The sequence below is a fragment of the Betta splendens genome, chromosome 16, assembly GCF_900634795.4.
Source record: "Betta splendens chromosome 16, fBetSpl5.4, whole genome shotgun sequence".
NCBI lineage: Eukaryota > Metazoa > Chordata > Actinopteri > Anabantiformes > Osphronemidae > Betta > Betta splendens.
Genome location: NC_040896.2, coordinates 13,582,095 through 13,706,288, shown reverse-complemented (window position 1 = coordinate 13,706,288; position 124,194 = coordinate 13,582,095). Strand labels below are relative to the sequence as shown.

Sequence of the window (124,194 nt, the reverse complement as noted above, 5' to 3'; positions counted from 1 at the left end):
CGATGTAGGTCTGCAGTGGATGGAGGTGGTAGGACAAATCAAGATGGATAGATACCAAGATGCAAGGACACACACAGACAGACAGGGAGAAGCAGACGGACGGGAGACTTATCAATCAAAGACCAAGTCAGCGAACTAATCCTGCAGCCGGCGGAGATAGAATTAGAGCCAGGTGACGAGAGAGAAGACAGGAAAGGAGAGTCGGGTGAAACGGGAGCAGGCAACACAGGAAGCAAGGAGAAGGACAGATGGAAGAAGGTGCATGTGGCCCACTGAAGGACAATCATTGTCTATCAACATGAAGAATTACCCCCCTCACAGTCCCCCGTGCTCACATGCACCCACACCGAGGAGCAAGCTGACCTGTGGAAGCACTGATTGGATCTTCAGTGGGATTAGCAGGGATTTAGCCCAGTGTAATGATATGTGAATGACTTGATTAGCTATCTGATGACATTTTTCTGCAGTTTGACCTCCACAGACCAATAACGACTGGTTACTTTAAAGGAGGCAGTTGCTCCGTGGACCGTCGTGAAATGAACCGCGAAGTCACGCGGGCAGCGGCGCCACGATCGGTTACGTGGGGGGAAAAAAAAGCCCTTTTCATCGGGTTGAGACGGTGACGAATCACGTGCGCTGTGACATGCAGCGACCGTTAAAGCTCGGCACCGACGTACACCCAGCGGTTCAAACACAAGCTGTGCTGTGGACGACGCGTTATCAGCTGACGCGTGCACGTTTGCACAGTGGGCACAGTTGGAGAGATGAAGGAATTGTTGCCTTTGAGATCAGCATTTCTCACGCACAGGGGGAAACCGGCCCTGCGTCCCGAAGTACACACTCAGTCCTACAATGATTAAGTAAATATAAGCTAACAAAGTAAATTATAACGCACCCCTCGCTACAAGTGATCTATAAACAGAATGCAGAATGAAATCAAATAATTTAGAGGTTTGTTCCACTGGGAGCCGCATGTCCTGGTGTGAATGCCAGCAGTGTGCGTGCGTGATTTAAAAACAGGGAGGTGGTGCGTGGAGTGTCCCTCTGTCATCTCTGGGAAGGCTTGATTTAGATTTCTGCTGCACTCCTACATCTGTAGCGCAGAGGTTATGTGAGGCTGTCTGAGGCGAGGATGTGAGACCCGCTCGCTGCCATCTGCTGCAAAAAGTCACTGTAACTTCCTGTAGTGTGCTAGACTGCTTTAGAAATAAAATACATATTAGGAGACTTTTAACACAGATGTTCAAGAAGAAGTTTGCAATAACCTTTTTATATAAATAAATGAATATAAATAAATATTTTTTCCCATGTTGTGGCATGTATCAGATTCAGACTGTTATATGGTTGTTAACAGGAGTAAAGAAATTGACTATCTGACTTCTGCTGTTCCGATAGGTCAAAAACATAAATAAGAAAGTTCCCCTGCTGGCTCAGCAGCCACTGGAGCTGGTCAAGCTATCGATCAGCTCACCCGAGCCTGTGGTGCAGTCGGCTTTTTCCAACCTGACATTTGAGGGTATTTCTCATGCTTGTTTTGTTGTTTTTTTCTTAGAAAAAAGACGAGTCAGATGAGTGATGCAGAGTGATTTCTATTAACAGCCTTTGATTAGTGTGCATCAAATAGGGCCAACTTGTCATCATGAGACAAAAAAGCTACCTTATATAAAGCAGCGTCAAGAGACGGGAGAGAAGCGATGTAATGACAAAACATGAAGGCAGACTTAAAATATTAAACAGCAACACGTTTTCATTATTTCACTGAGTTCATCGCTTCTGTGAGAAAGCCACTGCAGTAGTTCGGAGGATCCTCATTGATCATTGATTAGTGTTCCCTCCCTGAAAGCACACATCCTGTACAATGCAGCAGGTGCCAAATCTTCCATCAAAGAAAAAGGAGCCATATTAAGCACACCAATCAATTTCTTAATTATGGTTATTATATGATTGAGCTGCCGTTCTAAATTGCTCGCATCCCTTTCCGATGCTAAGTGCTTGTCACCAGCCTGTTTCTATTAGCGTGCTTGTCTTTTATTATACTTTATTATAATTAGTGATTGCATTGCTGTCAGTATCTATTGTCACTTATGAAGTTGTTTAACAGTTTAAAGTCGGTTATATCAATCATATTATTTGGCATCTTAAATGTTAATAGTATTTATTACTCACCTTTAATATGTGGCAGATATAACTGTAATTAAATGCAGACGGCTTCTTTTATAAGCATCACTTTGACTTAATTAGTCGTAGCCTCTGCTTGTTGACTTTACTGACTCACTGAGGGATTGGAAAAACCAAACACACTCAGCAGGTTTGAATGTGAGGACGAGCAAATCTCTGGCACACCCAGGTGGTGACAGAGTGAGGCTGCAGGAACAGGTGCAGCTGCAGCTGAAGGGTTTGTTGGCTGTAAAGAGCAACTAACTGGAAACTGGTTACAGCATCTACTAAATCCTAACATTAACCTGATTATGAACATAACCCTGTAAACAAAGTAAAACTACTACTGTACACGTATCTGTGTAAACACACCACTAAAATATCCAATAATGTGAACACATACGCTTGCACGTTCACACACACACAGACACACTCGGTTGGATCGTGTGCTTAGGTAGCAGAAAGCTGTGGCACTGTTCATTAATCACTGGGTTGAGATTGTGATGCCACAACAGGAAAGGAAATGCGGGTCTGCCTCTCACAGATGCGCTATACTGCCTTAATCAGCTTCATCAGAGGACAGAGCTGAGCGAAGCTACACTCAGCCTGCTCATGTCCCTGTATTTTAGGCTCTTTTTTTAAATTACATCACAACAAAAGAAGTAATTAATAATTAACAACCCTGTACTGTGACAATATTGGTGCCGTTAAAACATGATATAGAAATTATCCTGGATATGTATCCGGTATGGTTGTGAAACCAGTAACCAGCAGCCAGAGAACATCATGGAATAAATGCTGGTGTGCATTTAAACACTGCAGAAAGAATGCAGCATTGGCATTCTACACATTTGAAGTCCATCCTGCTTTGTCACAGACAACAAGGCCCAGACACGTTTGCGTAGCTCACATGCAGAAATAGCAGAAGGCACAAGGCTTCAGGCATTATTCCCAACAAGTGTGGTTACCAGTTGCTGTAAAAACTGACATCAAAACCAATTCTTACTTTTACAAGTAGACAGTATGTTTATACAATTGTGTTTACATAAAATCAATGCATAAAAACAAACATGAACAATAAATTCAAGTCAGCTTTACCAGGTATGTTAGAAAAAACAAGAGAAAAATGTCCTACAAGAATGTAGCTGTGATATTGTAAAAGAAAAATCCTATCAGAATAAACAATGACAAGTTGTTTTTTTAACTTAAACAGACAAACAAAGAAATATTGTCACACAGTAACAAATATGGTTACAGTGGTGCACAAATCAGCAAAGGTCAGCCTGAGACAGAAACAAAGTTTGTCCCAGTCTCCTGGCTGGTCTGACAGTCTCTCACTCCAACGTTAGTTTACTTCAGGTTTAATCCTCCTTCAAGTATCACTTGGGTGTCAGGGTACAATGCAAGTTGCCTTGCGAAGGGCCAGATAGCCTGTAACAACATCAGTCGGGAGGAGGCGGATGTAGGAGAACTCCTCAGAGGATGTGAAGCGCAGCTTTGTCTGAGGGTCTGTGTAGTTTGCCTGAGGAAAGACAAAAGGAGAGAGTCAAAAATAACTTGTTTATTGTATATTGAGGATTTTACAAACATGACTCACAGGGAGCCCGGAGATGTCAGAGTATTTCTTTGCTGGCTTCAAAGAGGGAGGTGCATCGATGCTAAAGTCTGTGAACACAGATCACAAATCAAACTAGCAATGAGAAAAACATATAGGATTGATTGATTGACCGATTTAAACACAAACTCACAGTTTGGATCACTTAGCTTCCAGGGTAACGTTCGCTCCAAAGCCAGGATCTGTTTGAGATTTTTCCAAGTCCTGTTTTTTTTACCGGCTGCTGCTCCTCCGATCCCAGAGTGCTGTAGATGATACATGAGACGAAGGACGTCAGGCGGATGAACAGAAACGAGGCTTAAACTGAGGTGTGCGTGGATCCTCACCATGAATGCGGGATCTTTAAACGGGGGAGGCTTTGCTGCGGATTCTGCAGGAGCATGTGGAGCACAGTCGAGCGATCCCACTGCCTTCACCTCTGCCACCGTCTCTACCGCTGTCATCTGCTGTAAACACAGAGCCTGCCTTTAGGCAAAAGCCTAGCGTAGGGTGTAGCGTCACAGCAGATTTTTGTGATTTACTACTACAGACCTGCGTCTGTGCTGCGGGAGTCGCCGTCGGTTGTTTCTTCTTCTTGCTGCTCCCGGGGACCTGCTGAGGGGCAGATACCGCCGGGCTCCCGGGGCGCTTCTTACCCCGCAGGGCGGCGGCGCTGGCGGCGGCCGCCTGGGCCTTCACGGTCAGAGGGATCTGAGAGGCCATATGCTCTGGTCCCGCAACAAGGGAGCAGTAAGAAACGGAATAAATGCTGAGTTATCACTCAGCACTTGGTACTAGCAGTGCCCCATTCGGTGTAAACATTACTTACTTCTACCGGAAATGAAAGTTTCTTCTTCTACGTTTTGAGTTGCACTGTAGGTTATACCGCCTCCTACTGTAGCGGAGTATAGAGCTTTTAGTTTATTTTTTGTTTTTGTGGGGGAAAACGTGTACTGTAATTTTGTCTAATGAATAAGGATCTTTTAAAAATAATTTAATGTGATTCTGGTTTACTGAAGGCTTTGTTTTTAATTATTACACATTGTCTGATATCATGTCTGCCATTTCCAACCGCATAATTGCTGGTCTGTGTCTTTACACATTATTAATTGTATTAACAACTATAGTTAGATCATATACAATATATAGTTTTGAAAATGAGGTGAATTAAGACTTGCATGTTCATTGCATTGTTTTGTTTTGTCCTCTCTGCTCCTTCCTATAGCGCGTTGCTGTCATCGTGTGGTTAACTAGGGTTGATGCAGCCAGACTCGCATTCATCTTGGATGTACTGTAAAAACACAGGATAAATACAGAAACTGCATCTGATAACTTTTTTGCAGTATGTCTAAAAAGGATGTCTGCTTCTAAATCAAACACAGTAGTAGAACTTGTATTGGTCCAAACCCCAGGAGTGTTTCTGCATGAAACTAATTGCTCACTACTGTGAAAAGGGAAGAGTTGCCCTTATAGCCATCGGTCTAGTTTAGTATACAATGGAAATATCCTCCTTCCAGTGTATCTGCATGTTTTTTCATTGTGTCGTGTGGTGCTATTTGCATTACATGACAATCCATACAATAACACCAATACAGTACAATATATGTGTTTCTAAAGCTATTATGTTCTCTTTCTTCCTGATTAAAATTGTTTCTGATAAACTACCGTTTATTAGCGTGTACCCATTTTTATGGTTGATGCCTAAAATAAAGCTACACGTGCTTGAGCAGTTTAAATTAAGGAGTGGTTTTCTAACCTAAAACTGTTTAAAGAAGAAAAAAGAAGAATTTATTGTATAGCATTTCACTCAAAAGGGTAAATATTAGGAAAAACAAATTTAAATTTCAATAGATCATCTCGATATGTTTCTGTCCCACTGCAACATTGATGATCCAACACAGCTCACATTTGGACCTATGCAATGTGTGGATGGGCTTTAAAGTCCTGTTTGGTCTGATGTGTGAAATAGTATAAATGTGATACCTGGATCTAAACAATAGTTCTTAAACAAGCTTAGCTGACAAGCATAACTCTGTAGGCTGAAGTGGCCTCCAGCAGTCTGCTTGTTGATTAGAGCGGGATGCCACGCTTTAGGTGGTACATGGTTATTCTCTAGTCGCTTAGTCACAGTGTTTGGCACAAACAGGGGAAAGTGCCTGTAGCACATCCATCAGTGTGTGCCAGCCCACCAGGGAGTGCCCTGTCAGCATCTACAAATCTCCACAACAAAGACGTGGAGCAGCCACCGCAAACACCCCCGTGAACTGAGGAAAGCTGTGTTATATGTGTGAAGGTGGATTTGGAGCACACACAGAGGAGCCTCGCTCCTACTTTGCTATCCTTGTCCCATTTTAGAGTGACTAGGGGACCACACTTGCTGGGGAAATGCTGATTTAGAGGTAGGCCTTTCCAAATGTCTCATTTATTTTTCAGTACAGGTGCACTGCTGCTGCCAGCTACATGAATAAAGTATATCTGGAGACTCTGTGTGAGCTCAATTGCAAACAGAAATGAATGATTTATAGAAGAAGTTGAACTGTAACTGTGGGTTACTAGATCCACACACTCCATTTGTTATCACGCAGACAGCAGGTTGGAGCAGCATGATGGAACCTGTGACTTCAAAGTAAAACATCTGCAACATCTGTATTCAGACTGTGCTAACACCTGGGTGTCACACACGTCGTCTGTTCAACTGTGGAAGCTGTTCTCTGTTGTATCCTCTAAACTGACATATTACATAAAAGCCAAAGACGAAGCCTTTTCCCCATGAAGTCTAGCTCTAATCTCACGTAGTGCTGCCTGGGGTGTCATTTGAAAACTAGATTACGTAGCTAGTTGGTGAGATTTTCTGCTCTAGTCGCTCGAGCCAAACATTTACACCACAGCCCGGAGCACAGCTTATTGATCTGTGACGGCGGGTCACTGACTGATGCTGGATGCGTGTCAGTGTTCAGAATGGGAATGGATAACCTCTCACATGAGTAAACTCATCCATGCATAGCGAGAGCCCCTCTAGTCTCACGACTGCAATATGTCAGTGGTCAATGTGATTTGAATCTTTCAGCTGTAGTAGTGGCAACATTTGAAAACAAAATGCATATTTTATCAGGAAAACAGTTATTAATAGAAAGATAAGCGAGTACGTCTTTTCAGATTAGCTTCACATCCCAGGTATTTAGTACGATGGTGATGAATTATGAATTGTTCGGTGCATTGCTTAGGGATGTGTGAGCACTATGTGCAGCTCCTTGCCTGCCTGCTTAGCTAAAAATATAAATTCTTCTTAAGCCTATACACCTGCAGTATAGAAGAACATATTAAGAGAAATATTACTGTATTAAATCAGAACCTCTTCAGATAAAGTGAAGTAGATTTGAATCAAATTAAAGTAGGCTTTGTCTTACAAACAAAAGATGGAACAAGAGCACGGCTGTGACCTTTTGCAGATGTATTATGACTAATACAAGCTTGTCAGAGGAGAATGCAAATAGGTTTTGTGTATCACATATTGAATCATTCACTGCACTGGATTTCACTTCCTGAATACATTCTGCATGACCTGACCCAAAGAGTGCAGCTGAATTGCTATTCCCATCTCATCAAGTCGAGGCAGAATGTTTTCTGTCTGTTCAGGTAGAACGTTGAGTCATAAAAATGAGACACAGCTCCTCGCTGACTTCATTATGCAACAGGAGTTTGGCAGCGAAGCCAACACAAACCAATTTGCATGTGTAACTGGGCGAAATTGAACCGACGCCGTATCTTGCGCATCACATATTGGCCACAGCCAATCTTTCACAGAATTACAACCGGCGACTGCATCGCCACTCACAAACAGAATTTACCATGCCTGTGAATGAGCAGTCAATACATTGGTGTCAAGTGAAAAAATTAATTCACTCTGCCCGGCGCTGGCACCGGACTGAGCTCTCCCAAGACCTCCTTTTATTCTGGTATTAAATCTAGATGAAAAGAAAGGTTACGCCCGCAGTCGAGACATCTAAACACCCCCTGATGGAACAGGTAATAGTGAGCAAAACTGCTGACACCTTATTTATAGCTTCTTCTAACTGAAAGTATCCCATTTGTCAAAAACTGAAGTCCTTTTCATTGTGAAGAAAACAGGGAGACAAATGCATTAGTATTTCCTCTGCTTTTCCCCCTGTGGTCCTGTCTTTACTCTCAGCATGTGGCAAGCCCTTAACTGCACCTAAGGTAATATTGGCCCTATGGTATGTTAGTGGCCCATAAAAAAGGGAAAAATATGACCTCCTGTCAGAGTGATCGGTCACCGCTTTCCCCAAGTCACGCCACACAGATGCATTTCACAGACTGTGTTACAAACTAACAGCCAGGAGGATGTGAACACACTCAGGCACACTATTTTAACATTAACATTACTGACGTCTTAAACCCAAACTATGACCTGATGACATGATGGGAGCACAGCAGCTTTGACTTAAACAGGCAGCTGGATGTTGGATCAGCATTTGAAAAGGAACCCGATCTTGCTTTTGCAGGGTGGGAACAGAACTGAGCTTTAACATAGAACATGTTTCAACATTTCAGTGTGAATAATTTGTCATCCTCAAGTTCTGCAGGAAAGCACACTTATGCTACTGTACTCTTTTATGATTCATAAAAACTATTAAATGATTGCATTTTTGGGGGTAGTACAAAATTTGCCGTATGGTTTGAGACGTTCCCCTGATTGACCTTTGACCCGGAGCTCTGCAGCCTGGCTACGCAACCAAAGTGATGTCCGAGCAGCGGCGTTTGCGACGTGCGATCGCGTAGAATGGGATGCGAGGAGCCGTGATATTTCTTCCGGGTTGGGGCAGCGCAGGGAGGGATGAGCAGTGATGCTGCCCGGGTTCGCTCTGCACAGCAGCAGACGAGCCCTCAGTCAGTCAGTCACACCGAGCCAGAGGCAGCACGTCTTCCCGAGCGAGAGAGAGCGCAGCGCCTGCTCCTTTCAAACGGATGCTAACGCCAGCTGACACCTGACAGCGCGTTTGTGGCCGCCTTCGTTGGGAGAATCACCCCGTCGTCGGCTTGTTTTTTTTTCTCTTTCCCGCGAGCTGGTTCGCCTCGACGCCTGGGAGAGGACCACACTCCCCTCACCGTTAGCCCGCTAAGCTAGCTAGCTCCGCTAACTTAGCAGCGGTCTCCGTGGCTAGCCTGCGGTCTCCTGCGGCACGGCGGCGGGTTGGGCTGAATCGTCACCCTCGGTGAGTGAACAATACGCACGGGCGCGCTCGTGTTATCGCCGTGTTCCGTCCCGCGTGACAAAACCGGGCCGGTCGTGTGGCCGGTAAAGCGGCGGCGGCAGACTGGCGCTGCTTGTTGACAGAAGCGAGCCGAGCGGCGGTGATGCGACTCGCCGTTATACGCGCGTGTCCGGCGGCGGACGGACGGTGGTGGAGGTCGGCGACCGGCGCGAGGCGAGCGGCGTGCACGTTGGAGGTACGGCTCGCGGAGACGTCTCTCGCCCGCCGCTGACTGACTCCCGGCCACTGTCGCTGCTCGTTGAATGGGCCAGGTTCTCACTGGGCACTGCCGCATTTCACTGCGGCGATAGGGACTTTTCACACGTCTATTCAAATGAAGGACGTCGCCTTAATTAGTAGCTGGACTGTGTGTGCGCCGAGGACTCGATAGGAACGAGTCCAGTGGCGCTCCGCGGCTCCAGGGGCTGTAGATCTCCCCCCAGGACGCGTTCTGCCACCACATCACATTCATCCCTGCATCAGCGTGTAGATGGGAGCTGAACCTCCGGCTGCTGCTGACACAGATGCCTCGTCCTGTAGCTCCCATACGCTGAGGGGCCAAATGTCAGGAATTAACTTATTTCCCCTGTTAGACTTTATATTTTGAGGACCCCCCACCCCTCCTCCTCCAAAGGTTCCACCAAGGTTAATCACATTTCATGTAATTCAATCACTATGTAAGTTTTGTGTTTGTGGAGCAGAGACGGCCGGAGCGAGTGAATGAGCGTGCATGAGCGAGCATGCATTAACAATGCTGTAATTATCTCCTGAGATAAGAAAATGGATTCACTATCAGCCCTGCAAGAGTCGGCAGATTAAGACGTAGGACTGACAGGAAGCCAATTAAACGAACGTGTCATGTTCCATCGAGGTCTAGACCGCGTGTGTGTGTGTGTGTGTGTGTGTGTGTGTGTGTGTGTGTGTGTGTGTGTGTGTGTGTGTGTGTGTGTGTGTACTGAGCTGCATTGCTGGAGGAAGGCTTCGTACCTGTAGCATCAGTGCTTTGGTGTCTGAGCACAAACCCCCTTTGAGGACTAACATCTGTGCTGTTCGGCTAAATCGTGCTAAATAAAAGCTGACGTAACCTTGTAGAGCCTGGTTGTAAATTAGCTTGTGATCTCTACGGGGCCTGTGACTTATAACCAGCGCCTTTTTTTTGTGTCGTCACATTAGTGTGTGTGACAGGAGCTAGCCACAAAGCTAGGCCCGTGTTAAGACATGACTTTGAGGCACGACTCTCCAGCGTTGAAAGGAAGTGAATCATGTTCCTCGTTTCAAGGCCGTGAAGTCGACATGATGCGTTTCCTGCCCTGTGTACAGTATGTTGACTCTGTGGCCCTGCAGATGTGCCAGTTTTTGTGCAGGCCTCTCTACGCATTCGCATTTTCAAAGCATCACCTGAGATTTTTCCCCACATTGGGGGCATTTTGGACTTTGCCAGACGGTCCTTTTAGTGCTGTGCGTTTGAATTACAAACTAATTAGGTTCTTCATAAAAAAGGTGAAGAACATAAGTCAGCACTGTCATAATGTCATAAACAAATGACTGTGTGTAGGTATTTTACAGTGGTTTTAGCTTGCATATAGATATAGATATAGGGGGTGTGGAAGGTTGTGTGTTACCAATGTGTAATGGCAATACACACATAATTCTGATAATATCAGAAGGTATTTAGTTTCTTTTCAAAGCACAGAATTAAAACTCAAGAGCTCGATTACAACAAGATGGTCAATCTGTGCCTTTGTCCAGGTCCGACCCAAGTGGACCGTTTCTCCCCAAGGTTTTCCTCCTCATGTGTATTTGAAAGCGGAAGATGCATGTGTAAGGTGTGCATATCTGATGTAAATCGTAAATCGTAAAGTCCATCCTTTTTGTTTGTTTGCGTGTGCATATTTATGAGTGTGTGTGTGTCATCAGGGTGGCTGTGGTGCATTTATTGCCTCGGGCTGGCCTGGAACAATAGCTCTATTCTGACCCATGTCTCCGGAGGGAGGCAGCAGCATTCGGCGTTCCCGGCACGCTGTGTGCCAGTAAGGCTTGCTTTGGGATTGGGTTTCCACAGCCACCTGGAGCTCAGAGCACAGGAATGCCATTGTTCCTCCGTCCAGACTATGGCCGGATCAGACGCACATTCAAATGCACATACTCATGCATGTACACAGTATGTAATAACTTCTGCCCTCCTCAAAAACGTTACGTAAGTAGACGGGGGAAACATCAGACCTCTCTGCTCCTGTTGAGACTTGACATTAACTGCAAAGCGACAGACTTGTCTGAGTGGCTTGTTAGTATTTTTAGCTGAAGAGCCCAGCGAACACATTGTAGTGCCACTCTTTTGTTCTGTTAAATTCATTTGATAATCTGCAGCCCACTGAGTGCATACATTAGGAAAATGATTGGTTTTAATCATCCATCAGGCAAAATTATTATTTTTTTTTTTGTATTTTTTCTGGTCAGACAAGAAGCGTAATTTGAGTAGGTTCACTTTAATAATTAAGAACTATGACAAATGTGTTTGAGGTTGTGTTACATAGTCTAGCTACATGGATTACATGGATAGATTTGAAAGTCATCTCTTCATAAGTGAATGATTAATCTTTACAGCGATGCATTCTCCTTTCAGTCATTTGTATTATATGTGATACACAAAAGAAATTCTACCTAAAATGGTTTTCATATTCAAAATGTAGGAAAAATTTGTCATCAATTCCAAAACTAAAAAATTTGCCAAATTGCTCAATGTTATCAATCAATTGTATCAATTGTATATCACATCTATTTGTTGTGGTCTTATTGTGCCTTTAGTTAAAGGAAATCAGCCTGTCCGGAGAACACACTTCGGATGTTGCTAGCTGGTTTAGCTAGATCAGATAGCAGGAAGCGTAAGCGGTTGATCTTCAGACAAAGTGAAAGAAACAGAAAACAGAAAGCGAGGAGGAAAAGATAGCCATCGGCAGCGTTTAGTTTTTTTCTTCCCTCTGCTTTCTCTAGTGTGTGTGTGTGTGTGTGTGTGTGTGTGTGTGTGTGTGTGTGTGTGTGTGTGTGTGTGTGTGTGTGTGTGTGTGTGTGTGTGTGTGTGTGTGTGTGTGTGTGTGTGTGTGTGTGTGTGTGTGTGTGTGTGTGTGTGTGTGTGTGTGTGTGTGTGTGTGTGTGTGTGTGTGTGTCCGTCCTCTGGCTTTCCAACGGGTCACATTAGGGATAGAGTTGCATAGAAGTGGGTCAGCCTGTGCCACTAGGGATTCTTGCCAGCTCCCTGCTCCCTCTTAGACTGGAACCACCTAAAGGCCAATACAAATGTACACGTCCTCTGTGTGAGCATGTGTGTTACCTGTATTTGTGTGTGCTAATAATCAGTTTAATGAGTTCCGTCCTTCATTGAGATATCCTTGTTTGGGTTAGTCCGTTAGTCTCGTCTGGGAATGCAGAGTGCAGCATGCTGAAGCTATGGTGCAGTGTGCTTAGACTGCATATAGGACTTCTCCAAATGATTCAGAGCCTGTAACACTCGGTGTGTCTCAGCTGGATGGACACAGGATTTCTGCTAGCTTAATGATAAGGAAATAGGATTTAACCCAGTATTCAGCAGAGTTTTATTTCATCTCCTGGCTGCACTCTCTTGTTTACTGCATTGGTTCTCCTCTGACAAGGAATTAATGGTCTGTTTGTGTTTTCCTGCCAAAGTCCCTCTGCACTGGTGCATTGGGATGACATCATGACCTAATAATTGGACAGTCATTTTTAAAAATGACTCTCATCCTACACAAATAAAAGTCACTGTCCTAAATGATGTGATGGAAAACTAGCATAGCCTTTTTTCTTCGTGGCAACAAAACATAAGAAAGTGCACGAACCTTTGGAGTTTTCTCTGATTGCATCTCTGATGTCTGTGATTGCTGACTGGAGAACATTCATTCATTCATTTTAAAGAAGCAAGTCTCTACCTGAAAGTGAGTCACAATCCAGTGAAATGTTTGCTAAATGTGTCTTCAGATCCGGTAGGGACTTAGGTTTTGGCATGTTATGTCGAGCCGCCATGGTAATCAGAGTGTTTACGGTTGTTTCTGCAGGCAGCACTTGAATGCAAAGTAAAAGCCAGCCACCAAACGGATGGAGAGTCCTGTTGATGGTTTGTATATAGGGCTAATGCTGTATTGCCTGTGACTGTTGCTTCAATTTGTGAGGGAAGTGGCTTTTTAACCATTGTATAGCTGGTCATCATCACACTGTAGAGTCTGTAGGGGTGGTTTTGGTTTATCTACAGGATGTCAATGCTAAACCTTATTTAAGTTTGTCTTGTCTTGCACGTGCTATTTTGCTCCTATCTTATCGTATATCTCGACTCTTCAGTGCAACTTTGTCTCTCGTTGTTCACTTAAAAGACCAGTTGTCTTTCACTTCCTGTAGTGCATGGTAGGGTTCGTTCTCCATGGTGTGGTTGACTTTATGAACACACCGTGTATGAGAGTATGAAGCTCTGAGAGTAACACACGGGTGCTGAAATAATATAGAAGTCAACCGTTCGCCCGGTAGCACTCACTAACTCATGACTGCATATGTTGTTCCCAGCATCTGTGTCAGTCTGGGATATTATCTACCCGGAAAGACATTGTTTCCATGGTGACAGTCTTGGACACAGTCATCCCTCAAGCCCGCCATAAGAGGAAGTGGAGGTTGTCTGCTGTTTGTGCTGACCTATAGAGGAACTCTTGTGTGGCGCACTTACAGACAGATGTCTGTCTTTACTTTAGCCTCGAGTGATTTCAACCTTTTGGATTATTTTCCACAGCTTGTGACTAGATGTTTGTACCTTCACCCAGCCTGTAGGCCTGGTTGTTTTGTCACGTTTAAATGCCACATAAAAATCCAGTTCTGTTTGTCTTGGCTTCTGGTTTTGTCTTGAAAAAGCATTATTTTGTGCAAGGGAAGGAGGAGAATTTGTGTATGGTGGTCCAGCTAGGTTACACTTTATTGATCTCTCTGGGGATATTTGACCTTTGCGTGGGACTCAGCCTCAGAGTTCAGGAGTGGTGGGCAGCCGCAGTGTGGAGCACATTAAATGATGATATCCAGTTCTGAAGCCAGCGCTTTCATCAGGGGCAGTGGGAGTAGTAGGACCTACTGTGTTCCTGCTCTGCTTCTCCTCCTTGTATTCTCTTCTCAACTTTGATCTGATCTGAATTTTTTAAAGTTAGCTTGAATTCGACCTACCAACATTTTTGTTTGCTACATTATCTATAAGTAAATATGCAGCTTTTATTTACTTTCCATGGTTTCTTCTAATTAGAAACAAGTGCAATGGTGTAAAATCTTTCCACAGAGACAACGTATTAGAAGTGTGACAACGCTGTCAAATGTGTGACTGCATTAAAAGCTTGTTTGGATCATTCATTCTGTATGAACATGACTTCAGGCAATTCATTTTAAATAAAGCTGTACGCGCCCATAACATACTGACCAAGAAAATAATTGAACTAAGGACGCCCCCCCCCCCCCCCCAGAGCTCTGTACTTTATCTCAGCTGTGTGTCAGAGTGAGTTATGTGCCCCAGGCTCACCCTTACCAAGGTACAGCACTCCCCTCTGGGCCTGTATACACACAAACATCCATCTCCCGCTTTTATCTGCTACCAGGCTGCTACTCTGTGTCTGCATGCTTGTGTGTTTGTTTGTCTGATGACTCTTGGAGAGGAGCTGTTCTGGCCTGGTCACACTCATGGCCATATCAACAGTTACTCCTGGCTGATGGACTGCAGAACAGTGAGTCTGTTTATTTGTGTGCGTGGTGGTTGCTTTGCATACTAAGCTGCCACAAATGGTGTTTCTATGAACCACTAATGTCAATTGCTCTGTGCTCATGAAGTCATGTGGCCTGGGTATAATCTGTAGATGGTTGGGATGTGGGTCAGTGTAGCACATCCAGCAGTGTGATATGGAACCCGCGCCTGCTGTTGGGGAACTTTGCATTGTTTTGCATCAAAACAATGCAAAGTGGGTAAGGAGCCAACTTGAGATTGAACTTTTGTAATGTGCGTGGTTTGTGCTCTAATGTGGACTTGTAGCCTTATCGGAACACTGTCTACAGAGACGTGGCGCGTGCTTTCTTATTAGGCCCATACTGAAAAGAGGAGGGCTAGATTAGTCATGCCCTGGGGCTTCTGGTGGATCTCACCGGCAGTCATTAGCACAAAGTTATTGCTGAATATTTGGAACTTAGGGTATGTGCTTATAGGCTTTTATTGTGTGTGTGTGTGCGTGTGTGTGCATGCGTGTTTGTGCGCGTGTGTGCGCGTGAACCATGTTTTTGCTATCAGGGTGAGGACATACGTCCGAAGGCTATTTTGATGGTCAAGATGTGACTTTAGGGCTGAAGCTAGAATTGAGTTTTGGTTCGGATTACAGCAAACATTAGACGTCTGCCTTTAGTTGTGATGGTTAGGGTAAGGGGCTGGGGAAGGCATTATGTCAATGCTGAGTCCCCACGTAGATGTGAAACACCACTGTGTGTGTGCGCGTGCGTGAAGGCTATTGACTTCACCATGGAGCGGCTTAAATGAAATATTGATACGGCTCGCTTGGTTAGGAAATGTGTGCATTCCCATGGATCTTTGCCCAGTGATTGATTGGGCCTTTTTCAGCAGCCAATAGCCTATCGAGCGGCTGTTTTTTGAGATATGGTCTCATAGATCAAACACTTGAACTGACCTACTAGTGTAAATCGCGGGACTAATGAGGACTGATTGCGTGACAGGTAGGATACATGATGCTGCTCACTGCCACTGACAGACAGCAGCTAAAATAGGACGTCTTTAGTTCCTGATAAGTGCACTTTAATGGCACTGTTTGAACAGGGAGATGAAAAATGTCTCCCTGCTCTTTGTTCGCTCTGCAGCATCTCCTTCTGATCCAGTCTTTGCCAGCAGGTGAAGCAGCAGATATTGTATAGACATAGAGTGACTCTGCATACTTATCCCGCCCATTGTATTATATGGCACCCCCAGATGACTGCGGCACATATGCCGTATCATGTCATCTTAACTCTTCACGCTTTTAGGTTTCACTTCCAACAACCCAATGATGGCCTCTCTTTTGCTTTTACTTTTGCTTTTTTTTTCAATTTGATGAACTGTTTTATTTTTTAATATGCATTTTTATCGTCTTTTGCATACTCTTCTTTTACTATGTGGGCAGTTAGGCTCAGGATCATGTGTCGTGGTCATTTCTGTTTATGCAGCTAACAGTTTCTGTCGTTAGAGAAGCATGTTAAATCCAAAGTACAGGAAGAGATACCATGCTGTGAGGAATTACTAGGAAGTCTGTCCTGGATTGGGAATGTTGCCGGGAGCGTTTGAGTGCACAGCTGGGACCGTGTATGCTCTGAAGCTTGAGCCTCGTAACATGGCTGCTGACCAGAGTTGGGCCGCCAGAGAGATATGGAAGCAGGAACAACATCAAAAGTCTCCAGATGTCACCTAGAAACACTGAGATAGATGGAAAACTTGTGAGCTAAATCTGTTCTGTGTAATCACTCAGGACACGGGGGGGGGGGGGTTAGTGAGCATGCGTGTGTATTGTCATCACTGTCGTTTCGGTTGCCAGTGGTCCAACAGCCTGCTGTTCGGTTTCCTGCGCTGTCTCCATTCTGTAAACAGGAAGCCCATTTCTCTCTTTCTCTGTGTCTCTCTCCTTTCATCTGTCTTTTTCTGTCTGTCTCTTGATCCCTCTTTCTTCCACTTCCTAGTCTACCTCTCCCCTAGAGGACGTGGAGTAATACTAGAAAGTGGCATGTGCTCGGCTCCCTCAGCACGTCCTTATTATGGAAAACAGGCTGTTTGTGAGCTGTTTGATTCAGCATAAGTGTGTCATAGCGCCGTGTCCAGGGAAGTTGGACCAACTGCTTCCTACCTATTTTCTCCTTGCTCTATTCCTGGCATTCCTGTTTTTCCTCTCTGGGCTTCCCCTGGAAAGCTGTCAGGATCGCTGAGCTACAGCTCCTGTAGCTCCTCCTAATACCGTTGTTGTCATCTTTTGTTGTGTTTCCTCTAGTCCGCGTCCAGCTTGGGCTTAGTTTTCGTGTCCCAATGAGGCGCAGCAGAGCTCTTCCTTTTCCCACACGACTACAGGCATCGAAGGTGTCTGACAGAGCTGGGAGGAGGTGGTGTTAGCGCACACTTGGCACATTGCTGTTTGTTGTTGCTAAGACCAAAGATGTCATCTTTGGACTCCCTCTGTTACAGCATAACGCCATAAACATAGCGACACCACACTTCCAGCAATCCTGGCGGGGAACCAGAAGCGTACACACATGCTGGTGGTGAGCGACCATGCGGCCTCAAAAAGGGACCTTTCTTCCTGTCTCACCCAGTTTCAGATGTCTCTTCTGTGTCGTTCTGTAGTCAGCTTTAGTGGCAAAGCAAACTGTTTGCTTGCATCGCATGGCCATTGTTGCTTGGTCAATATTTTCACACAGAGCTGGGGGATTTGTGAAGGAGTGATTTGATTGTCTGTTACTTTAAGCTCAGCCCACAGTTGCCCTGAACAAAGGCTGTTTCAGAGCTTTGCACCAAGCCTACGTTTTTAGGTGATTTGGTAGGAGTTCATGCGTGAGCTAATCTTCATCTCTGCATTTATTGGTCTGGTGAGGTCCATGGACTTCTGGATTTGCAACAGGGCGACCCAGACTGAATAGAAAGAATCTTCGATGGGAGGAGAGACAGACTTTGCAGATTAAAATCGGGGAGTGTTGGGCAGAGACAGAGATGGAGGCCCAAGACTTTTGGCTGCTTTACTGCATCCTCTGTGTTGGTTCTCAGCTGTTCACAGCTGGAGCAAAAGAAAAAGAAGGATGACGAATACTGTAAAATGAGATTTAGAGGTGCACAGAGCCAACTTTTTTTCCCACTAACAATACTGAGGCCTGAACTGCTCATACAGACGACTGCTACAGCACCAACGGCCCCTTTTTTTCAAGTTTAAATCACTATAGTGTTGCTTCACTGCAAGATAGAGATTTTGTAAGTATAATGAAATCATCCTGGGTTTATTAACTTGGGTGTTTTTAAACTTGATTTTTATATTTACTCTTGATGTCAACCCTAGACAAAATAGGCACATATACAGCAGCAGGTCGTGGGTTATGTGTATATACAGGTTTTTAAGAAGGTGATTAATGCTCACGTGTAGGAAAAAGCTGACACATGTTAGACGGTTGGAACCCAGTAAAATAAACTAATGTAAAGTCCCTCATTTATATTTAACGGTTATTAACAAAGCCATTAGGTTCAGTGTTGCTAAACTTTGCTCTGCGTCCAGCTGCATTTAAACATCTATCTTTCTTCCACTTTGTGGTTTCTCTTGTTGCGCTCTTCCTCAACATAGAACTTATGCATAGCACTGAAGCACGAGACGGACGGAAAAAGGAGGCGGCGAGGAGGCTCGCTGTGCAGACTGACAACGGTTGTTATTTGCACTGCAGTGTGTGGTTCTGTCTGTTTATTTTGTGATTGTCAGGGGATTCCAAGTATTTATCAAAGCTCTAGGTTGTCCTGCTTCCAGTTTGGGATTGCATTCAACCCAAACTCTGTAGAGGTGTGTTAGAAGAAAAGAGCAAGAATTGGACTCGGTTCATGTGTGCGAGAGACAAGGGAGGAGATAAAGAGGAAAAAATGCAAGGAGTTCAGGAATGATGACTCACCCAGGAGGAGACAGGCGGACACCTTTGGTGGCCAGGAGCCTTCAGCTACTGAGGCATACCTGCAGTGCAGCACAACCTCCTCACACTTTGCAGCGCAGGGGTGTGTGGGCTCGGAGGGGGAGATTTATGGTATGGCTCTTTTTGTAATGCAAACTATTAATACATACACAAGCTGGCACTGTGATGTCCTAGTGGACCAGAATGATGACTTGGCTTTAAAGTAGGCCAAGAACCAGATTGAAGGACACGCACACAAATTTATAAGCGCACACGTTCACTTTCAGATGCCCACACTGAGTCATATTCACTCTCCTCTTCATTCTCTGCGGATTTTTCAAAAATAGCAGATTAATCCAGTGAAATGAGCAGTTCTGAGAATCCGCCAGTTGTCCATCACTACGTCCCTCTACCCCTTCATCCCTCGGTCTTCTCCCTCTCTGAGTCATTATCCTGCTTCAGTGCTTGTAATGTCTTGGGTTCAGTTTGACCTTTGGTTGGGTGTGGAGAAGCAGGTTTGAATTATAATGCAATATGCACGCAGTTTAGTCAATGAGTGACACCTTTTGTAAATGTGCTTCTACTGACCGAGTGATGATGCATTTCCACCCACACAGGGAAGTGTTGGTTCAACTGGAACCCAGAGATGAGTGTTTTTATTCAGCCAGGAAGTCTGTTTGAGGCCGCTGAGTGACAGCTTCTCTCTCGTTTTCCTGTGGTCTCATTGCAATTTGTGTCTGTGGTGAGATCGGAATGTGCTTGGTCTCTTTTCCAGGCCGTTTGGGAAAAACCACAACCCCTCAACCATGCACTGTTACTGGAATGTTAAAGAGAATTATGAACAGCGAGACACGGATCATGCAGAGCGTTTCCGGACGTCAGCTTTAGAATCACACCCAAGTTTTAACATATTTGTGTAACTGCACATAATGCATGATGTTTCTTCATGTTCGAGGCAAAACGGTGTGTTTATTTTGTGTCTTGTTCCTAGAAGGAGCATGTTTAAGTGACGTGGGAAGGACGAGGTGGGATCTCTGACGCTCCGCCCCTCTCCTGGTGGAGCACCCTGCGCATCTGACCAGAGACCCCTGCAGTCACTCGGACAGGTATGTGTACGAATGACTGGAAAAGAGCTCATCCCTCTCAAGTTGAGCAGAGTAAAGGCTTGTGTTTATCTCCTTTATCTTAAAACGGTGCTATGTACAGTGAGAACGTTTGGTCGCAGGCATTTTTCCTCCAGTTCAAAAATGCTTCCTGTAGTTCATCTGAAGGAATGATCTCCTCCCTCCATCTCCAGATCATCTGATGATTTTACCACAGAAATCATCTGACGCTGTTGGGACACAAATTACCCATAGATGTCTTTGTGGGTGTTTCAGTCCATTTGTTCCATGATCAGTTGAAATAATTAGTGACAGCTGATCTGAGCTTCTTGACATTTTAAGCAACTTCCAGGCTAAGTAGAGCACAAAGACAACATCCTCTAGTTAGTTAATTATGGTGCATCATTCTCTCAGACAGTTAATAAAAAGATGGCCTAATACACTGGAATGGAAGCTAATATACTTGGGGCCTGGCTAACACTGGACTGTCGCTGTAGTTTTAGGATGATTAAGATGCCACTTATGGAAAGCTGTTTGTGACACTGCCTAGTGTCGCTGACATACTGCATTTTTTCCTCATCGTATCTAATCTGGGCCACCCAGTTTGGGCATTATCTCTGTTCTTATGTTGCTGCTTGTATGTGTCAACTCTTTGAGTTATTAAGATGGAACCTGCTTGTTTTACAGATTATCCAGTAGTTGCTGGGCCATGCTAATCAGGCACGGTTAGTTTTTACACATGCCGCTGTGGATCACTGTGGGTGGCATATTCATAAAGGAAGCTTTTGTTATAATATGATTTGTGATAGAATAACGCAACAGATTACCAACAGTATAACAATAGTAGGCCTGTCAGAACCACATGCGTTTAGTAGTGGTCACATTTCGTTATTGTGTGCTTCCCTGGATTCAAGTGTCCTGTAAGCGTTGCCAAATTTGGGTCAAGATCAAGTTTCAAGTCGGGGCATACTGAGTTTAAACAACTATGTATTCTACTTGGCAGCAATACTAGGAAGCTGGAAACAGTTTGTTTTCTTGTGCTACATGCTGAAATACCTTCACATCTCTACTGTCTTTCTGTTCTCCAAATCAAAAACAAGTTATAAACAAAATAAGTTTCATACAACCCTATTTGTATAAAATATCGATTGGATCTAGAACTGATATTTGCTTGGGACACTATAGGAAGATGAATGTCTTTTTGTGGTTTAATTGGAACAAATTCTTTTAAAGCACAATGCACTTGTACATTTTTTCACATTTTGTAAAAAGGGAAAAAAATCCAAGTAGACTCTTAAAATGTTCAGTGGCTGCGCTGCCAGAGCCTTGTAAATCTTGCCTAGTTGGCGTGAATAACAAAAGTAGGAGCAACTGCTGAGTCAGACACCTGGTCTGTGCCTTCAGCTGTCTTTAACAGGTTTAATTTATAGTAAATTAAAAGTTATACTTGCATTGTAACTTTTTCCCTTCAGTTGTGTAAAAGTTAAAATAAAAAGCAATTAGAGCACGCTGGCCTCACACAGACCCAGAAGGATGCAGCTGTGGTTCCTCCATTGTTACCGTATGTCTTGTAAGTTCTTTATTGTTATGCATGGGCCTGCGTGTGCCTGTTGTTTTCTGGTGTAGCCACGTTCTGCAGCTATCAGGGGAACAACCCCTGTGACAGTAATGCATATTGATTCTGGCCAAAACTGCCCAAGTGATTGGAGATTGATGTGTTTAATTCCACTTTGCGCCCGTGCCAAGCTTTGCATTGATAATCAATGTTGGCTACTTTTACGCTGCCATGGGCAGTTTTCTGTTTTACACTTTGCCTTTTTATACTGGAATTTTTAGACCTTACTGAAATCATTACTTCTAAAATATTGTAATGGCATAGAGTATAATGCCTTTAGCACCACCACCCTTGTATTTAAACAGCTTTTTCACATCCGTTTTCACCGGAATAAACTCCTACATGAGTCTATGTTTTAAAGCCAGTGCTTAACACCTGTGATTTAAAGACAGAGAAAAAAAATGTGTAGTAAAATATTAGTCGAATTTGTTTTCATGTTAGGTTGCATTAGAGGAGATGGCTCCAGTGTTTGGTGTAGAAGTACTTCAGCTGCCATTAGGTGTATGAGGAGCGGGAGCAGCAAACGCTAACCGGGTCCTCTGTGTTGTAATGTTCTCATTTTCCATGACTGCTTTCTGTTTTAGCTTGACATGCTGTTAGCCCACGTTGCTGTTCACATTGATTTTGTCTTATTTAAATAATTCTGTAATATAGATAGGCATTCATTTTTGCAGTGATAGTGAAAGTGGTCTATGTTTGAACCTGAAAAACCTTTGTTTGTTGTTGTCTAGTATCTCCCTCTAAACTGCTGCTGGTAGCTTTTTTCCTGTTCCTTGTATCGCCGTCCTTCGTCTACAGGATCGGTGTGTGTTCTGCAGTCAAGGTTGAGACCTGGAAATGAAGCGGCTCCTGCCTTTTTGCCTGGAGCATCTGTGTACCTCTCCATAGAGAGCAGTGGAGCCGGGGCTCCAGGCCACCTTGTTCTCTATTACCTCCCTAATATTAGCCCGAGCCTCGTTCTGCTCCAGTTGAACAAGGCATCGCCGCTTTCATCAGTGTTGTCTTGGAAACTGTTGACTTTCACTGAAGATGCTCCAAATAGCGAGATTAATTTTACACACTTGTTTACAGTGGTGAAAGTGGTTCAAATTAAAGGCATCTGGTTTTATAAAGAAAACCCAAGGGTAGAGAAAAGGCAAGTAAATAAACTATGTTGGCAGATTATTATATGACTTAACATCACAGAGTTTCTGTAGATTAAAAACACACAATTCTTCCTCTCTCATTGGCACTAACTGACACAGTGTAAATATTATCTCCCTCTGCTGCTTCCTCTTCATTTTCTTTTACACATATAAACATTTCCCAAAAGGGAGGCTCCTCTCTTTTGCTCATAAATTGTAAAGTGATGCTTTGAATCCTCTCGCTCCTTATGAGTTCTTAAGAACCGCTGGTTGTGAAATCACTAAAGGGGGATTAATCCTGTGGTGGAGGGGATATGAAGAGAAACACAGAGCAGGATGTGAAGGGGGAAATTGTGTTCTCGTAGGGAAGTAGTGATGGCAACCACTCTTGAAAGGAGACGACTTCACTAAGATGTGAATAGGGGAGTGGGGGCGGGGTGGCAGCGAGACAATGAACACTATGCCCAGGATTGAGATATAAAAGAAAGGTGGAGGGAACGTGATATGTTAATGGATTAGCAAGAGTGCTCAAAGATGGAGGGATGGAGACTTGTGTGTCTGTTGAATGTCATGGAGGCAGGCTGTTTAAAAGAGACTTCAAAGACAGTAGTACCCAACATAAACTGAACTGACACACACTCGCACATGTGCAAACGCACACAAGCAAGGCCCAAGGCTGCATGAGCACAGAGGAGACCTGAGGTGTCCTCTGCCATGCCTGATTAATAGTGAGTGGAGAGGCATGGTTGAAAGAGCGATGGCAAAGTGTGTGTGTGTGTGTGTGTGTGTGTGTGTGTGTGTGTGTGTGTGTGTGTGTGTGTGTGTGTGTGTGTGTGTGTGTGTGTGTGTGTGTGTGTGTGTGTGTGTGTGTGTGTGTGTGTCAGCATCTTTCCTCCTGTTGCTCGGAGCGTTGCTGTCTGCCTCTTATGTATTTTCTGTGATCAAGTAGTACTTGGAGAAACTAGTTGGCATCCTTCTGACAGCATTTTGACTCTGCATAATAATATGTGTGCCGTCCCTGTCCAAGTGTCTGTGTGCACTTGGAATGTGTTATATTAGCTTTATTTGTTTAGCAGGAAAAGGTGAAAGGACAGAGATATCCATTCTGTCATGGTACCGGGTCACGTTGTGTTACTGCAAGGAGGTCAAGCAAGGCCAGTGCACTCCACCAGCAGAGAGAAGCAGAAAGGAGAGAGATTGTAGGCAGAAAATTCTTGAAATTCCAGCAGCAGTGGGAAGCCTAATATTCGTGCACTATCTGTGAGACAAGCAATGATAAATTGTCTGAACGTATCGAGGAGGATCTGGGCTTTTTTCAGAGTAGTTTCCAGAAATTTTTGTGACTTGTTACAGTTATTTATTCACAAAGTTATGTTGTTTTATTCTAGAGTTCAGTGTCAGTGATGTGTTTCCTGAAATGGAGAATAGTGTATGTCAAAGATGTTTGAAAAGCAATGATGAGAGCTACTGTATGAAGAAACCTAAGATGCAGCATAGTGATAGTCAAACATACATGTGTGTGTTTGTGTGAGACTCAGTCTACACCATAGTCTGTGTATTGTTACAACACTTAGATCTGAAAAGATGTAACTTGACAAAGTAATGTTATCTCTCTCTTAGATATAAGTTACTTACAAATGCCAGTGTGACGTGATCAGCCATGCTGTGCTTCTTTATGCAGATGATGACTGAGGACCAATGCAGATTCTTTTTAAATGGCAAAGATCACAGGGCTCAAATAAGGCCGGGTGGTTTTTCTGCACCAGTTTCTCTCAGTGAGCTACAGCCATGCAAAGATGCAAAACTAGTGAACTACCTGATAAGCATAAGCTTCATGAGCTTCAACTCTCTAGATGGGCTCTCTCTTTTTTTTTAATCAAACTGCAGCAGTTGGCATAACCTTGTAACTGAATAGTTCTTGTTGTTATTGGCAACTTACTTTTTGTTCGCGTCAGGGTTACAGAGGCTCTTTGTGGTGGCGCCCCATCGCTGCTGTGTTGGTGTGGATTACACACTCTGCTGTGGTACAGTGCCTACATGCGTACGTTATGCACACGCAGTCGTTGGCTTTATCATGGCTGAACTGGACAGTTCTCTATCTTATCAGGACGCCCCACTATTTGGCTTTGTAGACAAAAAACTGAGAAAATGGAAAGTTTCAGGGTAAAGACAGGCCTTCACTGTTTTCTGCTAATCGGGGCACTTTGTGCTACCAGAACCCTATCGGTAGAATTTGAAAAAAATGCTGCTCTGCAGTTCTCTGTGCTCCACGGCTGCTAAGCAAAGCTAAACTAAACCAAGCTAAACTAGCTATGCACAAACCTTTTTTTTTCCCAGGGGCACAAGAGAAATCACCGTGGCCAAATTAATTTTCTCCCTTCTGCTTGTGTTGCTGCAACCTGAGGGATCACTGAGGCAGAGCGGGGAGATGGCGCTGGAGGAGAGAAGGAAAGGGAGCAGAGGAATTTTAATGTGGCTCTGTCTGTCTCACAGCCACTGCCAAAGAAAAGCAATTACTATCGCAGCTCCTCTCTCTCTGCTCTTTGTGTGGTGTGTGTGTGTGTGTTACCTGTGGGTTTGTGTGGAACTGCACTTCAGCACACGGGGGGTTTGTCGTGTTAAATGTACAAATGGTAGATTGGCTCGTAAACTGCAGGGTATTCAGGAACCCTGATACAGTAGACGTCTGTTTCCAATGTGAAGACTGCGACAGTTGACTGGCTAAACCGTCGTTCGGATACCAGGAAACATCTCCTCCAAAACACGAGTGGTCTAATAATGATGTCAAAAACTGAACTAGTAAACTCACAGGTGAAAGAAAGGTTTTTCTTCTGAAATATGCCAAAATCCAACAAGTCACAACCACCATAGGGCTTTTTTGTTCATTGTGAAGCAAGTATTTGGAGAGGTGCAGATAAACAGTTGTTAGATAAGAGCTGAGAGTCAGACTAGCAAAAGGATATGGAGGTGTTCATAAGGCACCCGGGTGCAGAGATGTGGGACGAGTGGGGGTTGAAGGGAGTGAGGGGGAAGAAGAAGTGATGTGTGATTTTGTGTGCAGCATTCTTGGGATCTGTCATGGCTTTAATGTTTCTCTCTTTTCTTCTTTGTCCATTACTCCTTTAGGATGCGGAGGTTTGCCTACTGTAAGGTGGTGTTGGCCACCTCTCTGGTGTGGGTGATGCTGGACATGTTCATTTTGCTCTACTTCAGCGAATGCAACAAGTGTGATGAGAAGAAAGAGAGAGGACTGCCCGGGAGAGACGGTGCGTGACCAGGGGCATGTGAAGACCTGACGCTCGCATCCTCCAGGATCCTTTAATCCACTCTGTGTGTGTGTTTCTACTATAGACACGCAGGCCAGGCCGCGTGATGGACCCGGCGAAGGAGGCAAACCCGTGGTGATATCCAAAGAGAAGCAGGAGAAGATGAAGGAAATGTTTAAGATCAACCAGTTCAACCTCTTGGCCTCTGATATGATTGCTCTCAATCGTTCACTGCCTGACGTCCGCCTGGAAGGGTGAGCATCCACTCCCTCCAATAATGTCAGGAGTATTTTAACTGTCCCCCTTTCTGCCTGTTCAGCCCGTGAAATCCAGCCCGTTGGTGGAATTTGAGGACGGAGTTTAAAAGGAAATGCATCACATTAAGGAAGTGATGATACCATTTCACCAGACCTTGACCTCTCGTTCACTGCACCTTCCTGTGGCTTCACTGCTTTTAACTAGACCTGAGCACGACGACAAGAAATAAAAAATAGTTCGTTTTAGGGATAATCACTTTGCTGCCGCATTTGTATTTTGCTGGACTGATACTATATTATAAGAAAAAGGTGGCCAGGCAGCGGAAAGAGACACACCAGGTGTGTCCTTGAGCAAGACACAGTTCCCCAATGTATGGCTGCCCACTACTACCCCCATACACAATTTAGTATGTCTTCTTCTGCATTAGGTTGGTTGCAAATTATCATCAGGTGAGCCAAGAAAGATGCAGGTCTGCATTTGGCCAGTGTTCAGACAGATGCATCAGGGTTAGTTCAAGCACAGGGGACCCAGATTGGTGGAACATGCATAGATCAGCAGTGAGGGTTTCAGTAAGACTGACAGACGGGCTGACAGGCAGGGCCACATGCACACTAGATAGGCAGGAAAGAAAGACGACATTGATCCGTGAAATGGGTTTTAGTTTTTTGAGCAAGACTTGATTACTAGGTGTGTTTTCACCCAGCCTTCTCTCCGTCTATCTGCTTTTCCAATTAGGAGATAAGACGTAGTCAATATTGAGCAAAGGAATGTATGCGTGTATGTGATGTCGCTTGTATATTTATGCTCATGTGGATCAGCAGGTTTGGGGAATTAATTCATCATAGTCAAGCGGGTCGGCGTTACCTGAAACTCAGATTTACTGTCATCATCACCAGCACGTTCGTACGGGCACGAAACTCCCACACATTTTCAGGAAGACATATGACGTTTAGTTTGTGTGTTAGCTTGTGTGTGTGAGTAATCGCTCAAGTGTGACAATGTATAATGAGAACCGTCCAAACTATCCCCACAATCCACTGGCTGGAGGAACAGACTGTAAGTCATTACCCTGCTCCACCCTTGCCAAATGTTACCCTACTTGTTGGAGAAGCAAGACTCAGAACCAGGCCTCGGTTTTTAGGGTTGTGTGTGTGTGTGTGTGTGTGTGTGTGTGTGTGTGTGTGTGTGTGTGTGTGTGTGTGTGTGTGTGTGTGTGTGTGTGTGTGTGCGTGCGCGTGCGCGTGTGTGTGTGTGTGAGAGAGTGGGTGGGTGGGTTGGGTCAGCAACTCTTCACCATCCACACAGCAAAGATCACGTTTGAAGAAGAGTGGAAAGTCTGAGGTGTTTGTAGGAGACATGTATAAAAGCCGAAAGATTCCAAGGGTGTCTCTGTTTTTCCAGTGAATCATCTCGCGTGTGCATCAGCCCCTCTTCCTCTCAGAGAGTACAAGTATGCTCACCGCAGCCCCAGAGTTACTGCGTGTGTTATTTAACGCGCTCCAGAGGCAGCTGCAGCATGGAGTACGTTCTTAACCCCGGATCCTCCGTCGCTGCTGCTCCGTCTGTCAGAATTAGCAGCTCAGAGAGAGAGGCCTTCAAGTGCTCTAGATGATCACAGAGTGGGAGGGAGCTGGGTCGTATAGATCTGGTAATTGAGTTGAATCAACCAGTGAGGAAGTCATGGGCGGGTTTCAGTTTTGTCATCTCTACATAAGCACTTCTTCTTTTGAGAAAACACTCAAACTGTTGGGGAAAAGTCTGCAGTTTGTGTGTGCTGACATTACGGCAAATGCTTTTTCACCTGTTCAGTCTTTTGTTTCGGTGAAGATGAGGGTTTAACCTTCCTGGAATTAGATGGTTTCCTCTGTTAAGTCATCTGCTCAGGGATTGGAACCTGCTTTCAAAGTTTAGAAGTTAAAATGAAGTTGATAAATTGTTAATTTTGTTGCTGAAATCAATAAAAAATGGTAAGAAAAGTGGCACAATGTTGAAGGTGCATATCAAGTGACAAGCAACTATAACACATGTGCAGGTTCCTCTCAAGTCATGGTTACTTTGAGATTTTAGATTGGTTTTCTGTCCCATGTTCAGCGTGATTTATCATTCTATACGCATCTATACACTGTATATTCACACACTTTTAACACTGAAATAGATTCAGCTCCAGAGCTGCGATGCAGATTTGGCTAACACACTCTTGTTAATTATTAGTGTCATCCAGAAATGTTAAATTTAGATATATAAACCTTTAAAATCATAAAATCTCACTCAAGTATATTTATAGATTTTACTAGCTTATACTGAATGTGTTGTTTATTAACAAAGTGCTGTGATTAGCTAACTACTGTGAAGGTTCAAACCTCTTAAAACTAAATACTGCAATAACATGATCTTTAATCAGTGGCTTATCGCAAGGTTGAATATGAACACACACAGGATGCTTCAGGGTGGAGTCGTACACTGTGCCACACAAAGCTCCACACTGCTGCAAACCCTGCAGTGTGATTGTTTTACCGCCGCATATTTGTCTTGTCTGTCCTTTCATGTCTCCGCTCTCCGTCAGACACTGACATCATTCTCTGTCCCAGCGAGAGACCGAGTTGTGCGTTCCACCGTTGCGATAAGGACTCGCACTCTAATTAGCACCACTAATCAACTGTCATCGTGCTGACCCACTATTTCGGCGTGCGTGTCTGTCTAAATTTGAGGACACACGCTTGGTTTCCCGCTCATCATTTACCCTCCGCACTCTTTGTTGGCAGTCGATACAAATGTGAGTTTTCGCGAGGCAATAAATGATGATCTGACTAGCGCTGCGCTCTCATGACTGACTAATGCGCTTTAATTGATGTTTAAGTCCCCGCTTTTTCCCTCTTGTTCGGCTCTCTCTTGTGTGAACTCAATTCAGCTGCAGCTCCGTCTGCAGCCGTCTCTTGCAATCAGACAGAGGCTGGACTGTGATGTCTCTACTGGAGTGTTGCTCTCTTTTCTCCCTCTTTCCCTGACAGCCCAGCTTTGTCTGTGCTTAAAGCTACAGCTTCATTTACTGCACATGTCTTTGTCATTTTGTAACAGTGTCTCTTTCTCTCAGTGCTCTGGCTTCACATTCCTACGTTTCATCTTTAAATTTGCTGCTTAAGCGCTAAAGTCATTTTGTTAAATTTGAGTCGTTTCGAATTCTGATATGTTGTTTTTTTTTTTTTCTGAAGGTGCAAGAACAAGTTATACCCAGATAATCTTCCTCGCACCAGTGTGGTGATTGTATTTCACAATGAGGCCTGGACCACTCTGCTGCGAACCGTCCACTCCGTCATCGATCGCTCTCCAAACTCGCTGCTGGAGGAGATTGTCCTGGTAGACGATGCCAGTGAGAGAGGTTTGTAGTCACACAGACAGACGCTAACACACTGCAGATAAGTCCTTCAGGGCCTCTTGTTTTAGGGCTTAGCCTATTTTTTTCTAGAGCTTCTGAATGATTTGACTGATTTATGTGTATTAAGCCTGCTCGTGCATGCATGTGTGCGTGCTGGTGCCCGGCAGCCCGTCAGCATACTGTATATGTGGGCTGTGTGTGCCACTCCACCCTGTGCAAAACTGTTAATCCCTGTTTGGGAGAGATTAGGTCTTTAATTCGCCAGCCGCAGGGATTACACTCTGTTATTACGCTCAGGCTCCCCATCCATCACCACAGCACCAATTCACCTTATGGGACTTGGAGGGTGCAGGTCCCAGTAGAGGTCGTAGAGGAGCACCTGCTTTCCATTGATTTCTGATGGTGCCTCTTGAAATGTGTGTTTGTCTTTTTGTAATGGTTTTTATTCATGTTGTTTTGTGTCAGAATTCCTAAAGCAAAAATTGGAGCAGTATGTTCGAAAGCTCGAGGTTCCTGTCAGAGTGGTGAGGATGGAACAGAGGTCGGGACTCATCCGTGCTCGCCTCAAGGGAGCGTCCATCTCCACCGGCCAGGTGTGTGCGTCTGTCCACGCGTGCCACTGAGTAGCCGCTGACCTCTGCTCCGCGCGGTGTCATCACCGCTGGGTTTGTCTCACGTCTTCGCTCTCTTTGCAGGTCATAACCTTTCTGGATGCTCACTGTGAATGTACAACAGGTTGGCTAGAGCCTCTGCTTGCCCGCATCAAGCAAGACAAGTAAGACACACACATACACAAAGGACACACTCTCTCCATTGCCAAGCATTGCAAAAATCAATAAAGTGTTGTTGAGCCATCGGGAGGCTTGCCCTTTTGTTTATCTGATGCTTAATTACTCATTTTCTGTTTAATGCTTCCAACAAGCAGAGTCTCTCTGTCTCTCTCTCAAACACACAGACACAACACACAGCACACACACGCACAACAAGCAGTGTTTGAGAAGGTGTAATGAATGTGACACCACCAGCCACTGTTTAAACGTATTTAGCTGTGGAGGTGGTGCACCTTGCAAATGAGCACTCAGCTGGGACTGATGTCCACCTGAGGTGAACAAGGCTAATGTAATGGAATGCGTGTGTTTGCTACACTGATGTGTCTTCGGTTGCCCTAGGAAAACTGTGGTGTGCCCCATAATCGATGTGATCAGTGACGACACGTTTGAGTACATGGCGGGCTCTGACATGACATATGGAGGCTTCAACTGGAAGCTCAACTTCCGCTGGTACCCTGTACCCCAGAGGGAGATGGATCGCCGCAAAGGAGACCGCACTCTTCCTGTCAGGTCGGTGATACGACTGCGCTTCAGCACAATTATTTGACTCGCGTTATCTAGGTGGCTTTTAACGAGGTGTTCTGTCTTTGTTAGCTACAAGGCTACAGTTGCACTGATGGCCTCCGATTTCTTTTGAGAGAGAAGTTGGCTGCTGGTTCGAGAGTGAATCCTTAGTGTTGTGGCAGGTGATCAAGTTGCAGATTTTAGCATTGCTGATTCATTCTGGGGCATCGTGAGTGTCGCAGAGAAAACATCCTTTACCGTTCGTTTCTTAGTAATTGATAAATGTGTTCTCAAGGCAGAAATACTAGAAAAAAACCTTTCGCCCTGTTGTTCAATTTCAGGTCATTATGCAAGTTCACTTGTTTGTATCATTTCTCTTTAGACCTTGGAAGTGAAATCAGGAGCTTATTTCTGCCCGTCTATCATCTCTTCTTCCTGCTCTTGTTTCTCAGCATGCTTGACGCCATTATTCAAGGTCACACACATAATATCTTATGTAATGCTCCGTGCCCCTGTTTTCAGTTGTTTTTCACATTTAGGCGTGACAAAATCTTCCTTAGGGGATCTTGTAAGTGGCCTAAAAAATAAAAACTGGGTTGCAGTGTCAGAGCAGCGAATGAAGTGCTTTGCGCTGGTGACATGATTTACATAAGCCCCGTGCTGTCATGAAGCATTTACCTGTTATTAGTGAGGTTTAAAAGCTGCTTCACATGAATAAAGTTAGAATGTAGCCGCGTACATTGACACAGCTACAGTAAAGTGCTTGTTATGGGCTCCTCCACCTTGTAATTTACAGCACCGTGTAAAATTCTGAGGTCACTTGGAAATTTCTCTTTATAGCAGCTGGGCAGGAAAAGCAAGTATCTGAATCTTTAAAAGAAAAATACACCGAACATGTTCAGTGGCTCTTTAGATGGATTGTGTAAACCTTCAAGACCTTTAATTCAATGTTTTACTGCATTATTATAGTGATTCATGTCACGGTTTCCTTTTAGGCAATGAACAGGGGTTAAGATGAAAAACCTTAAGTAGAAATAGTTTTGGTTCTGCTCAGGTCAAAGTTAATTAGTATGTTTACTTAGAGTGATACTGTATGTTTGAGTCTTGTGAAAACAGTTATTTGTGAGACGAGTTGAAGGCAAACATTTATAGTTAATAGAACTGGATTATTATCCATAGAGCTCAAATAACACACAGATGTTGTTTAACAAACTGGGACTTGTTTTCCTCAACGTCGGCGTTGCTTATTATTTCCCCACTCAACCACATGCCGCAAACAAACCGTCACCACGCGTGCTCCCGGGACGCGTCTCATCTGCGTTCGTTCGTTTGCGTGTTTTGGTGAGTGGAGCTAAACGACGAGTCAAAGTAAAAATAGGCTGTGGGGGAAAATATTCCTCTATGACGGAGGAAACATTTGTGTGAGGGGGAGAGACAGGGGTCAGAGCTTTGGGTCATAAAACGCTGACGCAACCATCGCAGCAGCTGAGGAGGGAACAGAAAAACAGGAACACGGCAAAGACCAGGTTGAACGGGATGAAATATGAAACCGATCGTCTCTGCAGATCCCCTGCGACCTTTAGAAAGCTGCCTCTGGTGAATTAAGTGGCGCTGTCTTACATCACTCTTGATTTACCCTGCTCTCTCCAGGACTCCCACCATGGCGGGCGGCCTGTTCTCCATAGACAGGGACTACTTCCAGTTGATTGGCACGTATGACGCAGGGATGGACATCTGGGGAGGAGAAAACCTTGAAATCTCGTTCCGAGTGAGTGAACACGAGTCACGAGCAGGAATTCTTTCCGGGGTGTCAGCTCCGCTCTGGAGACGCACATTACAGTTGTTAGTTCGACTAAATTGTTGACTTGACTAATACTTTGTTAGGCGTCATCCTGACTGGCTCTCAATCAAATTTATTCACACTGTCACAACACAGCCTGAAGCAATTTGCGTTGTGCTCATTCGGCGCTCGGGGCCCCCGTTGTGTCCTCCCTGCTCCGCTCACTGTACCTGTGCTGCTCGCCACAGATCTGGCAGTGCGGCGGGACCCTGGAGATCGTGACGTGCTCTCACGTGGGCCACGTGTTCCGAAAGGCCACGCCCTACACGTTTCCTGGGGGAACGGGGCAGATCATCAACAAGAACAACCGGCGCCTGGCGGAGGTGTGGATGGACGAGTTCAAGAACTTCTTCTACATCATCTCTCCCGGTGAGCTGGGCGGCGCGCGGGTGCAGCGCCCCGGGCGCATTTGCATGTACGCGCTCGCGTGCGGAGCTTAATCTTTGTAGCAGGTGTTCTGTCCTTTAGCTCGGTGACAGTGTGATATTGAATTGGGATCCCGACCGTGCAGAACGACGGGCGGCAAGCAATTTCATGCTATGAAGCATCTGCTAACAAACAGACGCACGCAGACAGAAGCTGGCGAAGAGGAGACGAGCATAGAGGAATAAAATAATTTTTTCATTTCACTTTCATTTAGCGATAGCAGATTCTACACAGGGAGACGTTGTTATATCAGTTCTAGACAGCAGAAGTATTTGACATCTGCAGGTTGGAAACCTAATCGCCTGCATGTGACTGTTGGCTGTGTTGTTGTATGTGCGGTCAGTCGTAAGTATTGGAACGTGACCTCTGTATGTCACTGCATTTAATCCGAAATTAAACACAGCTTTGCTGAATGTTTTAGAGCGCTTTCCATCTGTAGTATGAAGTGGCAGCTATGCATCGGTTCTGTAGCATTTGGCTGTCTCTGAACAGTCTGTTTTTAAATGTGCACATTTGACTGTATTAAACATAAACAAAACATTTAACTGTGGCTTGTAGGAAGTGGATTATTACATGTTCTCGAGTACAGCCTCTGCTCTCTGTAGAGGAACAACTCCACTTAGATGATTTAGATACTGTTAAAGATACTGTAGATTTGACATTGAGTAGCCCTTCAGCATCAGTGTAAATACGTGAGCATTAGGTAGTTGAGCTCTGTGATTCACTGACACTCACTGTATTTTGGGGCTTCAGATCATTATGTGTCCTTGTTCTTTTTTTTTCCTGTGAAAGTCTTTAGATGATGCTCATAAGGAAAAATACATCTGGCATTTACAGAATCTTCGTGTTTCTGTGTGTTTATTCAGGCGTGACCAAAGTCGACTACGGTGACATCACGTCTCGCGTCGCTCTAAGACAAAAGCTTCAGTGTAAACCCTTCAGTTGGTACTTGGAGAACGTGTACCCAGACTCTCAGATCCCCAGGCACTATTACTCCATGGGCGAGGTACAGCATCCACGTCTGTCTGCGTTGTCGTTTGCTGATGCTCTGACTGTGTGTCTCACGGGACTTTCTGCGTGTGCTGGGCTCAGATCCGTAATGTGGAGACCAACCAGTGCCTGGACAACATGGCCCGAAAGGAGAACGAGAAGGTCGGCATTTTCAACTGCCACGGCATGGGAGGCAACCAGGTAACGGAGCAGAGAGAGAGCAACGCTCGCCGAGAAGGGAGAACTCGAGAAGCTTATTGTAAAATCTTTGTCTGTGATGTGTAGGTCTTCTCCTACACGGCCAATAAAGAGATCAGGACGGACGACTTGTGTCTAGATGTGTCCAAGCTAAACGGACCTGTCATGATGCTCAAGTGCCACCACCTTAAAGGCAACCAGCTCTGGGAGTACGATTCTGTGGTGAGTGGAGGAAACGCAGGATTTTCCAAATACCAGCACACACTTTAAACCAGCTGTCAGCGCAATTAGTGGGATATTTATTGGTATAGAGCAATATATTCAGTTGACATATTACCCAACCCACCCGCTGTGGTTAGGTTGAGACATTCACTCTCGCTGAAGGCTAAATTCTCTAAACTTTTCAACTCAATTCAGTTCAATTTAAAGCAGAAGCACCCTTGTGTACATGTGGGTTAAAAGCCTGGTCGGCATCTCCTCACGCGTGCGTGTCGTCCCTGTTCCCTGTGCAGAAGCTGACTCTGGTCCACGTCAACAGCAACCAGTGCCTGGACAAAGCCAGCGAGGAGGACAGCCAGGTCCCCAGCGTCAGAGACTGTTCACACACGCGCTCCCAACAGTGGCTGCTCCGCAACGTCACACTACCAGAGGTCTTCTGACCACACTCTGCACACTCACCAGCACACACACTCTCACACACACACACACACGCACACACACAGCAGCCCAGAGTGAGAAATCAGGGGAACAGACGTGGTTATTTTTTTTTATTTTTTTTTTTTTATTTTTTTAAATTGGGCACAAGAAAAGGAGAGACTTCCCGCGAAGGGATTTGAGAGGAGATCGGACTGGACGGTACTACCTCTGCCAGAGATCAGAGGAAGGAGCATATTCGAGCCTTCTTTCAGCAGGAAGAGAGGAAGGACTCCTTCCAGGAGACAGTGGCTGTCGTTGTTGCGTTTGTTTTTTTTATGCTTTTTCTTTTAAGGAGATTTGAACTGTGGAGAGTGATGCTCCTGCGTGTGAATATAGGACTGGCTGCTGAGGTCGAGGTTCTGCACTCACAGCTTCCCTGGACAAAGCAGTCCACCCCTCAACTCATCACTAAACGTTTACTGACTGCCTCTTGTAAGAGTGTGGGCACTTATGTGTGTGTGTGTGGACTTGAATGTATGCTTTGAGAAAGGAGGTTGATTTCCTTGTTGATTTCAATTTTTTTTTTAAATTAATTTTGTAACATTGTAACATTGAACATGAACTCTGGTGAACTCCTATGAAGAAGCGTGTTGCGTGTATGTGTGAGACTATTGTGTGCTTGTGTCAGAGCCCCTCCTACAGTCTTGCAGCAGTGTATGTCGCCCTCTGGTGTTACTCTTCGACATTTCATCCCACAGACTGAAGCCTCCACGCTGAGGAATTTCCAAGGGACTGCACATGTAAAAACAAACAAAAAAAGAGAGCAAGAGGACTGAACGCGAGGACTCGACGTCTGCCATCAGCAGAGAATTAGAACTAGAGAAAAAAAAAAGTTGTTGTCATATCTTGAGATTCCTGTATCCAGTTTTTACATGGATTTGTTTCTACAGTCCTGTGAGGGTGTCCCACAGCAGTAACCCTAGTCTGTCCCATAGTCTGTGCATCTGGTGTCTGAAGATGTTTAACATAGAGCGAACACAGAGGACTCTGCATATATAACTGATACTCACTGCCTAATGTATTGTTAAATCATAGGGATCTCTCCCATAAGACACTACATAGTCACACACATACGCATCCTGTAAGCATAGGAAAAGGCGCATATGTCATATCTTCTTCTCAATGACCTCTTACAACGTAACACTCCAAGGGCTTCTTTCCTCCAGCGGAGTGTGTGGGCGGCCGTGCCGCTGTGTGTACGGGCACGTCTTCAGTACTAATCCCAGTCCATCAGCTCCCCGTTTACTAGGACGAACAAGTTCTCAGATTTCACGCTGTCGGACGTCCACGAGCCCGTAGTGTAGGCTAGACAGCGCGCTCCTGCTTCCATTGTACTGAAAGAGGAAAACGGCTGCTTTTATTTTCCAAACGGAGGGACGCGTCTGCGTAAGAACGCCTGGGAACTGGTGATAGAATATCAACGAGGCGTTGCTGAGGTGTGTGAGGAGAAGGAATCAGGGACAGAAGAGTCGGAGGGATAGAAAGACTTGAACTGTCTTACAAAGAGCACAGCGACAGCAGTAAACATATCATGACCTATTACTACGTATGTCACTTTACAAATTCATTCTTCTTTTTCACCAGTTATCTGAACTGTCTCACTTCAAACATCAGGCATTTATTCTATTATACCATGCTGCAGCTGCAAGTCAGGGCAGAGGAGACGACTCCATAAAGGTTTTAACCATTTCATCTTCCTCCAGTGGAGGGAGGGTTTACATAGAGGACACATCATTAGTTCACCTTTTGTTGTGAAGACGGTAGTGGGAAAAGGTCACCGACTGGTTTCCACGTCTGAACGAGTGGTTGTGTGACAAAGATGCGAGCGTTTTCTGATTGTGTTTGGATTGTTCTGATTTGGGGAGAGGGAGGGGTTGAAGTTGACATGTCCAGGCTTCCACAATGAGCTGATCCAAATGTAGAAAATAAAGGCGAAAACGTTTACAGAACAGTACAGTGACATGTGGATATCTGCTTCTTTTGTCTGCAAGAAGTAACACTAACCAGTATTAATAATGAAGAATGATGAAGACCTCCTACAGGTGCCCTCAAACATTTAAAAAGTATGCTGTCGCCCACTTATGAAGATGCAGCAAAATCATCCAGGACTGACAAGTAAGTGAGTCGCTTGGTTTTCTATTTAGCGTGATGAATGGAATGTTCTGGAGGACAAACAACTCGCTGTTTATGCTGCTGACTTGTTTTTCTGTGAATGCTTACATTATTAACAGAAGGACTAACTGAGCAGCAACCACATGCATGCATGAACTCTGACCGATGACTGATCTCTGTCTCCACAGTGAGAAGCACGCTGCCGTAGAAGCGATGCATCCGGACAGGAACGAGACGGGTCTTGCTTTTAATAAAACACACAGGGAAAGATCTGCAGATCAGCGTGAATGTAATTCTTGGGTGCTGACGCAGTGTGTGTTTTGTTGAAAAATGGATTGTTCAAACTACGTGACTTGATCTGTTGAATTATTCATTCAGGCAAACAGGAAGCCGTCAGGTAGAAGTTTTGCATAAGGATCTTTAATATTACAAGTTGATGCCTCTGCATTTGTTTTGAGAGCGTCTCTTGTAAAGTAGAATTTGTTAGAATGTCCTCTGCTTCCTGCTCCCAGGTCTGTAGACCTGCACGGCAACTTTTTGTTTAGGCGAACGCTCTAAAGCCAACACACACTGTTGGGATATTAGTTATTCAGTGATGAGAAAAGACGAACTCGGGTTCAGGTTCCTGTGTAGAGACACCTCACTCTGCTCCTCTGTTCAAATGAACTGAACTATTCTGCCGTCAAGGAAATGTAGAATTGTGTAAGCTCAAAAAGACCTCAGTCTGGGTTCTGCTCTGTGGAAGAGCTCTGTGGAGTCTTTGATCTGCCGCAATGGATCAAAGCTGGATCAGACGGCCCTGGAGGGAAACATTAAGAAAAGACAGAATATTCAAGGCACAGCATGAACGTCGGGCCTTTGAAGTTTGTGAGCGTCTAATTTATTTGTTGTAGTGTTTTACTGAGCCTCATTTACAAAATCAGATTCATGTTTTATTATTAAGTCACGGTGCTAACTCACAGCTATTACCTGAAGACATCTGGATATATCTTTACGGAAATATGAACAATGAAAGCAGTAATGCTTTTATGCTGATGTGGCCTGAATGACGACACAATGACAGTACACACAGGCCGCGTCACAACACTTCTCACCGCATGTCACAGTGGAAACGGCGAAACCTCCAGATGACGGTAAATATTTCAGCGGAGAGTTGAAATGATAAGTTGGAACAGACTGCACTTGAGTATTCATTCATTTATTACATATAATAAAATTATCATACTGACAGCATCCGTTCATCTTTGAACAAGTTTCCACTGTTGAAAAATTAATAAATTGTATTTATTTCTCTGGCTTCAGATGTTTATTTTTACAAAACATCACTTCTGAAACCACAATGTGAGAAGAACCATTAGATGCTATAGATGGGCATTCAACAAAGCCACTGCACATCAAATGATGTTTATTGTGTCAGTGCAAACTCAGTAGTTAAATAAACACAGCAACATTAAAACGCTCAGAGTTCTAACACGGCAGTCCTGAACTACCAGTGTGGTCCTTTCTGTGACTTTTCTGCAGTTAATTAAAGCTTCGGCTGCAGACGACCTGCAGAGCGGACGAGTGCAGGAGTGACTGAGGTGAGTAAAAAAAACGATACCTGACATTTCTCAAGGATGTGATGTCACAGTCGTAGAAAAAGTGAAAAGTGCTCACAAAAATACTCGAGTGTAAATGCACAAGTGAAACATTTAGACGCGTCTCATTCAGTGGGTCGATACTAGAATGTAACTGACGGTTTTTACATTTTTATGCGCTGCAACTTCCTGCAGCAGATAAAATCATGAATTAGTTTCCAGCCTCCGAAACGTCTAAAGGCTTCTCAAATATTAACACGTGTATGTTAACATCCACTGCAGGGAGAAGTGCTGCAAAGACTTCAGAACCGACGGAGACTGGAAATCCACACTTTTCCCTATTATTTCATAACTTTGGTGTCTTCAGTCTTCATCCACACACTAGACGACAACAGAACCAAAGAATAAGGTGTGTCTAAACATTTGACTGGTACCGTGTGTTTTTGTGAAAACAGTGTGTTAAATAACAGACATCTATTTTAAATAAATTAAAATGATTATGAGCAGCTTTCTTTGGCAACCCTCTGTGCTAACATCAGTCCAAAAATACACAAAAAGACATGTTACCAAAGGTTAAAGCAGAGATGTAGTGTTGACAACTAACGGCTACAGTAATATCACTGAAACATGAAGGACATCACGAACTTTAAACAGTCGATTCTCTCAGTGGCAAGAACTGTGTTCATCTTCACACAAGCCAAGCTCGACAAACCCTACGCAAGCCTCTGTGAGGAGAGAGGTAGAACACTGCACCGCAGCCAGGGTGGCAGGAGTGAAGTCAGGGCAACTTACGATTCACACACCGTATGATTCAGTTACATTAGAAAATAGAAGTAGGCACTCATTTCCGAACGTTGACTTGATTAGCATCAACATCTTCATCAATTATAGTCATTAGCGTGACGCCATTGGTCCATGTTTAAGCCTGGGTGCTTGCGTCTGTAATTTAGAAGGACTTGAATGAGGGCGGCCAGCATCATATTGCTCAGCGTCGCGGCTCTGGAGGGCAGACGGCATCGTGACCCACCGCCTCCTCTCGACCGGCCCGGACTCCGGCAGAGCCAGGCGGAACAGGGAGGATCGTCAGGAAGGGAAGTGGTTCTCCTGAGAAATCACTGATGTAGGAATACAGGATGACGTCCACAAGGACACGCGCTCTAGCTCTCATTGGTCTTTAACACAGAGGGGGTGGACTCAGCGAAGACCCTGAGGGAGACACAGGACGTCAGTGGACCGGTCATGATCTGAGCAAGTCAACATTAAAGTCAGACCCAATCGGCCTGCAAGACCGCAAAAGGTGAGCAGAGTCCTGAACCTGATATCCTGATAACCGGTGGCGCGTGTTTGGGGTGCGGGCGCTACCTGGGATGGACCGGCCAGGTCGGCTGCACTGGCGTCGGCACTGCAGAGCTGGGGCTCATCAGCATGGCGCTGTAGATGTTGGCTGCCACCACCAGGATGCAGAGGAGGATGGGCCCAATGATGGCCCCCTCCAGGCCCAGATAATAGGCTCCACCGGCTACTGCCAGGCCTGTCAGATACGGATGTCCCCCCCTGAAGCACGGAGGCAAGATGGTGAGAAAGCTTGGATTGGATTTTAAAGTGTGTCTGTTTATCACACAGGGCGGATACAGTGGGTCTCTGATACTGCTGCTGTAATCACACTTGAGGTTCTTACTCTAGTATATTTGCCCTCTATTCTGATCGTTTACCCTGAGCCTAACTCTGTGCACAGTTGTCCTTGAGGCCGGGTTTCACATTATCTGGCCTGCTGTTCGGTGTTGTTTTCACTTTACGGCCAACAGCTGACTGTTGAAACCGACTAAACAAATGGACAGACTGTTTATAGACCGCACACGGTTTCCCACCAGGGCCATTTTAGGGCAGCGGTTCGACTCGTACGTGTCACGCTAACAGTCGCAGGCAGCGTGCAAAAATTTGTTAGTCAAATGTCCCGGTGCTGCAGCAGGAAGCTCAGAGAGGACGCTGACAGGAGCCGGTGACGGGGGGTCACACGCACATACCCAGAGATGTCGGAGTAGATGGCTGTATCTACAAAGTAGGTAGGAAGCAGATGGCAGACCAGCAGCAGCACCGCCTTCACGCCCTCGCCCTGCGCCAGCCACAGGTCGCACATGGCCGGCACCGCGGCCCAGTAGGTCCCCAGGAACGGCACCGCACCCAGGATGGCTGCCAGAGCTGGAGGCCCGGAAGGCATCGGGTCAGGAAGGTCAAATCCTACATGTGCTTTGGCCAATCGCAGGTTCACCGACAGGTTGATCTACCGCGAGCGTGCAGACTAACCCGAGGGGATGAAGACGATGTTGATGCCAAAAATGGTGTGTGTGAGCCAAGTGTAGAGGCCGTAGAAGCCAGCCATCTTCAGGGAGGCGTCGAACACGCCTCTGCACAACACACAGTGATAAGTAAAATTAACAGGCAGCTTTACATTGGGTGGCTTCTGATTTATTTGGTGCACGTGACTACCTGATGGCCTCCTCCACAGACTGGCCTATGATGTTGGAGGAAGGTCCGGGCTGGGAGAGAGGAGTCAGGCTGATCACCCATTTGACTGGTTTGTAGTATTCACCACTGGAGCTCAGCAGGTAGAAGAGGGTGGTGAGGAAAATCACCTGTGGACACAAATGGGAGTATTTAACTGACTCAGAGAAGGAAATCATGAACAATAGTGTGTGTGTGTGTGTGTGTGTGTGTGTGTGTGTGTGTGTGTGTGTGTGTGTGTGTGTGTGTGTGTGTGTGTGTGCGCGTCATTTAGCTCCGGCTTTGCGTCGGTCGCTGTTCGTACCAGACTCAGGGCGAAGTTGAGCAGGGCCGTCCCGCTGTGGAACAGGACCGTGAAGAGTGTCGTCATGGTGGAGATGAGGAGGCCCACGTTTCTACTCATCACCACCCACAGAGACTCCAGGATCTAAAAACGACAAGGCAACAGAAAGCACCCGCTGGGATCACAGTTATAAATAAATAGCAAACTATTAATGGCCTGCAGTTGTAATATCAGCCACTGCCACGGCAGCAGTGACTCAGCTCGTTAAAATCCAACCACTGGTAAAACTGAATGTGCTCTAGGCGCCGTCGGGATTATTGCCAAAGGTTCTTCATCGCATGGGATCACGGACTAACAGATCAGGCAGCAGATGGTGTAAACACGCCCACACTTACAGACAGCAGAGTCTCAATGTTTTCTTGTAGAAATGAGGCGATGTCTTTCCAGTCCAGGATGTCCACCAGCCAGCTGTTCTGTCTCTGAGCCATCATTTTCTGACCACGCTGGCGTCCAGAATAGGTCATGTTCTGAAAAACGCACAAGCTCCATTGTGACCGCTGACCTTTTACATGGCTGGACGTCTGTCGGCAGCAGGAAGTTACAGCTGACCAGCCGACGTCCGTGTCCTACCTTCACAAACCAGGAGTGGTACAGTCGGTCCCACAGCTCCAGAACCTGTTTCTCGATCACAGCGGTCTGATTCGCCTTGTCTCCTAACATCTTATGAAGCTGCACACAGGGAAGAACGAGGGCTGTCGTATAACTGACGCTCGCAGCCATTTTAAGTGAAATGGATGTTAGTTCTGACCTTCTGTGTTATCCATTCTCTGCCATGCTGATAGACATTAGTGGCAGCTGAGTTGAGAGCTTTATGGACCACACGAGCCTCTGGGAGCCAACTGGAGGGAGAATTGAAGGCAAAAGTAAGCGTTCGGGAACTGGTTATGTGAAAAAGTATAAAGGAGAAGACGGTGAATTGTCGTACTTGGCCCATTCTGGATGGTTGGACACGGTCTCGTTGATGAGATTACCGGTCACCTCAATGATGTGGGCACTTTCATGGTGAACCTATTCAGACAACACTTCTTTTTTTTCCCCCATTCAGGACAAGATCGGCATCAAACTGCAGTGAATGGAGATAAGCGCGACAGTACCATGGCAGTGAGCAGCAGCGCCATGAGCAGCGTCCCTGTGACCAGGAGGAAGATGATGAAGATGCTGATGATTTTATCCAGCGATCGCTCCAGCCACACGATCATCTACACGCACAGTGAGGACAGAGCAGAGGAGGGGAGGTGGCAGAGAAGTCAGTGCTTGGCTAAAACAGAGTCATCACAAACATGGAGAAACCTGCGTCTCCCTTGAGTCTAAAAGCTGCTGCTTTGGGCCCTGACGAAGAGAAGGTCATTGACTGACTGAGCAAACATCCCTGATTATGCACTACACCGTCTGACCTTTCTACTACAATTACTACAGTTTGGAGGAGGTTTTTTCTGATGCAAGGTGCTTAAAGCCTCAACTCAGGTTTCTCAATGCTCCAAAACTGCAGCAACACGTTTGTGTGTTAATGTCTCCAAACCACGTTAACAAGTTCCTGGAGTCGATGGTGCATTAGTTTGCAGTTACTGTAGGTTTGATGTTGTTTGACTAGTGAAGTGCCAGATGCAGAATAAAATAAAAACCCTACGCTAACAGGTGGCCTTCGTTCTTACTACAAAAATGCAAAACAATGGAAACACCACTTTTTAATTTCGTTAACAAACTAAACAGGTTAATTAATACTGTACATATAGCGAGACCACTAATATATATATTAGTCCATCCCAAAACATTTTCTGATTATTACAAACTAGGCAATTAAAACTAACCTCAAACATGAGTTGACATTGAGCTTCATAAACTGGTTGTTGTCAGTTCACAAACACTATAAATCACAACACATTAATGAACATTTGTGGTCTGCTTGGTAACTAGAAGAAGTTAAAAGAGAGATTGTTACATTAGTGGTTTGAACTTTTGATGGTCTTTCTAGGAACACTGAAAACTCAGCTCAGCTTATACTGATCTATGAAGAATGTCTTTAAAAATACACATACTTCACCGCTTTGACTGAAGCTTAAAGAAGTAAACAACATCGTCCTGCTATTATTGCACCATGTGGCCACATAGCAAAAAGTGGTGTCTCCATCACTTTGTCCAAGTTAAGGTCGTGTTTCTTTCATCTTTAAATCATAATCGCATCTTTCCATCGGATACTTGAAATCGGGCCTTGTCGCTCATCAGGTTTCAGAAACAGTCTGTCAACATCATCTCAGACACTCTCAAGCCAAACCAGTTAGATCTCAGCAGAGAAGGTAAGGATGGGGCCGAGGGACGCGAGTCCTGCCTCCCCACACGTAGCTTCCTCTACAAAATAAAAGCATGAAGCGAAGAAGCAGCAGCGGGTGACACACAGACAGGATGAGGGGTGATGGCAGTGGATGGGTTGGGTGGAGGCTACTGAAAGGTGTTCACGCCTTCACACACACCCACACATAAACCCCGGCCGTTCCTTTACCCTCGTCCTCTCACTCCCTCTCATAAACACACCTCGCTCCGTTTCTCTCATCACCCTGCTCCCCTTAGTCATTACCTGCTTGTTAAGCCAATGCCAGAGCTTGGGGGGAAGACAAAGAGACATTGGGAGGATTATTATTATTGGAACGACGTGTGCAGCAGTCATCACATGTACCCGTGCAACAGTACAGGCAGTGAGGGATCAGAGGGCGGCAGGCACGACGTGACCACGAGTGGGAGCTGGATCCAGATCAGTGTGATGACCAACACAAGTGCATCCCAAGCATCTTTTTTGTGGTTTTAGGTCATTATAAAACATTTACAGAGCAAGTTGTTAGCATTGAAACAGTTCTCTTTAACGTGAGCGACACCAACCACATGTTATACTTTTCTGCAAGCCTTATAAGATTCTGGATATATTGTATCCTGTTTATTTGTAGGCATCAGTAATGGTCAGAGGCGTTACCTTGGTGTCGATGCGCAGCAGGAACTGAGCCAGGCCTTTGATCGGCCCAGGCAGCAGGGCCTCCTCCCGCTCACGCCCAAACTTCTCCAGCACGGTCCACCACGAGCTGAGGGTCCGCGCTGCGAAGCTCATCACGCCGAAGTGGACCGCCAGCTTCTTCAGCACCCACACTGAGGTGTGCAGGCAGCAGGAGGCTTAGCATACACAACAATGGCATCACGGGGTGCGTGCATTCACTGATGTGTGCGCGTGTTACCAGCCACGGGAATGGGCAGCAGCTGCAGGATCCAGAGGTTGAACCAGACCTGAACCAGGACTATGGCCCAGAGCAGCACGATGAAGTAAATGTCGCTGGCTCTCTGGGAGCTTTTCTCCTTCTGGAAGAGGCCAGCGGGCAGCGTACGCGAGGCCCGAGGAAACCCGGGCGTCGCAGGAAGCGGGCCCACGGACTGAGGTCCATCTGTAAATGATGAGAAGGAGCGAAAGCATAAGAAATGAAATGAGGTTGGATTTCTTCATCGGAACACAGCGTGACCACCGCATGATACAAGCAGAAGTGTCTTGAGCTGCACTTCCTCTGATGCATTCACTGATGTGATGAGAGTCTCACTCTCTCTCTCTCTCTACAAAATGTATCAGCTGTGAATGAAGTTTAAACCTAGTCACTGACTGGCTCATTTGACTTCTTTGGTAAATCAACATTCATTTCCATTAATAAAAGCATAAATAGTTAGTCTTCCCAGCTGTAAAAGCTCATGTAAACAGGTCTTACCTCTGGTGGAACGGTTGCTGGGACCAGTCTTCAGCTGAAGGTTGCTACAGGATATCGCCATATAAATAGTGTTAGCAGCAAAAGACAGCACCTGTCCCGAGAGCTCCCCTGGGGAGGGGGGGGGGAGCAGAAGGTGTAAAGAGCCATGAAATGAAATATTCCAGCTCTGGGCGAATCCGTGCACAAACATTTGCCCCTGCCCCGAATCGTTTGCCGGAGAGTGAGGTAAAAGCCTTTGATGTGCATCATTACCTCTGCCGGGAACAGGTGGTTTCTCCTGAGAGCCCACGATGAGAAGTACGACAACAACCACAGACACAGGCACTTTCCATGAGCCGGTAAGAGATGCTAAAAACAGATATTATTATTATTATTATTATTATTATTATTATTATTACACTTGATCCTCTCTGTCTATAGACCGCTCCTCTTGACCCACAGACCCGTGGGGGTGTCAGCCACCGCCCCAGTCAATACTGTGCATATACTGGATCCAAACAGGCTCTGCAGCTTTCTCTGCTCTCAGCACTCACCCATGTAAAAGAGCAGGACGGCCCAGACAGGAAGAGCCAGAGCCCTCAGGTAGCGCTCGGTGTGAGGACTCCACTTGAAACACACTGCCAGCAAGTAGCCACACACCACGGTGAAAACCTTGGGAAGCAGCAACAGAGGCAGAATGATGAAAACACTCCTCAGTCACTCTCCTATTACAGTGGCAGTAACTGCCCCAAAGTCTTTTTAATGTGTCACATTGCAATATTGATCTCGTGATTTTCCTAAAATCTGACGTTTTACAAACATTTATGGGCCGTGAACTGGTCACGGCATACTTTGTGCTGCTGTTTGATGGTTAAAGGGTGAGAGACGAGGGCTCCACGCTGTAATGAGCTGGTCACAAAGACCCGTGGCTGCCTTCTCTCCACACAATGACAACTTTGAGTGTAATCTAATACAGCGCCCTCCTTCCTATTTATAGAGCCGGACCCTGTGTCCGTCCAGCCTCCGCGTTTGGAGAAAGGACAGATTGTCTGAGGAGGGACATTTAATGCAATTTGAATCTAGTCAAAGCGAGACTCGGGCCCTGGAGCTGTTTGGGAATAATAAGGTATTGATCGATCGGACACTGGAACTGCAGGAAATTAGATCAGCCGACGTTCAAATTTAGGCAGGAAAAATACTTTGGGCATTCGGAGTTAACTGAATCAGCTGTGAGCGTCATTTATTAATTTTGCTGCTTAAACATTATGACATCCTTCAAGCTGTATTGATTGTGCACATTAGGAATGTGAACGGTATGCAATAATGATGACAACCTATTAAATAATGTATAGCATGTCTGAATTTATCAATCTAAACTAATCACAGGCGTTTGTTAAGTAGCTCCGCTTTGGGACAGCTGACCTCTCCCCCACCGGGGGGTGGGTGTGACCAGCTGCCACCGGCGGCTCACTCACCCACGCCGCGTGGAAGCAGTCCAGGGCGGCCCCGATGACGTCACAGGCGTAGCCCAGGACCACCTGCATGCCGATGACGCTCCAGAACAGGTAGAGGAAGTAGACGAGCGGAGCCCCCGCCCCGATCACCAGCAGCACCGTGAGCCTCTCCAGCACCACCGTCCCCATCGCCTCCACCCCGTAGTTCACGCACCACACCGGAACCAGCAGCGTCCCCACCACGATGGGCGTCCCCGTCTCCTGCAGGCCGCCGAGCCACGAGCGGCCGAGCCGGGCCAGCGAGTGCTTGAAGGGGTGCAGGAAGGTGCCGCACAGCACGGCCCAGAGGAGCGGGCGGAGGAAGGCCTCCAGGATGAAGTAGACCAGCACGGCCGCGCCGCAGCAGATGGCCACGAAGATCATCGCGCCCGTGTTGTAGAAGGCCTGCTTGATGTTCTTGTCGAACTTGAGGGACGTGGGGTGGGACAGCAGCTGGCTCACCATGTCCACGGCCGGCTGCACGCTCTCGGAGAAGGACACGCAGTGAGGCCGCGCGGCGCGGGGGCTCTCCGGCGGAGAGCGCGCCGCCGAGTCCGGCGCCGAGTCCTCCTCGTCTGCCATGTTGGCCGCGTCCGCTCCGCTGCGCCCGACGGAGTGGCCGCGTGAGGCAGGAAAACATGTGACGTAGCACGACGTCGTGCCCACGGGCACCATGGGTTATGTAGTGCAAGTGAATTAAAAAAAAAAAACAACTACACTCTTTATTTTTTTAATTCACAGTTTTCCTTTATTACCGTTAGTATTTATTGAATTGTGGTTTGTTTATTTATTTACGTTTTAAAGATGGTTACGTGTAATTTTAATTTCAGACTGTGTTTCCCTCCAGTGGTGGCAAGAAGAAAGACACCGTCATCAGAACAGTTTGACATAATCATATATAACCATGCTTTTATTGATACGGGAGATGGGTTCGAGCTAGTGTGGATAAAAGCAATAAACGGCCTGAGTTCACTGTAATTACAGCTACAGCCCTCAAATATATATTTTATTACAAATATGTCCAATGGCTTACTGTAATACTGTTCGGCTGACAGTGTTGTGTTTTTAATACTGTTCTATCTTAAAGGACGGCATTATGTCAATAATACAAATGTAAAAGGCTACAGCAACAATGAGGGCAAATCTGGACATATTTTGTTTAATTCACAATTTGCTCCTGTTTGCGTTATTACTCACGTTTTACACTTTCTGTAGTTCTCTGTCTGCTGAGCAAAGTTACATAGTCCCTGTGCTGTTAAACAAGCACATCAGCCACCACGGTTGACAATCAAATCATTGCAAAGCGAAGTATCACAGAACCTTCATAGTAGCGTTTACGCTGTGAATGCATCTTCTGGGCAGTTTCTGAAATCTCGGAAAATGGTAATGTGATGCTGCACCATCACAAAAACTGTCCTTAAATCACTTTTTTTCCCACAGGCTGTCATTTCCAAACAAACCTGGGTAGAGGCGATGGAAGACTGTGTGTGAGCTGCTCAAAGTTCAAAGTTCAACATTGTCTTCTGATCAGCTGGGGACATTGGGTTTTTATGTCATTCCCAGTGCATGCAGAATTTACTTAGAGGCTGTCATAAATACTGAAAATAGTCTTATTTATACTACAACACTACTGTTATCAGAGATCCTGTCGAGGTTACTGACACACACCTCTACAGTATAGCTTTGTGTATTTGTATATGTCTCCTCCTCTGTGAGTTCAGAGCATTTATAGATTATAGCCTCTCTGTGCAAAGTGCACTGTTTGATGTGGCATCTGACAAAAAAATGGCGTCTTTTTTTATTGCTACTCCCTGTTTTTCCCTCCTTTGTGCTGTTATGGCGTTCCCATGAGCAGGTAGAAGGTGAGGGCCACGATGAGCAGTAAGCAGAGGGGCGAGTTGAAGGTCTGATACGCTGTGGAAGGCATGAAGATGTCCTCATACTTGTAGATACTGATCATGTGGTCGCTGACTGGTGGACTGTCGATGTCGTGTCTGGTGATGGAGCCTGTTGTAAGACAGTGATGTGAGACAGCCGTAAAAAAATAGCTGACTTCATGCTAATGCTGGATGTCTCACCTTGGATGGCGGGTCCCCATGCAAACAGGTAATACCACGACAGATGCAAGTCCACGAGGGTTTCCTCTCTGGGAACGTACAGCGGCCGCTTGAATCGACAGGTCACGCGGTTGCTCTCGAATATGCCCTCCTCGTCTCTGGCCGGGTTCCTCTTGATCTCCTTGGCCCACTGGCCGACGTTGTAGAAGTGATGGATCCTCACGCGACCGTTGTCGTCGTGGACGCAGCCCATGACATCATCCCCTCCCTGAAGAAACATTGACGATAAAAAAAGTGCATTTTCTATCTGCAACTGACGCAGGTCTATCTCAGGAAAGTCCCAGACGCGTAGCTGCTCACCATCTTCTTGTCTGAGGAGAAGCCCACAGCCACCCAGCCGTCCGTGTCGGCGCTCATCTCGTACTCCACGTCGGTACCGATGCGACGGTAGCTCAGGAAGTAGTCGCACGTCTCCGCATCACATCCCGGCTTCCCATATCTGTGGACAACCGTCCTGTTATACAGCTCAGTGACAAATAGTTCACTAGTGAAAGACAGTAAAGCACAAAGTACAAATGTTTTTATATGGGTTTTAAAGAACAAACACTAGACAGGAAGCACCTTCCAAGTGTAGACGCAGTTCTCCAATGGTTCTGGACTAACAAAGACCCAGGGTCAGTGACAGCTGAGCTGGAGAGAGGTATCATGATGTGTCTTTTTCTTACCTTATGCAGCCTTTGGTCACGCCACAGTCGGTCACTTTGATCTTTGCAAAAGGATCCACTGGTGGAGCCGTGGGAAATGGATAACCTGAAAAACAGATTCACACACGTGACTGTGAGCGGGGACGCTAGATTCAGGACCGATCCAGACCATCTGTGTGTGTGTGTGTGTGTGTGTGTGTGTGTGTGTGTGTGTGTGTGTGTGTGTGTGTGTGTGTGTGTGTGTGGGAGAGAAGGGGTGGGGTGCGACCACCAGGGATCTGGCCTGGGTGCTGAAAGGCCCCAGTGGACCCACACTGGAACCATGGCAGAACCTGACCTGTTCAGACTGAGCTACAGCCTCAGTAGCATGAAACACACAAGTTTAGCCACATGTAAACAAGATCAAACAAAATACACCGTCTGAGAGTCTTTCAGCAAGAATCTTACCATCGTCGGACAGATATCTGGACTCCAGGAACTCGGAGGCGAAGGTGCTGTAAGAGTCCTTGTGCTGCTCCTGATGCCCCGGCTCTCCGTGCTCGCCGTGGCCGGCCCTGAGTGTGCCCTCGTCGGTGGGGCTCGGCGCGACCCCCCACCCCCCGCTCTGGATCAGCAGAACCGAGAGCTGCAGAAGTCTGCGCAGTAAAGCCATGGCGATGACGTATGAAAGGAGGCAAAAGCGAGCTACTAGATCGGCCGCTGATACAATGGGACCCTCATTTCGGTTTTCATCTGTGTTCCTTCGCACGTCTCCATCGCGACGTCACCAAACGCATCGCAGCATCCCGGTCGCCTGTTCGGCTGCAGTTTCGGGGACGCGGGGGGGCATTCACAGCGACGCACCGTGCGATCAAAGGCTAATGCCGCCGTAAATTAACCCGATCTCTAATCTTATCTATCTAATTCCGCTACACGACCATAATCCTCTTTGAAATGCGAATCCAGAGGCCCCGTAGCGCTCAATAGTCGCTGCGTACGTATTGGCCGGGCGAATGGTTTCGCCCGACCCCCCGCTGCTCTCCGATCAGTCAGTCACAGTCACGTCCAATGAGCAGCCGCAACGTGCTGGCGTTGGGATCAATCAGCTGGCGACTGTGCAGACGTGAACTGTGGATGTTATCAGTCGATGGGCTCCTGAAATAAAATATAAGCGCGGATGGAATAAAGACGAAACAAAACAACTGGTTAATCTTGAGAAGATTTCCTAAAACTCAATATGAAGGCCACGTTTTCCACTAAATGGAATAAAAAGCAGCGTCTGACTGACTGTGTCCTATAGCTGTGACACAGGAATAGTGCAGTTACAGTTTTGCGTTCATATGTAATAACACATGATGTCATGTGAAAGTCATTGGCCAAAATGAACTGGTCCTGAACCGTCACTGCATCCTGTGGCTGTGCACCATTCCACCGCCAGGTGGCGACATCCGCCCACTATTTTACCTTCACATTCAACCTCTGAATGAATCTTGTATTCCTTATAAATAATATTAACTTATTCATCTCAGTAAAAACAGAAGAAATCCGGAGAACTGATTGTTTGCAATTATTGGTTGAACGAGTTTTCAAAGCAAACATTTGTGATTTTGAAGGCAGGAAAGCAACATGCAGCAAGCTAAACGTTTTTCACTTGACCGTGGCCATTTTCAGCACGAGCTAGTTTATTACATCCAGAAACATAAGAAGGTATAAGATGACAAAACTGACAGCAGTCAACAGGACAGAAAACCCCCGGGACGTCACAATGCTGTTCTTATCTGTGTCCTGTAGGTGATGCTGGTGTTACACAGTGTGGAGCTGACCTAGACGGCAAAGAGTTTGTGATTCACACACACACACACACACACACACACACACACACACACACACACACACACACACACACACACACACACACACACACACACACAGATAAAAGTATCACCGCGCAGGAATATAAATGAGAGCACAAAGTTGAATAGGAAATTAGCTAATGATAAAGGCAATAAAAATAATATCATCACTCTTGAAGTGTGTGTTCAGGTGTGTACATGAGTGTGTGAACTTTAACCCTCTTCTCTTCATCTCTGTGAATACATAAATCAACTTGATCAATCACTCCCCATGTTCTCCATCCTCCCAATTATCCCTTGTTTATTATTCTATTATTTCCACTTCTACTCTCTCTTGCTCTCTCTCTCTCGCTCTCTCTCTCTCTCTCTCTCTCCCTCTCTCTCTCTCAATTACCATTTAGTGTAGGGGGCAATGCTTGCTGGGTAATGAGGGACTCAGGATGTACACATCTTATCTTAATAGCATTAAGGGACCACTCATTAACACCAACACTACAGCACATCACATCACATCATGAAATGAGATGGAGGAGCAGGATGAGAGGAGTGAGGGTCCTGATGGAAGTGGTAAGAAAGACAAATAAAATGAGGGGGGAGAGAGAAAGGGGATGGTGGGAGAGGAGCTATGGGGAGAGGGTGAGGCGGGCGGGTGGGGGGTGGTAAATGTCAGCCGTGTGTCTCCTGGGCCTGAGAGACGAGTTAGTGACAGCAGAACAATGGCCACTGGATCCATTCAGAAACACAGCTGCGTGAGTTCATGCCTGGATCTGTCGCCTGCTCGGCCGCCAGCCGAGCAGCGCTCGTGAAGGCGGCGCTGAGCGCGGACGCGGCGCCGGAGAAGCGTGCGGCTGCAGACGCGCACAGCGAGCGTCCGCTCGGGCCGGCGTGAGCCCTGGATGTGATGTGGGATCAGCAGGGATGTGGGCGGCTTAGTCTGGACTGTCAGTAAGTAACAGCCCCTGAAGACTGTTTCCAGAACCTGTTCCGTGTAAAGAAGCCTGTCATTGTTGCGGTTAGTTAAAGTTTCAATAAAGTTAGTAGTTTGTACTGAGGTGAGTGCAGTTGGCTGCTTTCCACCACTGGCTGGATTGTCTTTTTTTTAAGAACTGTGATTATTCTCTTCCACATGTGTAGTGGAACTGCAGATGGACCCTTTTATCGGGCCTTTAATTCTCACACCTGAACACCTGAAACGTTGGAGCCCAACATCAGTCCCCGTCGGACCGTCACTAGATCACTTATCGACTCAGCGCTGCTTCCAACGCCAGGCCATTACCTGCGTCTCTAACGCGGCCGCACACACACAGTCATAAAGCAGCTCTTTGATCCTCGCCCCCGGGCTTCATTTAGGAGTTGTCAGAAATCCCTTTGCTCACGGAGGACAGAAAGCGCTACTGGCACCGCCTCCTGTCTGTTCTGTCTGTGAAGCCACGCGAGCCCCTCCCACGAAGACACACATGTTCTCCGTGACGGTGGGACATGAACAAAAGCGCGTCTGTTGCTTGCGTTCCCTGTTTGGTGTGTGTTGTTTGTCTGTTGGGGTCTCTGTGTGTAACAAAGGCTCCAAACCTCCGTTGCGCTGATGAAATGTTTGCTTTAGAGATAAGGAGGCACCGATGAGGCATCGATCAGCGCTCATTAAACACCTCCAACACACACACACACACACGCACACGCACACACACACACACACACGCTCTGAATGTATCTGGTCTCATTGCGGCCGCTCTCTCCGCCATGTGAGTGACTCTCAGCGCTCGTATCGACAGCCGATTTAAAATGCTTGTTGTCAGTGGACTTATCCATTAAGCTGTGACACTGCTCCTCCTCTCTCCATATGGACGCGGTGACTGGACCGGGCCTTCAGCAGTGATTATGGTGTTGGGCTTGGGGAGCTGGGGGCTGCACCGTCATTAGTCTGGTTAATCAGAGCCTTGCTCCAGGTTAAGCTGCGCAGCCTCCAGAGATGGGCTGATGAGCTGAGAGCCGTGCCCGGCCTACGGTTCTCAGGTCTGGGCTGCCCCGGCCCCTGCCTGCTCCAGCCGCTAATCTATAACTCCCCCCAGGAGCACCGGCTGCTGGACAACACTCACACTAGGCGCATGGCAATGAGGCGCACACACACACACACAGCACACACACCCTCTCTGCTCCGCGTCCGAGAGCGGTGTGATGAACTCAATAGCACTCCAGTGGAGCCGCTCTGAGTCCCACCGGTTAGCAGTGACCTTGACTTAATGACGATGGGGTGCGACATGTAAATGCTCAAGTCCCCCCCCCCCTCCGACCAGCTCAGCAGGCTCAGAGTGTAACGACCGCAGGGACTCTTGGGTTTTCTGACAGGAACTACCCGAACGCACACACGAGCACGTTCCCACAGGGACTCGAGGGGCCTCGGCTCAGCGGGATTCTTGTAGAGAGGCGTAGGAGAGCCCGGCCCGCCATTGGCCCGGCCCGCTCCATCCCAGCGTCCCCTGTGAGCTCATTAGCCCCAATCATAACCACTTCCTTATGTCTATTTCACAGGCTCCATCCATCGCTGCCCCGCGACGCACAAATAGCACCCTCCATCAGGACTGGACGGCCGGCGGGGGGATCTGTCTGTGACTGGAGGGGTGCGTGCGTGCCCAAAGGACGGGGAAGGTCGCGGAGGCCCGAGCCGACCCCCCCCCCCCACACACACACACACAACATTTCCCCGTGGACTCTCCGCAGACCCCCAGCGGGGCAGACAGGAAGCGACCCGGGATGAAAAGTAGGTTGAAGGGGGTTAAGAATGTGCTTTAAGGTGATGAAGTGGACAACCGGGTCTCAATCCGCGACTCTTTTGTGCCGTGTGACCCAGATGGGTGGCACGTGGGGGACAGAGGGGGGCAGAAAGCGATAAAAATGAGGCTTTTCATTTAAAAAACGAGCGCGTGCCGCAGACACAAGAAGGACCCCTGAGACGCACAGAATGGGCTGAGACAACAAAGGGCCCCATCATCAGTTCAGTGAATGGATCTGTCCCTTTTATCTTCCCCTGCTCTCTTTTTTTCCCGCACCATCTCTTCCTTTTCTTAATCAGCCTCTCATTGTGCCATTAACCGAACCTGTAGTCTTAATCAGAGGCCCGGCGCACACGCCATCGCTATCCCCTGCCCTTCTCACACGCCTACACACGCGCACAAACACTAAATAAACACGCTTTAATGTGACACCAATCATGTCATCTACTCAATGAGCCTCGGGGCCCCTCCCTCTTGTAGCCCACAGCCCAAACATAACACACGGGACCGTCCATCAGTCAGCCAACACAGTGGCGTGCTAAAAATATGTGTGTGTGCGCTCGTGGGGCTTTATTTGTGTGTATCCTGAGGGGAGGGCGAGCGCAATTTTAAATCAGTAACCTGAATCACCTCCTATCCCAAATCTGTGCATGAATACTGTACACACACACACACACACACGTGCATGTCACTGAGTGTGTATTGATAATGGCCATTAGCATATTTATGATCATTGCCAGGCTCTTATTGTTTGCACGCTCCATTAATCTTCATCTGCTGCCTGCCGAATGACAGCTCAATCTAGCGGGCCATCAGTGGGCACCGGGCGCGCACACACCCACGCACATGCACGCACACACACACACATTAGGGATGCTTGGTTGTACATAAAGCATACTTGCATGGGGGCATTGTCTCACACATGCAGACGGGCACATTCAGGCAGACAGCGTGATTGACATTCACCCCCGCGAGTCTAATCTCCGGAGGTTATCCTCCCCAGCTGTGTGGGGGTCCGCTCGGCTCCTCCTGCGCAGCACTGCGCTGATACCTGCGGGCGAGTGCGTTTCTTCTTGATGGGGCGATACCAAGTCAACCTGTCGTTCCCACCGGTGCATGGAAACTCAATAGTTGTTAGCACCAACCCAACACCAGGCGCTTCCCACAAACATAAGATGGTGTTTGTGTGTCTGTGTGTGTGTGTGTGTGTGTGTGAGAGAGAGAGAGAGAGAGAGAGAGAGAGAGAGAGAGAGAGAGAGAGAGAGAGAGAGAGAGAGAGAGAGGGCACCCGTTCAATGTTCTCTCAAATGTTAATGTGTTTGTTTAAAGCCAGTGTGACTGACTCACGGCTGATAACTGGCAAACTGAGGGCTGGAAACGAGCCAAGTTCAATGGGAGGTCTGTTCTCCTGTTGCCTCTTCCTCGCTTCCTCCCTCTTCACTCTCCTCTGCATCTCCCTGCTGCCCCAGGAAGAGCGACCAGGGAGCCAGGATATCTGTGTGTGCTCAGATGTGGGCTTATCGACCACTTAAATTTAACATAGCGGATACATAAACACAGTTAATGATTTAGATTTTAATGCCACTGAATTTCCTGATAGTTCATCTCCATCACTATTGATTATATTGAAGGTTATACATTGAACTATCTTGTAAACTTGCAACATTGATGTAGCATGACACAATGTTTTTGTTTGAAGGAAAGCAGCTGTGAAAACTATGTAGAGATGGAATCTAGAAATATGACAAGCAGGTATTAAATAATATTAATTGACCAAAGATTAAATATTATTAAATAATACATAACGGTAGTCTCAGTTTATATCTAAAACAATGAACATATGAAGTAATTGCTTTGATGAGTATTCTTCTTAATATTTACACTTGGATAACCCACTTTATTTTTCTTTGTGCTGAATGAGACTCCAAACCTATTTTACTGATGCTGTGACTTAAATGATGATTCATTTATCTTATAAGCTATAAGATAATATAAACCAGAATACACAGGACAGAACGAGCTGTAACGCTCCCACATCATAAAGATATTTTTATAGGGGCTATCTATAATATCCTACCATCAGAGATTAGAGAGGTTTATTATGATCTCCCACAGAAAAAAAGAGTTTTATGTAGCTTTAGTAAATCACTCCTTTGCTCTGTGAAATCCAGCCCAAACACAGAGCTGTGCACTGTTAGCATTTATGAGGTGTGAGCTAATATATTTCAATAGTTTATGGAAGCAGTAAAGTGTGAAATACGCAATTTGCTACCATGTACTGTGTAAAATCGCTCTTAAAGATGAGCTGTGAATACAAATGCACATATTCTATTGTTTCAGCATATTTCACTCATTCATGAAGAGGAAGGACTTTCCTGGTTTCATCTGCACAGGAAATATCTGCTGCAAGATAGAACGCTGACTTTAAGATCATCCATACATTAATACACATACAGTAATAGCATCATTATTACTGACACCTGTCTCCTAGCTTATTCCAAGTACATTATAATTAGGGACACTACTAAAACCAGGACGTAATTGCTCCAATATGCTGCTGTTTTTTATGTTTACATCTCTCTGTATCAATGGGTCCATGACCTGCATAGTGCAGAGGTGGAGGAGTCCAGATGATGTATTACTGTAAATGGAGCTGCATCGCATCTCATCTTCAGCTCCATTTAGCCCAGTAAGTAAAATGATTAAAAATGAGTAAAATATTCAATGCGTATATATGTAATATTCCCCTAACAAGGAAACCAGCTCCCAAACTGCCAACAAAATAGATGTACAGTCTCACACACACACACACAAACACACACACACACACACACACACACACACGCACACATGACCTCTCCTTGCCTGAAAACACACCTAAACATTATGGCTATCTCCCCCACACCCTGGTGCTGGTTAGGTGGAATTAGAAAACCAACCCCGCGGTCTCATTAATTAATTAAACACTTTGTGCCAGTGGCACCTGGGTACCAGTTATCACTGCCACTCAGACACACCATGATCTCAATAACCAGCCCACCGCGGGCCACTGAGAGGGGGGGGGGTAGAGGCATGGGGGAAGGAAGACACATTGAGCCACATCTCTGAAGTAAAAAGTGTTTCTTCAGGAGAAACTTTACACTTCTTCTTCTTCCTGCGCGTGCAGCAAACTGGGGCGCTGAGCAAACACACAACAGCCGATGAGCGTTTTCTGCTGGGGGTGTTTGTTTGTCTCACTGTCTCCAACGGGCTTTTTTATCACCGGGCCTGGCAGGGTCCCTAAATCACAGCAGCACCGCCCTCCTCATCATCTGCTCCTGATGTGTGCGTGTATGGTGAAAAATGCTGTAGGAACAAACGCACATTTACAGGTTTTGTGCTGGTGTCAGTCCCCTTGTTTTCAGAGTCTGTGTAAATGCTGCATATGGTGGACTTCTAATTTATTTAACATCAAGGAGTCTCAACACATTATTATTATATATTCAATTTATTATCATGCATAAACTGAAGGAGCAAAATCAGTGTGATATTCAAAATGCTACACCTTATTTTAGATGAAACCGAGGCCACCAGCACTAATTGGACCTACAGGGACAAATAATGTGAGGTTCGGAAAAATGTAATATCGCTGTTGATTTTGTTGCATTTCGGCTTTTGAAATTGACCGACGAGATGTCTGAATCAATACAAGAATTGGGAATTAAACACTCGATGCAGATATACCGCAAACTTATAATTCAAACAAATGAAAGATATTTCCAAATAGTTTACAGCTCATAATTCTTGAATGAAGTAGTAGGAAGAGATTACATAGCAATGATTTGAAAATACCTCTTTAATTTGAAATGCTGTTTTTGTGAGGATGATTCAATTACGTTCCAAAGAGAAGCTAAATCTGAAACAGCACACATGGATACAACTCAAACTCTGCAAATGATAATTCAACCACGGACGGAGACAGAAAGTTGAGGTCTCCTGAAGTGGCCCTTGTGCCACACTAACTTTTGGTAATAAGCAAAATAAAAAAAAATCTTTGATGCCATTTTATCTGAGAATGTTTCATTTTAGCAACTCAAGGCACAATCAAATCTGTTCACAGCATTAACAATGATGCTGTGACTCCACGTTCACCCGCAAAATCTTTAGCAAACTATTAAAGGCCAAAAAAAGCTTAACAACAAAGTATAGCCCAAAAGAGTCAGGAAACTATGTGTCCTCTTCTTTATTAAGACTTCAGGAATGTCAATAAGAGCATTTCTATACAGTAGGAGGGCTGAGGAGGGCAGCGTTCAGACACAATGACCTTCTGCTATTCTCCTCGTTGATAATGACCCAGACGCGCTGCCCATCAGCCAGACCTCTAATAAAGCCAAACGCGCTCTATCATCTGCTAATAACCTCCATGCGGCAGCAGGAGTCACGGACAGGCCAGCATCTAGTGAATGTGGGGAAGGGAACAAAGCTCTTGGTGGACAGGAAGTAGTCAGAAACATCCCGTTTATCGATCTGGGGCTGTGTGGTGCCTGATGGCACATTGCGGCCACCGCATTCTTCTACGTCTCAGACACAAAGCAAAGAAAAGAAAAACATGCACAGGGCAAAACATTTTACACAATCAATCCTGTTTGTACACTAATTTCATAGGCTCTCGGCTGCTGCACTGCTACACATGAACACAATTGCAGAGTTGTTTTTTTGGGGGGAGTTTTTTTTAGAGCAGGTAAACTCGTTACTCTTTTCTTAATTGGTTTACAGATTCCATCCCTTTCCCCCTCTGAGCAACCTCTCTAGGGGAATGCTGATTAATTGACGTCTCTTTCCGAATAGTCCCTCCAGCCTGCACGGATACACACACATACATATATGCAATTGCACGTGTATATATGAAGTCTTATTATATCAAAAGCAGTTCCTTAGTTCAGTAGATGACCATTTTCCAGAGTCCTGCAGTTTTCCGCCTTTACCTGCTCCTCCATCAACGGCTCAGTCTCACAATGTACCCATACAGCTGGTCTGAGAAGGCCTGAACCGAGAACTTATCTTGTACCCTCCTCCTTCCAGCTTGCCCCATGTCCCTGTGGAGCTGCGGCTCCCTAACGAGCCTCTCCATGGCCTCGGAGAAGGCCTCGGCTGTGGGTTCACACAGGAAGCCCGTCTCCCCGTGCGCCACACTCTCCAGGGGCCCCCCAGAGTTCACAGCGATAACGGGGCAGCAACAGTACATTGCCTCCACAGGTACGATCCCAAAATGCTCTCTGCTCGGGGTGTAGAGCACGGCGGTGCTGCCCCGCAGCAACGCCACCTTTTGTGAATCAGAGGGTGAGCGCAAGAATGTGACACAGTCCTCCAAGCGTAGCTGCGCTGCCAGCTCTTTCAGTTCGAAGTAATGTTGGATGTTCTCAGTGACTCGGTCGTCATAGCCCCCCGCCACCACCAGGTGAATGCCTGCTCTCTGGCCTGGAGGAAGGCTGTTCCTAAGGACTGCCAGAGCCTCCAGAGCCAGGCCCAGATTCTTTTTCCTCTCATATCGGTTCAGAGAGAGAAACAGACGCGAGGTCCCCTCAGGGAGCAGCCCTTCCAGACTTAGGGCTTCGGTGGACAGCTGGTCAAAGGTGCGTGTGCTGAGGGACGGATAGAGGACATCTGTCTGGACACTGCTCAGGCTATGAAAGGTCTTTCTGAAGACACCAGCGGTGAATTGGCTGTTTACCAGAATCTATGAAAAAGTACAGAGAGATAGGTTCATAAGGGCTGCACATCTATCACAGGCTTTTTAATTATTTGACAGCGGCCTGAGGACTAAAATCTAAATGTCTGACTGTAGAGCAGGTTGTATGACATCATATCATGGCGTGTAAATGTATTTAATATACCCCGTATTTTAATGGTACTGAACTGACTCCATTACACCAGCCTGGTGAGTGTATAGTGCTTTTCTACCCCCCCAAAAACAAACTCAAGCATTGCAAAAGACACAAAATTAAACAATAAAATGCTTAAGAGATAATTAGGAAAGATTTTTCCACCACAGCCAATGATCATTCATGTTTTGTATATAGGTCTCTTCTTTCCATCCAGTGAACTACACCTGGGAATGTACATTATTATAAACACATAAAAAAATACGTAGCTTCTCTGAAATAAACAAACACAATCTGACAACAACAACAACAACGTGATAATAGCTAAGCCATTAGTTACCATATCAGCCAAGCCTGTGGTTCGTTCTTCCAGCCAGTCAATGGGAGTACGATACAGCTTTTTCAGAAGTGACTTCCTCTGGGTGAGCAGCTGGTCTGGAAAATGACAATAGAAGAGAACCTTCTTCCTTTGTCGGGAAAGTCTCAGCACCGGGATGCACACCGACACCTGAGGTTGTACGAAAAAACATACACAACTTTTATTTAAATGTTTTAGAAGATTGCTGTTAACTCAGTTACACTATATGTCAGAAACTCACCTGGTCACAGAAGACAACGTCATACTCCACCTCGCTGAGGAAGACCAGGTAGAAGGCCACGTAGATCATCCTCAGGTAGGCACACAGTGCGTGTAGGTAGCCAAACACACTGGTGGGAAGCCAGTCCCCCACACATGTCTAGTAGAAAAGCACCAGAAACAATGTGAGCAGAAGCATCACACACATTCTGTGTGGGGTTGTGTAGTGAGGTATGGCTTAACGTACTACATGCAGGTCCGGATCCAGAGTCTCAGAGAAACAATGCGTTGGATCGTAATGGGCCGTCCAGATCTGAACGCTACAGCCCTGAGCCTTCAGAGCAACAGCAGCATCAACCACCAGTCGCTCCGCTCCACCGATACCCAGATCCGGATGGAGGAACACCACCCGTGTCATCCTGTACACAACAATCAACAAAGTTTATTTCCCAAATAGAGAATTGGAAACACAAACACTCCAAATGCCGTAAAACGCACAAATCATTGAAAAAGAATTTAGAGGCGAGCACGCAGACAGTCCAAGTGATGCTTGATGAGTTTTAACACTTTCTGCTTTCACCTCAAACACAACATCAAAGAGAAAAATCCATTTCCTGTGGCATTCCAACAATCTTAAACCTGATGTTGTGGAGAACAAATTGTTATTGAAGAGATTCCTAAATCTACAATGTGAAGCCAGAAACATCTAAGACCTGCAATGTAGACAAACAAAAAATTTTGCCCTTCTGGTGTTGGAAATTAATTTCATTTATAACGTTTACCCTTTAAAGCATTCCATGTCGCGCTTAACAACAAATGTACCAAGATCTACTCATTTGTCAACATGTCCTCAACTACACTCATTTGCAGGTAAGTCAAACTAGTGACTTGGCCTCAGTGATTATAATTATAGTGAGAATATTCTGGGTAGTAACGAGCCTACGTAGCTAACGAAATTAACGATAACTAGTAGTAGATGGCATTTATCTTTGTCACTGGATTTCATCTAATCCCTAAAATATTCTAATGCAGTCATGTTTACCTCTAGATGTGTTCACTGCCTGGTCCAACTTGAACACCGGTTAGCATCCTAGTCCAGCTTCTCGTGGCAAAAAACACGCTATGAAACTGCACACTGTAGCCGACATGATGGCTCGGATCGTTCGTTGAGTCAACCTACTGACGATTCGCGTTGGAGCCACAATGGCGCCTATTTGCTCGACGTAACCGGTGTCGCTTCCTGTGAGACACGTCTCCCTCAAAATGAATGCATATCAAGAATTTGCCTGACATTTTATTGCACAATGTTGTATCGTTATTAGATATAAATGTTAATATTTCTACGCATATATTTTACATAGCTGTGACAAAAAGAATATAAAAAAATAATGTTGTATTTGTTTTGATTTTTGTGTGAACGGGACCAGCCACTCAGGCTTCTCTTCGGGCGCCTGCATTGGTCTTATAGTTTGCAGTCGTGTCCTTTTTAGACAAGCGTCAGCTTTGCGGGACCTTTTCTGAAGTTTAATTCACGCCGACTTGCTTGCTGTTCATTTGACGTGGACATTAGGTTGAAGAGGGTTTCGGAGTTCTTGCTCTCATCGAGACGAATAAAGTAAAATGGTAAGACTCTACCGTCTACTCTGAAACTGTTATTCCTGTTAGCTAACAAGCAGCGTAGCGTTCAGGTAGACCTTAGCTCCATGTTAGCTAGCCTGCTAATGTTAGCTCCATCATTTGTAGACGTGGCTGTTTTTCAGTTACAGAAACAGTCCCAGAAAGTAAATTTAAGATGGTTTAGGCCGCAATTCAGTATTTGAATGTGTCTAACACTTTGATTTGGAGTGTCTGCTGCTACTGGATAATAAATGGTCATTCACAAAAACGCTTGGCCTTTGCCATCAAATCACGTCTCGGACATGACAAATTATAAGGTTCGCGTTCAGATAGAGGTTTGAGATTATTTGTCTGACATTTTAGTGGAAACTTTAACTGTATATGCATGTGTAACGTATGACCATCAAGCTAAATCTTGTCTTGTGAATTGTGGTTTTCTTCTCAGCCTGGACCAGCATCAAGCGCTACCAACGTTGGGGCATCTAGCCGTTCCCCCAGTAAGACGGTGGCCCCTCGGCAAGCAGGCTCCACAGTCAGACAGAGGTACTCACCAGGCTGAACACCAGACTTTAACGTCCACACATTGCACTCATTCACACAGACAAATACAATAGGTAAACCTCTTTCAAGGCTTCAGACACTAGTGGTCTGGTGGAAGAATCTGATGGTCTGAGAAAAACCATTCCTTTTGGTAGAATGCACTTCTATTCTTAGTAGCGCTCTCACAGAACCAGTTGTCCATCAGACTGAAACATTTTGTTATGCCTCAAGTTGGCAAATACCTGTTTCACGCTGATGGCTATATACTCATGCTTTGAATGACTAGTTAGTATTTATGTTTCACTGACTTAGCCTGCATCCATCTCATAATTGTTTTGAAATGATAAATGGCTTTGCCTGTTGAGACACTGTCCAGTTACGTGACTGGTGATTTTCAGATGAGCCTAGATGTATATTGTTTGTCCTCAAAAGATGGATGTTGTGCTGTAGACTTAATCACTGTGCAATCAGAAGCATGTTGTCGCCTCCTCCTTATTACTCATTATATTCACTCTCTTCATTACCTCATTAACCTCAGTTTAATCTCATCACATGAACGAAGCAGCCATGAATCAACATTTCATCTACAGCTACTGTAGATGATATATAACTGAACCTAGTTTTTCAGATATTTTCTAAATGTCCTTATTTTTATTCTTCTTTTCTAAGTGGTTTAGGGAGCATTGGGTTTCACAAATATTTGTGATTACACATCATTATTCACATATAAAGTGTGTGTGTGTATATGTATAAACCTGCTCTAGTCCCTAAAGAAACATTTGACAGTTAAACAACAACTTGGATATCATGTACTAATACCAAATGTGTCTTGACACAGCATATTTATGACTACAGGTTGTTGCTTTAGTGCTAAAACATATTGTTGAAATTTTGTCCTTGTGCGTTTTACAGGAAAGCAACCAGCAGCAGTACACGCAGCGGTGGCAGGGCCACAGGATCAGCAGGCACTGGTGGCATATGGCGCTTCTACACAGAAGACTCACCAGGCCTCAAAGTGTAAGCTGAGTCTAGCATTATAAAAGCAACAACTGTAAAGGTGTTATCCAGATACACACTATCGAAAATAAATTGACATTTAACATGCATACACGCGCAAATCGCACTAATTCCCAGGATTTCCGACGCATTAATAATATTTACGTTGTTTGGGTAGAGAGAGGGAGATGTTTAATGGTAGGAAATTGGGCAGACGTGCCTTTGTGGTGAAACAGTGTCTGAACTGTGGATCGCCCTGATTTGCTTGTGTACATACACACTTTTAGAGAAGCGCAAATTCTTCACCTCAAACCTTTTATTGGGCTTTATTCTAATATTAAAGAAGACTTCCTGTCCTGTGGCCGTAGTTGGCCACGGTCAATCGATGGTGCTGAGATGGTTATTGAGTCTGTCTCTCGAGCAGTCGAAGGAGGGCAGACTTGCCATATAGTGCTGTATATCGAGTGCGTGTTTGTTCCTGCGTTAGACGCTTGCCTCAAAGCTTCATTAAAGGATCCACTCTGAAAGGTCAACTCAATTACAGCCTTCTGACAGAAGGGGTGGGGGATGTGGAGGAGATGGTTGGCATGGCAATGCTGCTACTTAGCAATGCACCCCTCAGCCCCTTCCCCCACTCCTACATCCCTCATTCAGAGATGAGAGCCCCTCCTTGTTTTTGAGACTCTTCAATAAATTCAGACACTCCTAAGACGTTCTCTGCTTGGACTTAAAGCAAATGATAGTGTTTTGTGTGTTAATCAGTGTCTCCTTGTTGTGACAGCGGCCCAGTGCCAGTGCTGGTGATGAGTCTGCTCTTCATTGCTTCGGTCTTCATGCTGCACATCTGGGGAAAGTATACCCGCTCTTAAGCCTCACCTCGTGACCTCTGACCCTGCGCCTCAGCTTCTTAACACATTGGCTCTGGACCAAACAATAAGAAAACATAAACTTAGTTTCCTACTACCAATACAACATACAGACAAATAACTGGATGAGCAGCTGTTTCACGTGAACATCTGATTGGATGAATGTGAGGAAGCTACGCCCGGCCTCCTCAGATGTGATCTGTGTGTGTATGTCCATTCTTTCAAACAACCGTTTATGTCTCCCCTCCACTGCAAGATTCAGTGCAGTGCTCAAAGACATTGTTTTCATGCCCCCAGCAAATGTCTCCTTGCAGCCTGAATTACATTTTTTAAGTGGAATTTGTACAAAATGTGATTATAATGTGTACAATTAAAAAAAAAAGTAAAATCAGTCTGTGGTAAATGAACTTTTCTTGATGAACCACAACTTTCAAGAAGAATTTCTTTGGCCTCTGGACATTTGTAGTGTGATTGACAGCTAAAGAATATCTTTCGGATACTTCATCTTATCCTCTCTTTTTGCCCATAACTTGCTCATTAATCATGGCAGTCTTTAATGGTTCCTAATGTACATGATTAAATGTAATCGCTTTGGAGCGAATGACCCTGGTAAAGCCTGTCTATACACGAGCACGTCAGCTGATTAAATTAAAATCTCACTGGGTGAAAGTATGAACCTCTCAGTTTGCATATTTCTCTCGGGGTCCAGAGGTAACAGTCTCCTGCTCCACCTGCCCCAGGCTTCATCCTCGCCTGTACTGAAGCCTTTTCTGTCATCGTCAATAATCACAGACAGGCAAAATGAGTTTTTGAAACCTAACAAGCTAGAACAGCTCACAAACTTAACTGTTTTTTAAGAAAAGTGTATGGGAGAACAGAACATCTTTGTCAAATAACACAACAAAAAGTTCTATTTTCCTCACAACTTGTTGACTAATTTTAATATGCAAAACCTTTTTTTGTTTAGTAGTTTTTGTTTTTTGTGTTGCATTAATATCAGGTCCCTGGTTTATAAATTTAACAGTAAAATGTAATATATCAAGGATAAAAAACTCACATTCAGTACAATGCATTTACACAACATCTCAAGTGAACTTTTGTATACATTCATCAAAGTGTAGGGACTAGAGTAGTGTCAGGTTGGACTCCATTTAAAATGTGAGTCCTGGCTTTGACCCCTCACTCACATGCTGGGTGAGGCCAGCAGCCAGGTGTGTGTGTGTGTGTGTGTGTGTGTGTGTGTGTGTGTGAGAGAGAGAGAGAGTGGGTGGTTGGGTGAAGTACCTGAGTTGGTCTTTTGACTTTTGCATCACACTAATGGTGTTTTTGTCCTGAGGGGGGCGCTGCAGACTATTTTCTGAACATCGCAGGACACTAAAGTAAAACGGTCCTCAGAGGAATGAGCATCAGCGCATCTATATTAAATCAATGTATTAAAAAAAGCCAGTTTAATTGTGTAGTAATTTAGTTTTAAATGATAAAGTCCAACCTGTGGTGAACTGAATATGGAGTTATCATATTTGTTCACACTGTTGGGCACCATGGAACCTGAAACTGACCTGAGCTGATATGCAGCGTAGTGACTGATGCTGCGAGCTGCTGCCACAACATCGTGGAGTTGTAGAAGTAACTTTGACCAAACCCGCATCAACAGGCTATCTGTGCTGAATATGAAACCAGCAGCTGGCACGGCCTGTGTGCGCGCTCGCCTCGTGTTAAACCTAGCGTTCAAGTCCTGTTCATTAATTCATTCTGTTGCTATGGCTCTGCTTTCCCATAAGCTTCCAGTGTTCGTGGCAAACTCAGACACTACTGCCACATCACTCTCCCTCTTGTCCTTGTCCCACACACACACACACACACACACACACACACACACACACACACTCACAGACTCCACAGCCCAATTCACGATGGCACAACACAGCAGTGAGCCAGAATAATTCAACATAACAATTAAATATGAAGGAGTCGTGGTGAAGCTGGGCCTCAGTGTTCAGGAGTCGCAGCGCCGTGACCCTCCAACTGCTGCAACCTGTAGTTTCAAACCGCTCCTGACGCCGTCTACACAAGTCAAGTCAGTGTTTTAGCAGGGCTGAAAAAAACTGTATCACATATTGCTGGGACATAAATATTGCTCCTAAATAACTCGGGACATAAGCAGCATATTGTTCATGGCACGTTTCACTCTGATTATGATTGGTCCTTTCTGTTTCTATGTTCCTCCAGCTGATTGCCCTGAGAGCTCTGATTGGAAACACCTACATTATTTGACAGGCTGCGGTATTTTTTCCTGACAAAAACTTTGGGAGAAATATCAGGAAAAAGACTTATGAAACTATTCTATTTTTTCTTTGATGTCAGCAATAAAATAGTGTTTTATACAGCGGGACACAAAGAAGCAGATGCACAACATAACATTCAAATGACTGAAAAACCTTTTTTAGATTTCAAAAATACTTTCAAAAGGATGATTTAGTGGATCCACCTGCAACCTGAGCTGGTCTGTAAACAGTTCTTGACAGCCACAGATAAGATTGTTGGATAAAAGGAAACATACTTTCCCCACTACATCAAAGAGATTTCACCGTGTTCATGTATGTTAGTGTATCTCTCCATTCTGCATAAATCATCCTGAACATGCACACGTGAGATAATGATTATCTGGTGGAAAGAGAAAGAGGAGAGATAGTAAGAGAGAGAAAGAAAAGTCAAGCAAACTATAAGGCGCCTCAGTGTGTCTTCACCAGAAACCCATATCCTGTGAAAAACCGCAGCTTCTACAAGGGATGGTCCCTTACATGCACACACACGCGCGCGCACACGCACACACACACACACACACACACACACACACACACACACAGAACATGTAAATAGGTCACATTTATTTTTTGTTCTACTTGACACAAGCTGCTCTGTGGTTGAGCATGAAAAAGAAAGTGTTCGAGTCGGCCCCTCTTTCTTCTCCGCCAGTGGCCGTGTCATCGTCTCACCGTCCATCTCCCTGCAGGTGAACGCGGGCCAGGTGTCTCGCGGCGGCTTGTGATTTGGACTCCACCTTTCCGATTCGCCCTTCGATCGCTCGGCCTCGCATCTCGGGCGCGCGTGTGCGTCTCGGAGCAGATCACACGGTCGGTAAAGCGTGGAATGAGCGAAGAGACGAGTGGGATCGATCCACTCTCGCTGACCGAGTGAGTCCTGAGGGATGTCCCAGAACATTAGGGCAGACGGGGGAGACGCTGCGAACTGGTACCAGCACACACTCAACAGGGGGTTCTGTAACCTGCTGCACGTGTATATACAACATATGTTACAGACAGCAGCAAAGAGTTGAACTCCTTTATTTGAGCAAAACAATACAAAACTTGAGATTGAAGATTTTTCTCTGTCATTTAAATAATTGATGTCTGGTCATATGAATATGTGGCTACGTTGGTTGGGTGTCTGTGATCATGGGACTGAAGATCAGCCTGCGATTATTCAATAGCACCGCAGCCAAGTGGCACAGGCTGTTACTGGCCAGCGATGTGCAGCACATCCTGATCTGCTGAGAGGCGAGAACGTGTCCACTGTAAAAGAATCCGTCCGTCCAGGCCACATGGTCGCTGTCATATGTACTTTATGTGTGTCAGGCGGCTGGGTTTGTGAATGCGCGTGCCAGATGAAGGCTCCCCGATCACTTTGCAGCTCCGGGATCCTCCTCCGGACAGAAATAGGACTTTAGCTGAGGCTGAGTCTGCATCTGTCAGTGGCTCCACTCGTACTCGCTAACACCTGCGAAAGACGCGCCCTCACCTCGTGCTGTTATCCGTGAAAGAGGTGATAAGAGCCAGAGCCTGCCCACCGACAGCTCGCATTTCATGTGTGTATGAACAGAACAGATAAAGATCTCAAATTATTTTTTTTTAGCTGCATACAACTGTACGACTACTTATCCTTCACTTATAAGTGTAATATTGGTACATAATATGACTATACCTATCGATCGATTCAATGTTAAAGTGTAGGTTGCCAGTCGGTATTAAGTATTTAATGTGTAAAGCAGGTTAGTTAGACTGGATCCAATATTCACATTACATCTCACCAAAACAGGATACACAATGAAGGTGTGAAGACATGAATTTACAGAGGTTTCATACTAATGACCTAAACAACTGAAGTTGAATATTGGTTAAAACGTGGATCAGTTCAGTTGCCGCACATTAACTGAGAGATATGACAGGACGCTGTTTAAAAATAGAAAGACAAGTGACATAGAAATGGAAATTGAGAGTCTGAAGAAGGATACGTCTCCAACGGTTGAGGTTAAAAGCACAAAGGAGAGAAAACTGTAAAATAGAGAGTTTAAAGGAAGATGTAAAACAACGAGAGAAGAAGAAAGACGCCGCGCTGAAGAATGACAGCTATGAATAACTACAGGAAGATGGAAACAGGTGGAGACAGCCGATGGTGGGAGAAAACCAGAAGAGATTGAACAGGCCGCCGGTGATACGTGTGAAGAACTTAACAGAGTGGAACAATGTGGAGGCTCAAGAAGAAGATGAGAGCGAGGAAACGGCACAGACGAGCGGGCGCCTTGAGCTAAATCCAACAGGTCGCCCGAATGTTCGTAACGCCTCACACGTGAAGGCTCCCACTCACGGAGGTCTCCGCGACCTTGCCCCCCCACCCCCCCCGTCGGCACAGAGAGGGCACGTCAGGCCTGGTGATGCCCCGTGTGACCGCCACCGGCATGCCGGGCCATCTGGGCCGTGATGTCATAAGCATGTGTCGCCCACAACGCTGCTCCAGTTCCCCGGTTACTCGCTGGCAACCCGCAGCAGAACGGATCGGAACGAGCCCCCGGGGACGCGCTGGACTCATTCAGGGGGGAGGGGCCGGGTGAGGGGGGGGACACTGCCGCGCCGAGGGTCTCAGGTGTCGGCCTTGTGCTTTCTAATATTAAAAACTGTGTGTGTGTGTGTGTGTGTGTGTGTGTGTGTGTGTGTGTGTGTGTGTGTGTGTGTGTGTGTGTGTGTGTGTGTGTGTGTACCCATGTGTTTGTAAGTGTGCAGTGTATTTTTAGGTCACTGTATTTTCCACTCCTTGTGCAGTGCTGCAGACTAGCAATGGGTTTGTGTGTGTGTGTGTGTGTGTGTGTGTGTGTGTGTGTGTGTGTGTGGGGGGGGGGGGAATCTGTTTTATAGAAACATGGAATTGGCATGGAATCTGTTTTTCTGTTTCTGTTATAAAACAGATGTACAGGTCCTTGGATATTAGAATGGCGACACTCTGTTGGGTCAAGTCTCATCTCATGTGAACAGTTAGAACATTTCCTACCAGCCTTTGGCATTAGAACAGTCATAAGTTAGACCAATTATTTCTTAGGATCCAGGATCTATAATCTGCACGCACGCGGCTTCCTGTCGCCACAGCGTTTCCCAATATATTTCCGCCTCGTCACACATTTCTCTTCGGAAGAAGAAACCACAGATTTGATTCACTCTCTCCAACACACAGGTTCCAGTCCTCCCAGTCTGGCTTCCACACAGTGGACCACCAGCTGACACGTCCATGAAGATCATTTCTTGGTCATGAAGATTATAAAGATTACAGTTTAAAATAAAAAAAATCTGATGTTAGAGTATTTGAATGTCACAGCATTGTTTATATGTCTGCTCTTCCAGTGAAATTACTTTCAGCCTCATACTTGTCATATTACAAATACTTTACAACATGCATGACTTCCTCGCCACTGATTTGCATTTTGTACGTGATCCTCCCATTATTCTGTCCTAACAGGTTTGTAAGGGCGTGCTGTGACGCGTGTGTGTGTGTGTGTGTGTGTGTGTGTGTGTGTGTGTGTGTGTGTGTGTGTGTGTGTGTGTGTGTGTGTGTGTGTGTGTGTGTGTGTGGCAGATTTTGGCAGGTGAAGGAGAATTACACAACGTGACGAGGGAGTGGACGCGTCCAATACTGTAAAAATCTCCGGTGTCGTCTACAAACCAACAAAGCTCTGATTGTGGATGAATCCCATGATTCTGCAGCAACTGCGCTTGTGTTAATAAATATTCAGTCCTTCAAGTATTTATTGTATAATGGTCCATTTGTTCTCACGCGTCTGTTGTGTTCGTACCCGGAGCAGTAGTTTCCTCATAATTCACCGTAATCATGTCGGCGACATGCGTTAAAGTCACATCAGAGCCCTTGATAAAAATGATAAAATGATAAGAACAGAATGTCAGGCCAGGCCTCCAGTCAGAATGCAGTGGTTTCCTCAGAGCGAGGTCCATGTTTGTGTGTGGATGGTATGACAGGTCTTCCATATTTATCCAGCCCCATCTAACCTCCTTGCTTCCATTCCTTCTCCACTCCATTTAATGAAGGATGAAGTGCCACTAAAACAGTAAATACCCCATTACAGCTTGGTACTGTTGTTGAGGTAAATATATATATATATATATACTAAGTTTAGTTGATGCATTTTCAGGTAATACTACCGACCACGGTACATTTCTTCCTCTGTTCTTTCTCCTCAGCCGCTCTGGGCTCCTGCCTCCCCCTGATATTCACCAGTTGCTTGTATGAATAAATAAATGAAGGCGCGTAGAGCTAAAACTATTTCAAAGATTCAATCTGCAGGGGGAGAAAAATGCAAACTTGCAGAATTTTCTCACAGAGCTTTGTGCCGGTGAATGACTGATGAGCGGGGCCGGACGGTAAACAGGCATAAACACGGCATGTGTGCGTGTTGGGCTGTGAGCGCTGGACTTTAGCTGTTTCCCTCCATGTATTATTAAGGAGCTGAGACGTACAAGGAAACACTTGTCTTGTTTAGCAGGCAGCCGGTTATTGTTTTATGAGGCTGTTTCATATTCATGGCTCTGTTGTGAGTCGGTGATTTGCAGCCAAACCGAAGGAACTTTCAACTTCATGCTGCAGGAACACTGCAACGACCTTTTAAGTGCTCACACTTTATATGTTTTTATAATAAAATAGTCACAGATATGAAGGTATGTGTATAAATATGGAACAAAGCGGTGGCAGATCCAGGAAGTCACTGGGTGTCAGGTCTAATATCATCACATGGACCTCTATTATGCATGAGATCAACTCTGATACAGGACGACCTGACCCCCCCACTCCCCTTTTGTGTCAAACACACACTCTCCACCAACTGCAGTGCCCACGAAAACTACAACTCAGAGGTCCTGGGAACTACAACTTCCCCAGGACGTCATGCGCGCGTCCGCCTGCGTATGTGTGTGCGTGGTGCAGTGATGTCAGCGCTCGGGCTGCGGCCGCGGTCGAGGCCGAGCGGAGGTCCGGGGCCGAGCGGAGCGGAGCGGAGCCGCGGCAGCTGGAGCCGCCTCCCGGGGGAGAGCTGGGAAAGTGGCCACAAAGCTCTCCCCAAAGGAGCCGGAGGCGGCGGCGGTGGTGGGGGTGGGGGGTGGAGGGGAGGACCCCGGGCGCAGCGTGTCATTAGTGGACGCACTGCGATGCCGTCCCCTCGTCCATGTGCCACGCCGCTGTGCGTCGTCGACGAATTCCCGTTGTGCGTCTGCGACTGTGTGTGTGTGTGTGTGCGCGCACTGCACTGCGCACAGGAAGCAGTGGTGACGCTCTCACACCGCCCACCACAGATATTACAATGGAAAGCCCTACTGAGCAGCGGTACCCGAATGCCCCCCCCACCCGCTCTCCAACACACACATGGAAAAGTACAGCGCCGCCGCGCCGTGTTTGTGTTGTGCAGCCGCTGCGTATGTCCACTCACATAAAGGCTGACTCAGGCAGCGTTTGCATCCGTGTGTGTTTGTGGACAGCGGGCAGATGGTGGCAAAGCAGAAGGGTCGCGCTCCTCCGCGGACACGCGTGAGGAAGAAGCACTGCTTCCCTTCACTGACGTTAACGCCGTGTTGGGTAAACACGCGTCCCGGACCGGGTCGCGTGCGGCCCGGCCCGGTCCAAGTGGCTGCGAGCTCCGAATCGCAGCTTCAGGCTGACGCTGATCTGGGGTCAGTGCAGCCATGTCACACACACAAACATTGCTGCTGGCATTAGAAACTTTGTTAAAGAGTCCAATTAGGAAAAGCTCCATCGTAAATGTAAATAAATGTATTTAATTCTAATCTGAATGCATCTATTGAGGGTCAAACTACATCAGAGTCTGAGTCACGAGCAGGGAAATGACTAAGAGTCGGAAAGCAGCGTAGTTAAGCAAAAAATATCTGACTCAAAGAATGTTAAACATTCTCACATGGAAGACATGATGGGATTTTATAATGGTGCGGAGCAAACTTAATTTTAGCATCTGCCCTGGGGCCGCGCGGCTGATGAAAACACTGAGCGTCAGACTTACATGAGAAAATGTGCCTGCGTGCGTCCGCGAAGATTCTCAGAAGCTGGAGTTTTGTTCTTCTGAAACAAACGCGCAACAGAGCGGCGTCAGACGCGTGCGTGCGTTAGTGATGTTGGTGAAACAGACCAGAGGGCACGAGCATCCTGTGAATTCCTGCAAAAGGGAACGCTGCTCACGGGCTTTTATTACTGTACACAAAACGCTGCATGTGTTTATCCCTGTCAGACATTTGGACCAAAGATCCAAATCTTTTATGACGTAGTGATGAAGTTATAGATGAAGTTAGAACTAACCATGACGGCATCCTCGCATGCTTGTGTGTGTGTGTGTGTGTGTGTGTGTGTGTGTGTGTGTGTGTGTGTGTGTGTGTGTGTGTGTGTGTGTGTGTGTGTGTGTGTTCATTTTAACACCTCCAATTAACTCGCTGGCTTTCGCCGCCTGCATCACTGCATCATCGCGTCCGCACACACAGGGTCAGCTTCTCCCCGCTCGCTGGAGGAGGCCCCCGCTCAAACGGGGCCCTGGACGGAGCGGGCGGCGGCTGGGAACACGCTGGGGGACAGGGCGTGTTCCCTTTGGCAGCGCGTCGCGGGGGTGAATCCGATGCTGGCGTTGGTGAGCGGCACCGGCGTGCGGCAGACGCTGAGAAAAAGACCCGCGGCTAAAAATAGGCCGTGCGTTACAGAGAGGCGTTGTAAATATAGTGGCCCGGTGTGTTGTCACTTTACACCCGCCCACACCCCCCCTCTTGGTCTCGGCCCCAGATTCTACCGGACTCCTCTTAACAGTTTCATTATGCCAGAGTGCGTCACTGGCCCTGGAAAGAAAGGCCTGAAAACACAGGAAGAAAGGGAGGAAGAAAGGAAAGACGGGAGCTGGCAGCGGTGTAGTTACAGGACACATTACGCTCCAGTGTGTGTGTGATGTAATGTAACTGAGACCAGGCTTCCCCAGCGCCGCTCTACTGGTTTGAGAAGCCTCCAAACAGGACGGAGACGTGATCCTGCCGTGTTCTTCCCCTCCAGCTCCTCAACTGTCCTCGCCTCATCCTTTTCTCTCGTCCCCGTCTCCGTCTTCCTCTCCCCTCATGTTCTGTCCTCTCTCATTTCCTCTCTTTACTTTTCTCCTCCTTCTGAACGGGCCTGTTGGGAAAGTGTCTGGCAAACACCGCTCACTGCCCGCTGCGCGCTAGCACTTTGTCTCTGTGCCGGTAAATTGCTCCTCTCGCAAATAAAATCCTTCCTATGACATCACACGCTGACGTCCCCTGACATTCAAGTGTCAAGGGCAGTGTGTGTGTGTGGTTGCACATCTGGCAGGGATTTTTAAGAGCTTTGTTCCTTTTCAGCTTCTTTACAGGAAAAAAAGTCAAATACACACACTTTCAGTCTCTCTCGCTCTCTCTCTCTCTCTCTCGCTCTCTCGCTCTCTCTCTCTCTCTCTCTCTCTCTCTCTCTCCGTGCCTTCCTCGCTCACGCACAGACACTGAAACACACAACCACACACACACACACTATATGACGCAACAGCCACTGGTCATGTTCCCAAGGTCCTGTTCTCAGAGTGGTCTGACTAGAGGCCTTTGTCTGAGCTCACTTTAAAAATAAAACTAGAGCAGGGCTGCCACACACACACACACACACACACACACACACACCGTCACTCACTCTTTGTGTATGAACTAAGCCTGACCCGAGGTGGAAAAGGAGCCCACTGCCAAGTCATGATGCTGTTTAAGAGAGTGTGTATGTGTGTGTGTGTGTGTGTGTGTGTGTGTGTGTGTGTGTGTGTGTGTGTGTGTGTGTGTGTGTGTGTGTGTGTGTGTGTGTGTGTGTGTGTGTGTGTGTGTGTGTGTGCGCACACGCTCCTATGCTGTATTCATGTGTGCATTATTCCACTCAGCCTCCTCCTGACAGTGTAATTATGGGCTTGTGTAACACCCATGTGCATTTGAGCGCACACGCACCGACTCACACTTCGAACATGATCACACCACCTGTCATTTTACTGCCGTGCACAAAAAACATGATCCCCCACAAATTACAGGACGGAGATTAAACTCGTCAAACTCTTCATAACTCCTCATAAATTGAAGAGACCTTCTGTTCTTACGTTTCTGACACGCTGCTTCCAGCTGCAGCAACATCCTGGATCAGGGTGTAGGAGGAGGACAGGTCACGCGTCACCACAGCTAACGTGTCGGGCCGCTGCAAGTGGAAAGTATTGAGTCAAGCTTTGGAGGCGACCAATTCTAGGTTTACAAGAAACACCTGACAAGGCAACTGGGAGAGACTGGTAGCTGCCCCCCCCCCTCCCACCACCACCACCACCACCACCTCCACCACCACCCCACAGAGGAGCACGGAACGATGCTAACAGTTCTCAGGTAAATAGGACGGTTGCCTTTTGACAGCGCTGGTGACCCTTCTGGCAAATTGGCAAAAAAAAAAATACAAATGACCCCGAGGGCCCCACGAGTTCCATTTCCATTATTCAAACCCTCCACCAGGGCCTGTGCAGGCGAATCGAGACGCACTTCGTTAGCGGCGCCTGCTAACACACAGATCCCGTCCCTCCTCCATCAGCCTCCGCTCCCCAGGAGCCTCGGCTGCAGATGCATGGCCGGCGTCGCGGCGCGTTGGAGGGTGCCTGTTAGCAGAGAGCACAGATGACACCCAGACCCATCGAGGGCCCTCACAGGGGTTCGACTGTAGCGGAGCCAGTCTGCAACAAGGCCCATCATTGATTGTATCTTGAGGTCGAACATGGAAATCAAAAATGAAAAGTCAATTCATGAGACAAAAAAGAATCTGTAATTACATGAAAAAGACTTCGCTTGTTGTGTAGTAATGACGCCCACTGGCATGTTGAGGAACAGGACACATCACAAGGCGAACCCTCCTCAGGGAACATGGAGGACATTCATGGGGGACACCTGCTGAATCAGGCGCTTCCACGCCACAGAGTGTGATGGAAACCAGCCTACTAATATCGTCCATCTGGCTATTAGCGGCCTCTACACACACACTGGCGTCTAATAATACTGTAACCTGGCACACTCACGCGCTGCTCTATAAATGCACACTCACGCGGTGGCAGTCATACTCACCTGATCTGGTTTCAGCTGCACAAACCTTCCCGGCAACACATTATACGCGAGCGCACTCGGGCCCACACACACACACACACACACACACACACACACACACACACTCACTCTCACACACACATCCTGACTGGCCGTGGCTCTCAATAGTGTCCCGCTCAGGAGACACTTGAAAGGACACCCCAGAGAGGGGTCCTTTTCACAGTAATAGTGCCCAGCAGCACTTAGAGCGGACCCGTCGGCTCTCTCACACTGTAGTGAAGGGGATGAGGGTTCTCAATTCCACGGCAGCCCACTCTTCTCCCCTCCACGAGCGGGGGAAAGAAGAGTCTTTCATGGACACAGCACTCCACCGGCTGCACACTCACGCACCCTCCAAAGCACTCACTCACCCGCCGTCCACGGTGGAGAGCGCGATCTCCAGTTTGAGTGAACGAGCGAGTGGGAATTGGCGACGAGTGTGAAACATTTCTGATTATATTCAGATGGTTCACACTCAACATGCAACAAACACAAGAGCAAGGGCCTGTGGAAAGGGCTCCGCGCACCCACGAAGACGGGCGAGAACGCCAATGAAAAAGGAATATAAAATCTGTTATTAAGCCGTTGGCGTCCTATGAATTCCTTAGGACTTGAAGCTCAGCTGGAAGGACGATGAGGGTTGGGAACGGCCACAGCCTGTCACATAAACACCAATGTTTACCACACACTTAAACTATTGTGTGGCAGCTGATAAGATCATTAAAACCATGGATCATGTTCATCATAGGACATAACTGGATGTGTATGTGTATGCTTTACATGTCTCCGTGTATAAACCTGTATGAAACCATTTGGATTCATGCCCTTTGGATTTTTCTCTGTCCAGGTCCCTGATCGCCGGGGAACGTTCCCGCAGTGGAAACCAGTCCGTGGACGAACAGGCCGGTTCGGCATCGGCGAAGGAATTCACGGCAGTCGGGGTCACGGCAGCATTCCCTGCCGCTCAGTCACGGTGGAAATTCAGCTCGTCCTGGTCGATATCTCGCGCCGTTGGCCCGTGTGTGTGTGAGCTGGGGTGTTTCTTGGCTGAGGATCTAGACAGGATGAGTATAATACTAAGCCTTCAGGAATCGGGAAGATGGTTCCCAGGATGCCTGGAATTCCTTCCGGAAACCTTGATGTCTGACACAGAGGGTGAATTAGAGTCCAGCGCCCGTCTACGCTGGAAGCAGCGGTTGAACGTGTGAGTTACAGCTACTATCTTCCCCTCTCTCGCTTCCTTTTGAGGCCAGCTGTGCGCACTCACGAGACCAGACTTATGGGACAGATATTCGGAGGAGCCTATTATGGTATGAGGAGACAACACACCTCACTCCCACTCGCACAAGCGCACGCCAAGGCAGAGACAGTTACAACATCGCAGGTGATAGGAATCAGGCTGCTCCCGTGTTATCAGAGCAGAATGCGATGATGCTGTGGATTCCTCGCATGCCTGAGTGGTCAGGTTTGATCCTCTCTATAGTCAAGTGCTGCAGACAATTACCTAAGAGCCATAAAACTAAATCTATGATTCGCTATAGAGTCATGAAGTCATGTGGAAGAAGAAAAAAAAAAGAAAGTGGTTCACGGATGTAATGAATGCAAAGGAAAAGAGGAGAGAGGAAATACAAAGATGTGACATAATACAATCACACACTATTACAGCTAATGGCTGTTTTAAAGGGGGCTGACATCACAGACGTGATGATATAAATTCATTAAAACTTCCTTTCATCTGTTTTAGTCACAGCTTGTTTGTGGTCCACATTCCTCATCTATTGGCGTTTGATGAAATTGCAGAGGAAGACACTTATCAAGAGGGAAACGTGTCAGCTGACCAGACAGCTGGTTATCAAACCAACAGCTGAGCCGGAATCCGACTCGGATGTTTTTTAACAGACATATCCCAGTCGGACTCTGACACTGGTTGCATTGTTGAGTTTTCCAGATCAGGCTGGATTTGAACCACCTCCCTGCACAGGCTGCTCCACGAATCAAGGATGGACCCCTCCATCGCTCTGAGCAGGAACCACACACATCCTGTAGGTGTAGAAGTAAAATAATGGCTAATGGATGAAACTTTATACTGATGTCACAACTTTCCTCGAAGTCCCCAGCAACTCAGTGCTGAGCTTCTCTGATGCTGCTTCAAACTGACTTCTAAAGACATCTTTGTTCTGAGCAACAACATAATAAACTTTTACTGCGTGTTGGAAACAAAGTCATTCATTTGTCCAATGTCGACTTGTTTTAAATCATATGTGACACACATTCATGCTCGTTTCCCACTGCTGGAAACTTCACGGCCCTTGGGCTCTTGGTTTCTGTTCAGGCTTTGGATGCAGCTCGTCTTTGGCTCCTGGTCTCATGGTGTCGACATGCAGTGTTCCTGGCATGTTTCTCTTGTTCTAATTCAGAAAAACACCAGCGAGCGCATTTTTTCACACCCGGGAGGAATCGGAAAGAATCTCCCCGTCACCAGTTCCCACCGCTCACCTACAGTGGCCCGTGGAGCACAATAGATGCATTCAAGTATGAATGGCTGGCAGCTTTCGAACAACTTGCCAACGGGATGAAGGACACTCCCGAATCCTTCGCAGCAGATTCTTCACGGCCGCGTTTCCCTTAGATCCCGCTCCGGCCGTGCCTTTTGCATCACGCTTCCCACTGTGCGCAGCCTCCGCGCTCACGCTCACGGAACCTGACGGCCTCAAGTCCGCAGAGACGCGAGCGCCGAAGCGTCCGAGTGACACAACTGCACACATATCGAGGTCACCGTTTGCCTGTCCTGATAAATGGGCAGTGGTGAAGGCTTTGATCTAAGTATAACCCACGGATCACCCATTGTGTATATCTTTGCGTACAATTCGTGTGTGCGTGTGATATCTGTCACTGGAGGCTCGCAGCGCTATTATAACGAGCATACGCTTGGCGTCACACACAGCTCACATTAACCCTTTGGCTCTTTGTGTCTCCAAGATGGTGCATTTCCATCTCCGCCTCTGTCTTATAAGTGTGCGTGCCAGGCTCTCCATCCGCAGCCACGTGATGCCCAGTGTAAGCGTTTTACTCATCTTCTAATGTCTGATAATGCGCAGTGAGTCAGGGACGGACGGGGCGAAGTCGTTGGCTCAGAGCTACAGCTCCGGTGTGGCCCCGCTCCCCCGCTTGCCCCTCATCATGCGTCTGTAGCGAGCCGCGGCGCCCCGCGGTTGCTGTCCTCGACTTCTGCGGTCAGCGCCTCGAGAGGATCAGCCACGCACCCGGAAACCTCCCGCGCACTCCCACAGCCGCTCAATACCGACTATTCATGGCCCCGACTATAGGCAGGAACAGAACAGAACACTGTGCGCATTTATGTCAGTGCGCGGGTGAGCCAGAGGTGAACGAGAAACCCCAAGACGTCCCAGCCTCGTATCACAAAGAAACTAAGTGGAGAACAAAATTCACAGAGACACAATTCTTCAACCGCGGCTTCAGTCTGGAAGCGGTGCGACAATCGCACACGCCCATCCGCTCTCTCCTGGTAGAACAAGATCCATGAGTGGCTAGAGAAGATATCTAACCTGGCAAGCATATGCTCGCCTGTGTGTGTGTGTGTGTGTGTGTGTGTGTGTATGTGTGTGTGTGTGTGTGTGTGTTGTGTGTGTGTGTGTGTGTGTGTGTGTGTGTATGTGTGTGTGTGTGTGTGTGTGTTGTGTGTGTGTGTGTGTGTGTGTGTGTGTGTATGTGTGTGTGTGTGTGTGTGTGTGTGTGTGTGTGTGTGTGTGTGTGTGTGTGTGTGTGTGTGTGTGTGTGGCTTTCCTCAGGCTCTCCCAGAGGGGATACGTGTGTGTTGTCTGTGAGTCATAGGCAGGGTCTGTGTCTGGGTGTGAGTCCATCACAACGTATCAACATCAACATCTCCTAGTTCACCTCAGGCAGGCAACACACGCACACACACACACACACACACACACGCACACACGTGCGCATTGTACATGGTTAAACCCCCCAGGGCTTTGCGCTATACCCCTCATGTCCCCTCAAGCTAAAACCTCAGTCTCTCTCTCCACCTGACTTCATACTTATCGCTGAGCGCTTGATCCGCTCCCACAATCCCTCAAAGACAGACAGATAAAAAGAATTTTCCCATTCAGTGTATTTTTACAGCCAGATGTCAACACAGATGTGTCATTTTCTATCCTGTTTAAGATCATAAACTGGGAGAATAGAGACAGACGCGGCTGCAAACGCGCAGGCAGACAGACAGCGACGAGGACGGACAGAGAGGCTGTCTGTGGAGTGGACGGCGTGCTTCAGCCGCCTCTCTGCGCTGAGAGTCATTATCGCTCTATGACACAGATGAATAGGACACCGTGGGATGAGAGGAGGGCCCGGCGTGACACACGGCAGTCGCGGCTGACTCGCGTTTGCTCCGTCACCCTTTCGCGAACCTTCCTCCAGCGGCGGCGCCTCTTCTCGCCTCTGTGGACGGTTCTGACTCGTGCAAAATGCAGAGCGCGGTTGGGGATGAAGAGAGAGAGAGTCGCACCCGGTCGCCCTGCATTCGATAGCAGTGGACAAAAGACAATGCAGCCGCCCTGCAGGGCCTCACGACACGCTGAGTGTCGGGTGAGAGCGTCTGTATGGACTTGTGGCCTCGTTTGGAGTGGGCCTCGTTCCGGCGTGTTGTTTAATGAGGAGCCTCTCCAAAAACACACATATCCACACTCACTACAAATGGTATCAATGGCTTTGTAGCACGTGGAAAATGAGTGCATGCTTGGAGAGTGGAAGCTGTGGCCCAGGGTCTTTCATCCCCTGATTGCGCAGCAGTGCTGTTGATAATTTGTGTACGTGTGGTTAATTATTCCTGGAGCTGTGTGTGGACGGGGCCACAGATGGGGGAAAGCCTTTCGCCCCGGCTGGGTTCACGCTCCGCAGCTCCTTCCCCACTCGCGTTTTGGCTTCGCCCTCATCTGTGTTGAGTCACCAGGCAGCCACACAGTGTGCGTGTCCACAAAAATAGCAGGGGCATCCGTTGTGCGTATGCGGTGTCCTCCTGATGTGGTGGCCCGGTGCCACCTAAGCACCTTAGAGCTGGGGAACTCCAGGCCCGCATCCATTTGGCCTTGACTGGATCAGCATGCGTCCAGGCTGCCACTAACTAATGTCCTAATTGGATTAGAGAGTGTAGCTCCAGTGTGTGTGTGTGTGTGTGTGTGTGTGTGTGTGTGTGTGAGGGTTTCCCCGGCTTATCGTGTGTACAGTAAAGCTGCTGGAGTAAGACGTGCGCGTGACGTCACCCTGTAAGACGGCCGCCCGGTGTCCCGATGACTCGGTTTAACACCGGGCCACAGATTCCATCAGCAACACGTTCGTGGCGTCACCGCAACGGGGCGGGAAGACAGACACGCGGAGAGAAAAAAGGAAAAGGGTCCGACAGAGCGGGCTGTTAATGAGCTGGTGAATGAGAGTCGGCAGGAGGGCAGATCCCTCAAATACAACAAAATGTCCCAGGGTTACGTAACTCACTCACTTCTACTTGGGATCACAGAATCCTCACATACAGGCTGAGTAATACTGTTTCCTGGGTCCTGGGTTCTCCATGAAAGGGGGTTCTGTCTGAAGCGCTACGCCTCTACACGTCAAAGAAAGAGCTGTTAAAGCAGGTAAAGCAATTCACGCTGGAGGTGCTTTCGTTGGGTTTCACCTTCTATTCCGTCAAAAATAAACTTTGCAGTGAAGAATAAATCAAAACTCGACAAGACTTTCTGCGTTGCGTTCAAAATGTCCCCCTTTGGTTGCTGGTTGTGTGGGCGAGCGACCGGGGGCGAGAATGCAGAATGGGCCCGATCCATAAGGCCCATCGACAGGAACGCGGCTGCTCCTCAACTGGAAGGAGCAGCGGAGGAGAAACGAGCTCCCAGCAGACGCGCGTCTAGACCTTGAATAACGGGGACACGCGAGCGTTTGTGTTCAGAAACAGGACGGCGTCCAACATCACCGCAACCCGAAAGCGCCGTTGTGTTTGAACACAACAATGCACCGACCTGTTCAGCGCGCGGACAAATTAAACTCCAGAGAGCGGGCGTCCACAAAAGAAGGCATTGTGGCTGAAAAGAGGACGCCAGCCACAACACGAGAGCCCACGAGTGTGTTTGTGTGTTTCAACGTCTCTTCGCGACGGACCGAGCATCGACCCCGAGCTCCGGCCCGCGAGCGTCCACGGAGCCGCGTGACCCCGCGTGCCCTCTGACCTCGACCTCAGCCCAAACCATCAAAGCCCCACGCGTGCACACTTCAAGCGTCTCCTCCCACGCAGACCGACACCACACACGCCTGCACACGAGCCGCGCGCGTGCAGATCCGCAGCGCTCGCATACAAAAGGTGCACCTGTCTCCTGATAGTTGAGTCCCAAAAACATGCAAGTGGAGGGAGAGTAGGAAACAGTTAAACCAGGTGGGTTTATTAAAAGCAGCTCTGCCCACATCTGGTGAAAAACCTGACATAACATTAATACTAAATCCAAATAATGTGTGATACTTGACAGAATGGTACGATTTTAATGAATTTTTAACACTCACAATATTTTCTAACATGCAATCTACACCGACATTTATTTTAAATACTCAAATTTAAATTTCCTATTGCAGCAAATCCAACAATAACACTTTAACAGATGGGGAGGAGAATTCAGCTACGCTAGCATAAAACCGAAGAGCGTCAGCTGCGTAAAGCAAGATTTCACACTTCGGCGAAAATATCTGTTCTCCATTCTGAAGAAATAGTCAACGCATCGACAACTGTGACTCCGCTGCAATCGCACTCAGATAAAGATTTGTCCTCCTCAGCGTGGGCGACGCGTGACATCATTTGGAAAGAAAAAGAATTAGCAGTTGCTCGCTCCCTTTAGGAAACAGGATGTTTTTTATCAGCTCTCTTTGAAAAGAAGCCCACCGAGACCCCTCAACACCCGGGCCCACATGCACACACACGCACACAAGCCCACGCCCACGAACCAAAACACACATTCGCAACCTCAAAGGACTCAAAGACGCAGAAGCCTGTGCCACTGAGAGGAGAGTCGTCTCCGCCAATCAGAGGAAGTGATAGAGGAGGAAGTTAGTGGTCACACTGTATGTGTTCATCATCAGCGCTGACAGAAATAGCTCTGTCAGAGAGTAAACAACACATCCCATTCATAAAAAAAAAAAAAAAAAAAAGCAGCCGCCTACTCCGCTACAGCGCGTCGAGAGGGAAAGCGAGAGATAAAGACAAGAGAGAGGAGACAGATATTGTACAGAGAGAGACACAAAAGAGGGACGGAAACATCGGCGCAGACAAAGCAAGAGCAACAAAAGAGTTGTGAGACGCGGGAAGAAGAAGAAGAAGAAAAAAAAACAGCGCTTGGTGATGACATCACATCCTCGTCACCGCTGGTTCCACTTCTTTGGTTTGGAAAACACCAGCAGAAACCTGCGTCACGTGGCGAGAAGCTACTTTCCAGATCTCACGCTTTCTGGGTAATTCACGTTCATGAACGTGCTGTGCATCACCTGGACACTGTGTGTGTGTGTGTGTGTGTGTGTGTGTGTGTGTGTGTGTGTGTGTGTGTGTGTGTGTGTGTGTGTGTGTGTGTGTGTAGATTCGCCAGCTGTTTCCCAGCCTACACGCTGTGCCATGACACCGAACCTCTTTCCGCTCCAACACACGCCGCACGCTCACCACACAGCGCCCGATAAGGAACTAGTTAAAGCGCTGTCGCATACAGTCACCGCGTGTGTGCACGGTGTGTCGAAAAGAGGAAGTGATGCAAACTGCGATGGAAGGTCTATTTTTAGCAAGGAGCGAAAGTGTCCATTTCACTTCTCTTTCCAGGATTAGCAGATACACACAATGCGGACGCACGCACACGCGCGCATACACGGAGCGTAAGCAGTGAAAGTGCGTGCTTCCTCGCCACAAACGCCCACGCGCTCCTCCAGCGCTAAGCTAGCTGGACTCCATGTGAAACCGAGGAGAGAGCCTGCGGATGCGAGGCCAGCTCGGCTCCAGAGTGAGGGAGGGTCGACCCGCGGGCACGGGGCGCGTCCGCGGGCCTCGCTGGGCCCTCGCCCACGCCCACGCTGCCCTCACTCACCCGCACCTCGTCAACGCCGGTTCCCCGGCGCGCCCCGCGGGGCCAACCAGGTGACAATAACGCCGTGTCACTGCAGCGCTGATGTCATAAGACTGTCATGGCACCAAGGAGGGAGTGGGTGTTTTCACTTCCATTTACATCACATGGCAGCGCTGCGAAACCGACGAGTGAGACGTGAGTGGGCAACGCTGCCGCCGCCTCGATCGCTGGACCACAAAGCTGCCGCGTAGCGAGCGCCGCCGGGGAAACTGAGACAACGGCACTTTTTCTGGTAAGGCTCAGGTTCAAACCTCGAGGCCCACAGGCCTGGCCTCGGTCCTCGGGGGCCGTGGGAGTCGGCCGGTCTGCTCCGTGTTTTCATTTTGCAGCAAGAAAAACACGGCGCAGCAGAAGCAGGGGCAAAACTACGTCTTAGGCCATTTGAACAGCACTCATTAACACACACTACACATTTGAAAGTGAAACCAGAGGCATCACAAAGTCAAAAGACACGATTGTTGTACTTAAGCTGACTTTCATTTAGCCAAATGTTGAGTATTTGCTCAACTACACAAGAGCCCAAAGCTGCGTTGCCTGTGGAGGCGAAGACCAGGAACAATGGACCTGTCCTCAGCTGCTCAGGCCACACGAGCCGGCGGCCATGTTGGATGCGGCGTCATATTGTTCCAGCACCAGCACAGGCGCAAGGGGCCAATCCCCCCCCCCCACACCCCCCCTGTACCTCTGGGAAGGTTAATGGACGTGCTACTCGCTCGGTCTAATACTTTCCTCCCCCCTTTAGCTCATCTTCCACTACCCTTGCCCCCCCCCACTCCACTAGTGTTTTCCACCCCAGTGGAAACAAGGAGGGGTGCGTGGCATGACTGCTCACCAGTGTCTCGAGTGTACAGGAAAATGGGTCACGTAAAACAACGGAAGAGTGTGTGTGTGTGTGTGTGTGTGTGTGTGTGTGTGTGTGTGTGTGTGTGTGTGTGTGTGTGTGTGTGTGCGTGTGTGTGTGAAGGGGGTGGGGGGGGCATGTGGACCACGTGAGCGTTTGAGCAGCCAGTCTGTGCGTCTGTCTTTAAAGGTGTGTTTTCATATTGTGCCAACCCCTTCGGCGTCAGCGTCTTCGAACCTTCACCCGTGGCGTGAAGCGATATCAGCCGTGGGAGTATTCCAGCGCCTCCCATTTCCTGCACCGGTCTGAGGACAAACACTAAATTTATCTCCCAAACAGGCCGCTCCGTTTTAAATGTGGCTGCATGTGCGTCGCGGCGCATGTGGGCTTCGTTGCTTGTTCTGCGTGCATGCATGTGTGTGTGCATGTGTGTGTGTGTGTGTGCGTGTGTGTGTGCGCGCGCGTGTGTGTGCGCCCCGTGCAGCCGTGTGCAGGAGCGCTGTTGATGCGTAGGAGACGGTTACGTGTTTTGGCTGTCGATTCCTTGAGTTGTCATGACGATTTTTAGTAGGACTTCACCATGGTGACCGTGACTGGACAAACACAAATGCACACACAAGCACAATTTGAATCCAGTGTAATGGAAAAGTTCTTAAATGAGTGAATGACACACTTTTGTCTATTTTTGACGTTTTATGAAAATGCAGTTCTGCGTGACCCATTTTAGAGAAAAGACTTTTTGTTGCTATAGCTCCTGTCTCACCTACTGATGATGGGCTTTAAACCCACATGAACCCTGCTCATAATACACAACACTGAAGTGTGACGTAGGGGTCATGGTCCCACTGTACTGGACTGTGTGCCAGTAGAACTGTTCCCTGAGTCAGAACCAGTGGATTCGGTGTGAGCTTGTTGTGCTCCTGCTTCCACTCATCGCTATCAAGACATGCTGTGATAGTAACTGTTCTATTTGGATTTATTCAAACTAAGGGATGATCTGTTCAAAGCCAGCGTTCCTGTGGGCAATAAAAAGGAGTCAACGCTCTGAATCAAAAGAATATTGTTTCACCTTACAATTCAGAGAGTAGTGGGTTAAAGAGCCTCGTCTCATTAGTGTATATGATGCAATGCCGCTGACTTTCACACTCTGCTGACAAGTCATGTTCTGCTATACAGTAAAAGGTCTCACATTGGCGGACCGCTGTGGCCGTGACTACTCCGCGACACTGACAGTGACAATCACCCACATAATATCTCCCACATGCCCCGGACGGGCTCAGACGTCAGCCAATCACACACAACAAAGCGCTTGACATCATGGCTGACATGACGGCTACAGCGGAACAGCTGTGCAGTAGTTACAGGCCACAATACAGGAGAGTGACGCAACAGAGCACGTCCGTGTGTGTGTGTGTGTGTGTGTGTGTGTGTGTGTGTGTGTGTGTGTGTGTGTGTGTGTGTGTGTGTGTGTTGGATCCTGCGAGAGTCTAGGTCAGCAGTGCGTCTGCAGAAGCCGGCCAGCGCTGATGTGGTCAGCGTGGGAGAGATGAGTCACGAGGTCACCCGGAGCCGCATTCCAGCGAACGGGGAAGTCAGAAGTCAGACAGAGAAGGGAAAAAGCAGACCTGACGAGTCGAGTCGAGTCAGTTCAAGAATTCGAGGGCCGCTAGCGCACTCTCAGTAACGCATTCGTCTGATTTGGAAGCGAGTAGGAGATCTAACTGGACCGGCTGGCGTTTCCGCGCCGCGCTGTGTCTCATGCGGACGGTTGTGTGAATGGTCGACTGCGCCGGGGAAAGGAGGGAATCCTGCCCAGACATTCCGTGGCACAGATTCCCGAAGAGTTTCCACTACAGCTAGGACTCGCACGCACGCAGGCACGCACGCACGCACGCACCGGGATCTCATTATGAATTCCTGCCTGATATTCTCTGGGAAACAAAAGAGGAGGACTGAAGCTCAGACCCAGCTCGCTGCCCGCTGGTGTGAGCTGTCATCAGTCACATGTTGCCCTCACCCACTATGCAAATGTCTATCAAGAACAGTACCGTGCTCCAAATGGGGGTTCCCATAGAGCAAAGTGAGGGCAGTCCCTCCAATACGGAGGAACTTGGGCTCCAAACACGCTATGGTTTGTACATAATGATGATAATTAGACTATAAGGCCCATCTCCCCAGCCCTCACCTCATTAAACAACACCTCAACATCCTCACACTCCGCTGTGATCCCACAGCAGCCGCATGGTTCTTATACTGGACCCACGGTGTTGCGTGCGCTAGCTAGGCCGCGCGTGGCCTTCCGCTGTAAGGAACATTCCCCTCGCCCTGCCACCGCTCCCTCTCTGCATCCGTCCATCAGGGCCTGCTCCGCGCACGGCGGGGACGGCGGCCGGCGGGTGGATGAACGCCGAGCGGAGCGGAGCAGCGGAGCGTTTCCACAGTCGCAGCCAAGCGCTTCCCAAGGCATCACCGACACACGCATATAGATACAGTTACATGATTGCAGTTCCACAAGCTTTCCAAACACACACACACAAATGCACACACACACACGCACACACATCAGGTGCCAACGGTTATGTAAGTCACAGGCACCTTATATAAAAACCAGATACGTCCATGGAGAAATGAAGAATATGTGCACTATGGAAAAGGCTCCGTTGACAGTCGTACATTGTACGGTTGCAGGCATGCGCACACACACACACACACACACACACTGCAGATTACTCGCCATGGTTATTGTTGAGGTAATGGCGACTGCTTACGCCACTGTGGTTGCCTCGTGAAGTCCGTTCTATTCCTGTCTGCTTTGACTATGACGGCTCCCAACGCGTTTCCTGGGTCTGTGTCTCCTCTTCGGAGCTGATTGCGTGTCTTTTCTATCTGGTAATGCTGATAAGTGGCCAATTATAGCAGCTTTCTTTCAGGAGAGCTGAAATAACACGGACACAGTGGCGGATGAGGTCGCCCCGCTTTGCATGTGGCCCTCGTGCTGGACGTTCACTGGATGCTGAGCTGCCGTTTGAATAGAGGAGCTGAGGTTGGACGGTGAGATGAAGAGCGATCGATTCTATCGACGTGTGTTAATAAATAAAATATGAACGTATTGTCCTCGCACGGTGTGACCCGTGTGCTCGTGTGTGTACGTGTTTGTGGAAAGTCGCTCGAGCCCCGCTGCCCCCTCCCCGCGCGCCGTGGAAAGCAAATCAGAGCCGTGTTTCCACAATGGAAGCCTGTTCCTGGATAGAAGCTGCAGTGGAAGTTCCCCTTCATGGGCCGAAGGAAACGGGAGAAAGGAAAGAGAGCGCGGGGGGAACGAGTGAGTGGCGAGTTTAGAGGGAGGGCAACAGAAAGAGGAAACGGCGCCAAGACGCAGCGAAAGTCAAAAGAGTGGAACAGAGACAGTGACACAAAGGTGTGTGGGGGTGGGGGGGGGGGGGTGTTGACATTTGCGAAGTGGGTCAGTCTGGGGTCGTGACCCGCTCCTGACCCGAGTCTGTCTGACAGATTAAAAGAGCGGCCTCCCATCGTCTCGCTGCCGCGTTCAGACATGCACATATAAAGAGCAGATTAGAGGCCGCTTCCAGTTTCCCACCAGACGAACGCGCTTTGTTTGTTCGACCGGCGCCCACGCGAGCGCATTCACACGCGCAAGACACGCCGACGGGCAGGTCGAACGGGAGGGGCCCAAAAAGGAAACGGTCGCTAGGTGTTCAGGCCACGACCAACCCTCCGCCCTCCCAGTTTATTCGGAGCAACCGAGCCGTGAATTCCGACTTTACAGGTTAAAATGCTACAAAACGCCCGCGCGGAGGCAGGAGGGCGACGGCGCAGTTGCGCCTCCGCGCCACTAGTTGGCGGCGCAGGCCCCACGACACAGTCCAGCTCCTTCGCAGTCACGACGTTCCCGGAGGCCACAACAAACAGTGACTATAAATCACGCTTTCAGTCCTTACAGTCTGGATTTAACCTCGTACAGTATTTCCATGAGCCCTCGGCCACTTTGCCGAGCGTGAACTCGACGGTGGCAAAAGGCAGCAGCCGTCCAGACGGAGGCTTATTTATCTCACAGGCACACGTTTTTCCAAACATCACGCGTTACTGAGCAAACATTTAGAAAACAGAACCGGCGCTGGTCCGGTGAATCACATCCGGTGAGTAAGCGGCTTATTCAGCCGAGAGCGGACGGGAGGAGCGCTGGGTCCGTCCTCCCGGCGACGGGGCTGGAGCTGCTCACGTGCTCCTGCCGTCACCGCGGGATCGATAGCGCGCACTCACCAGCACAGATTTTTCACACATGGACACACTGGCTGCCCACATATAGCAGCAGCCTTCCAACAAGAACACTGTGGGATCATCTAAGTGCACGGAGCAGGGTCTCTGCTCAAGAGCCATCTTCAGACTTTTCCCTGAAACGGGAATCGGCTCCCGCTGAAATCTCTGCTGATTCTATTTACCATTGGTTCCGTATCTCACGGGGAAAATCCCCGTCTCCAAATCATGCAAAAACGTTTTTTAGTTTCACTTCTGAATGCTGTCATCTCGCATTTGCATGACTCTTGCTCAAAATCCAATACTAAGGTCGCCGTGCAGCATGCGCCGTGCTGGAGTTCCCTCGGCGTCTTACATCAGCATCCAGTTATGTCAGCGCTATAGGAGCTCTCCCACAGCGGCAGCAGCAGGGAGTGGCGTGCGTAAATACCTGGCCCTCAGGTACGCAGCCGCCGAGCAACAGGGGGGGGGGGTCCTGATCAACACCTCTGGGAGTGTCTCCTGCTGTGAACGGCGGCCTTTCGGGAATACGGAGCTGGAATTCCTGCCCGTTGGTGCCCACGCAGCAGCAGCAGCAGCAGCAGCAGCAGCAGCAGCGTGGCACAAGTGGAGCCTGAGGTTCTGGTGCGTGAAGGAGCAGGTTAAATGTCAGAGGTGAGAGGCGTGATTCACCAGCAACGACCTTTTGTGAGGGAAAAGGTCAAGGGTCAGGCGAGGGAGTTCGAATGACTCGATGAATCCTCCTGTGCAGCCTGTTGGTACAGGAGTCACGCGAGGAAGGAAGTTTGGCTCCTGCCGTTCGCACAGAATTAGAGAAGGAGAAACACCCTGAACAAGTAAGGCGCAAAGTGAAAGTCGTCTGACTTGAAATTCACTGATCAGCGATGAAGAGGCAGGAAATACTGGGACACCATGAGGTCGTTTAAGGTCACGCTTGAACTTCACCTCATTGTAGAGGAGAGCTGAGGTGAAACTAAAGTGTACTTCCTCATGGTCTGAAACTTATGCTTAGAAACGTGTATATTTCATTATGATACTTTAACTTTGTCTAGTAAATATTAGTTTGTTCATTTGAATACGAGCAAAAACCCACATCTCTCTCACAATCAGACGCAAATATGAAGTGAAACCGTTGTTTTGCTTCTGGTTTTGACTGAGTGACACATGTTCTGTATGATCAAAGAGCAGAATAACATGGTGAGTTGTGTGATGACGGATCATCGCGGAGCCCATTCTCTAACGGAGGTTTGTTCAGCATTGTGTTATTTTGGGATGTTTCAACAAAGCTCCTCTTGAGGACAGTTCATGGTGAACGGGGGGGATCACATAAGAAATGTCACAACAAATGTCAGCTCTTCATAAAATGATTCTGATCTTTTTTGTTTCTTCTTTTTACACCCACTGCAGCCTCATTTATAGAAGTGGTGAAGTTCTCCAGAACTTCATGGCGTGACTGATCCACCGCAACGCCACAATAAAAAGCCTAGCGCCATACTCACGATTGTCTCAGTTTTAATCACTTACAGGCTTCTGTTCAAGGCAACGAGAGCTTAAACCATGCGTCAGCCGTCAACGGGCAAAAGGTGACGGGTTGTGACATACGACAAAACTGTGACACCGACAAACGTAATCTCACCGGCCTACGCTGCGCTTCATACATGCAAATTTGAAGAACTGGCAAGTGAAACCAATTGATGAGTCAGCTTGATTGCAAAAGTAGCTGTGGACGGGATTTGCATACAACCGAGCGCACGTCTTCGCCCGCGGGCAAAGTCGTGCGCCGGCAGGTTTGTCACGAGAAGCCGTCACCTGCTCGTTCTTTTCACCGAATAGAATAAGTGGCGCCTGAACGACAGCAGGCCCTTCACTCGGCCCGAAAGAGTGACAGTTCGTGAAAGCGCTGCGGCTCAGGGGCGTCTGCTGTTTTGACTTCCTACAACACAACACTCATTTCTAAATTGTCACACCTTATTGAAACCAGAAAATCAGTTATTGATAGAAGGTGTATGTTCAGCTCTAAATAATAATAATATTAATAATAATAATAATGTCTGTATGACTGAATGTAACAGTTTGTGTCTAATGTTTTTACAAATATCAGTGTCGGCACCTAATCAGATACTGTATATTATGGGTATCAATAAGAAGGAGAGAAGAGGGCGAACGGTTGGGAAGCGTGAGTCACAGCTGCAGCCCAGCGTACAGTATAAGCTGACCCGTGCAGGGCCTCAAACACGGACACTTCACAAAAGTATCAAAGCTGCTGATGGCGTGGGGGGTGCGGCTCAAACTAACTTTCCACCCCTGCCCACGACTGTGACTCATGTCAAAAAGCAACCACTTGTTTATCTGTGCGTGTGCGCGTGCGCGCGCGCGTCCACGTGGTCAGCGTGTGACCCGCGGCGGCGACGCCACAGCGAAGCGTCGCGCTCGGGGGACGCGCTGTATTTAAGGCTCTTGCGCTCGAGCGCCGGACGCGCGGCGGGCAGAGATGACACTGACTCGGCGGCACAAATGTCAGCACTCCTCCGTGCGAGGTTCGCGCGAGCTCCACGCACTCGCCGCGAGGCAGGAGGCGAGGACGGGCATGTGGCGGCGGAAGGAAGCGGAGGTGGGAAGAGTCCGGGTGTGTCTCTGGAGCGGCCGATTTGCATGTCTGCGTCTCAGTGACACCCTGAACCGAGGCTTCTTATCGTCCATCGCTTCATTTCAGGCCTCGGCGTGTTTCACACCCGGTTTATTTATAGTTTAATATGCAAATATTTGGTCACTCCGCCACTATTTGCTCGGTTGATCCTCCACCACTGTCAACAACGCGTGCAGGACTCCTACCGCGCCTCGGCTGTGGGGGGATTCTGTCCGTGTCTGGACGCGCGTGGCTGTAAACACTCGGCGTGGGGGAATCCTGCAGCGCCCGAAGGACGGACGCTCTCGAGCGCAAACCCGTCCACGTTCCTGCCTCTGACATCTTCTAGAAAGTAGCCTTTAAACAACTGCCCACACTGCGGTGACTCACGCGCCCGTTGCTCACATATTTCCCCACACTCTCTTACAAATTACGCCCCCGCGCTCTCGGGCTCGCCGTTGGAAGTTAAGCTGTAAATTTATTACCTACAACAGTGACACAACGTGCGGCCGGACCGGATTCCGAATGCCCGGAAAACCGGGAGGCGTGCGCGAAAAAACGTGCTTCACTGTTGCTCAACTTCCAATTTGCGGCGTTTCTGTTGCGCGCCTCGGGCGACGCTGCGACACCCGAGTGCGCGCGGTCAAACGGGGAGCGCGACTCGTAGACCCGGCGGCGTGAACGCGCATCCTTCACGTGTGCGTTGCGCGCTGATGTTCCAGCTGTTTGCTCAGCCGCGCGCCCTCGGTGCAGCATGCGCGTGCGACTGACACGATTGATAAACGCGTCCGTCAACGGTGCAAACCGCACGACACGAATCTCTGCCTTTAATTGCTGATCCTCAGCCGCCGCGGCGTCTAATTAGAAGCCGTAAACGATGTGCATGAATGGCGTGCGCGCCCGCATTCTGCGTCTGACAGTCGCTTCGCCCCTGCACGTAACCAGCTAATAATGGCCTTGTCTGCCAGCACAGCCGCTGCCTGAAGGGTGGAACAATTCCCACAACAATACTGGTTATGATAAAAAGGAGTCCAACCGGTTTCGCTGATCACTGATTATAGCTTCATGACGCAACCTGACAATGGCAGCGTTTCTTTTCCGTCGCTGCACCAGTGCAAACAGGAGATTCCGAGCTTTCGGCCTGGTGCGAAGGCACGTTGCAGCTCCCGCCGTCGTGCAGGAACTCTGCCTCGCCCCAATGGCTGTGTGTGTGTCAGGTACGTGGACCTCATGGTTCTCAAGGAAGTGCTTCAGGAGAGATGTGTTCACACATGGACCGACGGGCCTTCGACTCAGTTAACCTGGACACACACATGCACGCACACGTACACACACATGCACACACACACGCACACACACACACGTGCACAGACACACACTGGCGCACACACACACACACGCACACACACACAGGTGAAGCTGCTACTTAACGCCACACATATACAAACAGCACGGACGAACGCAAACAAACCCGACCGCATCACACGCACGGCTGCGTTTTAGTCACACGGCCCCACGCGCTCTCCAAATTTTTTTACACAAAGCCATGAATCACGCTTTAGAATGTTTCACTGCAACATAATATTGAGGAAGGCGACAAATCTGCCAGCGAGCGAGCGGAAACTACAGGACGTCACGCGCAAGCTGCCGTGTGTCAGCGCCGGGTTTGGACACTGCTTTTAGTGCAGCGTCCTACAGCGGGTGATGTACAGTGCCCCCCCCCCCCCCCTCCCCCCTCTTGTGGGCCCAGCGCTGCCCTACACTCCTCGCTCCTGTCCGTGGGCACTGGTGTGATAAGGCAGCGATAGGTTGTGTTACTTCACTTGGGTACTCCCAGGGGGGAATCCCCCTGGTGTGTGTGTGTGTGTGTGTGTGTGTGTGTGTGTGTGTGTGTGTGTCCACAGAAGGGGAAGAATGCCGCCATTGAGCGCCCCCGCCGCTGCGCCAGCGAACCCCCCCCCCCTTCCCCGTCCTCGCCTGCACTCTGACGTACAGTTGGAGCAGATTTGGTGACACGAAGATAAAAGCCTTCCTCTGTTTCTCTCTTTCTCCCCTTTCCTCCTTCTCCAGTGTCACCAGAGCGCTGAGTGCTGGTGCCTTGGCCATAGACATAGAGAGCTCATTCACACTCACACAATCACTTTTCACTTCTGCTTTGTGATAAGACAGAGTCCGGAGTGTCCACCATACAGCCGACAGCTCGGTACAGGCTGCTGATGCTGATGCACGCTCGGGATGCGAGCGTGCATCAGCATCAGCACATCTGAAGCACGCACACGCACGCGCGCACACACACACACACACACACACACACAAAAAGACCTCCCCCGTCATAAACCTGACAACACCAATGAGCCTGCAGAGGTCGGACACTCGTGTGGATGCTCAGCCCGTCGGCACAATGATTTACAGCGGGACAATTAGTTTGAAGCACAGGAGGCAAAAAGCAGCACAAGAACAGACAGACGTGATGTGATTTGAGTCGAGGCTGGAATTTCGTGACAGGTCAGTGTAGGAAACGGAGGTGGAAATGAAAGTGAACAAGGGAAAGTGAAGGAATAACTTGAATTTTTCTGTGCGTCCTTTTAGCTCAACATGAGCTGGTGAATGATGAAAGGGAAAGACGCTGACCAGTAAAAGGGCAGTTTGTTAACACAACAAGCGGTCGATGTTAAAAACAAAGGCACTTTTTGTCACCTGGTTATATTTGACGTCCCCTTTGTTCATTGTTTCTCACCCCGGCGGGCGGTTGGTTAGACAGCGAGTTCCTGATGAAGTCAGGGAATGTATATTTAGCTAAGGTGAAGCAAAAACCAAAGAAGATAAGTGACAGGCCAGAGGAAACAATAATCACATCAGTGTCAGTGTTACTGAAGTGGAGGCAGGTGACACGACGCGCACACAGCAGGGATGCAGCACGTGCTACACCCAAAGCAAACAATAAGGGTTTGGGCTGGAAGCTGGTTTGCATTTGGTTAGTTGAGGCATCCGGCTGAATAAGTGGTGGTTCTATGGCTGAGCAGCATGGCGGCACGGGAAATGCATCCAAATCAATGCGATGTCCTCCTTGCTGACAAAACAAGTGCTTATGTGTATGAATGACTGTGTGTGTGTGTGCGCGTGTGTGAGTCACCTGACACTGGTGGACGCAGTTGATTACCCACATGTCCAAATCTATTAAAAGGACGCTGTCATAATCTCTAATCACTTCCATGTCTGGCGGAATAAGGGAGCAGGTTAATCTGGGTTTACGCGTCACCGTGATGAGGTCACAGCCGAGCCAGCTGATACCCTGACCTGGGAGAGAACCAGGTGAAACACGCAGTCAGCGGCACAAACGGGGAACGGGAAGAGACGTTCAGATGCCTTATTGTTCTGCAGCAGACGAATGATGCAAAAGCAGAACCGTGCTCTGTGTGACCGAGGCACACTCAGTCATTAATGTGACAATTATTTATTTAGTTTAGCTGTGGTGTTTTCCACAAAAGTGAAACTGGGTTGGATTTAGGAGTAATCCTAAATTACATTACAAATTATAATCCTGAAGTTTTCTGAGCCTCAGAGGCCCGGTGGCATGTGATCTGCAGCTGATCTGGAAACAGGAGGCCTGACTGCAGTGTTGCCCAATTATTTACGTCACACTTTAAGCATTTTTAAAACATAATCATGATTATTAAAAAACGGCAAATGGCCGGATCCCCCTTACACTCAGCTGCATTCCAGGAACTGGAAGAACTTCACCTTCTGGTGACTTGTTTCCCCCTGTAAACACACACAGTGACGTGGGGCTTCCTTATGTTCCGTTCAGAGCGGATCTGTTTCAAGGTGTAACACGGGAGAGGGATTTCCCAGGACGGGGCGCGTAAAAGCGCGCACACTCGCCTTCCTCGGGATTAAAGTGCGTTCAGCCAGAAACGTCTTCGCCCCGTCTGCTGCCGCAGCGGCGGAGCTCCGATCGGCTTTAGATGAAGCTAAATACGCACAGCTGCTGATGGAGAAGCCGAAGCCGTCACATTCACAAACCTGTCGCACGCGTCTGTCGACGAACTGAAATCTACGTGTCGTCGGATCTACTTTCTTTTCGTCCCCCGACTTCACAGCCCTTTAGCCCGAACCAGCCTGTGGCACCGAGAGCTAGTCTCGGCAGCCCCCACACGTGTCTCTCCCCGGCTGTTCAATCAGCTGACTGTAAAACTACCCCTTGAATAACAGGTTAACACTAAGTGTGCTGCTTAAACTGTAACCCGCTGCGCTCAGGTCGCTGTTGCCGACTAAAAAACGGGGGACACGCTTTACGGCTAAAAATACCTGTCTACGACTATATTTGGCTTGGCTGGATCACAATCGCACCGCTAAAATAAAATGGGCTCTTTGCTATCTCACTCTCCCTCAGTCGGCCAGCTGCTAAATTTAGAAACAAAGCTTGCGTCAATCACGAGCTCCAGTGCGTCAAGGGTTCCCCCGCCCCCCGGAGCTCATCATTGGTCAGAAATAGGACGTTGGCTCAAAACTACGCGCCTCGTGATTGGTCGGGTGGCATTATTGTTCTTGGAGGCGCCGGAGCTGCGTTTTAACTTTTAGGTTGCCGAGCACGCTGCGCCGTGGTCCTTATCAAAAGCCTGTCAACGATCAAGGGCTCAGCCTGTTGCTTCCAGTATTTGCTCCCTTTTGAGCACAGACAAAATTATTAGCCACAGTTGACAGAACTATGTTGATTTTAGCTGAAATTTTCTATTGGTTCTCGATTTCCAAGTCGTAGTTTCTTAGCATTGGACTCTCTGGAATCCATTCACTCCACTCCCTGCTCCATTAAATTACAATCAATAAGAATCATACAAATCTTATTAGTCAGGATGAATGTATTGGCTTTCAGCAGCATGTTTATTTGACAGGATCTGTACATCTATTAAGATGTGCTCATATTGAAAAGGAGACAATGTAGCTTCTAAAAAGTTCTACTGATAGAATATAGTGATGCAATACCCCAAATTCAGTCAATTTGGGACACAGCGAATGTGGGAGAGTAGATAAAAGGCCACATCCTCTGAATGAGCCAGTTTCAGTTCAGTTTCGGCCTAAAATACCACCAAGGATCTAATTAAATCACATTATATATTACCAAGATGATTTTAACAGTTTGGGTTCCAGACAGGTCATGTCAATTGATATATGTGGCCGTAAGCTATTAGGGATCTTTGCACACAGGCACCTGAGCCCCAAGAGGGATCGGATAAAGTGGGGGCGAGAAATAGGTCAGGTTACATTAAGATATATTGGCGTCACATAAAGTCACTTACCCAGATATTTTTAAGTGTAAAGCAACATGGCTCATTAATATTAAACGCACACAATAATGAGCTTGTCCTGGAGTTGTTGAGGTTGTTGGTTGCTTTGCTTTCACTCTCCAGTCCAACTACAGTAAAAACAAACCAGCTGAAGTAGATTCAGTGACTGTGGAGGTCAGGTCATCTGATGCAGCGCTCCATCACTCTCCTTCTTGGACAAGTAAATCTAATCTAACCCTGAGGTGAGTTTGGAGTCAAACTACAGCAACAAATCATGGTCTCACGAATTGCAGAACAGATGGGATGAAAAGGCTGTTGAGGTTTGACTAGTACTTTGACCTTCTGTGATTAGAACTAAACATCTCAACTAATCAAAACGATTGATGGCTTTGGCGACTACACTTGAGGATACATTTAAGGTAATTTGTTGCTATAGTATAGATGTTTAGGCTGTACCCACTTATCATCTGCATGTAACCACATGAATGAATCTAAACCATATGAATCTAATTATAGACGGTTATGATTGAGTCAAACCTAAACGGCCAGGGAGCATAAAATAGAACACTCTTTCCCACTTAATTCTATGTTTTTTCTGTTTTTTCAGTTTAGTAATTTTAGTGTTGTCACTATTGTTTAATGTCAAAAAAAAGAAAAAACGCTGACAAAGCACTTTTGGCTGTTGCCGTATATACATTTCTGTAGGCTAGATAACAAGCTTGACCGCCGGGGTCCTGCAGGTTCTTCCCCTGCAACCATCAAACCAACCGCCTTCCTCTCCCTCTCTCATTACTGGCACGGAGCGCACGGCTGATCTGTACTGTACGGAGAGAGAGCGCGAGTGAGCGCCACTCTGGTGACGTCACCTATCCCATGGCGTCACATTGACGTAGCGCATACCAGGTTCTATGAGGAGGCAGAGCCCACATAAATGCACTATTTGACTTTCTCCCCTCAGACGGCGCACATAAACAAAGCCGCGTTACAACTCTACACTTTGCAAAGCACTCAACAGCACTGACACAGACCACGAGAACGGACTCAGACACGCTCCTTACACGGAGGAGTTTCGAACCTTTTTCATTTTGTATTTTATTTTTCCTACTTTATGTACTTTTCAGAAAGTCGGAGAACTAGAAACTTTTTGCCGCCAGTGCAACCTGTGGCTCTCCAGTAAGCTTTTTTAGTACATTTTTGTTTTTCCCTCACGTCGACTTGGTGATTATTCTGGATGGAAATAGGAGATTTAATGCGAGGTTCTTACTACATGTAAAGACGGAACCCTTACGGCAAACCAGTAAGTAAGTTGTGAATGAATGAATGAATGAATGAATGTGCCGTAGGGCGGACTCGCAGGGAACCAAACATTAAGACAACCTTTTACGCATGGTTAATGCTTACGTTACCTAAATCTTATGCCATGATGAATGATACTAAGTGTGACTGTTCCGTCCACCTGGCGCGTGTAACCTGTTGATATGCCAAACTCCAGTACAGCTGCATCTGTTTGTGCGTGTGTCGTATATGTGGCGTCCCCGTGAGCAAATTAAGCCGAATTTAATTTTAATTTGCGCCGGGAAGGTGTCATATTCTTTTTGGTTGTCATGGAAATGAGATGCCTCTCATTCACACGATGAATAGTGGTGTCGGATGCACTAATGGTCTGTGTGGAGAATAACCTACATTCAGACAGGGTCTGGGAGAGGGGACGTAAAGCCATGTGTTGTGTGATCTGGGGGAGTGATACACACGCATGACACGGGGCGTTTGGTGCGTGTGAGAGCACTGGGTGTGTTTTCCTGCGCCGTGTCAATAATAAGTGAAAGGCGTTTGCCAAATTAGGCCGAGACGTGGATTCGTGAAGTTCCTGCCTTGTTGTTTTCCAACTAGTCCTAAATCATCTGCGTTCTCCGGCTGATGGTCAGACCAAACACGTTAGTAGTCACGTTGTGTCGGCGAGGACTCGGCCCTTCCTCCCATTGATCGCAAGAGAATCAGCACACGCGGCCATTCAACAGAGAGCCACATCGAATTGTCAAAGTTGCGCTGTGAAATATTTCCTACGAACATCCGAGGACAACACACACATTGTAAGCTATAGCTGTGCCAAGCCTCGAGGCAGTCATCATGGTTTATTATAAAAAATGCTAAGTTAGGGTTCTCTAACTTTACCTTTCTTTCTTTCTTTCTTTCTTTCTTTCTTTCTTTCTTTCTTTCTTTCTTTCTTTCTTTCTTTCTTTCTTTCTTTTTACGCACGCACGCACGCACGCAGACTCTTCTGATAGTCTCCCTCTCAACGCTGATTTACAGTACTCACATATTTCTCTGGTCACTCCTTTATGTCCTCTCCTTTCTCTGTCTCTGTTTGCTGGGAGCCTCGCGCTGTCCGGACTTATTGGCGAGAGGGGCTACCGGGGGCTACCGGCGCTCCGGGGCGCGTGCTTCGCAGCTCTTGTGTCGTTCTCTTGGTTACCGGGACGCGCAGGGCCAGAGCCCCACCGATCGGCTCGGCCCGAGAAGAAAGCGGGAGGGAACCTGTTTGTTCATCCAGAAAAAAAAAATGCGCCGAACGTCTCACTTTACAGAAAAAGTTTGTTTTGTAAAAGTGGACATGGAGCTCCGTTGACGCACAATTACGGTGTTAACGCCACACGTTTATTAACCAGGGCTTTCTGGCTTATCATTCATAAATGTTGTTGCCACTTTTTCAGGTTTTCCTTTAACACAAACGTCTACACGGTGATATTAATAACGTTTATGTTCCAATTTAACCGTGATAATTAAATGCAACACAGTCCACGTCGTTCGCCGGTTTCTTTTTTGGTTCAACATTGCCAAATTCTTTGTGGAGCATTACGTCAAAAAAAACGTATCATGACCAAATCACCAAGCATCCGAAGAGTTCATAAGGCCCCAATGTTTCCTTTCAAAAGGGGTCTGAGAGTTCAGAGTAGCTGAATCTGACACAAAGTGGGTGAGTTTGATCTGGTGATCAAAGATGAGCGATGACAGCGGCTGCAGGTGCGCGTGACCCGGACAGTCGTCTGCGGCTTGTCAATGGACAGTATTGATTTGCGGCGTATGGTCGAGATTGAGCAGTCTCTCGGCTTGACTGTTTCCCACAGGCTCCGTGGGTCCGTGTGTGTTGCAGAAAGAGAGAGAGGGACCGTGTGCGTGCGTACAGATATGTATATGTATGCGCGTGTGTGACAGAAAGGGGGCGCTCTGGGCCGTCAAATCCACTGGCCGCGTCCAGTCGGGCTGCTGTGAGAGCGAGCAGGAGACGCGTCGCGCGCAGAAGTCCGCTGCTTTAGTTTCGAGTCAGACTCCCGACACTTTCTCGATTTCATCCCCGTGGATGAACCCTGCGCCGGCGAATACGGCGGTGATCAGAGGCAAGGCGCGCGAGGAGGCTGCGGCACAGACTGCTTTCATAAAAGTTGTCACTTTTCAAGGTCTGTATTCGTGTACAAAATGTCTAGATTTGAAGCCGTATTATTTACTTCAGAAAATGAAATATTTAGGCTGACAATAACGTGACATTACTTAGTGTTAGAATGAAACTTGTCGCCCACGTATTCAAAGTCTTGAAATGAGCTAAAGGTCCTCAGTTGTGGTTGTTAATATTCTCTTTACAGCCTGGATTTAAAGTTATAGTTTAATTCGGAATTGTATTTCCTGTCACTCTAGTGTCTCTGTATGTTATGTTCGCATGGGTTTCTTAGGATATAACTGAATTGGGTTTTTACCGTTTCTGCCTAAGTGCATCTGGCTCTGATGTGCGCACAGCAGTTTGTGCCCACTCATCTTTCTGCTTGTTTTTATCTCATTTGCTCTCCTTGATTGTCAGACTACAACGTTGCCAAGCAATAGTTTAAATTTAATTTAACTTGTGCATATTGTGCTTATTTTCTTCTGGGATCCATTTTTTGCTATTCAATCCACCTTCGCGTTTAATTTGAATAAAGTTCGGCAGAGTCGTGTAAAGATGAGTTTCGGGGTCGGGAAAATAGTAAAACCGCATCTCTGCGCCTTTGAGTTTCGACGACTTAGACGCGACGTCGCAGGTTGTAATGCAGACGTGTTTCCTCCAGACACAGGTTCGGAAGAGCGCGCCCAGCCGAGCTCGGAGCCCCGGCGACTGGACACTTTCTCTGCAAAGCCCGCCGAGTCCTCCCCGCTCCAGGAGCCCTTTCCCAGCCGCAGCCACGCCACCCCTCAACCCCGGACACCCAGCACCATTCAGCGCGAAGCTTTTTCACCAGGTACACGACAGAGGCAGAGTTCAAGCTTTGCGATTTAACCCCTATTTCTCTCTCTCTTTCCTTTATACTTAAGTGTCCAATGTGCTTTTTGAGCAGATGTTTAGGAAGTTTAGTCGCTGGGCTGGTGCAGTTCTTCTTTTGTGCATTTTATGTGTGACACTTTGTTGTTGTTACTACATAAAAAACTTCAATAGACATAAATAGACTTTTATTAATCTAAACCTTGCTCAGATAATAGATTATAATTTTCTGCTGTCTTTTTATATTAATTGTGTAGCGAACAGTAAAGTTTTAAGAGGAGGCTGGTGACCTTTTTACTGTGCACCTCAGTCTGTATGTGTGTGTGTGAGTGTGTGTACGCGTGCGCGTGCGCGTGCATGCGTGGACTGAGTTGACATTTCAATCATAGACATAGCGGCAGAAATAAGAGCCTTCTGAGACTAGGCACGCCTGAATCCAGAAGCTGTGAGCAAATCAAAAAAGTGATAGACATGGATCCTCTTAATGACTCAAAGTCCTATATGACTAAAAGAGAATAAATAGTGGGTGCAGTTTTTTTTTACACAAAATATTTAATGTCAAAATGAATACTTATCATCTCCACAGTGTTCATTTGAAGTGAATATTGCACATGTAGCGTACAGTCATCGCTGGTGTAATTTGTGCTTGGTGTGTGCAGGTCCCAGTGTCTCCATGTTACGCTCCACTCCCTGAATTCACACCATTTATTTCACTGACCAATACAGAGTATTTCCTGTGTTTCTGTACTCATGTTTGCAACTTCATGTTTTTATTTGTTAGATCTATGGCATTCTGACAATGAACAAGCGCACTCAGTTATTGGAACAGCTGCAGTTTGTCCAGTTGAAATGCACACCTCGAGGTTAGAGACTGTTTCCTTTCGCCTCACTTTGCTGCACCACCTGCTTGGGTTGTCTGTCCCCTTGCTTGCACACACACCTGCTTGCATGCTAGTTTAGTATAGGAAGGTTAGCTCCAGGTTTACTTTAGAGCTGACACAAAAAAGACACGCGCGCCACCCTCTTTGTGCGTTCATGTGTGTGTGTGTGTCACCGTCTGAAGATGAGCGGCGCCACCAAATCTGAAGCGCAGAGGAGGATGACAAATTTGCAGATGCAAGTGGTTTTACAGGTTCCTCCCAGGATGAGGGCGCATGTTATTGGCAGAGGGAGCATATACAGATTCATGTTTATATCTAGAACATCACTGCTGATGTAAACGTGGACGTGTGTGAGTGTGTGTGTGTGTGTGTGTGTGTGTGTGTGTGTGTGTGTGTGTGTGTGTGTGTGTGTGTGTGTGTGTGTGTGTGTGTGTGTGTGTGTGTGTGTGTGTGTGTTTGTATGAAATTTGTCAGAAGCTTAGTCTTTCCTCGCCTGACACACACACAAACATCATAATCTGTTAAGTAACCATCAGCTGTCAACTGGCTCCGTATCTAACATTTATTCAACTCACAGTCTTTCAACATGTCTTCAAGTCAAAGGCCAGTAGGTTTCATATATAATATATGCATAGAGAAGCAGGTAAGATGCTGTGTGTGACAGGTGCAGCCCCAAACGAAGGCCACGCTGATCCGAGGCCCGACCTATTGACATATCACAGACAGTTCAGCGGCGCGCTCTCCTCCCCTCACGCTTCAGTTTTTCCCTCTCGCCTCTCTCCTCTCTGCCTCCGGTGTCTTTAGGTATAGCCCAGAAAGGCCCCGTGACGCCCGTAAAGCTGCATGTGTGTTTTTCCACGTGGGTTGAAGAGCTGGTCACTTGTAGAAAAAAAAGACGCGATGACGTCAAGCACACGTAGGCCTGAAGCTTGACTCATATCCTCAATTTGGAAAAAAATACACCTATAAATATCCTCCCTGACACACAGCATGTAGATCATCTATGCTTGTCTCCTTTACATTTAAATGTGAAAAAAAACAGCTCATCTTTAGGCTTAAACATGTTAAGCTGTCATTGTTTTTAATTTTAATTTATTACTACTTGTCTTTAACAAATAATGATTAAATATTTAAAATAATATATAATGAGTGTGACTCATATTCATTCATCCCGTTCTGGAGCCAGGAGCCGCCCCTCAGGAATAAATTAATTGTGCTGGAGCGGCTAAAGTTAATATCAGTCTTCTGCTCATCGTTTTGGCTCATAAATGCCTACACACTAATAGTTAAGGCTGTTTTTTAATATATTACCAGCTCGTGCTTTTATGAAGCGGGCCTAACGGCGTTTCTATTTTGTAGTGGAGTCGTAAAAAGTTAATATCCCTTTAATTTTCGACCGATGTCGTTTGGATGGAGGCGATTTAACAACAGCGCGACCGAAAACGTCCCGTATTTGACTATCAGACCAACATGACGCGCGTGGGGGGGAGCGCGCGCGCATGCCGGGCGTCAGCCGAGCAGCGCGGCGCTGACGGTCCCGCTTGCGCTCGTGCGCCGAGCAAACAGTGCGAGAGCCGCGGCTGCGCTGACACTCGCGCCTGATTAGAAAGGCGCGCGCAAACGCAGGTGGGATGTGTTACGTAAAAGGGTCCGATAAGGTGAGACCCTAGGCGCGCGCACGCGCGCACGCACGCGCACGCGCAGGCGGTGGCCTGCTGCCGTGGCTGTGACACAATTGAATCAAGGGGAAAACTCAAGACATGCCGGCTGGCGTCTGCAGCAGTTAGAGGAAATATCTGTGTCTGTGTGTTGTGCCTGCACTTAGCTGCCTGCGTCTTGTGTGTTTAATGTGTGTGTGGGTAGTGCAGCGAGCTTCCAGCACCACCATGGGGGTTCCATTATTATTTAATGTTATCTCATCTGCTTTGCCATCTGACTAATCTGAGTACACACACCTACACACGTTAGCAGACTCCCACATAAACAACAGCACACGGAGACACACACACACACACACACACTGTGGACCTGGACTCCAGCTAGCTGTGTGTGTGTGTGTGTGTGTGTGTGTGTGTGTGTGTGTGTGTGTGTGTGTGTGTGTGTGTGTGTGTGTGTGTGTGTGTGTGTGTGTGTGTGTGTGTGTGTACATTTAACTTATTGGGTGTGAGATGTGTTACCGCAGGAAATTGAGTGAAAGTAAACGTGTGTTCAAAGTGTTCCTTGCATTTATTCTAAATGTATGTGAAACAAACTGCTCGTTCCAATAAATCCGCGCAGAGTTTCGCAGCTTTCCGGTGAACCGTTGTTTTAATTCCCTTTCAGCGGAGCGCTGCATGCACATTCCTCCAGAAGAGTCTTTTTCCTGCAGGGTTGCTCGGGTACTGTGCTTCTCCGGCAAGCGCCTTGTTGATGTCCTGCTTCTCTGTGTACTGGGTGTTTCACTAATATGCTATTAACAACACGTCCACCAATGGGCCACACTAACCCCACATAAACCCTGTTTTTAAATGGGAGTCTATTGAAAGCATGTGGCCTGACGTGCGCGTGTGCTCTGTCTCCCTGGCAGACATGCCCTGTGTGCAGGCTCAGTACGGGCCCGCTGCTCCAGGCTCCGCCTACTCTGGCCAGTCCTTCAGCTACCAGAGCGACAGCTACGGCTCTGACCTCATGACCCCGGACTACACCAAGCTGGACCTGGGCGGCGGCGAGATCTCCGCCGCCGCCACCACCTCGCTGCCCAGCTTCAACGTGTTCGTGGAGGGCAGCTACGAGCCCAAGTCGTCCTGCCTGTACCAGATGCCCGCCCGGCCCGCCATCAAGAAGGAGGAGGACGAGAGCTACCTGAGCGCCCCGCCGCTGGAGGCCATGTCGTCCTCCTCCATGTACTTTAAACAGTCGCCGCCCTCCACTCCCACCACCCCGTCCCTGCCGCCGCAGCCCGGCGCTTCCTTCCTGTGGGAGGAGCACTCTCTGGCCCCGCCCCACTCCCACTCCCTGGGCTCCGGCCTGGACGCGGGGCCCCTCAAGTCTCCGCGCTTCTCCCACTTCTACCAGCACTCGCCGCCGCACAGCGGCGGCAGCGGCGGCGGCTACGAGGGCCTGGGCGGGGGGCTGGTGCGCACCTCCTCCTCCTCCTCGTCCTCCTCATCGTCCATCTCGCACCCTCACGGCCCCGCCCTGGAGCAGCCCATGTACTCGCTGCACCGCGGGGCTGGAGGGGGCAGCCTCGCCTTCCGCTCGCTGGCCCTGGGGCCCTGCGGGCCCCTGCTGGGGGACGGCCTGCCGTCGCCCCCCCCACGCGGCCCCCAGGGGGAGGGCACCTGTGCGGTGTGTGGGGACAACGCGGCCTGCCAGCACTACGGCGTCCGCACGTGCGAGGGCTGCAAGGGCTTCTTCAAGGTAAAAACCCTTTAATCCCAAGAAAAACTATTTCAAGCTTGGGCTTATTATAAAAACATGCTTTTAAAGCAACATGAATCTGTGGATCTCATGGTTTCTAAGAAGGAGGCAACCAGTCTCTTTGTTTGTGCCCACAGAAACACTAACGTACAATTGTACAAAACTCACATTTATACTTAATAACCTTATAAATATCATTTAATTCCAACTGTCTTTCCTCTGAAACGGTTTACTGTGTTTCACCCTAAATCACCATTAAGGTCACTGCAATACACCCACAGGGGGCAACTCTCCCAGCAACCAACCGGGCTGGCGTGTGTGTGTGTGTGTGTGTGTGTGTGTGTGTGTGTGTGTGTGTGTGTGTGTGTGTGTGTGTGTGTGTGTGTGTGTGTGTGTGTGTGTGTGTGTGTGTGTGTACTTTTGTTTTGTGACTACAGGATGGTAGAAGCACATGATCCCTCGGACAACCAGTACAAATGCACTCGTAACGCTTGTCGTTTTGTCCCTTTAAAAGTCTGAATCCTCCTTAAAATCAAAGTTTGTTTTCTGTCTGTAGTAAATCCGCGGCCACAAAGTTGACCACAGCTCACTGACATAACGCTCGGGACGATATGAGTCAGTTTGTAATTTGGCTCATCAAATGATTCACCCTGCAGTTTCTCAGCTAGGTGTTAGCGCACACATGCTCTCGCACACAGCATATTTTGACATCAGTAGGAGATGGTTTTTAGTCAGTGTCATTTTTTTTCTTCATTTTCCTTCGGCGAGTCACAATCTCCCACTACACTTATCTGAATTACACCGAACTCACGCGGTGACACCGAAGCAATTTCTTTGTGCAGCTTTTCAATGATAAGGTTTCCCAGCACACTTATGAGACAAGAGCCAAATGAAGAGACAAGCGAGAAGGAGGGCCAAAAAACACAGAGGTAATTGAATAATGCCTCTGGTACGTGGAAATAATTTGTCATTCTTTTCAATTTGTCTCACAATTTGTTTTTATTTAATAATTAGCCAAAGCAGTGTCTGGTGGCAGCGGCCGCGGGCTGTCTGCGCGCTGCAGCGCTCAGCGCCGACGCAGCCTGTCAAACCTCAGTACGGCTCCTCTACAGATGCAGCCAGCCGTGCACACACACACACACACACACACACACGCAGCACATCCACGCAACCACACGTATAGAAAAACATATTTATTGGTACAGTGGAATGCACATATTTTGTCAGTCAGTTCCAGTCAGAACGCAGGATGTCACCAGAAGAACCGCAAACATGCCTCTTACACGCGTGCCGTTAGACACATTACCTCCATTACCCTGATGGATTTATTGTCCCCTAAAAATATTTCCTGATTATATTTAATTATGCCTGAATGGTTATTACACATTAAACCATAGTGGGGGCTTGTTGTAAATTATTGTTATTTCATTAGTGCAATTTGAAACACATTTTCACAGTGAATTAATTTTAGCTCTCAAATAAGTAAGTCTGTTTTTGTGTTTATTATTTTAACAGAATAATGTGCTCCATTCACTGGTTTTCATTCATTTAGTCTATTCACATTTTTTTTAACTATTAACCAGATCTCAGTTGTTAGTATAATATAAACATTATATTAGGAGCAGAGAGCATTAGACCTGCTTTTCTGTCCTAGCCACAGTTAATTTACTTGTGCTTTATCAGTCAAAATACTGTCGGCTCACTTCATTGCATGCATTTTTTACTTTTCCGCTGCATGCACAGCACGCCCGACATAGAGAAAAGACTGAGAAACAGGCTGCATAGCCACATAGGCATCCTATAAGCACATAAACACTATGTAGAACAGTAGCCCTGCGCTGTCTGAGCTGACAGAGAGAGATTCTGATTGCCTCCGATTAACAAGCAGAGGAGAGGGGGGTGCAGGAGGAGGGTAGGGGGGAGGGGGAGCAAAGTCCCTTAAGGCTTTTAATTTAAGCGGAGGCTATTAGCACATGTTACATGTCAGGAATTTGCCTCTGCATGCCTCCATCCAGCCCCCACCACACCCCCAGCATCATCCCGTAAGCATGTGTAGAATGCGCTTCTAGCAGACGGAACTTTCTTAACTCTGACTCCTCTTTGATCCCATTCACACTCGTGTCTTTTAAAGTTTTGAAGTTCAATTTAAAGTAGAAAAACTCTCCATTCTCGCGTTGATACTGTGGATTTACAGACTTTCTCTCTGGGTCTTTTCATATGTGCATGTTCACCTGCACACACACACACACACTTATCCCTGTAATGAGTGTCGGTGACTTGTATATTACACAATTATTAAGCTTGCTGCGTGTCTCTGTTGAGACGCCAGTCATGCTCCATGCTCCTTAATACAAAGCAAAGTCACAAGAGCCCCAACCGCACACACACAGCAGTGGAGAGAGGCCAGACCTCACTCATGAGAGCTTCATTTATCAGAAGCTCAACTGATCATTTCAAACTCAGGCCTTTCTTGGAAGCAGCTATCTCGTAAATTAGGCCCCGAGGCGGCCGAGGGGAAACAACTGCATCTTCACACAACCACCAGGGTCACCTCGGCCTTAACCACTTTCATCTGAACTTCCACCACACTGCAAGAAATACAGCAGCCTAATGCAAAAGACAGCATGGTTAAGTGGGGTGACTTTTCCAAAAACCTCTGCACAAGAAAGACTGTGAAAATGTATTTGAATGATTTGTTGACTTTGCTGTATTTGTTGTCATGATGCTTTGTGCGTCATCCAGCCTATTCTGCAACTTAGCTCGGACTCCTACTAAACGGATGTTATATTAATGACCATAACTAACTTATCCCCTCGTACGGGTCACTGGCCATTGAAGGGATCAGAGGGAGACATTCACAACGATCTGCAGCGCCATGGCAACCACTCTCATCCGGCGCTGGCACCCATTACGCGCCAGTTCCGCACTCGCGCCGGAGCATATGGAATAATTGGTGTGTTATTGGTCTCCTGGGGGCACGGGCATGTGTGGCGCGAGGGGTTCCTAATTGGATTTATTTGTTTTGATGTGTTTTAGAGGCGCTAAAGAAGAGGGGGAACCGCGAAGCGTCCCTCGTGTTGTCTGTTTAATTCACAGTTTGTTCTGGTGGACTACTAAATCTTTACGAAATGAATTGAAAACACGCTGCGAGTGACATCAATTACACGGTGTAATTGCGTGTTTGTGTTTTTTTTCTGCAAATTATTTTTGTAAACAAAGTTTCACCCGGGGCAAAGGCTTGGCCACGACTTCTGATGCTTTAAATGCGTCTGTAAAGTTGCCAAGAAGCCCCAGGAGGCATCACTGCGTTTACATAAAGGGACTCTGTAGATCTGTGGTTTGTTTATATTAAGCGCAATTACATCACCAGTTATTACAATGGAGTGCATTTAGTGCGTTTAATCCCACCGCGCTACAAAATGAATTAGTTGTAATAATGTTTGGATTCAATTAATACCAATCGCCTTACAGGGGAATTATGTGAGTTATTACATCACTTATTTCACATATGAGAGCAACTGATTTTCCCTTTTTACACAAGTTTATCCAGCTCCAAAAGCGCACGAGACTTCCCGGAATCCATTACCGTGCGTGCTATTGTCTTTCATTCACGCGCGTACCGCACCCGGCCCCCACGTGGGCCGTTTCTGATTTCATTTTAATAAGGTCAGTAATAATCGCGCGAGCCAGTGAAGGAGAAAACCGCTCCCGCGGGGCCCGTTGTGGAAGCGGCGCGACGCGCGAGGCCCCGGAGGTGCCACGAACTGACCCGCGAGCTTCACAAACAATCTGATCACGCAGCTCTTGTGTCCGCTGTCCCTCTGTCTCGCGGGACCGGCTCCGGCACGCCACGCGCTCGGTCCCCATTGTCAGCTCCTGCACTAATAAAATTGTCCATCCTGCGGGCGAGGCTTGTTGGGAAATTAATTTTCTCTAATTAGACTGATGTCACTGCCGCCTTTCAGCGCGTAATTAAAATCTGACCTGCGAGCTTCTGCTTTCGTTCTTTGATGGCGAAGAAACAATATAAATTGAATTAAACAAATCAAATATTAGGTGGTTGATTGTGTTTGGAGGCTGATTATCGCTATAGTGCCTGTTTATTCTCTCTCCAGCGCACCGTGCAGAAAAACGCCAAGTACGTGTGTTTGGCCAGTAAGAACTGTCCAGTGGACAAGAGGAGACGCAACCGCTGCCAGTACTGCCGCTTCCAGAAGTGTCTGAGCGTTGGCATGGTGAAGGAAGGTAAGAAGCCACACACCAACCGATGCCTGCAACGCGTGAAACCGCTGCACCAGGACATATCCTGTTCCAAGATGCTCCGTTTGCGTCATCGCCCCGTTAGAGCTTTGCAGCAGATTGACTTTGCTGATGTGCAGAATCAGTGTGGCACACATTGTTCCTCCCCAGTCCCAGGCATGGCGTGTAATGCCCCCGCCTCCACACACACACACACACACACACGAAGAAGACATACCCACACACGTCTCTGTCCCATAAACACAGTGGGCAGCGGGCAGAACAGCTCCACTGCCATCTGCTGGATAACAGGGATCGTGTAGGGATTGTGGGAAAACTGTGGAAAACCTCCTCACGCTCCTACTTCCAGCACCGCACGACAGCGATAACAATCAGGCACGGAACAGAACAGGTCTGTGTGCATGAAAAGGGTGAACTGAACATCACCTCTTGTGTGTTTCCGGCGGTAGTGGTGCGTACCGATAGCCTGAAGGGGCGCCGGGGCCGTCTGCCCTCCAAACCAAAGAGTCCCCTGCAGACGGAAGCGTCTCCCCCGTCCCCACCCCTCAGCCTGCTCTCCGCTCTGCTCAGGGCCTATTCCCACAGCACGCCCCGGGACCTCGACTACAGCCAGGTACGCGTGTGTGTGTGTGTGTTCATTACAAACACTCATGCACTCATGGTGGAGGGGTTTATTAACGAAGCAGCTTCTCTGTCCCATCAGTTCAGCGCTGCAGACCCCCCCTCGTCGTCCTCGGATGCCGAGCACATCCAGCTCTTCTACAGACTGCTCACCATCTCGATGGAGACCACGCGGTGCTGGGCCGACCGGCTGCCGGGCTTCACGGAGCTTCATCGGGAGGACCAGAACTTGCTCATAGACTCAGCCTTCCTGGAGCTGTTTGTCCTGCGGCTGGCGCACAGGTGAGACCCGAACACACGCGCAGGCGTTTGGTTCGCTGTCACACATTGCTTCAGGGAGCAACGGGCGGTTAGCATCAGTACAGCGTGTAACTGCGCTGCCAGAGCCGTGTGCTGTCGTGTTGGTGTATCTCCAGGGTGGGAGGAGAGGAGCTGAGTAATCGCCATACGAACCGAATTATGAATGGAGTCTGTAGCTATGACAGCAGCTACACCCACGGAGTTCCGCTCCGCGCGTCTGAGGTCTGACGCACAGAGGGCCCTGTGTGCGCTCGGCAGCCCGAAACCGCGCTAACATTGGGAACTGTGAATTGACAGGATCAATTCCATGTAAAAGCTGGTCAGCTGAGAAACTGAAAAGAGCCGTTACGAAAGCGAATACTTGTTCATTTGAGCTGAGTGGAATAAAAAAAAAAAGGATCGACCTTATTTTCCTGGTCTATCCAGGAATGAGTGTGTGTGTGTGTGTGTGTGTGTGTGTGTGTGTGTGTGTGTGTGTGTGTGCGTGCGTGTGTGCGTGCGTGTGTGCGTGCGTGTGTGTGTGTGTGTGCGTGCGTGCGTGCGTGCGTGCGTGCGTGCGTGCGTGCGTGCGTGTGTGTGGCGCAGGGAGCACGTGCCCGTCTCTCGTGGATACCTGTGGTGCCGCTGTGACTGCCCCGGCCCGGCGTTGCCTCAGAATCGCCCCGGGTTACCGGCCTGTTGTAGTGAGGCATGCGCTTTGTTAAAATTATGGGGAGGAGAGGCAGGCTACAAGCTCATCCTTTTGTCTGCACTGTTGTCTAGGGCAGAAAACCAACACAGACACACACACACACACGCACGCTGACTCACACACACACACACACACACACACACACTGTAGAATCCCAACTTTGTGTCCTCCTCCCAGTGTAGGTCCAGGTGCAGGGTGGGCAGAGGATGGGTGGTGGCATCACAGCCCCAGCAGGAGAGGAACCAGGCTGGGCCTCTGACTCAGTCTAATCGTTGGACTCATCTGGGCCTCTCTCAGACACACACACACACACACACACACACTGCTCATCCTCCCTGCAGCCAAACTCCCACAAGCACTGAGGAAAACACACACACAATCCCTGCACTGTCTTACCGCCTCCCTGTTCTGTGAGAGCCTGGGATGCGGTGCACGCTCCCATCTCATCGCTGATGCATCCCTGCGCTGACCCCGTGTTGAACTCGGATGCCTCACAGACCCCGCGCGCTCGTGCACGCGCACGCGCTCAACGAGAGCAGAGTAAATTTGCTCGGCTCTTCTGCGCCGGCATTGCTGCGAGCGCCCCGTTGCCGAACGGTTTCTGCGGTTATTGGCCGATCACCGTGGCGACGGCGTCGTCAGGCGGGAGAGGAATGTGTGGCAGGCGTCCAGCTGTGCGTGTGTGTCTATACGCGCATGCATCTGCCCGGCTGGGTGTCTGCGCAGTCCTGCTCATGTGCTACGATCAGACACGGGTCTAATAGTGCTTTTAAAAATAACGCACGTAATGCAGGGAAACAGGCTCCGATGCAGTCGTCAGGTGAATGTCGGGGCTCCCGGGGGTCAGTTCATAGGTTACTGACGTGAACCTCAGGCTGGAAAAGTTTGTCTGACGGGCAAAAGTAGAAACAAACTTCAACTGACTTCCTCAGTGTCAGACTCTGCCCCTTCTCTTGCTCTGACTCTGCTCTCGCTTCCTTCTCCCTCGTCTTCAGGTGTAAACAGTTGGCTGCAGGTCGCATGTCTTACCTGCATGCACTGGTGGCGTCTCCAAAAGGCTCTATTTTAAACCATAGTGAGGATAATTAGGCACAAATGGCATTTCATCTTCTCCTCATGGCTGCTAAACCAGTGTTTGTGCAGGGTGTAATTTGAGGCTTACCACCCCCCCCCCCCCCCCCCCCCCCCCCCCCCCCCCGTCCTCTCCTCGCTCTCTCCGTCTCTCTCTTCTCATCATCAGCTGTTGTCCAAATACCCAGTTAAGCCCTTTTGCCTTTGTGCTGCATCTTCCATCTGTCTGAGCTCGGTGCCACCCTTTGTTCCCTCCTCGAGCTCCACCGGCCCGGCGCTTCTTCAGTCACAGCTCCCCCTCACATGGAACCCGCTCTCTCACCAGAGCGGGATCTTGTGTGAACGTCTGAGGGTTAAATGCTCCTTTCGTTTCCTCATTAGGACGCTGTGTTTCCACTGCACACCGCAGCCTGGGCACATTGGAGCTATAAAAGTTTACCTATCTGCAAAGAGAGAGAGAGCGAGCGAGCGAGCGAGCAGCCTGGTGCCCTAACCCTCGCCCCGTTCTGCCAAAGGGAAACACAAGAATGTTTTAAAATGCTATAATTTTGTTGCGAGCACAACCCTAATCGGCTGCGTGCTCGTGTTTGATGTGTGAGCGCCCATACTGTTGGCGTTGCTCCCTGTTTTTATAGTAATTGTTTCCTTGCTCGAGTGTCTTAAGGCTTGTTTACAATACGCAAGGGGGGGGAAACAACTGGAAAAGAGGTCTAAGCGGCGGCCTTGCCTCCTGCCTTTCAGGTCGATGCTGTCCGAGGATAAGCTGGTGTTCTGCAACGGCCTGGTGCTGCACAGGTTCCAGTGCCTTCGCGGGTTCGGGGAGTGGCTGGACTCCATCCGGGACTTCTCCAATCACCTCCAGAGCCTCAGCCTGGACGCCTCGGCCTTCGCCTGCCTGGCCGCCCTCGTGCTGCTCACAGGTGAGGACGCGAGCGTCAAAGTCGCCACCGCGAGTGTCGAGAGGCGACGTCAAACCAAAATAGCGGCGGGATTTGGGCGATTCAACCCACGCGTGCGAACGCTGTCAATCACAGAGGGCGGTTGTACAAAATACACGCGTACGCGTCCACGAGCGTTCTTTCTGTCCAGAGTGACGGCGATCAGGTGGACACACACACACACACACACACACACACACACACACACACACACACACACACACACACACACGTGCCTTCTCACACATCTCTGCCCAAAACAAGAACCCGATACCCAGAAGCACCTGCTGCACCTGCCACACACCTGGCCCTCTAATCACCATGCATGTGTGAAAACTGGAGGCATAGTCACAGCTCCACCATCTGAGACTTGAGGGCTGTCGGTGAAATACATTAGAAATGCATTGCAAGTAGTCAATTAACGGCCGAACGCCAGGTGATGGAGGACGCCTTTGCAAGAAAAAAATACACACAAGTCACATTAGAGTCAGAATCTGTACATCGATGTGTAATGGCTGAAACACCCCTCCCCCGCACTCTGCTTCCTCACCTCACTCTAACCCTGCCACCTCCTCCTCTTCCTCTTCCTCCACGTCCTGTTCCTCTGTCTAAGCCCCACAACCCCGTCCGCACTCTCTGGGGGAGCACTTAACTCTGTGCCTGATCGACCAGCCCACCGTGGAGCACAGCTCCGGAATGGCGTCTGCGCCGTTCTCAGCGGCACTCTGCCACCTCGGCAACGCACGCAGCGCGCCGCCGCGGCCGGGCCGCCGGAGCCGCCGGGCCATCGACCGCTCCGGAGTGGCCTGTGCAGAAAGGCGGCCATCGATCCCTCCCCGGGAGCTGCCGCGCACACAGAAAGACGGGAGGCGAGAGTGTGCGAGGGCTCTGAAAGGCGCGGTGAAAGGAGGGCTGGAGCAAACACGGAACAGACAAAACGGCCACATAAACAAACAATAAATGCGCCTCAGATAATGGATGCCTCAAAGTGAGACGGGCCTTGGTGACGGCCTCCCCGCAGCACGGCCCGGCTTGTGTGTGTGAACACCCTGTTCTCTGCAGAGTGAGTTAGTGTCACATTAGGCCCGGTGCGGGTGCCACTGGAGTTGCTATGGGCAGCAGAGTGTGTGTGTGTGTGTGTGTGTGTGTGTGTGTGTGTGTGTGTGTGTGTGTGTGTGTGTGTGTGTGTGTGTGTGTGTGTGTGTGTGTGTGTGTGTGTGTGTGTTTAATTTCATTTGGCTGCTCACGCGGACGAATAATCAGCTAATTGTGGAGCACTTTTGTTTCTGTAACTGTCTTAAATTGCGAAGACCCCTCTTGCGGCCCGGTTTGTGTGGGTTGATGTGTACATACTGTATGTATGGAGCGTGCACAGTGTGCAGGGGGCTTATTAGGTTACACCTCGTATTGATCTGCAGCCAGTGAGACAGGTTAATGCCAGTTAAGAGCATGAGCCATACAGGCTAATGAGGTGGAATTCAATATAAGAGAAGATGTAGCTAATGTTCTTTCATCAGTTCAATGAGCTCTGATGTTTGTGCGTGTGCGCTTTTTCTTTCCTGCTGACTTAATTTTTGCCCGATAATGAATTATGCTGCTAACAGCTGTGTGTGTCTGTGTCTTCGCAGACCAAGTGCCAGGTCTGAAGGAGCCAAAGCGAGTGGAAGAGCTGCAGAACAAAGTGATTTGCTGCCTCAGAGACCACCTGGGCTGCGGCCCTTCTTCCTCCTCGTCCAAGTCGGCGCCGCCGCTCAGTCGCCTGCTGGGCTTCAGGGCGGAGCTGCGTTCCCAGCGAACCCAGGGCCTTCAACGAATTTTCTACCTGAAGCTGGAGGACCTGGTACCGCCCCCTCCGTTGATTGACAGGTTCCTGGACACGCTGCCCTACTAGGCGCCCTGGCTGGAAACAGAGGAAAGCCAACGTCACGTCCTGTTCGGGCCTTTTTTTTCCTCGGCAGGAGAACGCACACGCATTCAGCAGAGCGACGCCAATCCTCTGGCTGATGCAGAGCAGATACAAGGCCGATCCAACGCTTTTCACACAACGGGACGACTCGTCGAGAACGGCTTTCCAGGAAAATGGACAACCAACTAAATGTTTTTCACCAATATAAAAGAGAGTTACTCAAACTATTTACCACTTTTTATTTGCGCCTCCTGTTTTACTCATGGAGGACAGGACAGACGATGGAGAAATGACTTCCTGTTGTCCTCCCTCCGCCTGGATGGCGGCTCATCCAGCAGAAAAAGAAACAGCGCAAATGTTCATGAGTACTGTTTGTGTGTTATGGTCTGGCTCACCCAGCGCCAGGTGTGATCAAAGGTGTTCAAAGCTAAAGACGTCCGGACGAATCACAAGCGACTGTGCATTCTAGTTCCTCTGCCGAGAGGAGGAGGGGTGTGTTTTCATACTGAACTGTCAAAGGTCACGTCAGCGTAAGCGTCACGACGTGGGACACAGACACTTCATAAACACGTGGAAACGACTGTTGAGTCGGGCTGTTTTCAAGTGCAATTTCTAAAGTGCTATCTCGACACAAAAAGGAAGAGACCGAGAGCAACAGTTTAATTTCAAACTCTAAATTATTTTAATACAAAGACCTGTTCTGTACTGTCAGTAGCGTGAGCAAAGCAAGGCGGCCTCCGTGTGGCCCTAGGCAGCAGTGGAGATACTGTGCACTAATGATTGATGACTGAGTCGCCCGGACTTGAACTCGCTCTAGTGTATTGTTTTTTTATTAACTCGTTTTGAAATTAATGGTTGAGTAGGGGGACACGGAGGAAGCAGCGTGGACAGAAATTGGCTTTTGAAGCACTTATACCCCGAGAAGGGCTAGAGGCACAGACACACACCCGACCTGCTCACCCGGAGGACGACGGGGGGGAGACGGGGGGGAGGGTGCTCGACAGAAAGCCGCACGTCCAGGGGTGAAAACATTCCACGTTCAGGCCCTCGTTCTTCTCGTTTCTATTGTGGAAAGCCGTGTCAGAGTGCGGGAGGCATACCGTCTTTGTGTGTGTACGCTTAGAGAAGCCAGGATCATATGCATGGTGTGTTATAAGCTGTCAAGAGCTGCCATAGCCTGTCAAAACAGCTCGACCTGTGTTTGTGTCACAGCCTGTGGCTCTGCGGGGATGTCCCCGGGCCTCCACCACCCACCCACACACTCACGGCAGCAGTTTGAAACATGAAAAAAAAAGAAACGCAAATTATATAAATATAAATATAAATATATATATATATATATAAATATATAAAACTAATATTTTGAAGTGTTTTTAGCTTTTTCAAATATTGTGGTACGAGTTGTGCATTGTTTTTTGAAGAAGAGAAACAAAAAAGAAAAAAAGTTTTAAAAAAAAGCTGTTTTTCAATGTCCCTCTTTGGTTTGAGTTTCCTGTTCGATTTTTTTTTCTTTCTCTTTGGTTCACTGGATTTTCTGTTCAGCACTTTGAAATCATAAACTAGTTCTGATTATTCTACTGACTGCCTCCTGTGTTTTGATTCTCTTCTCTTTCTCTCACTCCCAAAATTGCCGCGGTCCTGAAAGCGAGCGAAAATATTCAATTAGATTTTATGTCACGCAGGTAACGTCGGTGTGAGGCTGCTGAGACGCTAAAGTCTCCTGGCAGGACTCATCTGTGTCTCGTGGGACTCTCGTGCTCTCACAGAGAGTAGAGGAGGATTAGGAGAGTGAGGAGGGGGAGGAGAGGAGAGCTCGATGTTAGCATGAGGTCCAGATCAGCCTCCGCCCTCGTTAAACACCATCGATCGCCACGGTGACATTTCACAGCACATGCCGTCTATACTGTCACTGCCATCACTCACTCGCCCTCCTACGCAACAGAATGAGCACTAACACACACTCGCTCTGCCTCTGGTAGCCAGGTGATTGATACTAACTGTGGCCCTGAAATTGTGAACCGCTCTATGTGTGTGTGTGTGTGTGTGTGTGTGTGTGTGTGTGTGTGTGTGTGTGTGTGTGTGTGTGTGTGTGTGTGTGTGTGTGTGTGTCAGAGTCAAGTTGAACCTCACTTCTACATTGGAACACTTGTGCTTGAATCTAAATGTAACTAACTTAGAAGTTAGTAGTAGAAGTAGTTAGTGGAAACTAACTTGTGTTCATGCTTGTGTCACGTGCTACTGAAAACGACTGCAATCCTCCAGGTGCAACGGCAGCTTCTCTGATCAGCAGGTGAAATCAGGTGACCACAAAGCAACGCTGCGCTACTTGAAGAGGAGAAACACATCTAGGCACACGTAGACACAGTGAGCTGTCAGTCCCTCAGCCAATCGATGTGTGCTGACAGATAGCAGATACCCCCAGAGTCTTAATTAGCCTTTCCATTAGAACATACACACACGTTCAAAGCGGATTTTTTCATGGCGGCGTGTTCAGAAATGTAAAACAGCTTCTTTAAGAAATCCGGATATAAACGCATTAGAGGAAGCTTAATGTGCAGTGTTGAGTTGGTATTGCTGACTCCTGACAAACTGCCACGATGTTAGAATGTGTGCATTAAAAATATCACAGATTGGATGTTGATTTAAAGAGCAATGGCTTTTTTTATCATCATTTCAATCTTTATACCAGGTCTATAAATAAAATTGGTGAACACCAAATTCGGCTGCGGAGCTTTGAATTCAGGCATCCTGGTGTTGACGTATTTGCACATTGTGGTCAGGATGTGCTGATCACACCTGCTTAAAAATCAGTATGATGCAGGAGGTAAGGTATGAACAGAGCACCCTGCTGGCTTCCTGTCCTGCTGACAAACTTCCTGGATTAGACTCAAGTGAATGGCACCTGAGTCCCCCTGAGCCATTCTCACACACACACACACACACACACACACACACACACACACACACACACACACACACACACACACACATAGAAACATGAGCCCAAACATCACTGTCAGCTTTGTTACTCCCCCTCAGTCTGCTACTCTGGGAGTCCCCTGGAAGTGGACAGACACATGCACAAATTCAGACAAGCACACACACAACATGTGTGCAGCACCGGGGGAAATCCCCTGTAGCTGGGGACTGTGTGTTTCACTGTGGCCCCTCGCATGGAGCATCCGCTGAGGAAGGAGTGTGTGGGGGGTTGGCCTAAATGTCAAAGGTAAAAGGTGCTGAAGAAGAGAAGTGGAAACATGCAACAGACCCACTCACACTGGCTAATCTCACAGTAGAGGAGGGGGAACCCCAATCATTTCTCTCCTCTCTCTCTCTCTCTCTCTCTCTCTCTCTCTCTCTCTCTCTCTCTCTCTCTCTCTCTCTCTCTCGCTCTCTCTTCCAAATGTGACACAGACAAAAATATCAAACCTAAAAAACTCTGGTTTCTTTCCAATGGATTGATGCTATTTATACATCCAACAGCTTACCCCAAATGGAAGGAACAACCTCAAATTAAATTAAATCACAACCATCAGGCCTGTGCTACACATTGTTGTGACTTAATAGGTCACAAAAATGATAGGTTAATAGGTAACCTTTTAATAGGTTTACATTATTTCAAGGCTTCACTGTTATCGTGTGATCATGACATTTTCTAACACACTGACATATTTACACATAAAAACAAGTTTCATTACACAGAACCACATATTAACCACAGTCACTTTCAAAACAAATTTTTCATCAAGAATTATGACCCTTTAGCAGAACTGTGCTAAGGACTTTGGAAATTTTGAGGTTGTGAAGACACCACCAATTGTCCCCCAATAAAAAAAATAAATTCAAAATTAGATTAAGTTAGATTAAATATCACAATAATGCACATTAGTATAGTCTTGCTGTTTATTTTCTGTAATTGTTGGTAATCCACACAATATACATATTCAGTGCTTTCCTGAATTACCTGAACAGCATTTTAGGTTAACATAGTCACTAAAAGCTGTTGTGAATAAGATTATGTTCTTGTGTTGTAAAAAGCTATATTCTCCAGATATAACATTTAACCCAGCTAAGGCATGACCTCATTGACCCCAGTTGCAGAGCTAGGAATACAGTAGATTCAATTTAAAAATTTGTGAAAATGTTTTGTGTATTGCGTTTTTTTAATTTCAATAAACTCTTTTAAATGAATAAACAGAACAAATGATTAAATAATGATATCAATGATTTTAATGACGTTATGAGTGGACACGTAATCAGGAACACAATGTTCTGTGGATCCCTGTTTGAGGTCGGAAACTATTCATTGACGCACTGAGAAAAGAGTTGTTTACAAACAACAAACTGTCTGAAACAAAAGCGAAAGCTTCGCTGATAATGAGCTAATTCCTATAAATATTAACTTTCAAAACAGTATGGAGGCTTCCAAGAATCTCTAATGTACAATTAAATATAAAATACGCCTATAGATTCCTATAGTGTCGACGAGTGTCTTCAAGTTCCGTGTCTGACAGAAGAGGTGAGCAGAACATTTTGTAAATAAATGATTGAATTTGTGACTAACGCAATTGAAACCGATTTCTAACGCCACACGTAGACCTTAGCTTTAACTTAGCTAACAGCTAATGTTCCACGGCTGTCTTAGAGTTCCCTCCAGCTGCTAATTACGTGTGTTTACGTCTGCGTCCGTTTCGACTTTAGTGAAGGGATTCACAGATTAAAATTTGTAGTCATTATTTGGTGTTTAAAATCGCCAGTAGTTGCATGTGTGTTTAACAGCGTGTAGTTTCAGGTTTTGATGATCATCGAAGTAACTTTAACTGAATAAACACATAGGGTACATTTTATAGTATTTTATATATTTTATATACATTTCAAGTACGTAGGACTAGAACCGTGGTACATTGTAATGTCTAACTGTATCTGATGATTATAAACATTAAACAATTTTTTAATATTTTTTAAGTGGTTATTGTTTTTATTGGTTATTGTTTAGAAAACAACATAAAGCTGTAGAAACAAAAAAAGCAAGTCTCCATGGCCCAGGGCAATTCATACTGAAATGAATATAATGGGGTTTAACACCAGAAAGCTGGAAATTATTACATTTATTAAAAACGGAAATATTTGTGTAATTTATGTTTTCCAAATAGTTTTGAGTCCACTGCTGAAACATCTATTGATTAATAACTTGATCCAACAGGTTGTATGGTTATAAACCATAACAGTAATGCATAAGTTTCTCTTTTCACTAAGAGGATTCTGGCACGCAAAGTATTTATTCATTCTATGAAAGTGCCAATTTTAGTTGTGTGGGCAGACATGCATGTGTCACAGTTTATTCGTTTGATATATGTATTTATTAAAATCATGCTCTGCTGGTATTTACAGTGTCTGTGGGGGCAGATAGATAAAGCCGAGCAGGTGCAGTGTTTAAAGTTACATAGAGGTGTTGCCTGTGGGTTGTCAGCAGGACACATGGCAGAGGAAGGCAACAAGCTGACATTGAGGCGCCTGGAGGTGCCAATCCACAAGTTCATTAAAGTGGCTCTGCCCACGGACCTGGAGAGGCTGCAGAAACACCACAACAACATACTAAAGGTGACAGCTGAAATCTGGCCGGACACATGATCACACTGTTACGTCCACACGCTTACTTCTGGTGCACACATTAATAAATGATACTTCTTCTTTCATCTTCCCAGTACCAACACAGCCAGCAGTGGGACCGTCTTCATCACGAGCATATCAATGCCAGCAGAACGGTTCAGGTAGTTCATACTCTGTGGAACGATTCATAGCCAGCCAGCCGTTTATATTATCTTGTAAATTTGAAAACAAAAAAAAACTTAATCTTAACCCATATTTTGCTTCATTACATTAAATGTCACCCATAACAACTAGCTTTTATTTCAGCAGATATTTGCTTTGTTAATCAAAGTTAATCAGTATGTGTCTGGCAAGTGTGAATGTGACAATTGTTTAGACAAACAAAAATCATCTGGTTATTTCTGTACTTTATATAACTAAATATATGTATGTGGCAATGGATTTTTTTTAATAAGAATAATAACTTTTCTATCTATAAAATCTTAAAACAACGTGGATAAAAAAAACCTCAAACAGCCCAATTCTTGTGTGTGTCTAAGTAGTAGTGTTGTTCACATGGTGGGTGTGAAACACCTCGGGAGACGGCGTTGCCTGGAAGCCACCATGTCTCTAAAGGTGAAATAACTCCAAACAGGCATACACCTATCCTCTCACCATTACGCTACCAACCCCAGGGACACGTGCAGAGTGCTTTCTCGTGTTTTCATGGTGTTAATCCAGAGTATGGTTAGTTTACTCTGCATTAGATGTGTGTGCATGTATGTGTCTGCATATGTGCTTATATACCATTTTAAGGCTTATTTGTAATTTCCAAATCTTGTTTATGCTACATTTCTTTTGACACCTTATTTATCTGTGCTTGTTTCACCTCTTAGAAAGATAGACTACAGTATCTTTCCCCCACTGTCTGGCATGTACTCCCACAACTCTATCACCACACTCAGTGACTAAGTACCCCCACCTTTACTGCAGCAGTTTCAGAAAGTGTGTGTGTGTGTGTGTGTGTGTGTGTGTGTGTGTGTGTGTGTGTGTGTGTGTGTGTGTGTGTGTGTGTGTGTGTGTGTGTGTGTGTGTGTGTGTGTGTGTGAGAGAGAGAGAGAGAGAGAGAGAGAGAGCAAGCAAGCGAATGCGCGTATGTGATCACGCTACTTACATTCACAGGTACCATGCAGCTTCTCAGAGACCTGATTGTTACTACCTGACAGTAGTAACAATTGTGTCCTTTGTGTTTTTTTGTTTCATGCACATGTAGACAAGTCTATACATGTATGTTTATTCATGTTGTGTGATTAGCAGACTGTGTTATTGGCAGCACGTTGACCCCCCTGAGCCCGGTCATACTGCGGCCTGTTGGGTTGATGGCTGGGATGTAATCCTTCTGTCACCCTCAGGGCACGGCAGGATGTGAGAGCTTGTTTTCCCCAGCCTTGTATCTTCACCTCAATAGGCCTCCAGCAACGCACGGACACATTTCTCAGTACTAGACTGTTTACCAGAGGCCTGACTAAAATATACAAAAAACAAATATACAGAATCTATAGGTGCTCATCATTCGGTTGTATACCTTTTTGTATTAATTGTAATTTTTAAATTATTTCTATTTATTCCGGATGTATTGTAAGTTTAGGGTCCTTATATTCTGTCACTGTTCTAGACTCTTTCTCCTCTAATCAGCCATAAATCTCCCATAACTGAGAAATCCGCTTCTCTTCTGTGCTCCTGCAGCAGCTCAGGGCTAACATCAGAGAGATGGAGAAGCTTTGCGCACAGGTCCGTGCTGAAGACACAGACGCTCTGGAAGCTCTTGTCAAGCCAGTGCGGGACCGGGCGTTAGCAGCTGCACAGAACTTTTTACTTTTGCACTCGAACCCCATGCCTCAGCTGACGCCACCACACACACCTGCCTCTGAGGCATCAAGCCGTGAGTCCAGAAGAAGCCATGCTGATAGTGAAGATGGAGAGGAGCCGGTGTCTGGAAGGCAAATACAGTTGCACCTGCCAGAGATCCCTGTGGATCAAAGTGCGGCTGAGTCCTGGGACAACCTGGAGGAGGTACAGTATGCATGTCTAGACCTATAACTATATGTAAAATATTTTAGATTATTATTATATATATTTTACACTATTTTATTTCTGTCTGTTTTCTAACATGAACCATGACCAGGAACAATTTTACATTCATGTACAGCTGCTGGTTGTCCTACTTAAACATGAGAAAATGTTTGTGTTCAAATTAAAAACTACACATAAAGTACCTAAAAACAGTTACTGTACATTCCTCATCCTGGTCCTCAGCGTTGCCATGGCTACAGGCATCATTAAATGTAAATCCAGATTCCAGACTAATTCCTGTTTTATTATGATACATGTAACATGTTCCTATTTAATATAATAATGTAATGTACGTCTGCTTGCGTAATAGTCATCATAATGAAATGAATACTGTAAATTCTCCTCGTAGGACCTGAAGGAGCTGAGTGGTCTGGTGACGGAGTTCTCTCTTCTTGTGCATGTGAGTACAAACACTGTGCTGTGTATTTCCTGACTGATACATTCACTTTTCAATGTTGTATGCATTCGTCAGTCTGAGTATGTGTGCACAGCTACGATTCTGAACAAAAACAATGTTCCCCTATAGCGTTTCCAGGAAGTGGTGTGCATTTGACCCGGTGTGTTTGTGTTGCCTGGTAAGGCTTCTCTGAGAGCTCCGCACTACTGCCGGGGCCCCAGAGGCCCTCCACTAAGCCGAGAGGAGAGATTGAGGAGAAGACGGGAGGAAGGGAGGATGTCCGAGAGGGGGAGAGGAGAGGAACAAGGTAGAAGCAGGCGGAGAGCAGACAGCTCAGATTATTGCCCTATCCTCCGGGATGGAGAGGGGAGGCAGACAGGGTGGTTAATGGAGAGATTAAGAGTGAAAGAAAATGAGAGATAGTGAAGATGTTGCTAGAGTAAAAAAAGCGACAGAGGCACGGGGAGGGGCAGAAAGAGCATAGACATGTTGTTGTGGTGTCTCTGGGGTGAAAGAGGCCGTTAGGGGAGTAATATTTCAGTACTCAGCCACAGTGGAATTACTGACT

General features: G+C 47.4%; 8 protein-coding genes and 2 long non-coding RNA genes across 22 annotated transcripts in view; 6 read left to right on the top strand and 4 right to left on the bottom strand.

The window, feature by feature from the left end:
• Positions 1–2,823: 2,823 nt before the first annotated feature.
• Positions 2,824–8,574, bottom strand: ino80c (INO80 complex subunit C). 4 transcript variants are annotated; one of them, XM_029128159.3, is made up of 6 exons: positions 8,441–8,574; positions 4,304–4,479; positions 4,099–4,218; positions 3,906–4,017; positions 3,755–3,822; positions 2,824–3,679 (listed from the first exon to the last, which is right to left on the bottom strand). In XM_029128159.3, the coding sequence occupies exons 2-6, from the start codon at positions 4,472–4,474 to the stop codon at positions 3,548–3,550; spliced, it is 603 nt and encodes a 200-aa protein (XP_028983992.1). In that variant the 5' UTR covers positions 4,475–4,479; positions 8,441–8,574; the 3' UTR covers positions 2,824–3,547. The 4 variants fall into 4 exon arrangements, with proteins under 4 accessions (XP_028983992.1, XP_028983991.1, XP_028983993.1 ...); XM_029128158.3 differs by lacking the exon at positions 8,441–8,574 and adding an exon at positions 4,930–6,438; XM_029128160.3 differs by lacking the exon at positions 8,441–8,574 and adding an exon at positions 4,581–4,911.
• A 270-nt stretch (positions 8,575–8,844) lies between these two features.
• Positions 8,845–36,894, top strand: galnt1 (UDP-N-acetyl-alpha-D-galactosamine:polypeptide N-acetylgalactosaminyltransferase 1). Its single transcript, XM_029128149.3, has 14 exons — positions 8,845–8,985; positions 19,703–19,817; positions 25,680–25,819; positions 25,905–26,073; positions 29,287–29,453; positions 29,916–30,043; positions 30,146–30,225; positions 30,620–30,790; positions 32,435–32,552; positions 32,813–32,993; positions 33,917–34,056; positions 34,143–34,241; positions 34,326–34,460; positions 34,751–36,894. The coding sequence occupies exons 3-14, from the start codon at positions 25,681–25,683 to the stop codon at positions 34,895–34,897; spliced, it is 1,674 nt and encodes a 557-aa protein (XP_028983982.1). The 5' UTR covers positions 8,845–8,985; positions 19,703–19,817; position 25,680; the 3' UTR covers positions 34,898–36,894.
• A 1,334-nt stretch (positions 36,895–38,228) lies between these two features.
• On the bottom strand, positions 38,229–47,408 carry tmem245 (transmembrane protein 245). 3 transcript variants are annotated; one of them, XM_055503206.1, is made up of 18 exons: positions 46,657–47,408; positions 45,736–45,853; positions 45,455–45,550; positions 45,203–45,310; positions 44,687–44,890; positions 44,431–44,600; positions 44,041–44,064; positions 42,563–42,667; positions 42,394–42,476; positions 42,217–42,307; positions 42,039–42,137; positions 41,804–41,935; positions 41,430–41,552; positions 41,111–41,256; positions 40,928–41,028; positions 40,648–40,822; positions 39,939–40,177; positions 38,229–39,829 (listed from the first exon to the last, which is right to left on the bottom strand). In XM_055503206.1, exons 1-17 carry the CDS (start codon positions 47,347–47,349, stop codon positions 39,982–39,984), a joined length of 2,664 nt encoding a protein of 887 aa, XP_055359181.1. In that variant the 5' UTR covers positions 47,350–47,408; the 3' UTR covers positions 38,229–39,829; positions 39,939–39,981. The 3 variants fall into 3 exon arrangements, with proteins under 3 accessions (XP_055359181.1, XP_028983976.1, XP_028983977.1); XM_029128143.3 differs by having other exon boundaries at positions 39,986–40,177; XM_029128144.3 differs by lacking the exon at positions 44,041–44,064 and having other exon boundaries at positions 39,986–40,177.
• Positions 42,192–43,100, top strand: LOC129603158 (uncharacterized). The gene is made up of 2 exons (XR_008692849.1): positions 42,192–42,331; positions 42,514–43,100. It is a non-coding gene; the product is annotated as an uncharacterized LOC129603158 (long non-coding RNA).
• On the top strand, positions 46,198–47,884 carry LOC114842548 (uncharacterized). Of its 2 annotated transcripts, none has more exons than XR_008692847.1 (2): positions 46,198–46,494; positions 46,583–47,884. It is a non-coding gene; the product is annotated as an uncharacterized LOC114842548 (long non-coding RNA). The 2 variants fall into 2 exon arrangements; XR_005896733.2 differs by having other exon boundaries at positions 46,211–46,307.
• Positions 47,557–50,449, bottom strand: LOC114842543 (DOMON domain-containing protein FRRS1L). Its single transcript, XM_029128154.3, has 5 exons — positions 49,883–50,449; positions 49,457–49,541; positions 49,092–49,230; positions 48,753–48,999; positions 47,557–48,681 (listed from the first exon to the last, which is right to left on the bottom strand). Exons 1-5 carry the CDS (start codon positions 50,085–50,087, stop codon positions 48,509–48,511), a joined length of 849 nt encoding a protein of 282 aa, XP_028983987.1. The 5' UTR covers positions 50,088–50,449; the 3' UTR covers positions 47,557–48,508.
• A 7,406-nt stretch (positions 50,450–57,855) lies between these two features.
• alg2 (ALG2 alpha-1,3/1,6-mannosyltransferase) lies at positions 57,856–61,699 on the bottom strand. The gene is made up of 5 exons (XM_029130038.3): positions 61,516–61,699; positions 60,721–60,892; positions 60,496–60,633; positions 60,237–60,404; positions 57,856–59,751 (listed from the first exon to the last, which is right to left on the bottom strand). Exons 2-5 carry the CDS (start codon positions 60,889–60,891, stop codon positions 59,011–59,013), a joined length of 1,218 nt encoding a protein of 405 aa, XP_028985871.1. The 5' UTR covers position 60,892; positions 61,516–61,699; the 3' UTR covers positions 57,856–59,010.
• A 231-nt stretch (positions 61,700–61,930) lies between these two features.
• sec61b (SEC61 translocon subunit beta) lies at positions 61,931–64,883 on the top strand. The gene is made up of 4 exons (XM_029130039.3): positions 61,931–62,096; positions 62,536–62,633; positions 63,543–63,647; positions 64,408–64,883. The coding sequence occupies exons 1-4, from the start codon at positions 62,094–62,096 to the stop codon at positions 64,493–64,495; spliced, it is 294 nt and encodes a 97-aa protein (XP_028985872.1). The 5' UTR covers positions 61,931–62,093; the 3' UTR covers positions 64,496–64,883.
• Positions 64,884–98,086: 33,203 nt separating this feature from the next.
• Positions 98,087–117,084, top strand: nr4a3 (nuclear receptor subfamily 4, group A, member 3). Of its 5 annotated transcripts, none has more exons than XM_029129715.3 (9): positions 98,087–98,456; positions 101,250–101,420; positions 102,222–102,303; positions 104,888–105,720; positions 109,836–109,965; positions 110,430–110,593; positions 110,684–110,883; positions 113,405–113,583; positions 115,230–117,084. In XM_029129715.3, exons 3-9 carry the CDS (start codon positions 102,240–102,242, stop codon positions 115,490–115,492), a joined length of 1,833 nt encoding a protein of 610 aa, XP_028985548.2. In that variant the 5' UTR covers positions 98,087–98,456; positions 101,250–101,420; positions 102,222–102,239; the 3' UTR covers positions 115,493–117,084. The 5 variants fall into 5 exon arrangements, with proteins under 5 accessions (XP_028985548.2, XP_040923777.1, XP_055359451.1 ...); XM_055503477.1 differs by lacking the exon at positions 98,087–98,456 and adding an exon at positions 98,506–100,610; XM_041067843.2 differs by lacking the exon at positions 102,222–102,303 and having other exon boundaries at positions 98,294–98,452.
• Positions 117,085–119,798: 2,714 nt separating this feature from the next.
• The window catches only part of stx17 (syntaxin 17), a 7,759-nt gene continuing 3,363 nt past the window's right edge, over positions 119,799–124,194 (top strand). Inside the window, exons 1-5 of one of the 3 annotated variants that reach the window (XM_055503480.1) lie at positions 119,799–120,026; positions 120,978–121,108; positions 121,213–121,278; positions 122,843–123,169; positions 123,579–123,629. In XM_055503480.1, coding sequence (XP_055359455.1) covers positions 120,986–121,108; positions 121,213–121,278; positions 122,843–123,169; positions 123,579–123,629 — 567 coding nt within the window. In that variant the 5' untranslated portion in view covers positions 119,799–120,026; positions 120,978–120,985. The remainder of the gene's footprint in view (positions 120,027–120,977; positions 121,109–121,212; positions 121,279–122,842; positions 123,170–123,578; positions 123,630–124,194) is intronic. The other 2 variants (XM_029128098.3, XM_029128097.3) reach the window with 2 other exon arrangements.

Bases quoted from the DNA above. Each gene is read 5' to 3' on its own strand.
- sec61b (XM_029130039.3), top strand. The intron at 62,634-63,542 runs GTACTCACCAGG...TGCGTTTTACAG, and splicing joins GGCTCCACAGTCAGACAGAG to GAAAGCAACCAGCAGCAGTA. The intron at 63,648-64,407 runs GTAAGCTGAGTC...TTGTTGTGACAG, and splicing joins GACTCACCAGGCCTCAAAGT to CGGCCCAGTGCCAGTGCTGG.
- tmem245 (XM_029128143.3), bottom strand. From the start codon at position 47,349: ATGGTGCCCGTGGGCACGACGTCGTGCTACGTCACATGTTTTCCTGCC. The intron at 45,551-45,735 runs GTGAGTGCTGAG...ATCTGTTTTTAG, and splicing joins CGTCCTGCTCTTTTACATGG to CATCTCTTACCGGCTCATGG. The intron at 42,668-44,040 runs GTAATGACTAAG...CTGTGCGTGTAG, and splicing joins GGCATTGGCTTAACAAGCAG to ATGATCGTGTGGCTGGAGCG.
- LOC114842543 (XM_029128154.3), bottom strand. From the start codon at position 50,087: ATGGCTTTACTGCGCAGACTTCTGCAGCTCTCGGTTCTGCTGATCCAG. The intron at 49,542-49,882 runs GTAAGATTCTTG...TCTGTTTTTCAG, and splicing joins CAGATATCTGTCCGACGATG to GTTATCCATTTCCCACGGCT. The intron at 48,682-48,752 runs GTGAGACATCCA...GTCTTACAACAG, and splicing joins ATGGGGACCCGCCATCCAAG to GCTCCATCACCAGACACGAC.
- ino80c (XM_029128159.3), bottom strand. From the start codon at position 4,474: ATGGCCTCTCAGATCCCTCTGACCGTGAAGGCCCAGGCGGCCGCCGCC. The intron at 4,219-4,303 runs GTCTGTAGTAGT...CTGTGTTTACAG, and splicing joins CTCCCGCAGCACAGACGCAG to CAGATGACAGCGGTAGAGAC. The intron at 4,018-4,098 runs GTGAGGATCCAC...TATCATCTACAG, and splicing joins TTAAAGATCCCGCATTCATG to CACTCTGGGATCGGAGGAGC.
- galnt1 (XM_029128149.3), top strand. From the start codon at position 25,681: ATGCGGAGGTTTGCCTACTGTAAGGTGGTGTTGGCCACCTCTCTGGTG. The intron at 32,553-32,812 runs GTGAGTGAACAC...TGCTCGCCACAG, and splicing joins ACCTTGAAATCTCGTTCCGA to ATCTGGCAGTGCGGCGGGAC. The intron at 34,057-34,142 runs GTACAGCATCCA...TGCTGGGCTCAG, and splicing joins ACTATTACTCCATGGGCGAG to ATCCGTAATGTGGAGACCAA.
- nr4a3 (XM_029129713.3), top strand. From the start codon at position 100,352: ATGCGCGTGTGTGACAGAAAGGGGGCGCTCTGGGCCGTCAAATCCACT. The intron at 100,611-101,249 runs GTCTGTATTCGT...TGTTTCCTCCAG, and splicing joins AAAAGTTGTCACTTTTCAAG to ACACAGGTTCGGAAGAGCGC. The intron at 110,884-113,404 runs GTGAGACCCGAA...CCTGCCTTTCAG, and splicing joins GTCCTGCGGCTGGCGCACAG to GTCGATGCTGTCCGAGGATA.
- alg2 (XM_029130038.3), bottom strand. From the start codon at position 60,891: ATGACACGGGTGGTGTTCCTCCATCCGGATCTGGGTATCGGTGGAGCG. The intron at 60,634-60,720 runs GTACGTTAAGCC...CTTTTCTACTAG, and splicing joins TGGATCCGGACCTGCATGTA to ACATGTGTGGGGGACTGGCT. The intron at 59,752-60,236 runs GTAACTAATGGC...ACTTTTTCATAG, and splicing joins CCACAGGCTTGGCTGATATG to ATTCTGGTAAACAGCCAATT.